We start from the raw sequence: 144,179 nt of genomic DNA on the forward strand, positions 1-144,179 counted from the left end.
ATATACTGATATTTGTTTATTTTTTATAGGATCATAACATAACAAAAGTAGTTTCATTTAAATCACGATTGTCTAATAAAATATTGTGTGAATATCATGCCCCTTGTTTTATTATGAATTATAGGAAACGTACAATAAAATCCTTACTCAACACAATAATACAGTTGAAAATAAATACTCGCTGTATGTTATTTTAATAAAATAGAATAAAAACATGATTTAAACATAAGCACTACACTATGACTTGGGTTAAACTACATCTTTTTTATGGCAAAATTTTGTTGCTTATTTTGATTGAGATAAATTTACTAAAAATAGAAAGACTGAATCAAAAATAAATACTTTTGGGATGAATAATATGTCATATGAAATTTATTTGCGACTAGTTTGTTGCATATTATATTGAAAACGTTAGGTGAAAAGTAATTCTTACATGTGGAAGTTAACAGCTTTTATACCTATTGTTTTCGCAAAGTTGACATTGTGACAAGATAGAGCTCAAGTTGTCTGTGCTTTCTATTTGTAGTGAAGTCACCAACGCTACTTCTGTAATTCTAAGGAGTAAATAATATATTCTTTGTTTGTAACAGGGATCCGCGATGTTACGCTTACGTAGTATGAATACGTTTATTATGACCTGTGACATTGACACGTTCTTTACCATCACTTGTCAAACCGAATAATTTGATTATTTGTTTTATTATATAGATAGTTTTATTAAAATATTCTAATTTCTGTGTATAAAACCTTAAAAGTATGAGTTAATGTAATAATTATTAACAAATATTATTAATTGTTGTGGGAATTATTGGTAGGTCTAGGAACAAATTACTAATACCTAGGAAAAATTTACTTTGAAAACATAACATGCCTTATAAAATAATCTAAACTATTATATTATAGAATATATTAGATAAACATGTCCTACGTTAATACGGGTGACCTACTGAATTTTCAAGATTATTCGCCCGAGCATAATAGGACCGCTCGAATTGACGTGGAAGCTGTGCACACAAATCAATATAATAGCGGAAACTCAAATTTCAATTATGAAGAGCCAAAAATTGTTACTGAGGATGAAGAGCCAGCTCCTAAAAGTGGTATGTGAGTAACAATAATAATAGTTATTGTTTTTGTGCCCCTCCTCTTCTATTTAGCACAATCACTTAATTTAAACTATAAATTAGGTAAAGTCGAAATACTTTGTATACTTATCTCACTTTTGTTTTACTTAACTGAATGATAATTATTGCAATCATCTTCTGCCATTGATGATTTTAATATAACTTGATCACTGACATTCTAGGCTCCTATATAAAATATAGATATACAATGAATGGTGGTAAACAATTAATTAAACATATATCTCCTACTTTCATAACTTTAATTATGTTATTTCAAACTTAGTTGATATTAGATGTCTTTAAATGCAATTTATAATAAAAATATACCTAAATATTTTGTGAGAATTGATTGCATTCAACAATTTTTTGGAAGGGAAGGACAAACTAGCATTCAGGTAACTTGATGGTAGGTCACCTCAGCCCATACTCTCTTGTAACATCAATGGAACCACAAGAGCATTGCCAACCTTATAAACCATCCAATAACATACACATTATTATGAATTAAAAAACATATTGGTACATAATTACAACATTATCTACTACGGAGATAGGACTTTGAAAAACACCTACCTTATCTATTAAACAGCTTGCCTGAGGACATCAACTAGAAACCAGTAATATTCTTTATCAATATTTGTTAATTACACTTGTATAAAATCAATGTTCTAATAAGCATTAATGTATTACAAGAGACCTGATCCTGCATACAAACTGTCCAAACAGTTTTGCGGGACTATGTTAGCTTTTAAGATTCTTTCTGTAAATGATTCATAGTATAAATAAATAAACAATAAATGGTTGGGGAGAATTGAACTGGGGGCTCCATGGTAAGTCAATGGTTCAACCTTTTATGTTACCAATGTTGTATTGCAATGTTGATTGACTTGGAAAAAATGTCCACTAAGTAAAAATAATATGTTTAGGACATGACAATAATAAATTTCAGGAAATCATAACTTTTGGACAATAGAGTATTACCAGAAGTATTTTGATGTACATACAAATGAGGTGGTGGAGAGAATAATATCGTCGGTGCTCCCACAGAAAGTATCACGGAACTATTTTGATGAGAGAATCAAGGGTAAACCTGATCTTTATGGACCCATATGGATATCTGTGACATTGGTAATAAACTTCTTTTTTTTTCACTATTTGTGTGTTATTAATTTCATGTAAATCAAATTTTTTCTTGTAGATTGAACTTTTTGCCAGAGATAATATATAACCCCATGCAAAACAATTTCAGAGATATTTTAGTGAGAATTGACAGACAGACATTTAGTAAAAAAGCTGTTATTTTCAAATTACTAAAAGACACTTAAATATTGTTGATGAGAATTACATGAAATTCTTAGAATTATAACAGCATCTACAAAAATTATTATTATATGTAATAATTTTATCATTTACTTCACAGATTTTCACAATCGCTGTTAGCGGCAATATTGCAAGCTACCTTCAAAATGCAAACAAAGAGATACACTGGAGATATGACTTTCATCTGGTATCCTATGCGGCCACTGCAATATTCTGTTATGTGTGGCTTGTCCCTCTGGCTCTGTGGGCAGCATTGAAGTTTACTATTGTCCCTGATGGACAGGAGCAGCTTGAGACACAGGTTCAAATACACATTATATATTGTATTGTCAACCCTTAGGGCTATATTTCACCAGAACACTGGTGACTCAACCAGTCGCCACTGTCAACAACACTCTATAGAGAGTTTCACACCTGCTGTCCATTTGGAAAACCAATTTGGTGGTGCGACCAGGTTCGACATGAACTCTGGTGTCTGTATGGTGTCTAGTTTGGTAGCTTACAGACACCACATTGGCATGATTGGTTGTGTGCTATAAGTTTTATTTAAAATTTCTTTATGGTGGCTATTAACAGTTATGGAACTAACTGGTAATGTTGGCTTTGTACTTTTGTCCAACATAACTCCAATCTGCAATCTGTTCCAACTCATGATTGAGCATAGTTTCTCGAAACATATCAATATGCTAGTATGTATGCCATGTAAACAAAATATTTCATAAAAATAAAAGTACTGGGCCAAACATTGTCAATTGTATTATATGTACACAAGAGGGGCAAACGGGCAAGAGGCTCACGTGATGGCCGTGGTGAGGTCAAAGCCCATGGACATCCGCAACAACAGTTGTCAAAAGATGTGTTGGGTGGTTTAGGGTGGGAGTATGCTCTTTTCTTGAAGGTCCCTATGTTATATCGGTTGGGGAAAACAAAGTGGCCGTGTGTCACAAGAAATTTCTTGACAATCTGGTAGTAGACATCAATCCCAGAACCCACTTCTCTACGCATTGCCAAAGAGTCAGGGCTGATTGGGGATGACTTGCTCGTTGATGATTCGAGCCACTCTTTGTTGTATGTGGTCAAATGGAAGAACCTGATACTGGGGAGCACCCGCACAGAGGTGAGAACAGTACTTCGGGTAAAGCCGAATTAGCGTCTTATATAGTTGAAGGCGCTGGCTTATAGTGAAGTACTGTCTCGCCTTACTGGGCACCAAGCACCAAGGCACACCAAGCTTTTAGGCCAGTTTGGCCTTCTCTTCCAAGTGACCACGGAACTCAACATCGCTCGCTATATCGACGGCAAGTATGCCAAGGGTGATCTCGAATCGAGGGGAGGTAGACTTTAGTAGTAAACACACAAACATGTGGCTTCTTGAGGTTGAATTGGACTCTATTTTGTTGGCCCCATTCCGAGAATTTGCAAAGCATAGTCTCAATTCAGACACAAGTTTGTTCCGGTTCTCGTCAACGCTATCTGATGATGTTAAGTGTATACCTGAAATTTTCACAACATTTTCACAGCTGTCTCAGTCTATCTAGACATAAATAATCTAAGGCACATACTATAGACAAAAAAAAGTTCTTGAATGTGTAATACATAAACAAATTGAGTTTGTAAGTCTTTGTTGGTGATGTATACACATTTACAACATAATCCCAGAAAATTTATGAATGCTTTGTGTTTGCTAATCATAATTTTTTTTAACAACCACTCTCAGGCTTTTTAAATAATAAATTTTATTGACTAGTAAAAAAAACAGAAGGAGCCAAAGAGGGAAACATAAATTTACAATATATATGGAATGGATGGTATTAAAATTTTTGATTTGAATTAGATATATTCGTGCTTTTATACACAACATTTGGATTGCAATTAGTGGTTGAGTTTTCCTGTTACAAATTGAAATATTCCCAAACATATGAGTGATTTTTTAAACTTATTAATTATATTATCTCTTTACAGACACCAGAATCGCCAACAATGATGTCACTGTTCTGTCTGTATGGCTATTCATTATCCATATACATTCCAGTAGCTATTCTGTGGACTATCCAAGTGTCATGGCTGCAGTGGCTTCTCGTGCTCTTAGGAGCATTCGTTTCCGGAGCTGTGCTGATTTTCTGGCTCTTGCCGGCTTTGAGGAAGTCCAAATACTTCCTTGTTCTTATTGCTTCAATACTGGCATTCCATTTTCTCCTTGCGGCTGGGTTCATGCTGTATTTCTTTCATGTACCAGATAATGTAACTACTGTTTTAACTACTTCAACTACTGCTAAGGCCATTGTTAATTCTGCATAAAGTTGTAAGATTATTTTAAATAAAGATTATTTAATTGAAGTATTGTCTTTTTAATACCTGATTGCCTTTTAGCAGGCCTGTCTCACTCTCCGTGTAGGTACCGAAATCGTAAGTATATGCGACGGCCTCTACAGAGTAAGCCAGCCAGTAGAGCCTCGTAGCGAGCAGTGACGCACGCGCGAGTTTTCACTTACATCACAGATCCGATCCGTTATTTTAAAAATGGAATAAATAAAGCAAAGCAAAGGTAATTGCGATCCAAATTTAATAATTTTAAGCTTCATAAAGACGCTGAAACAATCTCAATTAAAGTGATGAGTTTTATAATGAAATTACCATTTATAATAGCTATTTATTTCCTGTATACTAAGTAGGTTTGATTGTCGTGGTGTTCCAACACATGCATTGCTACAAAGAGAGGCAACTTCTAGGTGAATAAAAATGTAGGTTAGTAGCGTTGTGCGATCTGAATTACACCTTATTGTATTACCGCAAGAGTCCCTATTTCATTAATTGATTTTGCGGAGTGAGATTTCCGTAGTTGTACTATTATATATTCTTTGTTTTTAGTATTAAGAGTAATTTCCAGGATTACTGCAAGTGCCATGATTGTGGGGCAACTGTTTATTGTGGATAGATAAAAACACACAAAGATATACCCAGCACCCGCACAGAGGTGAGAACAGTACTCCATTTTCCGCAGCCAAATTTGCGCCTTAGTTATTATATAGTAGTAGTAGTAGTATAGCAGGCGCTGGCTTATAGTGAAGTACCGTTTCGCCTTACTGCGTACACCAAGCTTTTTAGAGGCCAGTTTGGGCTTCTCTTCTAAGTGACCACGGAACTAAACGTCGCTCGATATATCGACGCCAAGTATGCCAAAAGTGATCTCTGAACTATTTTTTTTTTTTTATTTAAGAGGAGCTACTTATATGCTATTTATTATTTAAAAATCTATGAACACAGTTGAAATTTTTATTTCGATTAAAATAAAGCCTTTCAATAAATTGTTACATCTACAATATTTAAGGTACTTCCGCTACATACATACGCCGTGTAACTAATTTATACTTGATTATTTCTCAGATAAACCATTGTGTAATAGAAATTAAAACACCAATTAGAAAATAATTTATATTTACAATTTGTACTAAGTCACAATGAGTTCAGTCAGTTATACTGAAAGTATTAAAGCTCTCAACGAAGGTCTTTTGCGAGTAGGAGGCGCTGGTCTCTTCAGCACACAGCTGGAATATACTGGATATCTCCGACAGCATTAGCACTGAAAACAAAATGTCTTCTAACACACTGATAATATATTATGTGGCGATGATAATCCCTTTTTTTAATTATAACGCCCGAGTTTTATTAGTATTATTGTTTTTTATATAAATCAGACACTGTTATACTTGTTGCCCTTACCACTAATGACACATTTGTTCCTTTTTAATGTTACATCAAGGAACCACAGATTATGAACGTCAATTAGGCAAAAATCACCTGTCAACATTTTCTGCCATAAGCAACAGCATACAAACTGTCGAACGTGATCACAGATTATATAAGGCCGGTAAATTATTCATTGATTATCACCTACCATCGGGTGACCTACCCAGGTGCGCCTTTAGCAGTCCAAAAAGAAATACCTATCAATGGGCAAATTGTCAGAAAATGAACAAAGAACCACTCACAATAAATCTCTTGGTGTTCGTACCGCTTGATAATTTCACAGAGCTCGATGAGGTGCCCCTCGTTGAATCCCAGCTGGGAACCGAACTCCACGTCCCTCAGGACACTCTCATACAAGATCCGTACACCACTGCGGCACACACTTATTAACTCATCTTTGTCACCTGAAGTAGAATTTCCGCCATATTTAATATTTTTATGCTAATGAATATATTATACAAATTAAATTTTATGAATGATGCGGGACTCGAACCCGCGACCTCTCGCGTTCCGTGCGAGCGCTCTAACCAACTGAGCCAACCGTTCGAGTGACTTATCGTTGATAAAATCTTGTATGTTCAACTCTCAGGTTGTGGCTTCATCTACAGGATCTACTTTACAGTTTGATAACCTGCTCAACCCCAATATTTCCATATTAGGAAATTGACTTGACATGTCGCTCTTGCAAATCTAAACAATTTGTTATGTTTCGAAGTGATAACCCTCACTTCTGGATAAGAGCGCTCGCACAGAACGCGTTCATATATGTTTTGTTTTCAAATTTTATTTGTGTAATAAATTTAATCCCAAAAGTGAGGATTATCACTTTGAAACATCATAAATTGGTAATAAATAACCAATCTAGGTGATGGCCCATCTAATATTAAGGCGAAGAGTAAGCAGAAAACACGCAAACATGGTGTTTTTAGACAAGTTTTGTGGTGAAAGTATAGCATTTCGAGCTATGAACACTACTTAATCCTGTTACATATATCCTTAAGTCTTATTTGTAGGTTGCTAATGCTTGCTGTTGGTTATAGTTAACACTGCCGAGCCCTTTTGAACTACCACATTTCTTTGAAGTTAAACAAGTTTTTTGGAATGGCGTGACGCATATTTTTGGGTACTTCTCACAGAAAAGTTATTCTTATAGCTTGTATTTTTTGTGTAGGTTCATTTATTCAGATTAGTATTGAATAACGAGGATTGTAAGCATATAAACTGTTTTCCACGCAAGATTTTTGAAAATAATGGCTTTGTTACATAGATGGCGGGCCGGCAGCCGTGAACTCATATCGCTCAAGGTCGCTGGCATTTAGTGTCGCCTTAAGCAACATAATAGTGACAGAAATATATTTCATCTGTCATAATGTGTGATATATATGTTATAAGGGAATAGATGCTTTTGCTGCTGTTGTTAGTTTTCCTTGCTTGGCAATTTTTAAAGCTCCTTTAATTGTACAAATGATTTGAGTTTTCTTTTCTTGCCAAAATCGATCAGATTTTGGCGAGACAACACGTCCTGAGGATGCCTCGTGTAGAGGTTTAAAACACGTGTCGAATTGTTTAAAGATAAATATTGGCGGAATTAACACTAAAGAAAACTCAAATCATTTGTATAATTATGGATTTCCGCAAAGTAACGCCTACTTGAATAAATTTTCTCCTTTAATTGGTTGTTATAAGGTCTATTTTAGTGTATTCTTTGATTAACGCGAGTGTTACACATTTAAACAAAATACTTTTTGATGCATTAAAACGCGTGTAATTTTAACATCATCATCATCAGCTTAAAGACAAGCCACTGCTGGGCAAAGGCCTCCCCCAAAGATCTCCACGACGACCGGTCGTAATTTTAACGGTTTTTGACAAAATTTTCTGGACACTGTCAGTACATTTTACTACCTCCGAGGCAACAAATGGCGCTAAACTTCATACTGACAAATACTATCTTGACTCATTTCAACTGTCCCCTTGAAAACGTGATCTGGAAAGGTCTCGAAAAGTGGGGTTCACTTAAATAATAATAAAAATGTAACTTTTACGCAACAATTACACGCGTTTTAACCCTTTAAAAAGTTTTATTTAAAGGTCTATTTTACACTTTTTTTAGACCATTTGACGACGCGTTTTAGATGATATTTAGTTGGATACCTATTGGAATCATTTTTATTAATATGTATGTACCTACCGATTAAATCCGCAAGTAGGAAAGAAATCTTTAGCCGCGAATATAGGAATTGAGTGAGTCGCATCTTTTTAATCTGCGAATGAAGGTAGCGCGAATAAGAATATTTTACTATATAATATGATATAAATGAACATTAAGAAAATTGTAGTTTAACATCTTTACTCTAGGTACTCCGCAGCTGAATATCTAAGTGATCCGACAGCCTGGGACCAGATTATGATTATTTTATAGCAATAGCAATGACAGCACAATATTGTATATTTGATTAAAAGTAACGCAAAAAAAAATCTGGAAAAGTTTCTTGGGCCGCTTCTTCTCTCTCAGAGCGCCATTTGTTTCCAAAGCGGTAGTAGTGTCTAGTATATTAGAAATGACATCAAAAACAATTCTAAAGGAATCAATTTTGAGAAAATAAATCCCTTTTATGCCTTTTACTATCACTTATATCGACAATGATTGAAAGTACATACCTGAAATTGTGTCGAGAAACCTGGCACAGACCAGCAACGCGTATACGATGACCTGCATCAACACGCACCGACATTCACATCTGAAATTTAATCAACTAATAAAATAATTGAACTTTACGATGAAAAATTTTAGATAAAAAACAGCGGATTTATAAAAATATAAATGACGAGCAGGATGTTCACCTGATTGTAAATGTTCCATTGTCAAACTCTATTAATTGAAAACTCTATTACTTTTTCCGAACATTTAGTATCATCAGCCGGAAGACGTCCACTACTGGACAAAGGCCTCCCTCAAAGATTTCCACGACAATCGGTCCTGCGCTGCCCTCATCCAACGTATTCCGGCGATCTTGACCAGATCGTCGGTCCATCTTGTGGGGGGCCTACCAACTTTTTTTGGGGGGACTTTACTGCCCCAACGGCATTCTGTCCGTCGAACTATGTGCCCTGCCCACTGCTACTTCAGTTTCGCAATCATTTGGGCTATGTCACGATGACTTTGGTTCTCCTGCGGATCTCCTCATTTCTGATCTCCGAGGATAGCCCTCTCCATTACCCTCTGAGCGACCATGAGCTTTCTCATCGGGCCCATAGTTAGCGACCACGTCTGCGTACCGTAAGTCATCGCTGGCAACACACACTGGTTGAAAACCTTCGTCTTCAGACAATGTGGTATTCAAAAGAGCTTTGTTTAAGCATCAAAAAAAGTTTTTTGTTTTTGTTTGTGTTTTTTGTTTTATTTGACTCTGATAGCACTTTACATTGCAGTGGTGATCAAGAAGAATTTTTTCGAATTCTTGAAAAATTCTGAGAGAAATACAAAATGCACACTTGAGGCATACGATGTTAGGTCTCATTGGTTTTCCTTTTTATGGAAAAGTAGGTTAAACGCGTACGGGGCTCCTGAGTTAGGTGATCGCCGTCCACATTCTCTTGCAACACCAAGGAATCACAGGAGCGTTGCAGGCCTTTCAGAAAGCTTATTGCATGCTTTTCATAAAAGCTGGATAGAGGGCACATTGTAAAATTTAAGATCTGGACATACCCTATTCCAAAGCAAAATAAGTCATTTCATTTCAAAGGTGTACGCGCTTTTTTTGAAGGTGCCCATGACGTATTGTCTTGGAAACACCGCACAAGAAAGCTCATTTCACAGCTTGGTTATACGTGGGATCTAATATTTATACTAGCTACCTTTAAGTCGAAACAGTAAGACTTGGATGTTTTTGCTTATAGAAAATTATATCTAGCCGGATCCTATGCAAATAATCCTCCCATTGATAATGTTAAAAGCCTATGGCATTATAACTCGCACTAATGAATGTTTGAAAGCTGATGATAAGTATCTAATGAGTAGTAACAAACGTTTTTTTCTTCCCCGGGGCATAAAAAGAATAGGGAAGTCCCAGGCGCAAGGGTGTCGTAGGAGGCAACTGAGGGCAATTACCAGTGGAAGGCTCCTTTGCAAGGGATGCCGGCTAGATTATGGGTACCACAACGGCGCCTTTTTCTGTCGTGAAGCAGTAATGTGTAAACATTACTGTGTTCGGTCTGAAGGGCGCCATAGCTACTGAAATTACTGGGCAAATGAGAGTTAAAATCTTTTGTCTCAAGGGGACGAGCGCAATTATTGTGGTGCCGATCAGAATGTTTGGGTTTTACAATAATCCTGAGCGGCATAGCATTGTAATGGGTCGGGCGTATCAATAACCATCAGCTGACCTTCCTGCTCGGCGCAATCGGGCAAAAAACAAATGGCGCAATAGGTAGATTCGTTGAGCTCAGCAATATCTTCCCTATAATAGGGGGAGGCGATGGCTGGCCCATACGTCATACTAGTGAACGGGTGCTAGTTGTGATGGCATGATGTACCTGATACCAGAAACTCTGCTTCTTATTTTTTAAATTAAAGTTTTTATATTTTTTTTGAATCGCTAATAAAATTGCTCACATAATATCTTTATTTATTTACGGTGTGTGTGGATTGATGCATCTACTGTACTCAATAACTCTAGTTTTTACGTATTAATTTACAATTACCTTTTTTGACTTACTCATGTAAGGCATTACTTTTAAGCATTTGACGTTTGAGTATTTTTGTTTCGTCACTTTACATAATTATATTGTTAAAAGAGTGGCAACGAGTTTTTTGCCACTTCCTCTCATTAAGCTTTAATTAATTAAGCTCAATTTTTTCGCATGTAGCGGTAAATGCAAAAAGAAATGAAAACTTGATAGCCATAAGAGTGTAATTTCCTTGACCTACATGAATAAAGTGATTTTGATTTATATTATTATATTCTATGTCTCTACTATGAAATAATACTTACCTCACTTCACTCCCACTACTGTCACCTCCACAACTATTATACAGCAACAATAAACACTTGGAAGTATGTATTGTCTCTGAGTATAAATATGCACTCTCTACACACTTTATATAAACCTCCACCTGTTTCAGCAACACTTGTAAATGGCACGAGTCTGTAAAATATTGAAAAATATTTTCTATGATTAAGGCGAGTGTTACACATTTAAATAAAACCTTTTTTGTGTGTTTACATTAGATTTTTGCGTAAAAGTTATTTTTTTTTTATTTCAGTTAACCCGACGTTTCAAGACCTTTCCAGATCTCGTTTTCAGGGGGACTGCAGATGAAATGAGTCAATGATAGTAATTGTGATAATTGTCATTATGAAGTTTAGCGCCATTTATTGCCTCGGAGGTGGTATTTGCTATAGACAGACTGACGTAGCATTGAAAAATATTGATTTCTAATAATTTACCTTCAGTCTTCTCAAATGCATACCAGCAGCCAGCCATGGAGTATTGCTGTCATATCTGGTCTGGCGCACCCCAGTATCAGCTCGATCCAATTGACCGCGTGCAACGCAGAGCAGCTCGAATTGTCGGGGACCTAGCGCTCTGTGAACGGCTGGATCACTTGACGTCGCTTCATTGTGTGTCTTCTACCGCATTTATCACGGGGAGTGTTCCGAAGAGTTGTTCAACCTGATTCCTGCCACCGAATTTCACCTTCACACGACACGCCACAAGTTACGTTATCATCCCCACCATCTGGATGTGTGGCGGTCCTCCACAGTGCGGTTTTCAAGGAGCTTTTTTCCTCGTACTACGAAGCTGTGGAATGAGCTTCCTTGTGCGGTGTTTCAGGGACGATACGACATGGGTACCTTCAAGAAAAGCGCGTACACCTTCCTTAAAGGCCGGCAACGCTCTTGTGATTCTTCTGGTGTTGCAAGAGAGTGTGGGCGGCGGTGATCACTTAACACCAGGTGACCCGTAAGCTCGTTTGTCCTCCTATTCCATAAAAAAAAGTAGCGTCTAGTACAGATCCTCGATAGACGGTCTTTGTAACTTACGGCCAGGTGGTCTCCTATAACTTTCTTCTAGAGCCCGTCGGCGGACCACGCTTTTAACACAATGATCGCAAATCAGGAGAAGAACGCATCTAGATTGAATCCACTTTATTACATAGTCCTAATCCACATTAATAATTACCTTTTTTATACAATAAAACACCCTGATCATAATCCACTCTGAGGTTGCCGACGGTACCGGTACAGAGCGCACATTCATCAACCACACTCAACAATTGCAGTGTAGCGTCGGCAACGACGGGCATCGGTCGAGACGATATCATCACCTTAGCTATGTCTATTATGTGTGCGGCTATTTCTGTGTGTCGGTGTATGCTGGTTAATAACCTCGTGATGGAGAGAAGAAATCCGCTGTATAAGACGGAACAATTCTGAAATATAAATAAAAACCATAAATAAATTGAGCTCGGAATGTTGCATTCACTACGAAAAGGAATTTAGAAAAGATAAATCTGAACCGAACCATACGTACGTTCAAAAATTCAGGGCACGGTATGAATCATGATTCAAAATATGAATATATTTACTATTTTAAATTATAATTAATATGGTTTTATCAGTCAAAATCACGTCAAAGTCTGCAGAGTGTTTGCGTCACAGCGTCACCCTTCCACCCTTCAATTAAGTCATAATAGTATACAAATTTAACCTGTACCAAAATTCATTGACATTGCGGGACTCCAAGTTCGTGCCTCTCGGGTTCCATCCGAATTCCGAGCACCACAAATAGTGCTTCCATATCGCCGTTGTAGTACTCATATAGTAAACTTTCGCGAGACATAAACTAGGTTATTGAACCCGAATTTTTTCTAACTTTCACGTTCTAACATACTTTTCACCCTAAACGTTCTCGTCAAGAAAATCAGGGACATTCAACTGAGGTACTACTACAGACGCTGTAGACCCGGGTTCGATACAACTACCCGAGTAAGGAATTTTTTGGGTTTTGTAAAGATAAAGAAAATTTCTAGTAAGTTCAGGATCTAATCGAACAGAGAAAAAAGGATGAATAATATGTAAGCAGGATAAAAATAGTTAAAAGAAATTTCTAGTACATATTTAAAGATGGAATGGAAGAGAATCATTTTGAAAATAGTAAAGATCCGGGGGTTTATAGGCCGTACTAAGCGTGGCATACGGCAGTTCTAGTTCAGAGTCAAAAGTAAAAAGGAAGAGAGGAAGAAGTAATAGAAAGTGAGGCAAAAGAAGAAGATAGAAGAGAACTAGTGTTCGGTGCCGTGTGATCTGCTGAAGGCACCGCCTTCGGCAAATTGACAGCGGCAGACCGGCGAAGTGCAAGTTCAGAAAAGTGAACGTAATTAAGGCTCGTTCCTTTAAGCTTTGTATTTATTTTCCAATCCCTGACGCACTCTCGTGTCATCATTAATATCTGATGATATTGATTCCATTTTTGTGCCACATAAAAGAGCGGTTCGTGCTATATACAGTTTGAATTGTCCAAGTGGGCGTGTGTGACCAAGATAAAGATGGGATACCAGTGGGAGGCTCCTTTGCACAGGATGCCGGCTAGATTATGGGTACCACAACGGCGCCTATGTCTGCCGTGAAGCAGTAATGTGTAAGCATTACTGTGTTTCGGTCTGAACGGCGCCGTAGCTAGTGAAATTACTGGGCAAATGAGACTTAACATCTTGTCTCAAGGTGACGAGCGCAGTTGTAGTGCCGCTCAGAATTTTTGGGGGTTTCGAGAATCCTGAGCGGCACTGCATTGTAATGGGCAGGGCGTATCAATTGCCATCAGATGAACGTCCTGCTCGTCTCGTCCCGTATTTTCATAAAAAAAATATTCAATCTACAAAATGAATTCATGACAGACTGCTGATAATTCTTTTAAAATTGTATCAATCAATTAAATTCTTTATTGCTTTTGTCATACTGCAAGGTCAGTGGGATTTCGTCGAATATTAATCCCTGCGGTTTATTTGAGGGTTTTAGGGTTAGTGTCACAAACATTCTTGAATAAATTACTATTGACAAATACACACAGTTCATAGATATAAAGATAAGCAAGTGGTTATAGTCCAATTACCATCGGCTGAACGTCCTGCTCGTCGTGTCCCTTATTTTCATAAAAAAAAAAAAAGATGAAGCTTTAAAATGATTTTACACAGTGATAATGAGTATCTTGTCATTTATTTTAATAATAAATTCAATATTTTTAATTTTATGTTGATTTGATTTTTACTGGTAAAGCCCGCCCTGTCAAGCACGTAGTGCTAAACTGATGAAGGCCCTCCGACAGGTCCAAAAAAAGCCGTTTTAATTATTTGGCCTGACCTTTGTATATCTTTATATATATATATATTTCTTGTGTATGTCACTGAACTACCTCCTAAACGGCTGGACCGATTTTGATGATATTTTTATGTGTTCCAGTAAATTTGAGATTGGTGTGTGTCTTCAGGTGGATTCGAGTGGTTTAGATTCACAATTAAACTACCTCCTAAACAGCTGGACCGATTTTGATGATTTTTTTGTTTGTTTCAGTGAATTTGAGATTGGTTTAGATTCTCAATTGCATCTATATAATATAATTATCCTGCTCATGTGTAAGCTACTGAACTCCTCCTAACGGCTGGACCGATTTTTCAAATTTAAGACGTGTGTACAGGACAACGTCTGTAGGGTCCACAATAAACTATAAAAATATAAAATGCAGATGACTCACCGTAGTCTCCAAAGCCGTACATATCCGTCGTATATTACCAATGAGCTCATTGAATCGTTTCTCGTACGACTCAGCACTACACTTGCTTTCACAGTTATCTAGCAACACTGATAAAACAGCAACTGTTCGTCGCGCTAGTATTGCCTGCTCGTCTTTGTATAGAGACCTAAAACATTTGATAATATCCAATATTTTTTTTAAATCTTGATCAGAAGGGGTAACCTCTGACCCCAAAACTAGTGAAAACTGTCATTTCAGTGTGATTCTAAGAAGTGTGTGTGCGTGCGTGTGCGGGTAAAAATATAGATCGACATTGGCAATCAACAAATTATTTATTTACCAGTGGGAGGCTCCTTTGCACAGAATGCCGGCTAGATTATGGATACCACAAGGGCGCCTATTGCTGCCGTAAAGCAGTAATGTGTAAACATTACTGTGTTTCGGTCTGAAGGGCGCCGTAGCTAGTGAAATTACTGGGCAAATGAGAGTTAACATCTTATGTCTCAGGGTGACGAGCGCAATTGTAGTGCCGCTCAGAATTTTTGGGCTTTTCAAGAATCCGGAGCGGCACTGCATTGTAATGGGCAGGGCGTATCAATTGCCATCACATGAACGTCCTGCTCGTCTCGTCCCGTATTTTCATAAAAAAAATATTCAATCTACAAAATGAATTCATGACCGACTTTGCTGATAATTCTTTTAAAATTGTATCAATCAATTAAATTCTTTATTGCTTTTGTCACACTGCAAGGTCAGTGGGATTTCGTCGAATATTAATCCCTGCGGTTTCTTTGAGGGTTTTAGGGTTAGTGTTACGAACATTCTTGAATAAATTACTATTGACAAATACACACAGTTCATAGATATAAAGATAAGCAAGTGGTAATAGTCCAAGTTTTCCAAACAGAGGTCTGCAAAACTCAACAGGTGGGATGATGCAAATAGCTCTCATACATTTTTTTGCGATATAAAAACCTAGTAATCTTAGTACAATTACGCCACAAGAACAGTCCGTAACGTGAAACAGATTTAACATAAGCGTGATAAGCTAATAATGCTGTTTGTAAAGAAGTAACTTTTTTTATTTGCCGAAGAGGATAAACAATTTTTTTGTTCTTGCTACAAACGTTATAAATATGTGATTCCCATCTAATGGTGTCATCCAGGAGTAATCCCAAAAAATTGTTAGATTTGCCGTGTTAAATTGAATATAATTCGCCTTTTTGCCAGATTTATCTTAATTCTCTTATCTGTAATCCATTGATTAATTGAATTCATCTTAAAGTTTATGTCAGCATCATGATCACATATAGAGGCATTTTTGTCAGAAGCCACAACTATGGAAATATCGTCCGTAAGTCGTCGTAACTTGTATTTTGTTATGTTTATAACCTCATTAATATAAATTAAAAATAGAAACGGGCCAAGAACACTTCCCAGAAAAACTATTAGGTTTATATTTGCACGAAAACGACTGTATTACAATTGGTAGACAGTCATTGTCTAATAAAATGATAATAGGGTCGATAATTTTTTAATCCAAATTAAACTAAAAAAAATTACAGTAGGATGAAACCCATTAGAAAAGGAGGGGAATATGATAAAAATGATAGGAAAAATAAATTACGGTCGATCCGAGTTCGGGAAGTGGGGTGAGTTTTTAAAGGGTAAAAAATAGTTTAACTTGATTTCCGGCAAAACTAGAAGAAGAAGCAAAGAAGTCCTATGGAAAAAAGTTAAATAGCGAAGTTGTAGGTAATAAAAAGATCTACAACTTTTGTATTTAAAATTTTTTCACATAACCTCCAAATTTAGGTATAAAATTCAAGTTTTTTGTTTTTTATTTTTATCTTTTGCAAAAAAAAAAATCTGTGAAATTTGGTGAAAACTTACATTATTATGTCCCAAATACACTGTAATTTATTTGATTTAAAATATTTACTTTTTCGCCATATTTTAACTTAATATCAAAAAAGCACCCTAATTTTCAATCGAAAATTCTCGCGTCAAAATATCAGCTTTTTTCAAAAAGTCTGGAGGCTTTTTGTTCGTTGAAATCTCTACTTTCTGATGGCGTATAAAAAAAATTATATTACTATATATATTCTCAGAAGATGCAAAAAATAAAAAAAAAACTCAAATTCGAATTTTTTTTTATCGCTATGTACAATTTCATCAATAAAATGTGATGAAATAAATTATAAGGCTACTGGTAATTTTTCTAAAGGCAGTGCAGTCAGTCTGCTCATGTCCATATAACATGTGCCTTTATACATAACAATTGCACTGTGCAACAATATATTTGGTGCTACATCCAATGAATAGGTATATTATATATGAAAACACATCCACACACAATTATTATAAAAAAAAAGCTAAATACATAATCCTGTTATTTAAAATCTGCGCGATGAAAACAGTAACACCATAACATTTTGTAACAAATAGATACATTATTATTATCAGCTTCGATTAAACGAACAAAATCGCTTCATAATTAGTAATTGTCCGCACTGATTTATAACATTCAAATATTATGTCGCCTTTTTGTTAATTATTGTAGTTAGTACTTTGTATTGTAAGATATCGTTGGGTTAAAAGTTTTATGTGTAAAAATGTAGCAATCTTTTATGACATATTAATATGAAGGTTGAAGGTATTTAGATAAAGTAATAGGAAATAGCAAAAATTAAAATGGACGATACAGTGAATCCAAGCGGAAGGGGAATAACATAACATGACATGGGGAAACATTCAGGAAAAATCGTTATAGAATTATGAACTAACCGTCCGCGCAAAAGGCATTCACCGCTACTATAAGTAAGAGCCGTCGTACACTCGATGTACCTTTCGTCCATTTCCTTCAGAAACGATGTCGTCAACCGATGCGATATCGTGCTCAGTTCGCCGTGCACTTCGTTCAATACCGACTCCACGATGTTCAGCATCTGTAAAACAATTCATAATATTTTAACGTCCATCTTAACTGTGTTATTAATGAACGCGAAGTAAATTTATTCCAAATTTAATAGTTATTTATGCAACTGTTGTGTAATAAGGGGTATTAAAACACGAATGTGGGTTATAATAGTATCACATAAGTGTATACAAGACTTTATATATATATATATACACACCCATAATATGAATCCTCTATAAAAGATTCTGAAACAGTTAGCTTACTGCTAACATTAAAAAAGCCAGTCCTAGTAACCATAATATCATCCAAAGGAGTGTTATTATGAAAACGGATTTTCATTACGACACTCGTTTGGATGATTTAATGGTCATTAGGACATTGGGTGTTTTAATGTTGGCAATAAGCTAACTGTTTTAGAATCTTTAATAGAGGATTTAAAGCATGGGTGTAGAAAAAACTTTTTGTCTTTATCTTACACTTGTCAGTAGAGAGTTCCATGGCAGGTAGAAGTAATTTTAACCTTGGAGTAACTTTACATTGCGTTTATTAATAAGACAGTAAATAGATAAATGATATCAACTTTTTATGTCGTCAGCTTACTACTTAGCTCACTTGGTGTCTTTTTTATATTAGAGGGAGAAAATGGGCAAATGGGTCACAGGCATTTACAATAAAAGAAGTCTTAGGGATATGTTGCAAGCCTTTGAAGTGGGAGGATGCCCCTAATTTGAAGGTCCCTAAGTCATATCGGTTCGGGAATAGCCGGCAGATAATTCAAAGTGTTGAAATATCGCATTCAGTCGTGATTATCAAGTAGCTCTTAAAGAGATCAACGATCACAATTTTTTGACAATCAATTGACGTGCACTGGGATTACTCGATGGTGGTGACACCACTCCCATTACATCAAATATTCGCCACCGATTGAGTATTTTTAAAGATAAACCTTGGGTTTAGTTTACTAATATATATATACAGAATGTTAACGAAATACATTTCAGAGGAAATTGAATTAATTTATTAAAACATTTTGCGCCCGTATTTATATTCTAATGTAGAAATTGGGCTTCGCTGGTTGAGACAGTCTGCTTTAATTACATCATATTTAGAGTTTTTTATGACAATAAGGGACGAGGCGAGCAGGACATTCAGCTGATGGTAACATTAGAGTCCCGCTCAGGATTCTTGATTAAGCCAAAAATTCTAAGCGGCACTACAATTGCGCTCGTCACGTTGAGACATAAGATATTAAGTCTCATGTGCCCAGTAATTTCACTAGCTACGGCGCCCTTCAGACCGAGACACAATAATGTTTACTGTTTCAGGGCAGAAAAAGGCGCCATTGTGGTACCCATAATATAGCCGGCATCTTGTGCAAAGGAGCCTCGCACTGGTGAATGCCCTTAGTCGCCTCCTACGACACCCTTGGGCCTGGGACTTCCCTATTCTTACTATGCCCCGGTGAAGCACCGGAGATTTATTCTAAAAATTTGTTAAATTTTTTTCAAAGATTTTGTAACAGCATCTAATAGATTTCGTAAATCCACCCAAAACTATATAAATTCTAAGTATTAATTAAGTATGTCACTACCTAACTCCTAATGTATGAGAAAAGGAATTGAAAGGAAAAAATGGCGAAGGTTCTATTGAATTTGACTAGATTCTATACTATTACAAACATTTTCTTGTTAGTCAGTAAAATGACATCGAGTCGATTGGAATAATAAAAGAACTGTCAATTTTATATAAGCTTACGGTCAATCTTTGCTAAAACATTACTAATGTCAAAATCGTTTTCATAAACAGCCACCTAATAGTTCCCGTATATATTCTACGATTTCGGGGGTAACCCATAGTGCCCCGGTTTAAAAAAACTGTATTTTTTGGGACAAAACAAACAAGCTACCATTGCCCAGTCGGAAAATATTAACATGGTTTGAACATTATTGACAACGTGATAATATTTACTAAGATACGAGACGTTTTTATTTTTTGAGAATGGGGCTACTCCCTTTTCCCAGGTAGGGGAGGGGTGGGTAACTGCCAATAACAGGTCATCTCTTATGACGTCAATGACAATTTATCACCAAGATAATATTGTTAATATTGATACACTTTTATCCAAATGCTTTGAGTTTTCTTTCGTCTTTAAACAATTCGATGTTTCGTCTCTACACGAGTCATCTTCAGGACGTGTTGACTCGCCAAAATCTGGCACGAGACTAGCTGTTAGACACAAATTATCTTGCCGCAAACTGCAAGGCATAGCCTGTAGTATGGGTACCTACAAGACAACAATAGTATATTTAATACAATATACTTACATAAATACTTACAAACATTCATAGGACTCGGAAACAAACATCCATATTCATCATATAAATGTTTGCACCTAACCTAACCACCATGACGTCATGGTCGCCTTTTTTTTATGAAAATAAGAGACGAGTCGAGCAGGACGTTCAGCTGATGGTAATTGATACGCCTTGCCCATCACAATGCAGTGCCGCTCAGGATTCTTGAAAAACCCCAAAAATCCTGAACGGCACTACAACTGCGCTCGTCACCTTGAGACATAAGATTTTAAGTCTCATTTGCCCAGTAATTTCACTAACTACGGTGCCCTTTGGACCGAAACACAGTAATGCTGAGACATTACTGATTCACGGCAGAAATAGAGGCCTAATATATAAAATTCTCGTCTCCCAGTGATTTTTACCAAACTCCTTCTAAACGGCTGAACCGATATGCATGAAATTTTGTGTGCATATCGGCTAGGTATGAGAATAGGCCAACATCTATTTTTCATACTCCTAAATGATAAGGGTATAAATTAAATTTTTTTTTTTATTTTTCTGACAATTTTTTTATTTTTATTTATTTACGATTCAGCATTAAAAATACACACAACTCCGAATTTTCATCTGTCTATAATCAACACATATTATTTTTGTATCGCGATTTTTATATTATTCTGTTCCATCCACAGATCCGCAATAGGGTTGTAAGATTACAATCGATTAAAATAATTGTAGTACGAAAATTTCATGTACGATATATTTGGTATGTCTGAGAATCTATTTTTTATACCCCAAAAAATTTTCATTATTGATTTTTTATTACTTTAATTGGCAATACAACGTTTGCTGGGACAGCTAGTATTGTTATATTAATTTCATCAACAGATAGATACAAGGGCGTTTGTCTTAAGATGCAAAGTAAACTAAAATAAGTAAAAGGTGACCTAGATTGAAAATATTGTAGTCCTGTAGCCGCGGGCAATATAGGTACTTGTGTACAGATTTATAAATTCAACATTACGCACAACCGGGGGCGTAGCTCAGATGGTAGAGCGCTCGCTTAGCATGCGAGAGGTACCGGGATCGATACCCGGCGCCTCCAATTATTATTTTTTTATTTTTATGAAATTAATAATTATAAAAAATATTTATATATTACCGTTTATTTATGGCAATAGATATTTGACAAAATACAAATTTACTAACGACAAAGATTTTTTCTGCCCCCTTTTTTTAAATAAAACACATTTTAAAGGATTAAAAGGCGTGTAATTGTAACTGTACTTTTACATTAGATTTTACGAAGTTATATTATAGTTAACCCGATGTTTCTTTAAAAAGTGTTTTATTTAACACATTTTTTACACAAATGGTCTTGCAACAAACTAGACAGAGCCTATGGCATACTGTATATAAACATCCACGACTCGGAAGAAATCCATCATTCATCATAAAAATATTTCCACTGGGATTCGAACCTCTAGCTCAGTAGGCAGGCTCAATAACCACTGGGCTATATGGGTCGTCATTATTTTACACCTACCTTAAAGCCAGCAACACTCCGGCAAAGAGGATGTAAATACAACGTAATAAGAGGCGGAGCTGCCTAAGTACAAAATTGAAATTTAGTTTAGTACGAAACATGCAGTGAATTAAAAAAAAGTTAGAAATAGTTGTAAATGTAGTATGGCGATTTGCGAAAAAGTTTAATCCGGCTAAGTTTGAAAGCGAACCGTCATATATCCGTCATCTGTCAATCTATCAATGACTGCACGTTTCATACAATCGCGTGAAACGCTTTTTTCTTGGAGTCGCTAGGCTCCGGTGTTGCGAATGAGAGTTAACCAATGACCATTTGGGCCGTCTTTCTTTTCTTTCCCAATTCTATGATCGCTTTTTTATTACGAATACGTGGACGGACAGACCTTTTTCTTTCAGAAATAGACATGGTTTCATTGTACCTATCAATAGACAGGTACACAAACATTCAAGTAATACCAACCATATGAATATCCCACTGCATTTTAAATTCACAACAATACTGAACACAATGGACATTCAAATAGGAATGACATGTTCCAAATTCAAACATCGTACTTTTTTATTTTATTGGAACAGTGTTTATGGCCTGACTTAGTATAATAAATATAGAATTAATATGTATAATAATCCACTTACATTTAAATATCTTGCATCACAGTTATCTCCTGCTACAATACAACTGATCTCTTCATAAACACTAGACATTTTTACACCACTTTTACTTCTACTGGGGCTGGGAGTGGACGGCAAACGATGGAATGTACTAAATATTCTAAATTTGTTCAAAGACGCGCCCAGTGTTTGTAGCTTTTTATTGTACTCTAACACAGAGTGCTCATGGGCTGTTGCCTCCAAAATCAAAGGTAATATTTTCTTTAGATTTGATGTTACTGAAATAGTAATGTGATTATTAAAGTTTTGTTTTAAGGTACATATTCAATGGCACATTTTTTTATTTCTTCTCATCTTTGTAGGGGTCGGGTTAACTCAACCAATTTATAAAGCACCTTTGATCCCAGTAATTATATATTATACCATTAATTGGATTATTGACATAATATACGACACAATAATAATTGCTCCTATCGACTTGATCAGCAAAAATTAAAAAAATATTATAACCAAATGCTTTTTGACCAAAAATTTATGGAGTTTGCAGGATTCTAAGCTGCGTCTTTACAACTCAAATCCACGACCTCTCGCGTTACGTGCCAGCGCTCTAACCAACTGAGCTAACCGTTCGAGTGACGTATCGTCAAAAAAATCTTGTATGCTTTGTTCAACTCTCAGGTTGTGGCTTCATCTACAGGATCTACTTTACAGTTGATAACCTGCTGAACCCCAGTATTTACATATTAGGAAATTGACTTGAGATGTCGCTCTTTCACATCTAGGATTAATACACAAATAAAATTTTATGAACGATGCGGGACTCGAACCCACGACCTCTTGCAGCGTTTGCAGTATGGATTTTGTAATTAACAGCTCCGGGGGTCTTAAAACAATACTTTTTAAGGTTTATTGTACACAATACACAAAACTTAGCTATATGTATATTTTCCATATATCTTGTTGTATTTATTTTAATCCCCAGATATGTCTCCATCTACAGGATCTACTTTACGATTGATATCCTGATCAATGTCACTCTTTCAAATTTAAACAATTTGTTACTATTTATGTAGACATCACTTAAAAATTATAAAATGTACAGTATCTAACAACCCAATATTTTTTTTTATCATTTTAGTCTTTCCACAAGTGATCAGGCCTGTGAGACAGATGTATTTGTGATTTTATCTGGAAGTTCTGATCTTCTCAAAGACCATTCCTTTTAGTATGGAGTCACATCAAACATTTCAGTAATGGCCGAAGATTCTATTTTTCCTAAGAAGTCGCATAATATGTTACTCAGATTAATGGAACTACCAAATACTATGCTAAAATAGCCTTATAAGACCTGATAAATTTCAGTATTAGTTAATGTGTTCAATGTGGTTGAGTCACGCTGTAAATATCTAACATTAGAAAAAGTATAAAGTCACCGATAGCTGACTTGATTTGATTCATATGATGCTTACACATAAATCCAATCAGTCAAAGAAATGCTATGTCCTTATATTCCATAAAAAGGCTTTGCAGATCTTTGGTGCCCCTTTGAAGTCTAGAGGTGTATTTAAGTATAGAATAGAATAATATTTATTTAACATAGGGAGTGACCATAACATATTGCAACAACACTTGGTATGTGTATGTCTGAAGCTACATCTGAAGGCCTACCATTAACTTTTAATAAGCAATGCGATTCCGTTGAAGTTCAGTTTAGGTACCTAAACTGAATCGCTAAAATTCGTGCCATAAAGTGACTGAAATAAATTTGTCTGTGGTCCGCGGTGTGAGAAAGCGATGACGCTCTACAGTCGTTGCATAAGTTTGTCTCTCATGTCCCTTTCATCAATAAAATTTTCCTTTTCTGTATGTTTTTACTGTTTTTTAAAAGTTATTAACAACACGATTCACTTTCCTCTAAGGAAGTAGCAACTTTTTTCGAATCGCTCACTTTGACACATAAGCTATCCAGTTTAGGTTGAAATATTACCGTACCATGAGTACGAATGAATGGACGAACTAAATCAGTTTGCGATTCAATTGACATTAATTTTGACATTCAATTGACATCATTGCGATTTAATCAGTTGATTTGACGTCAACCCAAAATCTCAACCTCTAATCACGTCGTGGTATGAAATAGCAAAGCAGTTAATTTTAGGTTGTCAATTGAATCGCAATAAGAGTTCATGGTAGGCCCGCAGTTCGTAAAGGGGCTTTGACATGGGGAGAAGAACTGATAATAAACTTCCAGCCCATCTTTTAAATCATAGTATAAAAACTTAGCCTATTTAATCCTACATTATACAATTTTAAATAAAATAAAATTACCTTCTCTGTATGGAATATTGTAGTTTACAAAGTATGCTTTATTTTCTGTCTGTACACCACTTGAGGCGGTTTTAACTCTCTTTAACTGAGTCATACTTCCATCCTTATCTCTGACACTGTAGTTTTGTCTATGACTGTTGGGATAATATTAAAATATATTTATTTATGGGATAGGACAAACAAACATTTTTAGGTTCATCTGTTGTATGTGATCACTTCATTCAATACAAGAAGAAAAATAAAAGTGCTGGCAGGATTTTAGGTAGCATAGAAATATTGCAAGCAACTTCAATTCTGTTTTGTTTTATGAAGAAAAACGTAATTCTTGAGAGGCTGCGTAGGCGATTGTTACACATAGATATGGTAATATTTGCCAAACCCCCATTTGTTGTATCAGCGCACCTCGGCAACACTTCCCTTATTGCCTCGCCTAGTATCGGAATGCTGGGTCTTGAAATCTCGAGCTGCTGCCAATTCTGCGGCTTCAAAGAAGCTGGCGTATTAAATGAGCACAGCAATACTTTTAGCCGGCCCACATTCTTGCGGTTTACAATGCGCAGGATATGCCACAAATGGCAGAATAAATGCCAGAGCACATACATACAGAGTGCAGGAGTGCGGCGAACCATATATATGCATAAATCCTTGCATCTTATGAATTCCAGGTGCCGGTAGCAGTCTGAAAAGGCTGCTAGACTTCTGGGACTGTTCAGGTTCATTTTTTTTGATAAGGGACGTGATGAGCAGGACGTTCAGCTGATGCTAATTGATACGCCCTGCCCATTTCAATGCAATGCCGCTCAGTATTCTTGAGAAACCCAAAAATTCTGCGTGGCACTGCAATTGCGCTCGTCACCTTGAGACATAAGGTGTTAAGTCTTCCCCAGTAATTTCACTAGCTACGGCGCCCTTCAGACCGAAACACAATAATGCTTATACATTACTGCTTCACGGCAGAAATAAAGGTTTTTATGGTACCGATAATCTAGCCGGCATCCTGTCCACAGGAACCTCCCACTGGTAAAACTCTTTGGTGTGAAAAGACACAAAAAATGTTGAAAAAAGATTAAAAATATAAATTATATCATAAACACCATAACACAATACCTTGTTGATATATCATTAGGTCCAACAGTAACTTGATTTAGCTTAATTTTTGGGGATTCCAACATTTTACACTTCTCTTTGATGCTTATTATTTCGATATTCTGAAAACAGAACACCACTTTTGATACATGACTACCTTATACCTAAGCTATAGGTATAAGCTAAGCCCACAATGTGCCTTTTTATCTTCATCTTTCTATTTTTTTATATATAAAAATAAGGGACAAGATGAGCAAGACTTACCCATTACAATGCAGTGTCGCTCAGGATTCTTGAAAAATCCCAAAAATTCTGAGCGGCACTACAATGCGCGCGTGTGCGCTCGTCACCTAGAGACATAAGATGTCAAGTCTCATTTGCCCAGTAATTTCACTAGCTACGGCGCCCTTCAGACCGAAACACAGTAATGTTTACACATTACTTCTTCACGGCAGAAATAGGCGCTGTTGTGGTAGCCATAATCTAGCTGGCTTCCTGTGAAAAGGAGCCTCCGACGGGTATTCAAATTTGGTTTGGCACTCACATTAATATTTAATATGTTACCTAACACAATGCCAATATTATAATCATTTAGTTCTACTAAAATCCAGCCGAAGCGGAAAAACGAGTATTACAGCGCGCGCTTCGCTTTAACCACTCATCGCGCATGCGTTAAGGGCATGCCTCATGTGCGCTGTTGATTGTACTACGACACATTCCCTTGATGAACAAAAAGGGCACAATGTGAACATAGCTTATGAACCTTTAGGCTTTATTTCAATTCTAATATGATCAGCTGTCTAAGGCTAGGGTTACTATGGATGCGAGTTCTGACGAAAATGTGTTCTGACAAGTATGTCCGATTTCCTCTCATATCCCACAAACACCTGTTGACTGATCAATTTATCGTTATCCATGGTGGAAACTAAATCACTCGAAATTCGCAGACGCAGTCGTGCGAAAAAATCAAACTCGTTTGAACGCTCGAGTGGTTCTGACGACGTCGTGCATGTTCTGACGCATTCGTCGTTGCCAGTGTAATGACTGTCATTGGATACCAGGTGTTTGTTTCTTCTGACGAATCCGTCAGAACTCACATCCATAGTAACCCTAGCCTAATACTTCACAAATTAACCAAAGACTCATCTTTGCAAAACATATACTTGTATGTACTTTTACTTATTATATTGATGAGAAGGAGACACAACAAGGGTCACTACATGGTATGGGACCACCACTGCCCAAACTCATTTGCCACACCTAGATGGGTTGAGATCACATGTCATACTGGATGCATTGAGCAAGGAAGCTATTAACATAGATGAGAACCACTAAGCAGGTATCAACTATATGTTTGAGTTCTTGCCAGTCTGTGATGTTTAAGCATTCTGCACAACCCACAAAAAATAGATGTGAGAAATCTACTATCTAATAACTACCAAACCTCAATTAATATTTAGTAATGTAGGCTTAAATTAAGCACTTTTAAATAATCATTGCATTTTTTTTTAATTAACTGGATATTATAGTTTAGAAATAAACCCATAAGAAGAATATACAAGAAAATATTGTACCTCATTCTAATGATGCAGCCATCGTTGAAAAATATGACAGTGAAGATTTTATTTCTTACCTTAAAATCTAATTGTGATTTTAAATTATTAATCTCATTAGAGGCTGCCTTAATTTTATCCATCCACTCTGCCTTAGCATTTTCCTGAGCTTTTATTTTCTCTAACCTAACATTATCAACTGCAGTCTGACAGGATTTTAGCTGCGTTCGGAGTATTGAAGCCTCACCTTCTTTTGTAACACACTTCTCAAGCAGCTTACCATTTTCCGATTTTAACTTTGTATTCTCTTCTTGCAACTTAAGATATTGTTTATACATGTTATCACCATCCTGGCCTTTAAATATTTTATCATTGACAATCAAGTCATCAGAAAGGTGGACATTCTCCATGCTGTTAATTTTTGATGTGATACCTGAGAGAGGCAGGGACATTTTTTCACATCTATCCCTCAATTTTGTGGATACCATACTCAGAGGGGTCTTATTAGGTCTCTTGAAAACACCTGGAGCTTTGGATGTGCTTGGAACTGGTTCATACTGGGTGCTGGTAGTAACTGGGTTCATACATAAACTATAGTCTGGTAGAAAACTTGTGTTTTTATCATTATAAGCTTGCTCACACACTTGACTTGCCAAAAGTAGTATTTCATCATCATTATCATCACCCCATGTGTCTGAAAATAAGTAAATTTATTTATCTTCTCAGTCGAGTCTAACTGTCATGATGGTATTTTTTAAATGTAAACATAAAAATTACTTAAAATAAATTTATCATCATCATTAATTAAAATTATAATAAGTTTATACTATGTTTCATTGGGTTACTTCTTTGTACAGGAAGCCTGCTAAAAGGATTGCAGACTTCATCTGGCAACAAGCATTAGGCTGCAAGCACAACTATTGTTTTTGTGTGAAAGGTGTCTGAGCTACTGAAATTACTATACTATTGAGCCTTTACATTGTTTCAAGAGGACTAGTCATAAATTTCGGTTCTCTGAAGAATCCAGACCGGCAGTTCTCAGTAGTGGATGGACCATAGCTTTCTGGTGAACCTTCATCATCATAGAAATAAACAAAATAAAGATAATATTTTGAAAACTACCTGATGTTGGACCTGCTTGGCTAACAGGGAAATTATGATCAGATACAGTGACATCAAGTTTTGCTCTCTTCCGGTCTCCATATTCTTGAGGAAATATATATCGCTTAGACATTCTCAGTTCTAAAATCTAAAAAAAACAATCATAATTAATTTTGTTTTGCCTTAAAAGAACTAATTTAAACTTTATTTTCATTACGTAGAGAGGTATGTAGTTACGTACAAAAACAATAACATTAAAAAACAACCCTAATCTTTATCAAAGATTATAATAATTTAAGCAGGTACAACATAAATATTATTTTTTTTAATTTAAGCAAAGTTTACAATGCAAATGTCAATGTCACTAATAAGACTCTAAGTGAACATCGGACAGTGGTGTCAGTTAAAGATGCGTTCTGATTTCATTTTATTCCCATAATCTGACAGCTGCTCATGTTTTGAATATTGCATTCCTCGGATAAATTATAATTCTAAAAGTGATTTTGGCTTATCCTTTCGTTTCTCCGCTGTTATCCAATGAGCTCACCAAGAAATTATTCAGATTAAGTTTCTTGTTGATCGATTCAGCACCAAGGATTCATGCTCTGACGTTCATATTGAGACAAGGTTGATCCATACCATAATTATTTTTGTTATGCCAAGCTGAATCTTCTAAATATTTAATCGAAGAAACCCGCGCAATGAGCAAGAAACTAGTCACTTCACACAGCCAACACGTCATATGATACAACAGTCATAACAGTCAAAGTTATAGAACAGCTAAAGTATTTATTATAGTGAAACAGATTATATTACATCGCCTCAAATATATATCACATGTCGCATTACAATCAGTATCGATTGTAGTAGGGGTCAAGTTGTATCATTAATTAACTACTGCTTTCAAGTCACTTTAGCCGCGCGATCTAAGGTGCCAGATTTAAGCTCTGGTTCCAGAGCGAGAGAGGTTTAAGCCCTACACCTGACACATTTTTTTTTATTAAGTATATGAATAAATAAATCATAACATAAAATAATTTAATTACGCTGATACTAATGTTTTTTTGCAAAAAAAAGTTTCACTTGCATCGGGGTTTTATATAACCATACAACTTTTGCTTTTTAGAAGTGAAACTTCTTTAGAATCGTTCTGATTTGAAACTCGAAGAAATGAAAAAGCGAGATTCAGCCAGCGAGAGAATGAGATAGGAAGCATTATACATTGTTTTAGTATCATGTGATCATAGTTGAAGAAGTTAATATATTCTGACGTCATGCGCTCGTCGTATTACTCTACATAGACACCAGGAGAACATAAATATGGTAGCTGTGATAGTACTGTCTTTCATAGCGGTTGAAGTAATGTGTCATTTTAGTAACATGTACCAGAACTTCATATGCAGTTTAGAGGTACATGCACAATACACATCTTAAAATTATTATACAAGTGCTGACCATCTTGAAGACAAATTTTCTGAAGGTTTCACTACTACGTGTGCTTTTATTTATTTGTTCCAATAGTTACACCAACACCGCATCAATATAAAATGATAATTTAGGGACCTATTTATAAAGGGGTAGAACATCAATTGTACAAGTGTAATTAACATGACAATGTTGAACAAATACATAATATTATGTTAAAGAAATAAAGGGTGAATCAAAAATGATGATGAAAATGACTTAAATAACATTTAAAAAAAAGGAAAAGTAGAAAATCTATAAAGAAAAAATATTTTAGTTAAATAATTAAGAGCTGAATATTTCAATGCAGTTGATTTTTATTTAGTCTTGTTATTAGCCATATGGTAAATATGTATACCTATTACCATTTTTGCAGTGATGTCATTTATTTTAAAATCTCATTGGTCTGTATTGCTGGGGATCGTAAGGTTTACAATTTTAAGACATTCCGGGATATGATACTACCTTGTATAATTTTGTGTAACATTAACACAACATTCATTTTTCGTTTGATCTCCAACGGACAATTACACTATTTACGACATAAGATGATGTAGATTCATCATTAATGATTTTGATGTGGACACGTTTTTTCGGTTTTAAGTATTACTTTATTTACAATACACCAGTTGCCAATACTACCTAAGGGAATTTAAAGAAGTCTTGAGTTATTCTTAGATAAATTTATTTATAAATTCTTAAACGTCTGTGATCATTGAATATTTGCTAGATTTAATTTGGTCCAATATACCATTACCAAAAGCATTAAAAAGGACTGGGCCAAGATCTGAGCCCATCAGCATTCTGTCTTAAAACAAGACTCTAAAAAATTTAATAAATTACCATAAATCCTATAAAATTTTAATTTTGAGAGAAGTATATCGTGGATCGGTCTAGAAAATTCTAAATAAAAACAACCTATCTGTGCTTTGTGGCCAACACCCACAGAAAGATCCGTCACATAGACTAAAAGATTACTGAGAGATGAGAGTAGACTTGCGTCTACACTCTACAGAAACCATTGAAATAGCGTTTTCCAGATGTATGGTTATAGTTGCTGAACCAATAATACTTCAATTTGGATATATTAGCAGAGGTTTGGATTATGATAAAAATCTTATAACTGAAAAAACATAAAATATAAGCTGGGTGGTTGAGATTGGATTAAAAAAAATGTTTTCAATTATTGTACTTTCCATATTTTTGATTTCAAAATTTTAGAACTGTCGCTAAGCTTTTATAGAACGCAGCGATAATATGTGACCATAGCCAAACAAGACGCGGAAAAGTTAAGCAAATTGTGTCTATCAAAACTATTCATTGTCTTTGATTCAGTTCATCTGTAAAAGTTGTACGGAGTGCACGTATATAATGTCCGTAGCTTACAAACTTGGTGATTTAGTTTGGTATGTTAAAAAAATAGTTTTGTTCTATTTTTACAGGTTTCTCAAACTTGACCGTTATGTTTTAATACCTTGGAATTTTGTTTCAGGGCTAAAATGAAGGGTTTCAGCCCTTGGCCCGGCCGGGTGAGTCCAATCTTTTAATATTTCTAAACTTAGTTTTGAAATAACTTATTATGTATAAAATATGTTTATCACTTATGTTGTTAAAGTGAAACTTTACATTAGAGTTTTTCTACTCCTTATGAGATACGATTCAACCGAAAAATGAGCGGGAATTTTTGTTGACTACAGCTATAGATGCTAATCGCTTTTCTTTTAGACCATCTATGTTACAACGTATCTTACTTACATAGCTCTATACTAATTCTACTCTACTACTACTCTATATTATTTGAACATTGTACTTCAAAGTACTAAAGAAATAATACTATTTTTATTTACAAACAATTCTTCTCTTTAGTCTTCTTGACTTTTATTTCTTATTGTAATAAGTGTGTAAGAGACAACATGATAACATCCTGTTGGTAAATATGAAATTTAATGAAGGTTTTTGTATTTTTCAGGTAGCAATTCCAACTCCCGAGCTGAAGCTACCAACTAAGAAGTCATTGAATGTTCAATGCATATATTTCTTTGGAACAAATAACTAGTAAGTTGAAACTATAGTGGCTATATAAAGGTATGGCAAAAACTTGTATAACTTCAAAGGAATTTTACTGATACACTTTAAATTGGGTGTTCTTCAACATAGCTACTAATAGTATAAATGTGAATGTAAGTTTGTTCGCTGTTGTAGTACACTTTCAGGCCTAAACCTCAAATTTTATACAGAGATAGACTAGAGCTTGGAAAAGAAGATAGGCAATCTTTAATTGTGAAAAAAATATGGGTGGAAGTTTGTATGGGAATTCATCAGTATTGGAAATAAAACCATGAACTTTGTATATAGGTACTTGATATAGTAATTTCTAAACATTTGTTCAAGCATTTTTGAAACTTTGATCATAACATCTTACATGAGGATTAAATACGATATTAAAGTTCGTAGCCAAACACTATTAATGAAACTGTCCACAATAACAAGGCATATCCACTGTATCATATAGAGAATGCTGGAGCATGGGAATGAGCAGTTTGTTTGTATATATTAGTTGTAAAGTATCCAAAAAAACGAAAATGTCACCCAAAGTAATTATTCCATGCGGATGAAGTCACAAGTTAAAACTTGTTTTATATAAGCGGGATAGAATAGAAACTAAATAATATACTGAAGTTTTGTTAAGTGGTCCATATTTAAAAAGAGTCAAATAGAGCCCACATACAAAGACAGGCATGGGGCTCACATTATGGTAGGTAATTAACACATTCACTGTGAAACAAAATAAATAAAAATAATAGCTGGGAACCTACTTATGGCTAATATTGATTACATTTTTTGGTACATTTGAATGTTTGAAAATATGTATAAATTTATACTTGTTTTCGTAAGTCGACTATATTGCCAGAGTTGTCGTACAAAGCAACATTGACTCGCCTCAAACGCCGGCAACTTACCAGTGAGCAGTGAATGTGTTAACCCAACCCTCTTCTCACATCATTAAAAATAGGCATCAAGTCAAGCTCTTGTTTATGTACATTTTCCATTTCAAAGTTCATACAACTGTGAGAGTGGTTCGTTGTCCAATTGGAATTTATACAAAACTTTTCTATTCCCATGTGACGTACAACTGGAATAAAATACACTGTTTGTTTTTGTAGATAGATAAATGCAACCCTTAGCCAGGAGCCTTAGCCTTAGGCCTAGCTTAGTAGACTTCAGTTGAAGCTGACTGTCTTAATACAATTCCTTACTTCCATATGTTATACAAAAAAAAACCCTGTGTCTCTGTGATAGATAAAATGCAAACATGTATTTTAACAATACAGTAGTAAGTGGTAGATGACTTTCTTGTTTACAGGCTCATTTTATAGAACAACTAGCTGACCCGACAAACATTGTTCTGTAGATAATAAAAAAATACTGTTTTATAGGAATTTGCCAATAATATTTCAAAACATCAAGTATTCGTAAAAGATGCTCCCTGTTGTTATAATGAAATTGTTTCACAAAAAAACTGCCAAACCATGCGTCAATAAATTCTCTCACAGAAAATATGTCCATACAAAACAAATATTGGAATTAAAAATAATTATGGGTCCCAAATCGAAATAAAAACTATCCTATCTCTCAAGTTGAACCTAACTGCTCTCCATGAAGTAATCCCTATTTAAATCCGTTCATTAGTTTAGGAGTTCATTGCGGACAAACAATGTGTCACGTAATTTATATATATTAAGATATTATCATATAATGTTATAATTGCAAATTCCTTGTAGAATTACTGTCACCTATACATATATAGTATATACACACATTTAACTGCAATGTATGCTTGCAAAACTCCGGATATTGAGGGACTTATGCAGAAAAAAATAGAATTTCATGGTGATGTGAAACCATTTTTAATAAAAAGAGCACTTTAATAATTAAACATAGTATATTAGCTAACAAACATAGTTGCTATAATGAAACACACCATATTTGCTTGTTGTTTTGTGTCTGCAGATTCAAATACTAAATCAGTGGATACTAACTCGCTCATGGACTATAAGTCACCTTATATTCAAATATGTGTGTCACTTCTATTACCAAGTTATTTAGATTTCATGAACCTGAATCTTAATTTACTATCAAACATATATGGGCTTCAGGGCCTAGTAATATTATGACCAGACTTGAGAATATTTGTATGAGTTATTCTAAACACACACACACACACCATATTATTACTAAGGATTTACTAAAAATCAAAGTCAAATAAACTATTCAGATTTTTTACAGGCATAAATTAAGAGCTTTTAAGTGTGAATAGTCTCTATAAATATTTCATTTAAATTACTGAATTTACCATATGTTTGGAAGAACATACATGAAACTCAACAGCCACTCTTTTCAATCAATTAGAGTATTTTACAATGGCTGTAATATACAAAACAAATTAGTTTGGTAAGGTTCTGCACCCAATAAAAATCAAATATAAAATTATATTATCATTAATTGAATGCATCAACCTTTAGAGCTTGAATTCATTGTTTGTGTACGGATGCTTTGTGAACATTATGGCCGTGATTACTGTGATAATTAGTAATATAATTTATAAACTATAACAGGTCGTCCTGGCACCACAAGCAGCACCTGTTCACTAGTAGACACATGGACCAGCTATCATTCCCTTTCCACTTATTGAAATGATGTTGAGTAAAGAGGATTTTTTTAATTTGTCTCGAATTATTCTAGACTATATTTGTATATATTATAGATTAATTGCCAAAAGGCTTAAGGCATTTTATCTTGTTATGGGGCAGTGTAGCCGATATTAATACCACCTTTGTGCTGCAGAAGAGGGCTATTCGCGCTATATATATCCTAGGTCCTAAAGACTTGAGAAAAATTTATAGAAATAAACATTTTGAGTGTTGCTTCTCAATATATTCTTGATAATGTTATGTATGTATCTGAAGCTGTCATTACTATAATGTTAGCTCTAGGAACAGAACTTATAATGCCTACTATTCGCTAAGTCGAGCTACAAAGTCGTATGTGAGACGATGTATATGCTTTTACATCAAGATCCCACAAAATGTTCAAAACAAAAGTATTACGATATTCAAAAGAATCGTTAAAAAACGTTTGTGTGGTAAATGTTACAATAACATAAATGACTTTCTTAACGATTCCACAGATTGGGAATGGAGCGACCACCCTCAGGGTAGTAAATAATAAGTTTAATTGTACAAAATTACTTTGTGAAAATATTTTTTAATCAAAAAAAAAGCCCGCTGAGTTTGTTGCGCCCATTCTTCTCAGATCTGAGGCATTATTTTTGGAATGCGTGGTAGTTTTTGACTTTCAATAAGTGATGTCACATCCTATTTGGATTAAAAATATTTGAATTTTGGATTTGAATCTATATATATATAAGTAAGAGATTTCCATGTATAAAGTCAATCATCACGATATCACTGGAACCATTAGAGTTAAACACTTGAAAATTGGTAGAAATATTCTTGTCACCGAGTAGAGGTCAGCTAAGAAAGGATTTTCCAAAATTCAATCCAAAAGAGTTTTTTTTATTATGAACAGAACAATGTCTGTCGGGTCAGCTAGTTATGTATAATATAGTAAATTCATTATGATAGTCCAAATTATTTATCTTGTTGATGTTCTCGAGTTTATATGTTTATTTATTAGATTTAAATATTTCAATATTTGTTGAAGTCTTATGATATGTATAACAAATTAATTATGCAATCCTTTTGCAATAACGGTTTGCTCTTCGAAACAATGTTTAAGATGAAATTTAAATATTGACAGAAAAATGAACTATTCATTAGATTAACCCCCTTATTCATAATGGTCCGCTAACTTTAAACAGTCCCTTAGGAGTGTTTTTTCTCATTTTGACTTAGGTCAATAGAAGAAGACAGAGTGAGAATTAGCAATTCTTTAAGTTAGCAGACTATTATGAGTAAATGTATCCGCTAGTTTTTATCAAAAATAATATTTCTAATTATTATAACATTTATTTAGTTTTTTTTTTATGATATAGTTTCTATTTATATATTGTGTTGATGTTTTGTTTTTTTTGGAACAAATACCGGTAACAGACATAGGTGATGATTCTTTAATGTGGCTCTAATCAATCATAATTTCATTTATACTTTTTTTTTATACTAAACACACTTTTTAAAATGTCATAAATGATTATCATTGGTGTAATTCTGCTAATTTATACGAAGTGATTTTATTCAATAACTACATTTCATGCGATACTCGAACCCGCGAGATCTCGCGTTCCGTGCGAGCGCTCTTCCGCTGAGCCAACCGTCAGAGTGGCGTCAAGTTCATAAATCTTGATATGTCTTTGTTTTACTCTCAGGTTGGTTACAGGACAGGCACGGAACGCAAGAGGTCGCGGGTTAGAGTCCCGCATCGTTCATACATTTTGTTATTAAATTTAATTTGTGTAATAAATGTAATTGTTGAACAAAATTACTTACAGAATTACACCAATCATAATCATTTATAATATTTTAAATAGCAATGGATTTCCTTTAAATAATTCTAAGTTCTTTTTTCGAAAATGCTGAAAGTGTTTTTTAAACGCGTATGGAATACTTAAGCGAAATAATGTATTTTTAGATTATAAAGTGGTTGCACCCTCCGCTGTAATGCATAATTTATTATTATGTTAATACTACTTGTATTCTGACGAAGACCTGTATAGCCGAGTGGTTAGCGATCCTACCTACTAAGCTAGAGGTCCCGGGTTCGAATCCCGGTAGGTGCAAGCATTTACATGATGAATATGGATGTTTGTTTCCGAGTCATGGATGTTTAAATGTATTTATGTTTGTTTAAGTAAGTATATTGTATTAAATATATCATTGTCTTGTAACCGATAACACAGGCTATATATGCTTAACTTGGGGCAAGATAATTTGTGTAAAGTGTGTCAATATTATTATTATTATTCTGTCGGTACCTACATAGATTATAGACTCGGTAGTTTCCTCTTATATTATGTATAGTATTCTGTATAGGGCCCGTAGTTAGATGTAATAGGGCACAGTCAGGCACATATATTAACATACTAGCTGACCCGGCAAACGTTGTTTTGCCATATATAAATTATTTTTAGAGTTAGACCGTTTCATGGACATTGCAACTTTACTTTATTTTTCTAGAGTAAAAGATTTTATCTAAAGCAAACGTAGCCTACGTTACTCTTATTAACCTACCAATTACCTATAAAATTAAGCTACCTGCCAATAAAGGTCCCGTCAAAATCGGTCCAGCTATTTCAGAGATTAGCTGGAACAAACAGACAGACGACAAAAATTGTAACAAATGTTATATGGTGTATATATAATATAATAATAATGACACACTTTTTACACAAATTATCTTGCCCCAAGTTAAGCATATATAGCCTGTGTTATGAGTTACAAGACAATGATATATTTAATACAATATACTTACTTAAACATACATACATACATATATATTCATATACATGTAGTAAAAAACGATTATTTCAATATGACAAACAGACACTCCAATTTTATATATATGTATAGATTGACAATATAAAAACATTACTTGCACGAAATCCATTTCTAAATGAAAGCCACTATGTATTTAAGTATTATCACGGTAGTTCCGCTCCCATAATATGTATAGTTTTTGCTCCCATATCTTAATATATATAAATAACGTGACACGTTGTTTGTCCGCGATGGACTCCCTAAACTAATGAACGGATTTTAATTGGGATTACTTCAGTTTGGTCCAATTTAAGACATAGGATAGTTTTTATTTCGATTTGGGACCCATAATTATTTTCATTTTCAATATGTCCATAATTTTGCTATGAGAGAATTTAGTGACGCACGTTTTGACAGTTCCGCTGTGAAACAATTTCATTATAACAACAGGGAGCATTTTGACGAAATAATTCTTGATGTTTTGAAATATTATTGGCAAATTCCTATAAAACAGTATTTTTTTTATTATGTACAGAACAACGTATGTCGGGTCAGCTAGTATTGTATATAATTTCTGCTACCATATGTTTAGTTTCTAATCCAATTCAAATTCAAATATTTTTATTCAAAATAGGATGTGACATCACTTATTGAAAGTCAAAAAACTACCACCCATTCCAAAATGAATGCCTCAGACCTGAGAAGAATGGGCGCAACAAACTCAGCGGGCTTTTTTTTTCATCAAATAAATATGTTTACAAAAGAATATTGTACAATTAAACTTATTATTATATAGCCTGAGGGCGGTCACTCCATTCCCAATCTGTGGTATAATTAAGAAAGTCATTTATGTTATAGTAACCTTTACCACACAAACGTTTTTTAACAATTCTTTTGAATAACGTAATACTTTTGTTTTGAACATTTTCTGGGATCTTGTTGTAACAGCATATACATCGCCCCACAAAAGACTTACTAACTCGACTTACCCGAGTCGTAGGCATCATAAGTATATGTCTGTTCCTGGTGTTAACATTATGGTTATGACAGTTTCAAACTGGCAAATTCACTTATGTGCCTATGAACATACATTAATACATACATCAAGAATAAATATAGGAAATATGTATGATTTCTGCTACCATATGTATAGTTTCTGCCATATTCACCGAGATGCTTCGACCAGTACTAGCTTCGGTACTGTAATAATCCAATTTTTTTTTTGTTTAAACTTGTCGAGAATTTCAATCAAGTCTTGTGATCCTTGTACGTTCATGGTAAATCTTTGTGAGTTTGTATTTAAGGCGGATAATATGGACGTCTCTCACCCCACTAGTTTTTCGATTCTGAACTTTCAGCAGATTTTTTATTTACACAACAGAATTACGTAATTATCAAATGAACAGCCAATATGTATAAGCAGAAATCAAGATTTTAATTAGCTAGAGTTATAAAAAATCACAGAAATAACGATACGAAAGCAGATTTTTACAGATATTAATAAACTAGCTGACCCAGCAAACGTTGTATTGCCATCATAGTATCATAATCAACTGTAGTTAATCTACCAACTATAGGTAGCTAAAATCAAGTTTGTCTTTACCTCCTGAGAAAGGTAGACAGATACAAAGATTCTAATTATTTATTCATTTTAAACTTAAATTTTGAAAGAATTTCAATTTGATGTCTGAACGACGGGGGACACATCAAATGAAAAACAAAATTGTTTTTTTTTTTATTATATTCATTTTCCTATTTATTCACCTTTTAAACCTTCTCTGGACTTCCACAAATATTTCAAGATTAAAATTACCCAAATCGGTCCAGCCGCTCTCGAGTTTTAGCGAGACTAACGAACAGCAATTCATTTTTATATATATAGATGAACTGTTAGATGTCAGATACCCCGCCATTTGTATTGACGATAGATTTTGTAGATAGGGGGTTGTGGAAGGTGACTTTGTTAATATAACTACAATGATTCTCATTGGAACTATATGGTACAAAAAAAAAAACTACGTTTAAAAAAACCGACTTCAAAATCTGAATAGTATCAAATAACTAAAAATTTAATTTGATACACCTTTACCTTTAATATTAATAAAATGCTATTATTTATATGCGCTGATAGGTTTTAAGTCGGTGCCAAGCCTAAAAATTATTAAGATTGTCTGGCCACGCGTGTCTGTCCCATTGGGTTGTTTTGTTCTAGACGAAGCTATCTCGCTCAAAGTCACGCGTGGCGAGTGTAGGTACTTACTATTACATTTGGCTTGGCACCGACTTATGTAGGCAATATGTAGCACATACAAATAGTCGTATTTTGTTAATATTAAAGGTAAAGGTGTATTAAATTAAATTCTTAGTTATTTGATACTTTTCAGTTTTTCAAATCAGTTTTTTTTTTATTTTTTAGTGTCAGTTAATAATTATGATAATATATAATCAACCTGAATGAAAACTCCTAATAAAGCCGTACACAAAAAACAATTATATCATGGAGTTAAACAAAAATTTTCATAAAATTTAAGCTACTGAGCTAAACTATGTAATATATATATTTTTTATGTAAAATTACGTAAATCGGATCATAAATCTCAGCTTAATCGGTGTACATATATAAAAAAAACAGATCGAATTGATAATCTCCTCCTTTTTGAAGTCGGTTAAATAAGAAGTTCAACGCTCACGCGGCCGATCAGCTCGATGATAGGCTCTTCTTCGATTTTTTTAAATATATTCCAAAATGTTCGTAAAGATTCGGTAGCCAACTGGTATTTTTATTTCCTCAAAATAATTCCACTTTACACGTTAAGAAAATTGTTTTAGAGTTAAACGATAAATAGTCGCGCCAAAAAGGGAGCCACCATGATCGTGACGTCATAATAACATAAACAAAGAAACGTTAAATGTGCAGTGCAATCCTTATTGATGTTTCTAAAAATAAATATGACCTTTCATAGTCCGTATCGTTTTGGTTATATTGTTTCTGCTGTACTGACGTCACAAAATGGTGGTCGGCGTTTCCGGTCACGTGACATACATAAAGGCATAAAAGGCATTTATTTTCTCATAATTAATTCCTTTCGAATTCTTTTTGATGTCATTTCTACCGCTTCGGAAACAAATGGCGCTCTGAGAGTGAAGAAGCGGCGCAAGAAACTCTCCCTCTCTCTTTCCATCGCTATAAAATAATCACAATCTAGTCCCAGGCTGTCCGATCATTTAGATATTCAGCAGTGGAGTAATAGGATTTACGACAGAGCCATTTTTTTTATAAAACATTTAAATTTATTTACTTATAGATAATGCCTGAACAGTGGCTGGGACTTTGGGTAAATGTATACACTTCTTAAAGCTATTGTACCCTTAAACTATGTATCTTATGAAGCCTACTAGAATTAGTTACAAGCAATCCCTAATTTCTAGTTTTATAATAATGAAAATCACTATTAACAGCAAAAAGGTGACGATTTTTGTGAACGTATATTAAATTTTCATAATTGTACTGACGACAATAAACAGTCATAATATTTATTTCTTTAAATTGAGAGACTGCCTATATCATATCTATCACGTGACATACAGATAAAACAATTAATTTTAATTTGAAAATTTAAATAATTCTTATATTTTTTTTATAACAAATTAGTATTGTATTCGTATTTCTTATGGTAGAAACTCTATAAATAACATACATTCAAAATTGAATTTTGATAGATGAAACTGACCTATTCGTGATCAATTTTGATATGTCAATGTGTGTGTTTTAAGTTTTTACTGAGAAAATTTATACCTCTACTCCCTTATTCATAATAGTCTGCTAACTTAAAGCATTGCTAATTCTCACTCTGTCTTCTTCTATTGACCTAAGTCAGAATGAGAAAAAACACTCCTTAGCGGCTGTTTAAAGTTAGCGGACCATTATGAATAAGGGGGCAAGACTCTAGTCAATAGTGTCTTGTTGTTAGACAACCAATAAAAACAGGCCAGGAATAACAGTTTAGTGTACGTGACAAGCTACGTCTTTTGTGTTAGTATGCGTGCATTTCTCAAAATAGTGGTTAGTTCTAATCACAGCTGTCATAGTCTATCCAGACGTATAAATGATCTAAGTTTTTTTGAATTAGGCAAATTAGGAATCTTAGCGGAATTAACACATTAGAAAAACTAATAACGTTTGAAATAATGTGTGCGTTAGATAGTCTGTAATTTAAAAGTATTTTCTTTGACGCGACACATAATGTAACACTTTTAAAGGGATTAAACCGCGTATAATTGTAACTGTGTTTTTGTGTTAAAGTTACATTTTATTACTGTGATTGAGGGGAGTTGAAATAGTATTTCTCATAGTTGTCATTATGAAGTTTAGGCGCCATTTGTTGCCTCGGAAAATGTAGCTTTTAGGCAAAAACTAATTTAAAAACACAATGTTTTTAAAAACTAATCCTTTAAAAACTGTCTTATTTAAATAATAGTTTAATATTAATGTTATGGGTCTCGCAAAATATGTGAGCAGCTATGAGAAGGACGGGAGAGGCCCCTTTTTCAATGTCAGCATAACGAAATTAATCGGGAATCTCAAACAGTTCGTGATAGATACACGAAACTATTGTTTTCCTACATTTCCACTTATTTTCGTCACTTAAGTAAAAACCTCCGTATTAAACCGACTTACCATTAATTATAATTTCATAATAATAAAACCTTTAAAGTAGATCTTAGGCCTCCAACGCTCTTGTGATTCCTCTGGTGTTTGCAAGAGAATGTGGGCGGCGGTGATCACCTAAGACCAGGGGACCCGTACGCTCGTTTGTACTCCTATTCCATAAAAAAAATGTAAAAAGTTACAAAACACAGCACAGTATTTAAACTGCCTTTTTTTAATTTTCTTGATTTTTAAAACATCGGTCACTGCCGCTCGTGAGACCCTGCTGTAAAAGCCACACTGGCGTGGCCGTCGTTCGTACCTACTTACGTTTTCGCAATCGGGAGGGGTGGTGAGCACTTACCAACAAGCGATACGTACAATCTTATACAATTAAACGCGCACAGTTTTGAAATCTCGAAAACGACTCTTCGGCGGTTGGATATAAACAAATAACTCTTCGGGACCCTTAGAGGATTTATTTCTTCTTTTTCATCGCGTGCCTCTCCAACTATCGAAGGTTGGCAGTAGGCTTCGTAAACTCTATTTTGTTTTTCGCGAGGTGAAATAGTTCTGATACACTCGCGATTCATGTCCACTCTCGGATGTTGCGCAGCCAAGACTTTTTTCTGCGACCTACGCATCTTCTTCCGGCAACGTTCTAGGAGTTCATGCCTCTCGTGCCTAATCAAAATATTATTTTCCCGACTTCCCTTATCTTGATGGTTTGCATGATTTGTCGTTTTTGTGACCCTGTGAGTCCAATTAATTTCCCCTGTGAGGCCCACATTTCGAAAACTTCTATACTGAGGTCTTCTTTAATGCTCTCTAATTTTATAAGGATTTATTTGACCCGAATTTGATATTCTTCATTTGTAAGCATTGATACTTTGCAGTATTTTGAAGATTTTCATAATAGCATTTGTCCACAGCGCGTGGATAGAAGAGCACAATATAAAGCCATACCAGGAGCACAAGGAACAGCTGGTGAAGTCGTGCAAGACCATTGCATTCAAGGAGGCCGTGGCTCAGATTGAAGAATACATTGTCAACCCTGAGGTGAGCAGCTGATAAAAGTCCATATACACCCTACTGATTCAATTACTTGCAGATTAGACATTTCATCTTCTGGATACGGGCGCAGAGTGAGACGTGATCGAAGTAGTAACGCATTATGCTACGCCATACGTTGTTTTGTATTGTGTTACGACTAACATCCCATTGGCGCTGTTTCATGGGCAGGAGAATCGCGTGCTTGTCCTATCACTCACTACTTTTTTTTTATGAAACTAAGGGACAAGACGAGCAGGACGTTCAGCTGATGGTAATTCATACGCCCTGCCCATTACAATGCAGTGCCGCTCAGGACTCTTGAAACCCCCAAAAATTCTGAGCGAACCTTGAGACAAGATGTTAAGTCTCATTTGCCCAGTAATTTCACTAGCTACGGCGCCCTTCAGACCGCAACACAGTAATGCTTACACATTACAACTTCACGGCAGAAATAGGCGTCGTTGTGGTTCTCATAATCTAGCCGGCATCCTGTGCAAAGGAGCCTCCCACTGGTAAAATAACTAAACTTTAATAATAGCCGCACATATACTTATTCTGAATTTAAATGAATATGATTTTTGTATGTGTGTGTTGCAAATATTATGACCGCGCATTGAGGATGGGATAGGCCGCCATCTTAGTGACGTCAGGTCCAGGCGGTCTCGTCAAAATCATATTGACAACTCGTTACTGATGTTGCGCAGACGTTAATATGACATGGTTCTGTCCCCGTTTCAACGCTCGCGGGGCTATATACAGAGTGTAATTGTTAAGTGTGACCAGGCGATTATTCCGTAACAGTTACAGTAATCAGTAAGATGACATAAATAACTTTTTAAAATCGAACGAGTAGTATTCAAAGTTTTGATATTAAACACTTCACGTACGCGTACAGCAATTATTATGCGGACTGTTGCGAAGAGCTGTATGACCCCGATTTCTGTTGCCAAATGGTGGATCTCACCACGGACTTAAATATCATCCTAAACAATTGAATTTCTCCTTTCCTCCTTAAGGTACCTCCTCTATCTCTACCTAAGGCTACCTCCAATCAAACAATTGACTGAAGTTACCTGCGCGATTTTTCAGCACAGTTCGCAACACCTTAAATAAATCCCGTATACTTCAATCCAATCAATCTAAATAGTGTGGCTACTTACCATCAGGTACCCTCGTCTTATATAAAAAAAAAAATTGAGGGTAGAATAAAAACTTGACTGACTGCGCATATAACATAGTATCATTGGTGGGGGTGATGTTGGTTAAATCGTGAAGTCCTTTAATTTTTTTTTCTTCATAGAAATTCGGTGACCTCGACGAGCATATGCGTAATCCCGAGAAGGACTTTGATAAACTGAAAGATGATATCGAAAAACCAGATGGAGACGAACCTGCCGTAGATGCCGTAACTCCCGAGGTCAAGAAAGAGAAGAAAAGCGCCACACCAAAGGTAACACCGTCGATAAGCGCTTGACATGGCTTTATATATGCTGGATGTATGGAGGGTATGTTGCCATAGTAAAAAATGTAAACTTAGAAAATAGGGTAAGACAGTCCTTTTTTTCGAAAATATGGGACGAGACGAGTAGGACGTTCAGCTGATGGTAATTGATTCGCCTTGCCCATTACAAGGCAGTGCCGCTCAAGATGCTTGTTAACCCCAAAAATCTGAGTGGCACTACAATTGCGCTCGTCACCTTGAGACATAACATGTTAAGTCTCATTTGCTCTGTAATTTCACTAGCTACGGCTACTAGCGCCCTTCATAATTGAATCACAATAATGCTTACACATTACTTCTTCACGTCAGAAAAAGGCGTCGTTGTATTACCCATAATCTAGACGGCCTGTGCAAAGGAGTCTCACACAGGTCTAAGTAAAATTAAATGAACGAATTATATAACCAATTTATATCTTTCGAATTGCTGTTTGAAATTAAAGAAAAAAAAAGGGAATTTGTGAATTGCGGTTTAATATTAAAAAAAAAAAGCCAACATCACGCGGTGTTCCCAAGCGGTCACCCATCTAAGTACTGACCGCGCCCGACGTTGCTTAACTTCGGTGATCGGACGAGAACCGGTGTATTCAACGTGGTATGGACGTTGGCGACGATCTGTTTAAAAATAGCCTTATTAACTCTACCGTGTATTCCGACTAATGTCACACTGTAATATAATTTTCTACTTTCTACTACTCTACTTTTATATTTTGTCATGTATACAGCCACAATCACTAATATAAGTCTATAGCATAAAAAAGGATTGTTTACTGTACTGTAATATCGCCAAAAAAGCACAGTTGTTTTGGTGCCACAGACAACTAAATCTAGGTATGGTTCATACAAATATTAGGTAATACTTGGTACATAATATATTACATACATAATATTTAACCGACTTCAACAGGGAAGAGGTTCTCAATTCGAATGTATGTACACCGATTACTCGGAGATTTATGTTCCGATTTCCGTGATTCTTCTTTAGTTCGAGGCGGAATAGATGCCATTTGGTACCATAAAAAATTTACATAGCTTCACCCAGTACTTTTCATTTTATGAAAATTTTTGTTTACGTGGATCGTGGAAGATTAATGTATGCGACACATTGTATAACTAGATCAAAAGACGCTCGTGGCATCATTAATTGCTACGATGTTCGACTGCGGCTCAAAACAACAAACGCCACTCTTGTTTTTCGACCCTCATTATACAACTGTTACATTAGTCTATAGAAAAAGTAAAACGTGAGAAGATTACCAACAAAAAATAATAATTTAAAGATTCAAGGGAGTCTCCTATCACTCCTACACAACATTTTTTTTATTTTTATGGAAAAGGAGGACAAACGAGCTTACGAGTCACCTGGTGTTAAGTGATCACCATTTCCCACATTCTCGTGCAACACTAGAGGTATCACAAGAGCGTTGCCGGCCTTTAAGGAAGGTGTACGCACTTTTTTGAATATTCCTATATCCTTATATTATATTACTACTTATCTTTTAATGTGTTCCTGGAATACATACCTACTAAAAATTCTCTCTTACATCAATCTGACTATAAGTGAGAACTATTAGACAAACGTGGTTTAATTAATACAAATAAATAAAATTGAACTGTCTATTAATTGTCGTATAAAATTAACAGCTTTTTAAACACTATGTTTAATACCCTACCAAAAGTTAATTGAATCACCAGTGGAGGCTCCGTTACACAGGGTGCTAGATTATGGGTACCACAACGGTGTCTATTTCTACCGTGAAGCATCAATGTGTAAACGTTACTTTGTTTCGGTCTGGGCGCCGTAGCTAGTGAAATTACTAGCCAAATAATACTTAACATCTTATGTCTAAAGGTGACGAGCGCAATTGTAGTGCCGCTCAGAATTTTTAGGTTTTTCAATAATCCATAGCGGAACTGCATTGTAATGGGCAGGGCGTATCAATTTCCATCAGCTGAACGCCTTGCTCGTCTCTCGTGCCTTATTTTCAAGAAAAATGGCATTGCAATATTTTGACATTAGTATAAGTTGGCAGTCAAAAGTTATAACATGTCGATATTTATAGATACGTTTGGGAATTTCAAAGGTGAGATCAGTGAAGCCGGTGAAGCGATCCTCGTCGACGGGACACAAGCCGACGCCGCGCAAGAAAATCAAGAGCACGTCGCCCTCGTTCACCGACTCTGACTTGCCCAACGAGAAGCCGTCCATGTTGAACCACTCGTTCTCCAAGAAGTCGAGCCTGCTGCAGCGACCTTCGAATATTTTGAGACCTGTAAGTATTTGCACACCGAATATGCACCAATAGAAATGTGTCCGTAATTTAATTTTGAACACACTTGCTCGTAAAGTGAGCCTTATGACATGGTACTTAGGGCCATAAATAAAAAAATCAAAACACACGCGCATAATAATATTACACATAATAGAAAGCACGATAGAATTGTTCCTACTAAGTTAAGTTAGTACCTAACTGCAAATTATATGACAGTAAACAGAACATTTTTAATTTAACCGGGTTATACAGTTTGTTTTATAACAACAAAGAGGTTTTATGCCTCTGAAAATCCATTTACATTTTTGAATAAATAAATGTGTCCCTTAATTATTTATAATAATTTGTTATAAAATATATGCATTTTATTACTAAAATTATAATTTTGAAGTAGGCTGTATGGCTATATGTAATCAATCATCTTACATTTGGCGCGTGCAAATAAACGCGTACGGGTCACCTGTTGTTAAGTGATCACCGCCGCCCACAATCTCTTGCAACACCAGAGGAATCACAGGAGCGTTGCCGGGCTTTAAGGAAGGTGTATTCGGGTGGACAAGGGGGGGGGGGGGGGGGAAGAGCCAACGGTCCTCGACACTAACCTATGCGAAACATAGCGGCACTAGGCCGCTACTTCACGCCGGTATTCTGTGCGAGTGTGGTAATTAACCCGGACGAGTCTGGCCCGATTGTGCTGACGTCAAAAGACGGCAGCGTGACTCTCCCACTTCTAAAAAGCCCTTAGTCGCCTCTTACGACACCCATGGGCCTTGGACTCCCCTATTCTTTTTACGCCCCGGGGAAAGTACAGGGCTCTTGTGGGGTGTTCACACATTGGCCAACTTGCAAATAGTCTCAATACTCAGCACTGAGGCATACGCCGTTAGAAATATTTAAGGGTTCTGTATCTGCCAACGGCCTTGAGTTTCTGGGCGGAGCGAGATTTTGTCACCGCACCTGCCGCGCTCCCGCTATTATTTGCGCAGATGGCCGCGCTGCAATCTACTACCGTGCATGCGGGCTGATGTTGTCGAACTATCGATAGATGGCTAATAAGCCATTATAATAATAAGCTGGAAATCATCTATAATATCGATAGGGCTACGGATATTACATTGAATATTGAGGTACTATGTATAGTATTGCTGTGTATAGAAAATATCAATAGTTTATCGTTATTATTTGGCATCAATTATCGATATCCTATCGATAGAGGACTATCGAACTGAAACACTTGCGTGTCTGTACTGTACAACTCGATCGATCCACATGACACCTGGCTCAAATGTCGTTTGTGCAATAAAGTACAGTGCGCAAAAAAGTTTTTGTTTCCATTTTACTTTCTCGTACGAAAACGAATTTAGAATTATGTTTACTTGACTGATTTGCAAATGTTTCTGTATGCTCCCCAAATAAAATAAAATAATGTTTCCAAATGATTGTCCAGGAAACTCCCCCGTTGGACCTGGAGAACGTATCAGAAACATTGCTGGGGAAGAACATAAAGGCGAGCCAGATGAAGTTCGGGTTCCTGGGACTCGGTATTATGGGCAGCGGGATCGTCAAGAACCTGCTCAACTCCGGACACAAGGTGCTTCTGTGGAACCGCACTGCGGCCAAGGTAAGTGCCTTTTATTTCCTGGTTACAGGTTGACTTGTTGTTGGTTTTTGTAACAGGTTGAATTGAGATCAATTGTCCCTGCCATCAGAAGACCATTTCTTGTGGAGAAACGCAGTGAAGTTAACATGATAGGCTTAGTCAAATAAATTTTCGGAGGAATCGCTCAAGGCAAATACTACGATTCGAAATCCGTCGACGTCAAAATGTGCGGCATCACGTAACTGTGTAAGCTTCGTAGAACCATTTTACGAAATCAGCCAGCTTTTGTGTTGTTTTCCCGAAACGATACGACTCAGGGACCATCAAAATCAGAATACTTGTCACTAGGACATCATCCATGGGGGCATTTTTTCACTTCTCATCGGGTGAGAATCTTGCCCCTCCAATAAAACAGAAATAAAGTATGTTTTTCTCTGGGAGTTAGGAGTGGTTAATCCCCTACATTATATGGCCCTATGAATCATAAACTAAACTCCAATATTTTCCGGTTTTCGTATAAAATTATTGATAGTCCAAATGAATATACCCGTGAGACAGTGAATGAATATTTTCCAGTGTGACACTGACTGTGTGAAGATTTTATACTTTGCAGTCTGATTTTTGTAATACTAATATACACATTATGGTTGTTGTGCAAAGACTCAAACAGTAGTATGTGCTGAAGGATCTTTTATGTTATTTAAGTTACTAGCGACAACCCACGATGCATGTATGTATGCAAGTATGCATGCCTGGTTAAGCATAGGCAATGGTATCATATGGTATATCAATGGTATGGTATTATTTCCAATGTAACTCTATGGGAAATGTTTGAACCTGAATAGCTCTTGATCGCGACAAAACTCAGATTTTAAGCTTTTCTCATGAAGACTTTTGCAACGATATTTTATGGGGTTACAAACCCCATAAAATATCCTATACCCTATTGGTTGCTGAGGAATATAATATCCAACGCCGTCGTTGTGTTCTGAATAAAAGTTATGTTAATTTCGATTCACCTATAATCGAATATATATTTAAATATAATTATGTTGGAAACATTAATTATTATGTCTTTAATGATTTATTAATTAATCGGGCACGCCTATTGTGAATGAGACGGTTTCTTCTCGCTTCGCCTCGACTCTACGCAATTGTTGATAATTTAATATAATACATAACATAATAAATAATAAACAAGCCAGATGCGAGATAAACTTATACCGTCTTACAATTATTGTAATTTTACAAACCATACCAGGGCCCCAAAATATCAGTGGGAGGCTCCTTTGCACAGGCTTTGTCGGCTAGATTATGTGTAAGCATTATTGTGTTTCGGCCTGAAAGGCGCAGTAGCTATTAAAATTACAGGGCAAATGAGACTTAACATCTTATGTCTCAAGGTGTTGAGCGCAATTGTAGTGGCGCTCAGATTTTTTTAAGAATCCTGAGCATCATGAGCTAAACGTCCTGCTCATCTCGTCCCTTATTGTCATTAAAAAAGAACATAAATGGAATTAATTTACGAAACATAAGCACGACTATAAGGTGATTGCATAATAATTCCAATGATATGGTAAGTAGGCCTCACACCGCTTGAGTGACTTGTTCCAGTTCCAAAACACGTACACCCACCTAAAAGACCGACACTGCTCCTATTGTTCGACTGACGTTGGAGGATATTTTTTTTAATGAAAGAGAGGGACAAGTGAGCGTTCAGTTGATGGTACCTGATGTCTTGCAACCCCAAAAGGGATCACAGGAGCGTTGCTGGTATTCTAGATAGATGTTCTGTGGTTGCAGTATAGTGGTTTTAGCCTTTTCTCCAACAAAAATGTATGGGTAGGTAGGTAATAGAACAGTACTTTAACATACTAGAGCGCCCGAATCCACGCACGCACACATACACACGATTTACTCGGCCGCTAAGCAATCTTGGGGAGACAAAACTATTGAGTGCTACGCCGTACGCCGACGAGACTGATGGCTGTGGAGTTAAATAATAAAGCTGCAGCAAGGCGTTCGAGTCGTCAATATTTTTTTATGTACCAACCCTAGCGCTCCGTCCAGACGTAGGTAAAAATTTCAATGAGACCGCCGAGTTACGCTACTGTTCTATTACTTGTACTGTGGTAGCGGTGGCTATTACAGGTGAGTGCAACGCTCATTAAATGACACATTTTGTTCTCTTCGATAAAGTGCTTACTTGTCCCCACGAGCATTGTGCGGCTAATTTACACCGGCGACGATACATCCTGTGTTATATGCGTCTCATGTGGTCAGATTGTATAGCACTGAATCCTGTTGGTCCTCCTTGTAATAACCATAGAAATATACTGACATAATAAGATCGTAACTGTGTTGCAACTGTTCGGTGAAATAGGATTCTAGTGAGTGTAGGTTGGTCAAAAGTTCTAAAATGTCTTAATTATTGACAAATGTAAATGCAATTGTTAGTAACAAAAAAGATGTAATTGAGATGGTATTTCGACTTTAGTAAATAAACCAAATCCATAAATATTTATAAAATAAAACATTTAAAGTAGAGGAAATTTCCAATACAAAAGTCCTGGTTACTGTACAGTACTGTACAGAGGTACCTCTGTTATTGATCAAATTAAACGTCAAATATAGGTATCCATCCGCTAGGCCGTAATGGCATGAGCGCACTGCCGCTAAAAGACAGTGTACCGCATAAAATATTTTACCTTATTGCTTATAATAACAAATATTAATTTAAATAAAAATAATATGGTATCACTTCTATGAATAAATCCACGTCGAAAAAAAATTTAAGTCAAATTTTCCAAAAGATCTCCGTTTTCGTAAATAAAACATTTTTTTAAACCATGCCATAATTTTTTATCAAGCTATGTGTATTTATTAGATTCTGTTAATTAAGTGGCTTTCTTGCAATGTTTGCATTTTACCGATGCAGAACGAATTGGCTGACAAGTAAATAAAATATGAAATATGAGAGTTCTTCATTCATTATTGATTGCCTCTCGATGTCACTTGTACTGAGTATGCGCTGATTTTTTTATCCAGTATCAACCAATACCTAGTATTTGTTAAACTCACTATACTTCAGCATATTTCAATTCTTTAATCTCAATTTAACTATTGTCAAAGTTAACGATTATATCTCCGATAGGTACTTGGGATATCTCCAATCCACAATATACAGTGTATTTTGTGTGTGGGGGTTTGTTTTAATTGTGATTAATAAAACATTTGTTGTAACACAATGTCAAGCTCATCAACCGAGTATATTATGATTTTTTAAGAGGGAAACTTTCCAGTTTGGTTCCGTTTTCATAAAAATAGGTTATTTTTCATGATGGCAAATACGTAGGTGTAATTTATTGTACTAATATCAATGTTTAATTTCTCTTAACGCATATAATTACATAATAATACTAGCTGACCCAGCAAACGTTGTATTGCCGATATTAAAATCGCGATACAAAAGTAACTGTTGATCGTAGATGGGTGAAAATTTGAAGTTGTATGTATTTTTTAAGACTGACTCATAATCAAACAAATTTACAAAAAAATGAAAAAAAAAATCGTGTGGACTACCCTTAACATTTAGGGGGATGAAAAATAGATGTTGGCCGATTCTCAGACCTACTCAATATGCTCACAAAATTTCATGAGAATCGGTCAAGCCGTTTCGGAGGAGTACGGGAACGAACATTGTGACACGAGAATTTTATATATAAGATATTTTTTAAATATTTCTGTCCTACTTACACACTACATGTAGGTATTTGAATAATTCATTGTTTAAGTAACAATATTTTATAAAAAGTGGTTAAGTATTTTGACTATCGTTTACAATTTTAACCATTGGTTAACCTAAGTACTTATCTTATTAGTAAGTATCCAAAAATAGTTATTCATTGAAATTACAAAACACAATTATTTAAATGACGCCACAATTAGAGTAATTTTTAATTTAAATAAATGTATGTAGTAAGTAGTAGTAATATGTAGTAAAATATTTAAAAATTAATGATAAAATCATATTTTTTGTGTCACTTTAATAAATAAAAATTTTAATGATTAAAAATCGAATAGAAAATTTTGTTTATTGTTTTACAGCTGTCATAAAAGTTATATAATATATAGTAAGATGGTTTTGCCCACAGTACCTAATTGTCTTTTCGTTAGTAAAGAAGACCTGCTAGACCATGTCTCTTCACCTTTAGCCTTCGTGGTTAATATTTTTATTTGATTACAACGGCCTAAGGCATATCCGAATTGACTTAATTAAAGATAATAAATTTTTCCGAAGTGGTCAGTTTAAGAAACCTTCTAAAGTCTCCACAGGTACATTTCATATAAACTGGTGTATCGTTTTACTCTATTGGAGGACCCTTTGAGAGAAAGGCGCGTAAGTGTTTATTATTATTTGAGATTGATATTAAGTTTAACCTAAACCTTTAATTTTAATAATTTGATTTAACACAATTGTTATTTTTCTGTACTGCAACTGCAAGGCAAGCATTATAGTAGTAATTAGTTTATATAATTGACGGAGATCTTTGAACCACGACCCTAGGAACTTTTTGTCTTAGGAATTACTACGCTTTCACGCCTTAACTATTCTAGTATAGCTTACATTAATACTAGGATATGACTCTGTATCATCATGCAATTTTGCATGTGTGGTCGTTTTCAGTGGTACAAAAAATATGTCTGTCACCTTTTCACGCTTAAGTCACGATTTAGATGGAATATCTCCATAATTATATCGTTTAATGTACAAAAATAAATTTTGAAAACAAAATTTTATTAACGATGCCCCCCTACACGGAACAACCTCTCCCGTTCCGTGCGAGTGCTCTTCCAACTGAGCTAACCGTTACAAACGGTTCGTAAAATTTTGTTTTCAAATTTTATTTGTGTGTTAATCCCAGAAGTGAGGGCTATAACTTTAAAAACATAACAAATCATTTAATATAATCATCTTTAAAGGCGGTTTAAAGCTTGTATAGAGAATCGAACATTAATTCTCAAAAAAAAAAAATATTATAGTACTACATTATGTACATATGGATTTTTAATTTCTACCATATTAAATATGACATGAGAATATGATTTTAATATTTATACAACGACTAATCATTTTTATGTATCAAGTTACTGAAGAAGTGCTATACGAAATTAAATACGGACTAAGTCGGGGGTACACGAATGTTATGTAGGCAGGTTAAACCTAAGTTAAAATATTGCTAGATATAAGAATGAGAAGGTAAAACATGAAGACAATATCTTCGAATGAAAAATGCTACTTCAACTATTGAAGATCGAATAAAACAAAAAGATGTTACATTGAAAAATAATTTATTTTCTCATGATTCCCTAATTACTCTTGATTTTATATTATTTAGAAAATGTTCAACAATATTTGTATATTCACAATTATAAACGTTATATTTATACAATATATATATAATGACAGCTGAGTTTGATTTGACACTGCAAGTGTCTATACCAGATGTCTGTTATATTATGTATATATACACATAAATAGGAAACATGTTAATGCCGGCTATGGGTATAAAAGTTACGGTAAAGTGGTGCAGATGGATAGAAGAGAATGGGAGTGGATCTCGCATTTGATAAACCAATTAACAATGGTCTCGCAGTATCCATAACAACTTTTCAAACATTACTAAAGATGACGAGCGCAACGGCAGTGTTGTTTAGGACTGTTATTGCTTTGGGCAGGGCTATCACTTATATATAGTTACTCGCTCGTTTCGTCATCTTATTAAAAAAAAAAACTTCCTTACACCTTACTAACACTGTTATCGAAACAATTACAAAATGCATAATACTCTAGGAGTTACTAAAAATACATCAAAATGGAAAAATTGATTGAAATAAAAAAATATTTACAAGTTTCACTAATAGCCACAGAACTCTTAAACAAAGTATTGTTTCACTACATGAACAGGTTTCGTTTATAATTCTCCTTAATCTAGCACTAGGAGACAATTTTCGCTAAATTTAATTCGAATCTAAACTATCACAGCTTACTTAGAAGTACACAGCGGTATAACTTCATATCGTTATCACTCATTCCCGTCACGAGTCACATAAAAATACTTTACAACAACGAGGCAAGATATGTTCAGTGAATCAGACGTAGGAGGGCGATTCAGTGAAATCACAGAGACTAATGTCGGGACAGGGGCCGGCGCGGCTCCGTAACGCGTAGATTTTAAAAACACGCGTTAACAGCCTGTACTACAAGGGCGTGTTCTCACAGAGGTGGACACACTCGCCACACACCAGCTGACCGGCCGAGTGACGCACTTGACAGTCTGGTTTCGTTAGCTCCACCGCTAGAAGCACGCGAGCCTGTTTCGCTGCCTCCTCCCTCTCCAGTTCTCTATTCAGCTCTGGTGTACTAATGCTCCCGGACAGGTGCCGCTTACTATCGCCTAATACTCGCTCTCGCCCCAATAATGGCTCGCTGGACGGTTTCGTTTCCTCGTTGTATCGTATTCTCACTGGCGTTAAAGTTTTAGTGGTGCTCGTAGAAGGGATCGCCGCTAAGGACTCCATCGTCGGAGGCGGTGCCGGCTGCAGCGGCTTTATCATCGCCAGCAACTTGGGTGGTGGACCCCGTTCTATCATGTTTATGTGAATGTCATCGGGCAGAAAGATGGGCGAGTTTCGCCGGGAAGTCAGAGATCTCTCCGTAGGCGTGTAGTAAACTGACATTTTACTCTCGTCGTCGATCGGATTTGGGAGTTTAGACAGCTTTTCTATTTTGGTCTTGAGGTACATGTCGATGACTTCGACGTCCGGGTCGAAGGCCATCGAGTCGCTTCGACCGCACGACCCGCTACGGCAGTTCTCGAAGTATAAACTGGGCAGGTTCTCCAGGACCTTATTTAGAGTTTGCTGTTGGTACTTGTACGATTCGCGCAACCTCAGAACCTGATGCGCGCTAAATTTGCGTATCTTATTCCTTTGAAAAACGTAATTTTCCCTCACCCAATTTAGTTGTGACGTGGAGTATTCTCGGACGCGCTTCACCTGTTCAAACAAATCGAGTGTGAATATATTTAAAGATTCTCACCAATGGCAATACTTTTCTTCAATCTAATAAATTCTGAGAACTGTGCGTTACGAGTGATTTAAGCCATTGAAGAGAGATTTTTGTTTATTATTATTATCGGGAGCTGCTATAAACCTATATAAAGAAATTTGACTTGTCTATCAAACTCACCTGATCGTGATACTGGTCTTTCATCGAAGTTATATGATTAGATCCGATGTCTCTTATATTTCGTAGATGGGAGGCTTGAGTTGAATAACTACTTTGGATCCAGTCCATTTGTTGCGTACAGTTCTCTTTTATTCGATGTACCTAAAATAAAAAATGTATAAGTATTAATTTTTTTTAAGAGAAAATTGAATTATCGTTCATTTTTTATAGATAGTTCATAATTTGTGTTAATAGCAATACCTGGACAGCATAATTTTCCCGCAACTTTTCGAGCTGTAGCCTTTTATATTGTTCTATGTTATCTAGCATGTTGTGTATTTGTCGAGCTTGAGGTTTGCCCTTGTTCACACACGCACAACAACTGCAGCAAGTTTCAAGGAGACGGAACCTGAAATGTACATAGAGCTATGTAGTATTATAATCATCAAAGCAATATCTGGATATTTTAAATGATTGAACACCGACCTGTAAAATATGTAACGTAATGCTTGAACTAAGAGTGTTAGACCTAGGAAGGCTGCTGCACAAATCGCTCCACAAAGCAAACTGTACATTTTAATTTCGAACATTGTCATAGGATCTAGGTTGAGCACAATTTCTGCGGACACATTGGCCGATGGATTTGTCGCGTAACATAAATACGTCCCGCTGTCCTCTCTCCGAATATCTGTTATTAATAATGAACCGTCATCACGCACTCTCACTCTGGACTTTGCGTAATCTATACTTTCATAATTTTGATCGTGGGCAATGCCGTGCTTGTGGAATATGTCTGGTATCAATGGTTCTGGGTTCCAGTGATACACCATCCTTGTTGGCGTTATCCAAGTTATTGAGGGCATTGGATTGCCGTCAAATTTGCACTCCAAAAGTGCGATAGTTTGCAATCTATGCAGAGTCAATGGACTCTTACTAACTAAATGAGGTGCTCTACAATTTGTATTATTTAAAATAGTTAACATATCATTTGGATAGCTATTTCTACAACTCAGATCTGACTTTATGATGTTTTTTCTCTTGTCGGCCCAATTACCAAACCACGCCATACGACAATCGCACGCCCACGGATTTCCTCCTATATTTAACGCTTCTAAATTATCCAACATATTTAGCGACAGAGGCAAAAATGTTAATGAATTATTGCTTATATCAAGATGTGTTAGCGACGGTGTGTCTTGGAACACATAGGCCTCAATTTCGCGTAAGAAGATATTTCTTCGTATATAAAGTTCTTCTAAGTGCTCCAAGCCTTGAAAGTTAGTATTCTGTATCACGGTTATTTCCGTTTGATCGAGGTAGATTGATTTTAGATTTGTGTTATGCCGGAAGAACATAGGCGAAAGCAGTCTCAGTCGATTACCTCCCAAGTCGAGAACTCTTAGTTTATGGAGACTTCTAAAAGCATCTTGTGATATGTTTTGAAACTTATTGTAACTTATATTTAGCTCTCTCAGTTCTGTTAGCGCTTCAAATATCTGCTTTGGTATATATTCTAAACTGTTGTTCGAGATGTCCAGTATTTCCAGTTGCAATAGGTCGACTAGAGAGTTTGGCGTTATTTTGACTAGGTTATTATTGTTTAGGAACAGAGTTTTCAGTTGGCGATTAGGGCTAAAGTAGTAATCTAAGAACGTAGATATTTTATTGTAAGATAAATCTAAATAGTGCAATCTAGTCATTGGTAAGAACACCTGGAATGGAAGGACTTGTAATTTGTTGTGTGAAACATCTAGAACTTCTAAATTTTCTAAATCGGCGAACGTAAATCGAGGTATGTCTTCGATTTGGTTCCTGGATAAATTTAAATGTATTAACAGGTTCAGTCCAGCAAATAGCCCGTGATGAGTCCTTTTGATTTCGTTCCTACTTAAGTCGATGTACTCAAGTTTGTGTAGCCCGTTGAATATTTCTATCTCTAAGCTCTGGAGGTCGGAGTCCGTCCAAATAAATTCTTGTTGAGCTACTGGGTATGTTTCCAATATAGCTCGTGTGAGCTTGTTTTTGGGGAGCGTCACGTTGGAACACGCCAGGCGTATTTTCATGCAGACACAGTTAGTTGGACAGGGATCGCACTTAACAGCTGTGCAAATAATTGCCAGCGCCAATATTTTGCGCAGCCACCGCATTATATATCAACCCACATAGTCATTGGACTGAAACAAGAAAACAAAATTTATTTATTATTACAAGTAAAGATATTTTAACATTTAATTTTAAACCCATAGATATTCATAACCAAATAGTGCGCATCCAATATACGATAATTACATACAGTCTTTTTTTGTTGTTTATTTAACGCTTTTAACTTTGAACATGATTAATTAATTGCTCTGTAGGTATATTAGCTGTACTTATTCCGAACATATTGTAGATTCTATAATTTCAAAGAAATATTTATAAAGATTCAAATGCGTTTAAATTAAGTCTATTTGTATAAAGTTTATTTGAATTTGACTAAGACTTTAGTCTAATAATAATAAAACTCCAAATTTGTGAAGCCACGCCATCACACATAAAGTTATTAGTATGAAATTGCTTAAAATGAATAATTTTATATATATTATGTTAAAATAATGACAATGTATTTGTGGTTTACTTTAGAATTATTCAAAAGTAATTGTTTGGATATTGTAGTTACAAAATCCAGCGAGTATGCTACTCACATTTACATAAATTAATATTCATTAATCGAGAATATGTACATGAGCACTTAGTTTTTTCATTACAAAAATTTAACATAGACATTTAAAAAGTGTTTGTGTCCGAATAGGTTGAACCGTCGACTCTCACCATGGAAATCACTGTGTGTTTTAGGTTTTCGAATTCATATTTAGGTTTATTCCACGCTTTTAAAGGTTGGCAATGGTTCTGTGATTCCTCTGGTGATACAAGAGAGTATGGGCTATTATTATCATATACCACCAGGTGACATAGAAATACAATTTATTTACACAGGGAGTTACAATATCATAATATATTGAAATAACACTTGGTAAATGTCATGAATCTACATAAGTTTGTAAAGTGGCTTTGACACACGTAGTTGAAGTGATAATATTATACAATACTAGGTGGCCTGCGTAGAACTATTCATCATTAATTATCCTCTATATAATGTACTATTCTATAGTAAGCCTTCTTTGTCAAAGAAGATTTCATATATTTTTTTAATTTGTGCTCAGTGAGTCCTGGGAAAGTATTGTAACTTTATTTCAAAATCAAATTTAAAAAGGTCATCTAATAGATAAAGCTTAGAATTCCTTGGCAAAGGTTACTGTCATATTGTATTAGTAAATGTGACTGTTTACTAGTGGGAGGCTTCTTTGCACAGGATTGCCAGCTACATATAGCTGCTAAAATGACTAGGCAAATAGTCAGAGGGCTCATATTTGATCCAAAAAAATTTAGAGATAATCTATATTACATTATACAAAAAAAGTTATTTTTGAATTGAATTGTTTGATTATGTTAAGCTAATGGTAAGATTAGCTTACCAACTACTGTAGATAGATAAAATAAATAAAGCTGAAGTTTGTACATATATACACACACCATATATCATTCATAGCTTTTAGTTGTTATATTCCAAACAATTGTAATGTCAACTATTGCACAACCAAGTTCCTTAATAAGGATTGCCCTTCACTTTCTGCTGTGTTAATGTACAGTGGTAATATTGAAATCTAATTCTATTAATGCAGCTTTTTGTTTTAATAGAAAAGATACATATTAATGTAATACATTTTCCTCTATTCATTTCATTGTATATACTGAAAACTTTAGCCATAAATACACAACTTTCCTGTTTATGTGAATAATTATCATTCCATTCTATCTATAGGCTGAGCAATGATTTTTATTACTTAAACTAACTAGGTCAAGAATATCGTATTATTCGCGTGTTTTAGCACATTTTCTATGTAATTGGTTCGAATTCTAATACAATTATTGATGATTATGATTTGAGTATTGTTTTTAAATTGTGTAATATTAAATGGGTTAATTTTGTATTGATATTTAGTGGTTGATATGTGATATTTTCAGTTACGAGTTTCTTACAAAAACCACATAGACAACCTAATTATAGCAACAGTAATTAGTACAACGAATAATTTCAAGTTTCTACTAGAAAGCTTTTTGGTTAATTTGTCAAGTATTTAAATCGTTAGTGATGTTATTTTTTTTGTAATGAATCCAAATATTATAATACGTGTACATATTACCAAATGAAACGAATTCATGGCTGTCCATAGTCCATTTTCTTGATTGTAACTTTCTGTGCCGACACATGTGGCTCACTACACATTGCCCAATATCAAATAACCACAATATATGTATTATTTTATCGTTTAACACAAGACATTTACCTAACACTGTTCACATTTCACTCCAACTTGCATAATCCACGTTCTAAGTTAAAGCAGATGTGATTGACAACAGGCATCCTTCCTTACAAGCCTTCGCAATAAACACCATCTCACATATGTTTCCAATATTTGGATTTGTTATTGAACACCATTCAAACACAACGTAGGTAGTTTATTCAACCTCAATACATAATTTGCACAAAATAATATTACGATACACTGTCACTACGGCCGTGGCGTACCTACACTAGTGACTGGAAAAGAATAAATGGCGGCGGGGTGAGTTGCGCGGTGCGGCGTCTCGCTTACACTCGTACAATAATATGATATTATCTCTTTCTGTCGTTGTGTCAGTCAGCTGGCGGGTACGAGTGCGGCCGACAGAAGTCGATTAATACCGAATGTCACTACGGAATCGCGGCGGGTGTTCCGTCTTGCGTACAACTACAATACCCATAGAATAGAATGCGACTTTTAAAAATGTTATTGTATCGTGGCCTGTTTTATACGACTGGATAGAAATTTTTGTCTTTTTAAACTTCGCCGATGTCAAGTTAAAAATAATGTTTAAATGTATTACTTAACTTTTTAGAAATTAATATTTTTGTTTTAGTATCTACCTACCTACCTTCTTAGAAGTAAGAATTAGGTAACTACCTGAATAATATTATATCGATTCATCATAATATTTAGTTCTATTTATACTAATTTATATTATGTCAGTGTACAATTATAATAATGTAGGTAGGTAAAGTAATATGCTCGGAAGTTTTGTAAATACCTTGTAATATAAATGTACTTATTAAGGTGAGTTCCAAAAGTTATTCATTACCTAGTAATTAATTTCTATTGATAAAAGAATGTAGATAGGTACGTATTGTGTATAGATAAGTAGGTACTTACCAAATTACTACGTTGGCATTTAAAAACATTTTAATGTAGTTGATTGTTATTGGCTGGAACTTGATAGGTTCTTAATATTCGTTAAATGTCTCATGAATAAATTATTCGCTACAAGTTATTATTTATTGCTTGCAATTTGCAACCAGTTTCGTATTTTAAGGATACCGTACTTAGTAGGTATAACAGAAGGACTTGCCCATTTTTACACACCTTTTATTATCTTCACCTGTATACAGTATGTATGTAGGTATGTTTGTTTCTAACCGACGTAACCGACTCATTTAGGCGCGATTATGACCCACTTTAAACCGCCAGATTTTGTTCAAATTCCGTAGATTTATCGAGGACCGAGGACAATACATTAATTTGGTAAAATTTATAAAAATTCAAAAATAAATATTCTCTTTATTTAAGTATATATTTTTTCCCTCTATCGTTGTTAATAAGGCAGGAATTTATGTTAATTTAAATTTCAACCAATATCTTTTCTAGAGATGGGCCGAATTTTCGTTTTATATTCGGTATTCGGCATATTCGGCAGCTTTACCGAATATTCATATTCGGCCGAATATTCGGCTGCATCACCTAATATTCGGCAAAGTGATACTCAAAGTTTTTACTGTTATTGACCCGTGTATTATCATGATTTGAGTGTACAGTGCAATGAGGTAAGTATTTTAGAGTTTAGCTTTCTGTTTTTGTCGTCACTGAAGCTTTATTTTCAATTAAAGTAGGTTGGTAAAAAGATAACAACTTAATGAAAAATATAGGTATCTACTATCTAGCTGTTTTGGGATTAGGCTGCTGTGTAAACTCTTTAGAATAATATATTATAATCAGGTCTTAATTGAAGGAAAATAAACAAGATATTTATTTCGATCAGTCTTTATTGTGTTAGAGAATAGCTTAATCAAATCACAACACCTTAGTAGATTATGAATAATATTTTTTTCTAGTTTCTACTCAGCATAGCGTCGCAAAATATATTTATTGATATTAAACTTTTAAACCTATCCTATTCAACCAATATAGTTCTTTATAAAGAAAATAAGTAATTTGTTTGTACTTTTCAGGTTGTAATTTAAGAGATCAATCACTTAATCTACACATTAAGAGTTAGGAACTTAATTAAAGTCTACTGACATATAAGACACATATGACATCTCATATAATTATTTAAGATAATTCAAAATGTCATTAATTACTTAAGTATGTAAAATAATAATATAGGAAGATTATTCCTAAAAAATCACAATTCACATTGACTTACACGAAAGTGTTTTGTTTATCTATAAACAGAAAAATATAGTTCTTAAACGGTAATGGAAACTACAATAAAAAGAAACGTAAACACAAATGTTTTGTTACATAATTAGAAAATAAGCCTGGTGTAATTTAGTATTTAAAATTGACGACGGAACGGAATCAAATGTACCGAATATTCGGTTCGGTAAAAGTTTTACCGAATATTCGGCCGAATGTTCGTATTCGGTGAAACCCATGTTCGGCCCATCACTAATCTTTTCAACTAAAGCGTGTTTTTTGGTTTTTTCAAACTATTTTTATTATGATTGAAATCACACTGCAACGCTGACAGTCGCGCCAAACTTGAATCTCATCAGTCATAGCAGTAGACCTACTTGACCTAAATCTCATACCCAAATTATCTGGCTAAGTCATTGTCGTAGAATAAACAACTAAGTAGACTGAAGACTTCCCAATCTGCGGCGAGCGGCGTCGTATATATTAACACATAACATTAAATACAGATAACATTAAGACTTTCATTCAAATTAACACCTTAATTCGTGGCAGTAATGTTCAAATTCTATTGTATTAAACTCAGCGTAATGGACGCGTAGGCAGAGTTTTGCTTCGGACACTTTTTGAGCGTGATTGTTAGTCTAGTTGTTTACAAAGAGGATGTAAATACTACGTAAAAAGAGGCGGGACTGCCTAAGTAAAAATTGAAATGTAGTTTAGTATGAAACGTGCAATGAGATTTGACATAAGTTTGAAGTACTTATTTCAATTATTGGGCGACGAAGTATAATCCGGCTAAGTTTGAAGGCGAACAGTTGCTTAAAACGCAGTGGATTTCGGCTATCTCCGTTTTTAACCGACTTCAAAAAGGAGGAGGTTATCAATTCGATCGATATTTTTTTTATGTATGTACACCGATTACTCTGATATTTATGATCTGATTTACGTAATTCTTATTTTGATTGATGCGAAATAGATGCCATTTGGTCCCATAAAAATTTACATAGTTTGGCCCAGTAGTTTTCACTTTATGAATATTTTCGTCTACATGGATGACATAATTGTTTTCTGTGTACGGCTTTTTTTTAGAGTTTTTATTCTGGTTGATTATATATTATTATTAACTGACACTAAAACGTAAAAAATAAAAAAAAACTACGTTTAAAAAAAACCGACATCTAAAAATGAAAAGAACTACTTATTGATAGCTTTGAAGTCGGTGCCAAGCCAAATGTAATAAAGGTACCTACACTCGCCACGCGTGACTTTGAGCAGGATAGCTTCGTCTAGAACAAAGCAACCCAAGCGGACAGAAACGCGTGGCCAGACAACTTAAATAATTACAGTAAGTCTGCTGTTTATAATATTAAGTTTTAATTTGCTTAGGGCTTGGCACTGACAACTTAAAACCTGATTATTGATAATAGGTAGCACATATTTAAATAATAGTTTTTTATTAATATTAAAGGTAAAGGTTTGCATAGTAGGTGTATTAAATTAAATTTTAAGTTATTTGATACTTTTCAGTTTTTGAGGTCGGTTTTTTTTTCAAGATTATAAGCAGTCATCTGTCCATATAGCAATGACTGCACGTTTCATACAATCGAGTGAATCGATTTTTTCGTCACTCGATTTGTACGTCAATGACCTTATTACTTTTTTAAATTCATGACAAGTTTGTTCATACGAAGTTCTCTTACTTCGGATTGTTAATTACACGCATATGAAGGTATATATTGTATATAGAACACGGTTCGTTGGAGCGAACTGTTTGTTGTTCGTTGTGCTTAATCTCTCCAGGTTTGATAAGGCACGAAACAACCACATTGCCGGTCGGATGCTATGGAACGAAAGAAAATAAATGTGTCGTGTCGAGACTCGAGGCGAGTGAAAGGTTTGTCTTTCATCCGCGGCCTGTCTTTGCATGTGTACAAGGCCTTATATAAATACTCTTAGCATTTAGACAACCGATCTAATTAGATCTTAACGAACATTGGTCGTGTTTTATTTCTCATTCATCTTATCCGTATTGGTATTTTTAAATTTGTATTGGTATTTTATTTATTTATTTAAGATGTACCAACAATAACTCAACTTAACTTTGCACTTACATACTAATTCTAGGTTGGTTATTCTAATTAGGTACATTCAACATTTTAATTATGAAAAAAATTAAGTAACTTAGTAATAAATCTTAATTCTAGAAACTATACAATGAAAATAATTATAGTATAAGTGGTAAGTGTGGAATTACAAAAAATAAAAGTAAGAATTAATAAGTCATTAACAATCTAATACAAACTATTATCTACCGTGATCGTTATTTTTTCTAAAACTTTATTTCTAAATGACTTAAACGTGTCGTGAAAAATGTCAACGTCATGTTCGTTGATATCTATAAGGACCGTATTGTTTCACATTCGTTCTAGAGTAATTATTTGAAAATATTTTATTAATCGGTTGTCTTGGTAACCATCTTAGAATGGAGAAAGTTAGATATTATGTTAGGTTCTAAGGATCCGTGTATAATTTTAAAAAATTGTATGTATGTGACTGTAGAGCGTTTTCTATACCTCAATATGGAGTGAGATTTTTCTATACAGTAATCTTGTTCCTAAGTAATCTTAGAGACTCTTCGGTGCTACAGGCGAGTAAGGGCGTCCTTAAACCTTGGAGTACTAATTTTTTTTTTCTGATCGCCTGGGAGGCTACTTTTTGAAAAATAAGTAGTTTTTAAGTGTCTTTATTATAAAATTCAAAAAATAAAGTTATCCGTAAAAGGCCAAGCTCTACCTTTTTAAATGAATTAAATAAAAATATATATTTTTCTTAATCAATATAGTCTTGTATGGTTTTATAAACTTAACGCAATACGTAAAGTTTTTGGCAAAACAGATATATCCAAAGAGTATGATTTTTATTTATGTTTTTCTTTTAACATTTAAATGATTTAACATTGTATTACAGTAAATTAACATTTTCTTGAGATCACTATAATACTTGCACCACAGTTTTTATGTAACATAACTTCAAAATTAGAGTTTTTATTTCACACATCACAAGAGAAGCAATTAGGTGAAGGATGTTCCAAATAGTATGGTTTGTTGCATTTCACACAGTAATACACGCTCAGGCGTCTTTTTTGCAAGGCAAGAGTGGCATATGCCTCGTTTTCGTTTTTTATGACACTTCCCTTTAGGTTTTGGCAACGCTGTCATCGGAATCATACTCTTCTTCTAAGTTTTAATATTAAATTTATTAACGGCTGGCAACGCTCCTGTGGTTCCACCTTCGCCCGACACGCCACAAGTTAGGATATCATCCCCACCATCTGGATGTGTGGCGGTCCTCCACAGTGCGGTTTTCAAGGAGCTTTCTCCCTCGTACTACAAAGCTGTGGAATGAGCTTCCTTGTGCGGTGTTTCCGGGACGATACGACATGGGTACCTTCAAAAAAAGCGCGTTCACCTTCCTTAAAGGCCAGCAACGCTCTTGTGATTCCTCTGGTGTTGCAAGAGAATGTGGGCGGCGGTGATCACTTAACACCAGGTGACCCGTACGCTCGTTTGTCCTCCTATTCTATAAAAAAATATTCTCAATCTCACTGGCAGAGTCTCCTCCACATCAACCATTTTTCTATTCCTCTATCGGATGGGTTCATCTGTAAGCAAAATATTTTTTTTATAAATATAACTAGCTGACCCAGCAAACGTAGTATTGCCGATATTAAAATCGCGATACAAAAGTAACTGTTGATCATAGATGGGTGAAAATTTGAAATTGTATGTATTTTTTAATGCTGACTCATAATCAAACAAATTAAAAAAAATGTGAAAAAATAAAAAAAAAAATTTTCGTGGACCACCCTTAACATTTAGGGGGATGAAAAATAGATGTTGTCCGATTCTCAGACCTACCCAATATGCACTCAAAATTTCATTCAAGCCGTTTCGGAGGAGTTCAATGTTTAACACCATGACACGAGAATTTTATACATTAGATTAACACCAATAAATAAGTCCATAAAAAAATAATTACCTTTAGCACTAAGGATCGCCCACCAGGCGATCCAACGCCCTGTAACTGGCAACAACAATAGCCCGCGAATTGCAATGGTAGCGCGATTTGAAATTATAACGAAAAAAATGGAAGAGTGCGGCCTTCTCTGCGATGATTAGTAGGTACCACAGTTGGACGTAATTCCAGAAAAACGTTCCAAACCACAATTATGTCGAAATTGAGTAAATAAGAAAAAACTGGTCACGTGATTCATATTAACGGACTGGCAAAAAATGGCAGCCCTACTGTCACTCTTTAAATGACATCATGACTTAGTATCCCAACCCACATGAATGTAATAAACTAATATTTATTAAACTTTAAACACGAATTCCTTAAAATATGATGTTTGTGGCTTGGAACGTTCTTCAGGAACTACGTCCACTTAGTACTCTAGGGTTAAAATAGCCAACTGGGAACCATCACGTTTTTCATCTATAAGCAAATCCCATTGCGAATTATACGTAAGTACTAAGTACGTGGTTAAAAGGGCAGCTTCAAATAGAAAATGTGTCTCCTAGCTGTTGAGTTAAACAATATAATATAAAGGCACCTTTGGGGGCCTCTTTGACCTATAAAAGTCATGCATAGTGTATGCAAGACTAACATGAAGTTGCATCCGATAAGACCTGTTTTTGTATACACCTTAGTCTCGCGTGAAGGTTGGATTTCTTTACAATTGTGAATAAATTAACTTTTGTTTTCGCTTTTATGCACAATACACATTTAATTAAACTATTATGACATAAATATACTAATACATATTATATGAAAATAATGCCGAAATAAAATAACTTACTAGAATTATAATTATTGTGTACTTATCTATTAGGTACCTACTATCGTAAATTTTTAATTTGAACTAGCGTTTCATTATCGTGTGTGACAGCTCAGTCTCATTCCAATTTCAATGTATAATAGTTTCCATGGTAATCAGTTGAACTACGTGCTTGGTCCTCTATTGCCATTACCCTGGTTTTTATCGTTAATTCACACCTTCATCCCTTTTATACTTGGTAGTTGGGCCTTTTCAGTAGGTTCATGCTGCCGGCTGAAGGCGTTTCCAGTTCCCGTACCAGTATGACTTAAAATCTTCAAGTTCATAGGATATTCTCACACCAACGGCTGGTGAAGTATCTCCCCCCGGTATTTTGGATGGCGACAGTGTGTATGTTGATGTACATTTGAGCTGCTTGCACATTTGTCCTCCCTAATATGACGTACAAATACAGTTAGGTCGACCTTTCTCTCACACTCTCTAAGCTATACGGTTCAATATATGCTGTAGATAAATTTAAGCGAAATAATTCGAAGGTCTCTTATATTGATGATACACTGGGTGTGCTCCACCCCGCGCCCATTCCGTTCAATGATACCGTTCAAGATCCCTGTAGAGTTGCCTTATTACCGTTACCTTTATTTTCAGTATCTTCGAACGAGTAGAATGAAGGCCTAGGGTAACATTAGCTGTACTTTGTGCAATCAATAAACTTTCTTTTTGGCTTCAAATGTAAAAAGAAAAAAAAATCTGGCGGTGTATGATCAAAGAAAGGTACAAACCCGTTTGAGCTTATTTAAAATTATATGCAACGTATTAAATATTACAAATTGCTTCTACCAGATTCATAAATTAAAAACAATAATTTAATTTAGTATGATCCCACGCTTTTACTAGCATTCTTCTCGTGGGTGAAATATTCTAAACTATATGGTGGGAAAACCGACTTTAGCAGTAACATTTAACAGAGAAGATCGAATGTCTTCATTATAATTTATATTTTACTAACTTAATTCACTACAGCTTCTTCAGATAAAGCAATACTAGCAGTTTGGTCTTCGAACATTATGGTGAAACTCTCTGATACCACACGAAACCGATTTAACTGTTACAGGACCTAAATTTAAAAATCTGCGACATCCTGCGTATCCTTCAGCCCTGGTACCAACCGATCATTTATTGTGCAATTTTGATTGCTAAATAATAAATAAACATCTTATCTATACATATAAAAATGAGTTGCTGTTCGTTAGTCTCGCTAAAACTCGAGAACGGCTGGACCGATTTCGCCAATTTAGGTCTTGAATTATTTGTGGAAGTCCAGGGAAGGAAACAACAAACTTGTTTTTCCTTTGATGTGTCCATACATAATTTCTATGAGAGAATTTATTGACGCACGTTTTGACAGTTCTGCTGTGAAACAATTTCATTACGACAACAGGGTGCATATTTTACGAAGTAATTTTTGATGTTATGATATATTATTGACAAATTCATATAAAAACATTATTTTATGTATTATATACAGAACAACGTCTGTCTGGTCAGCTAGTTATAAATGAAATAAAATATTATTTCGTTCTAATATTTTTTCTTCCGAAAAGCGATACGAGCAAAATGCCTTCACAGAATTCGTTAAGTCCAATTCCCTAGAGCTCTACCGCAAAGTCATATAACTTTCTCGGCTTTCATTTGGAAATCAATCAGAAGATTTACTTTTGTTATGGCAGAAATCAGAAGTTTAGTGTAGCAATAATGTAGTAATCTTATGAATATCTCTTTCTTTACTTGTTTATAAGCACGGTAGCTATGTCTGTTATAAAGAGGTTGTCGTAATCAAAGGATTCAATCTACCTTTTGATATAAGAGGCGGCAAACGGGTTGGAGGCTCACGTGATGGGGAGTGGTGAAGCAACCGCCCATGAGCATCCGCAAACCATGGGTCAAGAAATTCGTTGGTGGCCTTTAAGGTGGCAATATGGTCTAATATTTTGTGCTTATCTCTGGACACTGTGGTCCTATTTTAAGTTAACGTATAAGGTACAATATCCGGATTTTTAAGAATGTACAAATTTGAACAAAAAAAAACTAATAGGACATCTGGATTCGAACCGGGGTCTTCTGCTTTCCGGATCACCCAATGTCTAATCTGAGCTATTTTAGCCATTATATACAAGACTATATATTTTCGATTTGGACACGTGGAGCGAATGAGTGAAGAAAGAATGACGCATCAAAGATATAAGGCAAGTGTGTGTGGGCAAGTCGGTCGCGGGAGACCTCGTAGAACATTTGTCGACCAAATTGGGGACGTTTTGAGAAAAGGAGAGGTCCGAAGCACCCGCAACCGGCGAGCATGTATGAAAAGAGTAATGAATGTAGAGGAAGCGCGTGAGGTTTGTAAGGATAGAAGCAAATGGCATTCTATTGTCTCTGCCTACCCCGACGGGAACAAGGCGTGAGTGTGTGTGTGTATATATTTTCCTTTGTATTTTAATGTTATTGTAGCTGTTTCTCAGTAAAACACGAATAAAAGTACATTTTTTTAATTGAAACTAGCTAGACCGATTTATCGCCCCCGAAATCCCCTGTATACTAAATTTTATGAAAATCGTTGGAGCCGTTTCCGAGATTCAGATTATAAATATACAAAAATTGTTCGTTTAAAGATATAAGATATGTTAAGGTACATATACATTAATTATATTTATAGTAATTTGTTAGCAAACTAGTTTCATCGCTATCTAAATTCTAAAACATACCAATTTTAGATACTCAACATGAAAATATTTGGTAGTTAGTGTGTGTTAGTGGGTGTAATGATACCTTATCAGCTTAACGTGATGGATGATATCGCTTATGTTATATTATTGATTATTTTGGGATTTCAGTTCGTTACGGCGGCGAAAGAAAATTCACCGTTTGGCCACAGGAAATTTAAGCCAATAGATATACCCCCTTATTCATAATAGTCTGCTAACTTAAAGCATTGCTAATTCGCACTCTGTCTTCTTCTATTGACCTAAGTCAGAATGAGAAAAAACACTCCTTAGCGGCTGTTTAAAGTTAGCGGACCATTATGAATAAGGGGGATAATCCACACCTCTACAGAAAATTCAAATTATTTGTGATTTTTAATAATTAAACAAATTTCTTCATTTATCAACAGACGAATCAATACTCATACATTAATTTTGTGGACCGATTCAGAAACAACCGAGTTTTATGGCTTTGGGTGTTTTGGGTACCAACTAGTATATTTTTTTAATGAAAATAAGGGACGAGACAGACAATGCAGTACCGCTTAGGATTTTTGAAAAACCCAAATATTATGATGTTAAGTCTCATTTCCCCAGTAATTTCACTAGCTACGGCGCACTTCAGAGCGAAACACAGCAATGTTTATACATGACTGTTTCACGGCAGAAATAGGCGCCGTTGTGGTACCCATAATCTAGCCGGCATTCTGTGCAAAGGAGCCTCCCACTGGTATATTATTTCAGTAAACAAGGGAGGTTTTTGTGTTAAGTTAAATGACATATGGCTGACATGTGCTAAAAGGTGCTAAAGGTCAGCTTAAAAAAAAAGAGTTTTTGCGCACTAACTGATACACTTATTATAAAACACGATTATAAATCAAGGACACTTATATGAAGAATATTATAATATCTTATTTTGATTCCGATTGGCCATTCTTAACCCTTATTGATCTTGGTACAGTAATAGCCTAAACACATGGTCGGATGTGGTACGGCCGGACCATAGGAGAGTCTGGTTGGGTGGATGCTTTGCACCACTTGGTCCGTCGTCGTACTCGGTAAGGTCCGGACGCTAATAATAATAATTTTGTGCGATGGACAACGCGACATACCATCGTATATGGTCCGGTACCGCGATATTTACCAGTGTGAGGCTCCTTAGTAGGAGGCACAGGATGCCGGCTAGATTATGGGTACCACAACGACGCCGATTTCTGCCGTGAGGCAGTAATGCGTAAGCATTACTGTGTTTCGGGCTGAAGGGCGCCGTAGCTAGAGAAATTACTGGGCAAATGAGAGTTTCCATCTTATGTCTCAAGGTGACAAGCGCAATTGTATAGCCGCTCAGAATTTTTGGGTTATACGAGAATCCTGAGCGGCACTGCATTGTAATGGGTAGGGCGTATCAATTACCATCAGCTGAACGTCCTGTTCGTCTTGTCCCTTATTTTCATAAAAAAAAATATATATAGATGGAACGCGTCCGATGGTTCGGCCGGACCAAATCCGACCATGTGTATAGGTTATAAGTATAATTATCACTGAGGCCGTCTATAAAAGTATAAATCAGTTAATTAGAATTCAAAACGCGACGGCTACGTCAAATCGTTTGTTGAGATCATTTTCGGTGCAACAAAAAACTCTTTGTATTTTATTACGTTATTGTTTTATTTATACTTTCTGTCAAGTTAGTCTCTCGAATATAAATTAATAAAAAAAAAATTGCGGTAGCAAAAATAGATGTTGGCCGATTCTCAGACCTATCCAATATGCACACAAAAATTTCATATAAATCGGTTCAGCCGTTTCGGAGGAGTTTGGTAACAAACGCCGCGACACGAGAATTTTATATATTAGACTAGCTGACCCAGCAAACGTTGTATTGCCGATATTGAAATCGCGATACAAAAGTAACTGTAGATCGTAGATGGGTGAAAATTTGAAGTTGTATGTATTTTTAATGCTGACTCATAATCAAACAAATTAAAAAAAATGTAAAAAAAATTAAAAAAAAGAATTTGGCGTGGACCACCCTTAATATTTAGGGAGATGAAAAATAGATGTTGTCCGATTGTCAGACCTACCCAATATGCACACAAAATTTCATGAGAATCGGTCAAGCCGTTTCGAAGGAGTTTAACTACAAACACCGCGACATGAGAATTTTATATATTAGATTATTACCTACATAATTATTATTATCAAGAAAGACCAACGTAACAGTAAAATTATGAGTATTGCCTCTTGTTTTAGTCTGCATATCAAAACACTAATTGACTTTAAAATATACGTACAGATGGACATACAAAATCTACAGAACTTGACCTTGAAGCAATGTTGTGACACCAAAGCTAGTTTTTTAACGAGTTGTCGTAAATAATTTATACCAACATTATTATTGTGCAAATATTACTTTTACTACGCTGAGCATTTTAAAACGTGTACTTACGTAACCTTTAAACATCTCACGTTTATGAGAATAAGAGTTAGCAAACGGGCAAGAGGCTCACGGGATGGGGAGTGGTGAGGCAACCACTCATGGACATCCGCAACAGCTGGTGTGAGAAGATTAGTTCCCGGCCTTTATGGTGGGAGTATGGTCTTTTCTTGAAGGTCCCTAAGTCGTATCGGTTCGACAAAACTGCAGCCGGCACCATTACCAGCGGGAGGCTCCTTTGCACAGGATGCCGGCTAGATTATGGGTACCACAACGGCGTCTATTTCTGACGTGAAACAGTCATGTGTAAACATTGCTGTGTTTCGCTCTGAAGTGCGCCGTAGCTAGTGAAATTACTGGGCAAATGAGACTTAACATCTTATGTCTCAAGGTGACGAGCGCAATTGTAGTGTCGCTCAGAATTTTTGGGCTTTTCAAGAATCCTGAGCGGCACTGCATTGTAATGTGCAGGGAGTATCAATTACCTTTTTAATTATTAATTCATTAATTAAATAAAAACCTAATTGATTCCACAAGGTGGCTGTGCGAGGCAAGAAATTTCTTGCAAAACGCTCTATTGTGGAATGCCAGACGTCAAAGTGATGCGGGTAGTATCGGTATTCGGTGCTGCAATTTGGCCGCTAGAATTAACCCAACAGCTCCTTTGAGCACTCCCCGTGATAAATGCGGTAGAAGATGACTTGACCGTCCGTCGATGATTCGAGCCGTTCTTCTTTGTATGCGGTCAAATGGAAGAACTTGGTACTGGTTAGCGCCCGTTCAGAAATGAGAACAGCACTCCACGTGAGGCCGAATTTGCGCCTTGCAGGCGGTGGCTTATGGTATAGTACTGTCTCGCCTTACTTAGTACACCAGGACAGTTTATCCTTCCCTTCCAAGTGACCACGGAACTGAGTGTGGCTCGATATATCAACGCCAATTGGTGGTAGCTATTGATGTTCAATAAGTGATTTTGAATCCTATCTATCTTCTATATATATAAAAATGAATTGGCTGTTCGTTAGTCTCGCTAAAACTCGAGAATGGTCGGACCGATTTGGCTAATTTTGGTCTTGAATTATTTGTGGATTTCCAGAGAAGGTTTAAAAGGTTTGAATAAATAGAAAAATGCTGCTAAATTAATTAAAAACAACAAATTTGTTTTTCCTTTGATGTGTCCATACATAATTTCTATGAGAGAATTTATTGACGCACGGTTTGACAGTTCTGCTGTGAAGCAATTTCATTACGACAGCAGGGTGCTTACGAAGTAATTTTTGATGTTATGATATATTATTGACAAATTCATATAAAAACATTATTTTATTTATTATATACAGAACGTCTGTCGGGTCAGCTAGTTTTGAATAAAAATATTTGAATATTTGATTTGCAATTTTGTAAGGCTGTGTGTAGTGTGGTGTGAGTAGATAGGATAGTTATAAATATTGATCTCGACGCTCAATTATCTACATATTTATTTACTTACTTAAGTAATTATTTTTACATACATTATTATATATATAATTGTTTTATTTTGTATGTGATATATAGATGGTTCATTTTATGGAAGGGAATTCAACTGAATGACGCACGAGTAACTGATTAAACTCAAATCATTTATTGACTGACGGAATAACAAGGGGCGACCAATTGACCATTTCATCATCAACTATTCTCATCAAATTTTTATTCAAGTCTAAACTCGTAACTTACCGTTAGGTGATGCCTACGCTCGTGTGGCCTCTTACATCTATAAAAAAAGTTTATTGAAAATTTATAGCTCCACGATACAGTGAAATACGCGTGTTTTACTAGTCGCCAAATTATTTTATTACTTTACTTTTAAGTACAGTCGAACCTGGATAAGCGAGAGTTCAAGGGAGCACAATCTCATTCTCGCTTATAGAGGTTTCTCACTAACCCGAGTAACTATAAACTGAGTAAGTCCCAAGGTACACAGGCACACGTGTCCATTCGAAAAGAATGCGAGAATATAATAGTCATAAAATAGCAGATAATAAATTTGTTTTGTCATTTGTCACTGCACGTGTGTATCTTTTATGTATGTATGTATTTTTATTGTAGCTATAGTTCCTCCTAAATGATATAAAGAAATAAAGCTCGACTGTCGCTTATAGAGGCATAGATAAGCAGCAGTCTCACTTACGGAGGTCCATGAGGGAAATACGACTCTCTCTTACAGAGGTTTCTGTTTCTCGCTAATAGAGGTTTTGGGAGCTTAAAATGACGGGTCCTGGCTATTACTCTCACTTATAGAGTTTTCTCACCTATCCAGGTTCGACTGTATATTAATATCATTGTAGTCGCCTCTATTCTAAGACACTTTCCGCCATCTATCTTCATACTTACTTACCCGTGTACGAGTAAATAATAGTTACTCATGTGGAGTGTTAGTGCAAATATTTAAAAACGACACTCCATAATATATTATATAGTACTTACAAAGTATTAACGAAACGTAATTTAGTTGGTTGGTTAATAATTTAGTTTAGTTACTATTTATGTTTGTATCTTTATCATCTTTATAACGCAACCCGGTGTCGGTGACGCGTCTGATTTGGTGACACTGTACATCTCCTACTCATAAATAATTACGAAATGCTAGTACAAAAGTTTCCATTTCAATAATGTGGTATCAAAGGCTTAATTATCATTTTGAATCCCATTCTTTATCTGCACGAAGAGTGTTGTATTTACATAACCCTTGCCGTCGACCGCGATATGAACGTAACGTCACGACTAAGTAGCTACCTATTGTTCGACCGATCGAGCTCCCCTCGACGCGACGCGACGGGGCGACGCCGAGACCGGGACTTTTAAATTACATAATACGATGGCCTCGTCAACGTCAGTGGCCGTGCCGTTACCGAGGCGTGAGGACGTTCTGTATCGACAAAACGTTTCAGTTCTATCTTCTTATACTTTCAAATGCAAATTGATTGAAACCGCCGAAGCTAAGATACAAAAAGTTTAGACAACAAACAGACACACGTGAATGATCCAAATATTAACAGGAACATTGAATTTTGATGAGATAGTTGTGGTTAACGGGCACGAGGAATTGTAGCCGTAATGGCCGATCGGCAGAGGTTGAACGATGAGATGCTGATCGAGCTGGTGCGTAAGCAGAGAGTCCTGTATGACCTGTCGCACCCGAAGTACACCGACACGAAACTGAAGGACGGGCTGTGGAACATGATCGGGAAGACGCTCAAGGTGCAAGGTGAGTTTTAATAACACACGCTTTAGTTTGTAAAAACTCAAACAATGATTAGACAGACCTTAGGTACATATTGAGTAAAAGTAAGCAAAAAACACTCCTGTATAAGTCGAGGAGAGTACATTTTTTATTCCTATACTTTTCATATTCTGACTGAAAGGAGTCGGAGCGAGCGACTATATTATGACCTTATGTTTCGACTCGCAAGCTTGTTTTACCTACTATGGCGGGCCCACAAAGCGTGGTTAAATTCTTATACCCTTATTCACAATAGTCTGCTAACATAAAGCATTGCTAATTCTCACTCTGTCTTCTTCTATTGACCAAAGTCAGAATGAGAAATAACACTCCTTAGCGGCTGTTTTAAGTTAGCGGACCATTATGAATAAGGGGGTTAATCAGTTTAAATAATTAGATTTTCTCTTAGTTTAAAATATTAGATTTTAATTTATTATTATCAGAAAAATACACAATGTAATATGTTTCGTCACTACGCCCGCCCGAGATGCTAAAAGCACTCTACCTACAGTAGGTTGCTTGAGTGCTTGCGATACTTCTCCTGTCTGTTAGGACTGGGAAGCATTAACTTTGGGGATAACTTGAAGTATCCAATCATATTATTATTTAAGTTTTATTTGACTTATACATGTATGTTGTTATTAATTAAATTAATTTTGCAAAAAAAACTATAGTGTTTTTATAACAAGGGTTTTAGTTCCACTCTATTTATTATGATTAAGTTAAAAAATATTTGCTCATTGGCTAAAAGGCTAGATAGTTATTCAACTTCTTCGAGACAGACCATCTACCGTGAAAGACTGCTACCTGCTTTTTTATATTTAAATGTTTTGAAAACGGCCAGCTCTTTATGCCGTATTCAATTGTTTGTTTGCTCAATTTACTATACACTTATTTTTTTTTCTTTATATGATACTAAGCCTACTGTAAAAATACTTTTGAAATTTTTGTTTTGTAGGTGGGGCCTGCCGATCTCGATGGCACAGTATTAGAGACCAATATCGCAAGAGGCTGAAGGAGTTCGAATCGAATGATGGACCATCTGGGAAGAAGCCAAAACTTTACAAATACAGCAGTCAACTAGCATTTTTGCAGCCCTATTTCGTCGAACGAGAGTCCAAATGGACTGGCCAAGTTCATGATGATGACGCAATCGAAGAATACGAAAAGGCCCGACAGGCTGAGATCGCTTCTTATTTCCAGGGCCCTGACACTCCAGACCCTTCAACATCAACATCGGGGCTCAAAGATACTAGCATAACTGCAAGGTGTTTAGTAGAAATGCTTGTAGACAAGAACAGCCAACGAGAAGATGATCCTATCGACGCGTTTCTGTCAGGATTAGCACCGACTCTAAAGAACTTGGATCAATTACAACAACATCATGCAAAGGCAGAACTCTTCGCTGTTGTCCAGAAGTACGAATTAGAAATGATAACGCAGAACGCTGCAAAGAGCAGAAAAGATTCTTATTATCAAGTTAAAGAAGAGTTCTTTGTAGATGTTCAGAATGCACCGAATGACAGTGAGGTTGATAACAATGATCCTATAGGCGACTAGTACTAATAGATAGGTTTTTATACAGGATTTTAATTAATAATTAACATTTTCCGACGGGGCAACGTAAGGACAGTGAAGTCAATAAAGGTTCGGCTTTAGTTTGTTAATCTTCTGTCTCTCATCGACGGATAAACGATTACCGTTTCCGATATCCGTCTCATCGGCTCATCTACAAAATAGGAGCATTATACATGCAATAGAATTGCGCATTACGATGAGTGACTGATAGCTTTTGTTGTTTTTTCACAAGCATTTGATATTTTAGCAATTTTTTTTTATGAAAATAAGGAACGAGATGAGCAGGACGTTCAGCTGATGATAATTGATATGCCCTGCCCATTATGCAATGCAGTGCCGCTCAGGATTATTGAAAAACCCAAAAATTCAGAGCGGCACTACAATAATTGCGCTCGTCACCTTGAGACATAGGATGTTAAGTCTCATTTGCCCAGTAATTTCGCCGTAGCTACGGACCGAAACACAGAAATGTTTACACATTACTGCTTGACGGCAGAAATAGGCGCCGTTGTGGTACCCATAATCTAGCCGGCTTCCTGTGCAAAGGAGCCTCCCACTGATTTTAGCTATATGTATAGTATTATTAATACGTGATCCGAAAACTTTTGATGCCTTTTTAAGAATGTTGCGTAGTTGTGCATGTTTTAAAGCTAAAACAATTAACTTTGTTTCATTTATCACAAATTAATTTATTTATTCAGTATCTATTTTTTACTTTCTTTTAACAATGTCAAATGAGTGTTAGAATCGGAAACAGCTTGATCTATTTAAATATATCTTTTGTTATTTTGTTTGCCTCAGAGCGGACATTGTTGAAAAAACGGAAAATTATATAGAACCGGGCGACAATAGCGACAATAGATTAAACATTCGAAGGTTACTTTTTTTTTACAGCTCTTCTGCGGACACTTCGTGTTTCCAAAACAATTTAACTAATCGATTGATGTTTTTAAACAATTTTAATTTTGTTAAACAATTTTAATTTTGTTAAACAATTTTAATTTTGTTAAACAATTTAAAGCGATATTATAGTGAGTATGTTCGTTGCATTAACACCGTTATATTTATTACTTTGGTATGTTCCAAATCCTGCTAGTTTGATGTGATGCAAATAGTTAACTGATTTCAATTTGTGATTTAGGTATGTATCTAATATATAAAATTATCATGTCGTGGTGTTTGTAGTTAAACTCCTTTGAAACAAACGGCTTGACCGATTCTCATGAAATTTTGAGTGCATATTGGGTAGGTCTGAGCATCGGATAACATCTATTTTTCATCCCCCTAAATGTTAAGGGTCGTCCACACGATTTTTTTTTATTTGTTTGATTATGAGTCAGCATTAAAAAATAAATACAACTTCAAATTTTCACCCATCTACGTTACTTTTGTCTCGCGATTTTAATATCGGCAATACAACGTTTGCTGGCACAGCTAGTAGTTGATAAAAATATAAGCGTTGTTGGATGGTTTATAAATTTTCATGTATGTTGGAAACGGGATTAAGGCGACACTAAATGCCGGCGACCTTGAGCGATTTGAGTTCACGGCTCCTATGTAACAAAGCCAATATTTTAAAAATTCTTCCGTCGAGAATGTAACATTTTAACAGGCGCAAGCAGTTTAATTGCTTACAATCCTCATTATTGATTACTAATCTGAATAAATGTATCTACATAAAAAAAGTAAAAGCTTTAAAAACAACTTTTATGAGAGTAGTATACTAAACAAATCCATCATGCCGAGAAAAAGCTTGTTTAACTGCAAAGAAAACTGGTAGTCAATAGTTCTGGAGTGTTAACTTTAACCAACAGCAAGCATTAGCAACCTACAAGTAAGACTTAAGGGTATGTGTAACATGATAAAGTAGTGTTTATAGCTCCAAATGCTATATTTTCACCACAAAACTTGTCTAAAAACACCTTGATTGCGTGTTTTCTGTTTACCCTTCGCTTTCACTTGCGATCAAAAATAGGGCGAATCGTGTAACCTTTTTGGAAGACGATTGAGAACACTTATCATTCAATCATGATTGACATTCCTTTGCTAAAGTTTTCTTATACTTATATTACATAGTACAAGGTCGGGCGGGTCGACTAATATAAGTGGCGGATCATAAAATTCAGTACCAAATGATGATTAAATTGCGAACTATAAGCGAATGCAGGTATATAATTTTATTTAAATTAATGGTTCTGAATGAATTAAGTTATTTTACTCAGACTATAGGTCAGTCTGAGCAAACTAATTTACAATATTGACACACTTTTCACACAAATTATCTTGCCCCAAGTTAAGCATATATAGCCTGTGTTATGGGTTACAAGACAATGATATATATATTTAAACATACATAAATACATTCAAACATACATAAATACATTCAAACATCCATGACTCGGAAACAAACATCCATATTCATCATATAAATGCTTGCACCTACCGGGATTCGAACCCGGGACCTCTAGCTTAGTAGGTAGGATCGCTAACCACTCGGCTATACAGGTCGTCGTATACTATAAATTTTAAAAATATATTACGATATTTTCATTACTAATTAATTTGTGAATATTATTTCGATTTAGTTGTAATAAGAGACTGATGCAATAATGTACTGAGCCATGTATAAAATATACTAATGTGTATATAACTAAGAATATATTAAATTATTTATGGTTAAGTAACGAAACAGAAGGAGTGTGTGTGGCGAGACGAGTAAAAGAGAAGGCAGAGCATTCGCTGACCTTCGTTCGTTGTATATATTATGTGGATAAGACCTATAATAATTCTGTTTTCTAAATATATTTCTTCAGAAAGTTAATCAGATTTTTTTCTTGAGTATCCCGGACTTTATGTAAGTAACAGTTGAAACGGCTATATATATATTAAAATCAATATGAAATAACATTTTAATATTCAAAAAACGGAAGTTTCTTATGTCAACATAAGTCTTTTACTTCCAGTATTACTTTCAGACCGGGGGATATAAATAACAGAAGACCAATTTATTATATTTTTTTTCTTTTTCCGAATGCTGACTTACGGAACTTATTTATACCAAATCAGTCAGACAAATCATGCTTTATTTTTTTTAAATCACAAAATCCGCACAACTTAAAATATGCTTATAGTAATACTTTTGTAGAAAATAACGGACTTATAAATTTATTGAATTAGGCGTTACTTTGCGGAAATCCATAATTATACAAATGATTTAAGTTTTCTTTAGTGTTAATTCCGCCAATATTTGTTTTTAAAACAATTCGACACGTGTTTCGCCTCTACACGAGGCATCCTCAGGACGTGTTGGCTCGTGTAGAGGCGAAACACGTTTTGAATTGTTTTAAAACCAAATATTGGCGGAATTAACACTAAAGAAAACTTAAATCATATGGACTTATAAATTACAATATTTGTAACAAGACGCGTCATTTGCGTGTATGGTTAACCATATGTTCGCTTCACTTTTAATTTATACCTTCCTTTAGTATTTTACTCTGGTAGAAGTAACTTACTGTAGTTAGTAGAATGAAGTACGTGCCTCACCTATTTAAGTGAGAACTAAATTAGATTCACGTAACGCGATCTAATAGAGTGTGATCGCCGGAGTTTGCTTGTTTTTTTATTAAAAACCAATGACGTTCTATACATATTGACATCATCGTCATATAAAAACAAAGTTCAATTATGGAACATGCCACAAATTACTCCATACTAAGCTTCGACTGCTGTATCTATACATTGCCGCATTTACTCCAGTTGTTTAAAATATTCTTGGTCCATAAGTAGCAATGCAAAACATTCATTAAGTTCAGATTTGATTCGGACAGTGACAGTTGAGACACGACTAAATACGAAAGTGCTTACATTGTCTTTGAGCACACTCTTGCCATTCCGTTATCAGACGGCGAATGATATGTATCTAATAAAATATAAAATTCTCATGTCGCGGTGTTTGTAGTTAAACTCCTTCGAAACGCCTTGACCGATGGTCATGAAATTTTGAGTGCATATTGGGTAGGTCTGAGAATCGGACAACATCTATTTTTCATCCCCCTAAATGTTAAGGGTGGTCCACGCCAAATTTGACATTTTTTTTAAATTTGTTTGATTTATGAGTCAGCATAAAAAATACATACAACTTCAAATTTTCAACCATCTACGATCAACAGTTAGTTTTGTATCGCGATTTTAATATCGGCAGTACAACGTTTGCTGGGTCAGCTAGTATTTAAATAAATGTGTCTAGAACGTCATTGATTTAGTCGGAATGAGCGACGGGAAAAATAAAACAATAATTCTAGTGTTTTGATTCAAAGTCCGCGAATTAAATGACGTGTGTCTGAAATGGCAAGTGGTGCTGGAACCGGTGTGATGTTATTAAATGTAACATGACTCGGACGCGGAAACAATCGTTAATATATTATATAATGTAATATAACGCACATGTGTGAAATTATAATAATAATAATAATGAGCTAATGTTTTTGTCTACGAGTTTCATTTGATAAGTCGATGGTTAAATACTACCACATTTTTACTTTCGCAATATTCAGTCTATCTCCAGTTGTGGCCTACTTGAGATAAAAATCGTAACTATCGTTGACTTTTCTGTCCCAATAAACTTATCGACGGTAACTCACCTTATCCGTACACGCTGTCTGTCAATGGGAGGACGTTATAGCTTACCAGCGATAGAAGTTTGTATGGTAATTGCAATTCACGAGTCCCAATAAGAATGACTTATCGGATATATTGGGACAGCTAATTACTGTCAGTAGAAGGTAGTAATTTATCTCTATATAGTATATTGGGAACGGCCGTTAGAAAGCGGATACTTCTTACTGGTCTTTATGCAGTTAAAGATGTAGTGTCTGTAATATTAGGGGTTTGGTACGATATGAAATTGCTGTTATGCATTTATTATTGAAGTGAAAACTTCTTTTGCCGCGTATGAAACTTTTTGGACTGGCGGACGCGATAAATAAATAATTAAAAAAATAAAAATATATAATATATAGTTAGACACTTTTTGTATGGGTGAAAATCTCGTGAGTTCGCGTCACCAAAATGCTTATAACATTATATCTGTAGCTATACAGCTGACGTATTGTGCAACATTAGTGTTTGTATATATTAAAAAGTGAAATCAAATGGATTTAGTTAAAAGTACAATGTGTATATAATGTGCATTGTTGAAATTGTGTTTTCGTTTGATTCATTTATTATTGTTGAAACTAAGTTTTAAAAACTAGTTGAAATTAATAATTTAATTGTTCTTAAACATTATGAAATTTCAAATTGGAATACTAAAAGTTCTAAGTTTTCACTTCTATTGGCAGCCTCTACAGTTGTTGAGACTGCCATTTTTTTAATGTTAATTTTATTAGGGTAAATTACTTTCGAAACGTTTTTGCACGTGTAGATCTTACTTAGTATAATATTTATTATTTACTGGAATTCTAAACTTGAATTTTAAATTTCCTTGTACAGTCAGAAAAAAGAGTGCGTTACATGTCGAAGAAGAAAATATAAGTTAAAAGTCGATGGTGAATACCATATAATTAATAATTATATTTATAAGCATTTCTGAGGGAGGTCTGACTATTTGTTTTTAGTAAATGAATGAATTGATTTTATTTGTGGTGTTGTGGTGATGTGTTCAGTATTATTAAAGTATTATTATTAATGTAAAATTAAATTGATTTAGATGAGCATAAGACTTTAGATATAATATCAGAAAAAATTTATACAGTGAATACAAATGATTTATCGGATGTAAGTGAGGATGAGAATAAGTGCGAAATGTCTGGCTTTGAAGAAATTTAGAAATAAAAGTTACGTTTAATATTAATATCCACTTTTTTATATCGTTTAATATTATTAATTCCATATGAAGTACCTGCATATACAAATAATAAAAAAAATAAAAGTATTGGTTAATTAAATTATGTGCTGACCGTACACATACACACACACACGCTATTGTCAAAACGTCTCTAAAGTAATTACATGTATACCATATTATCATTGCTTGTATAGCTGATTAAAAAAACAGTTTAAAGTCAAACAATCGTAAAGTTGTTCATTTTTTAAATCTAGAAACTAGAAACGAGTAACGACACACAAAACCGTAATTATTTAAAAAAAATATATTTAAAACTGACAACTGCAACGAATTAGTTGTAAACAGTACGCGGCTATTGCTAATTGAGAATTTAACGAACTACGACGTTCCGGTGTAGTTAACACTAACTCACTATTGACCGCGTCGACGGTTTCTGGTTCCGTATTCTGAGATTTTAACAGAAGTAGCCAGTACGGCGGTTTCATACTTAAACACCTATTAGATAAGGAAGTGTTGAGGTTTGGTCTCGTAGAGATGATGAATAAAAATAGGCATAAATTTCTAGACTAGAAGGTCCTCCGAGACGTATATGAAATCGAGGATGTAGGTATTTGAAAGGAGAGCATCTGCGAGAAATAGGCCATTATTTTGGTTATTTGGTAAACGTCACGTATTCTCGAGCGGGTTGCGGGTATAATCTTTAATTTGTAACGTAATTCGTATTTCTTTTAACGCTTGCGTGTTAATCCACGTGCTTTAAGACTGGGATTGGCCGCCATCTTAGTGACGTCATCACGCCATGTGTTGTTTGTATATTGACTGCCTGCTGACGTCACGCAGATGTTTTCGTCCCTGTTTCAGCGAGCTGAGATTGCGCCAAGTAATTCCGGGACATCAACGAACTTAATAAATTTACTACCGCGATTGACATTGATTGGTCTGACCGAATTCCCACTATCAATTGAGTCCCATACTCGTCCTACGCGAATAATAATATTAATTATGTTGATAAAAATATTTTAAGAGTATTAAACTTTTGACTTTAAAGAAAAGTTACTTCATTTACATGGTAATTAAATGAAATTAAAAAAAAATACTTTTTTTTGTTCCGGCTTCGTCTTAAAATTACTCCGGCTTGGCTTGTTTTATTTTAGAAAAATCTATGTTCTAATGTTCTCGCAAAAATTTATGTCGCCGGTCGGCATTATTGTGAAATTGTCATGTGAACGAAATGTACGCTGTTAATGTCACGTGCGGCAGCATTATCCATTTTTGACGGTACGGTTTCTTAACCTTATGTTTGGGTGCCTAATCGTGCTAGTCAGAAACCGAGCTTCTATATGACACAGCAAAAGCACCGCACGAGATAACGGTTGGTACGGATTGGTTGCCCTTTCAATTACTTCCCTGAATACATTCGGCGGGCGTGGATACACTCGCATTGAATGCCAACTTACTAAAGTGAAAAAATTTAAACATTCTACCTGTAATGCCCGCTCTAGGCTACACGACTGAACGGAAATGCGAGAGTAAAGTCGGTTCGCTCATGTCTTCCCTCGCCTCGCCTCGCCTCGCCTCGCCTTGCTCCGCTTCGTGTCGGTTTTTTGGCGCGAGTCAAAGAACGCGAGGGGGCGAGGCGAGACAATCAAGATCACTCTCGCTGTCGTTCATTATATTTTATTGACTGCTGAGAGTAAAGACGCGTGCGATTTTTTATCATGACGGAGTGGAGTAACGATCTGTACACAACTTTTATGGAATTACATCAAAAGGAACCAATCATTTGCAATAAACTAACTCCAGTCACTTGAATCATGTCCATCTTGTAGCGTAGTGGGCCACTGTAGAAAGAACGAGAGTGTAGATGGCTAGCACTCCTGCCTCATCCACTCGCCAAGTCGATAGCCGAATGTAACCCTTTTTTTTAAACAATGTTATGTTTTTTTTAACCCTCACTTCTAGGATTAATGCATAAATAAAATTTGATAAACAAAATCTTATGAACGATGCGGGCTTCGATCCCACGACCTCCGGCGTTCCGTGCCGGTGCTCTCACCAACTGAGCTAACCGTTCGAGTACCGCCTCGTTATAAAATTCTGTCTGCTTTCTTCAACTCTCAGGTTGTGGCTTCATCTACAGGATCTACTTTACAGTTGATAACCTGCTCAACCCCAAATTTTTGCATATTAGGAAATTGACTTGAGATGTCGCTCTTGTAAATCTAAAAAATATGTTATGTTTTTTTTTAAACTGATAACCCTCACTTCTAGGATTAATGCACAAATAAAATTTGATAAACAAAATCTTATGAACGATGCGGGCTTCGAACCCACGACCTCCGGCGTTCCGTGCCGGTGCTCTCACCAACTGAGCTAACCGTTCGAGTACCGCCTCGTTATAAAATTCTGTCTGCTTTGTTCAACTCTCAGGTTGTGGCTTTTTTTTTAATTTTATCACTCGACTTTTGGTCGGAGCTGCAGCTTATCGCACTGATTATTGGCTCTGAAAAGGCGTCTATAATATGTTAGGTTGTCATTATGCTCATCTTGATTCGACTCTAGCGGAATTAACCCCTTAATAAGGGTTTATAACGCTCCCTTAAATGTACACTACAAGAACGCTGATGAAAATGATTATAAATCACTCATTGATTCTCTTGTAACTTTTAAGCGCTACCGTCATTATTTGATAATTGTAGTCCGCTTTAACCTGCAAAAGATGGTCGGTCGTGATTCCATAATATATTTCTGTGGCCTGGTGCTAAAAGGGCCAAAGTACGTTTTTGTATGAAACGAGATTGTAATGCCAGTTTTATTGTAAAAGTATGATATTTTTTGTGCTAAAAGGGCGTTAGTGTATTAAATTTAGTGTGCGGTGCTTTCATACAGTTAGTAAAAAAAAATGATAAAAGGGCTGCAGTATACTTAAGCCGCTAAGAAAATAATGATTATTGATATTGGCCCTATTAGCACCAGGCCACAGATTTGTATCTGCATTAGAAAATAGCTTCCTTATTTAAGGGTTGAGGGGTGGAGGAGTGTGGGAAGGGGGAGGTTTATACAGGCACCCTTCGGCACCCAAAGCGCGGAAAGGAGTAGTTTTATTTTTATTTTTTATTTGAACTTATTTTAGGTTACTCTCGAAAAAGATGTGCGTGATATATTTTGAGGATTGCCTTTATGGGATGCGACTTTCTAAAGCCAACCCATACATTCCTATAAGGTTTCGTGTCCGTGTTGTGTAAGGTGTATATGAATTGTTATGAGATCTGATGCTGTGCTTATCAGTCTTGTTTGGCGGATGATAATTTCGCGTATGTTATGTCACAGTTATTTTGTGTACAGATTTCCATTTCCTCATTATAAAAACTTCTCCAACATAGAAACAGTAAAATATAATAATAAACGTATTTAAATAAAGATAAACTACTACAGCGGACGGATGTTTATAGAAGACTCATTAGTTATTACCTAACTCAATAACAATATTATCCTATCGTCTGTTTTTATTACGAGTTGAAATAATAATATTAATGGCATACTCTTACACAAATGATCTCGCCCCAAACTACGCATATTGTTGCAACTACTACCTGTACTATGGATGCAAGACAACGATATATTTAATACAATATTACTTACACGTACATAAATACATATAAATATCCATGACTCGGAAACAAACATTCATATTCATCATATAAATTGATTGCACCTACCGGGATTCAAACCCGGGACCTCTAGCTGAGTAGGCAGGGTCACTAGCGACTGGGCTATAGGGCACGTGGAAACTTTGCCATTACTTAATTTGGTTATCGTCAGATTTCTTTTTATTTTTCATTTTATTTTTATTTCTTAAGACAAAATGGCCAATATTAGCATATAAAATTTAACAACTGACATCTATTGAGTCCTACTGGAGTACAAACCAGGGTCCTTGGTAAAAATGATGACAAATTGGATGGAACCTGGCCTCCAAAATGTAGGAGGGAGGAGAGCTCAAAGCTAACCAGAAGTACCCTACAATAGATTTATATATGTTTAATACGCATGGATATATCTAACAATAAATAGAAATAGCTTATATTTGTAATCGCCTCAAATTAGTTATATGTTTTTGTCTTGAAACACTAATTGCTTTGTGTTAGCGTCATTTCTGCCGTAAGAGAAAACAATAAAAAGATAATTTAAATGTAAATGTTTTTGTCATAACCTTGCTAGAGTAAGATATAGTATCTAAATGACCAAGTTTAGTTTGGTGTATGTAAAGTTAATGGTTTTCTTTTGTGCCCGGACTAAGGAGAAAGGGTTACCCTCCGGGATATTGATGGGAGGGAGGCGATAAATGCTCATGCATACCAATGCAGCCGGCTGTATTGGTTATGTGGGACTCACAAGAGCCTACACACTAAACATCACCTGAGGTTGGCTTTGGGCAAGTGCCCGCTAAGTCTTCATCAGAGGCATCGGTGGTGAGAGGTCTCCTTCATGCGAAGAAAGAGATAGAGAAAATAAGCGAAATAATAGAAATTTAAACAAATTAAAAATATCCCAAGCAAGCATGTCACTGTTATGGGGCAGTGCGGCCGATATTAATACCATCTCTGTGCTGCAGAAGAGGGCTATTCGTAACGAAATTTAAAAGAATTGTTAAAAAACGTTTGTGTGGGAAAGGTTACTATAGCATAAACGATTTTGTTAATGACACCACGGACTGGGAATGAAGCGAACACCCTCAGGCTCTTTAATTAGAAATGTTTATTGTACGATATCACATTGTAATCCATATTTTATATTTAATAAAAAGTACGCTGAGTTTCTTGCGCCCATTATTTTCGGGTCTGAGGCAGTCTCTTTTGAATGGGTGGTAGTTTTTGACGTTCAATAAGTGATTTTAAATCCTATTTTGAATAAAAATATTTGAATTTGAAGTAGTCTCATCGAGCCCTCACCACATTACAATAAAAATTTATAATCGTATCCCAAACGAAAATTAAAATAAAGAGAAACCTCCTATTTAAAACAGATCTTAAAAATTTATTAGTTATAAATGCTTCTACGATTTACCCTAATTTTTTAATTACACTAAGTGTGAGAATTAGTTATAACATAGAAATAAATAGGTATACTAATAATAATAGTTGTATTATCTGTATTCATAAGAATAAAATCTATAAAACTTATTTATTTTATATAAAACATTGCTGTGCTCTTTTGTAAAAATGTGACTTGCAATATTTTGATTTCAAAGAGATACTTGAAAAAAAGACTGCGTTCGCCCAGAGATAATACCTAGCTAGATTCATAAATTTGCAGTAAATTTGAAGATTCGTTCGTGAGTTAGATTAAAAAATATATAACATGTACGAGAATTATTGTTAGCCTTTGACAAAAGTTATTAAATTTAAGGCTAGGCGAGCAGAGGTCGTTGGGTCAAGGATATTATCCAGATTCCAGACAGCGAATAACAAGTTACAGTGCAGTGTTCTTAGTGCTGCATTGCAGATGTAATATTGTGCTGCCAAATGTAATGTTTAGTTATTATTAATCGTAAAGTCATTTCATAACATACAGCCTTTCACAACGTATTATATTAACATAGGAATATTATATTTATGCAAAACGTAATTAAGTAGAAAGTATCAATTCGTAATTTTAGAGATACGACGAAAAAAGACACGTGTTAACATAACAATATCGCCAGATAACTATTCCATGTATCATGAAAGGAGTGAACGTCATAATGCGGTGTTTCGAGGACGATACGATATACCCATTGACCTCTACTATATACAACTGGATTTTCGGCTGTCAAAGTGCAATGTTACCATTTTGGCGCTTTTGGCCATATAGCGAGAGTCTGCCTTACTAGTGATGACAACCTCGGCAAACATCGATAGATGGTGGGAAACTACTAACAAAAAAATGTGTACTTTATTACATTGATTCTTGAAGTATAAATAACACGGAAAACGAACGAAATTAATTCAAAATGTCAAAATACTTCAGAGTACTGTACGTTCCTTCGTAGCCATTTGTATTATACGTCAGAACTAATTCTCTGGACGCTCGCGAGTGGCGCTTCAAATAGGTACAAAAAATTTGCTTTCAAACATATGGAACAGTTTGTCCAGTGGTATACAGGTATGTTCTCTTTTCCATAAAAAAGTGTCTCTTATAATCTTGGGGTAATGATATCGGTAAACTTTTTAGCCTGTCACAGAGTGCGACACGTATAGGGTTACCATACGTCCGGATTAATCTGGACATGTCCGGACTTTTAGACTAGTCCTGAATTTGTCCGGCTCTCTTACTTGTCCGGGTTTTATTTTTAATTAGACGTAATATAGTAATAATATTAACTTATATCAAACAAGTCTTTTATCTTGACGAGAAACGAGATCAACTAATAAGCCCGGACGTTTATCGAAATATCAGGTTTTTTGTCAGGACTTTTCAAACTACTCAATGGTAACCCTAAACTAGAATACCCCACTTCCGCCGCCCCCGCTCTCTGCGTACAGCGTAAATGACACTCTTTGTACACGACACGACGAGACCGTTAACGAGCATCGGCTTGCGGGTTCCACAACTGACGTCTGTCGTCTATAGTTATTTGTGTTACAAGGGGCCAAAGTGATATTTTGTTCCTTGCGGGCAAGTCTGAATTCATAATACGCCGCCGAGAACAAAATATTAATTTCCCGAGAGACGCTCAACCTATGAAAAAATATTCACATGGTACTTGATATCACTTTTTGAGCGACAAAATCCACCAACCATTCGAAATATCCTCCGACCTGAGAAAAACGAGCGCAAGAAACTCCGCGGGCCTTATTTTAGCAAAACTCATTTTTAATTATCATATATTTGCAATAATTTATTTACTAAATACTAAATAGCTACTAGCGTGAAAATTTTTAGGATAAAAGAAAGTTGCGTGAGTTTATTCCTTCACACTTCAAACAAGTAATTGATAGTTGAAATTTATTTAGATAGAATTACTAATTAAAATTCAATTTTTCATAGTCCATATTTCGTTGATCTAAAAATACGTGACGTCTGGTCTCTAACTAATACATAATTTGGGTGCAGAACGCTATGTATTCAATAAATGAAACACACATGTATGGTACTAAACTACTAACAGGTTCAATAAACAGCATTCTTCTAGTTTCCACTTGAAGACACCGCGTACAAAAATAAACATTACAATAATGAATCGTCGGCCGAGGGACGATGGCTACTTCTATCTCTCTCTATCTCATAAAGCGCAAATGAACGAGTCGAGTGCAGTCTATGGTACTTTGTTGTAATTAAAACGGTTATTGAATGCATTCAGAGGTCGGCTATTATGTGAGACAAACAATCGAAAATAAAGTAACTTTCATTTAATTAGATCACAAAATGACACTTCCCAAACCCATTACTTTACGGTTTATTATTAGCTTCACCTGTGTGTATGTGACGGAATTTTTGAACGTGACTGTCTGTACGTCCGATATATCTTCTATATTTAAGAGATTTCCACCTATGTATTGACTCATCAAGATATCTCTGAACGATAAGGCGTGGACACTTGGAATTTGGTAGGAATATTCCTTTCGCCGAGTAGAGGTCAGCTAAGAACGCATATTATGACATTCAATCCGCAAGAGTTTTTTTTTTATTATGAACAGAAAATCTATCGGGTCTATTATAAATATTTTGCATACGTATCAAGGATCAAACGATAATACAATATTTTCTTCATTAGTGATCATGTAGGTTTCATCCATCATCTTGCATCCTAATAATTAAAAAATATTACATGGCCAACTGTTTTTAAATTTGAGATTTTTCGTTTTGAAAAAGAGAGTAAACAGGTTGACTACATTAAGTAGGTACGCTACGACTCAGGTCGTATTTGTAGTATGTAATTCTGCGATTACATTTGTATTTTCATTGTTATGAGCAAATGACGCTATAATAGTCCGACAACTTCGTGCGCGACCGTTCCACGGAGTGACAGACGGGGTGGCGGGGACAGGGTATTAAGATGTCAGCGGGTAGCGGGTGGTGTTGCGGGGAAGGGCAGCGAGTGAGACTGCCATAACCCACTCTCTATATATATATATATATATATACTATATAATATATTCGACTATATAGACGACATTTCTTGACTTATTGGCAAAAATATGTGTCTATGAGGAGAAATAAAATTTAGAAACCGGCTGAAAATGATGCAACTCATCAAAACAATATTACATTTTTTATTTTAAAATAAATTATTCGTTTCATTCTCTTTCAAATCTACGACCTTCGATAAATCCATCGCTGTATTACAATATTGCTTTCTCATTGCATAGAAAAGGTTGCGGGTTCTCACAAGGTTAGGGCGTCCACCACTGTTTTATTTATTCGAGAATATGGGTATTGATGCTTTAATGTTTTATTAAATTTTCACTGAATACCTAAGCAAGGGAGAGAACTGCAATAAAAATAGAGAATATTACTTTTCGTATAAATATTTTAGTATTTGTAAGTAAGAAAGAAAGACTTAAAACTTAAGAAAGCTAAAAATTTTTTTTTTTATCGTTTATGGCCCCAAACTTAATTAATATGTATTATCAGGTGTGTGCCACTCTTTAGGAATGTGTGCGCGGAAACCTCGAGGTAGATACCCAATTAATAAGTACGAGTAGATCGTCGTGTGCGTTAACTGATTTATCAATGTATTGTTAACCCAACGTAATTACAATTTAAACTGAATCTTATTACAGGCTACTTTATTCTGTGGTATTATGTATAAAACCTCCAAAGATTTGACGACGATATAGCCAAATGGTTAGTGACCCTAAATACTAAGGGTTGGAATGGAAGGGTGAAAGTTTGTATGTCTGGATGTATGTTTGTACTTCTTTAACGCAAAAACTACTGAATGGATTGTGATGAAACTTTACAATAATATAGCTCACACACCAGAATAACACATAGATGAATATGGATGTTTGTTTCCGAGTCATGGATGTTTATAGGTATTTATGTATGTTTAAGTAAATATATTGTATTAAATATTTGTCTTGTACCCATAGTACAGGCTGTGCCTAGTTTGAGGCAAGATAATTTGTGTAAGAGTGTGTCAATTTTATATTATTATTTTATTATAATTAAGTGACAGCCCTACATAACGATAACGTAACGAGACCCCGCTGTGCGCTACTATAGCGAGTAGGTCACGTGCACGCTAAGCCGAAACTTGCAATCTGTACGGCTTCCACAAATTCATTGACGTCTCATATCTTAATGTCATTAGTGGGCGAGGTTTGTTTAATAATAGGGACCCGCGCGTAGATTTGGATTTCATAGAGATCTGTCAGTTAAATTGTTTTTACTGTACCCACAAAAAATTGTTGGCCATTTTCACAGAATATTAAAAACAAAATCAATGTATGTCAGAGGCATGGGAAGAATATGATAATCTTCAGATTGAAAACAAGTCCCCACTTTTACCCATTGCCCATCACCAATACCCATTACCTATTACCCATACCCATACCCTTTATTGTAATCGTCTTTCACAAAAAATACTGGCCACATTAGAATTGGGTATTATACTCAAATCAAAATATTTATTTTATTTGAACTAGATTTCATAACAAATAAAATGATGGAAAAATTAATCCAATCCATCACATAACGAAAAAGTTATAAGTTATAATTTTAATATTTCTGATTACATAGAATAATCCATAGTAAAATGTGACGTCACATTTTTTTTTAAAGGAGGAAAATACATTTACTTATTGAATACCCCGAAACGGGGCCCATACGTCGGGATCGGGTGTAAACACCCCCTACCGACTATAAACCTCTGTGTTGATAGCCCTAAAGGCTTTTTACAGCGAAGCCGGGCGGGGGCCTTGGAGGCCGAATATAACGTCACATCTTAGCCATATTGTAGTAGCTCTATACAATTGGTTGGAAAAAGTAATATTATTCCAAATTTAAAACTTTTGGTCCTTATCTTACCTTTGTCACTACAGAATTATATGACAGGGAGAAGTAATTTTAAACTTGGAGTAACTAGACTTTGACTTTGATATTGCGTTTATTAATTAGACAGCAAGAGTTTAAATGCCTGTTATTTTATTTTGCTTTGTTTTTTTTACAGAATTATTTTTATCTTACTTTAAAATTAAAAAAAACCGAGTCAAATTCCCAATTGAAGGAATTAATCCTCACTTTACATCTATTGTATGTAGATACGCGAATAATTTATTAAAATGGCTAAGTTAAATGACAGTAGGTTACTATTATTATTACCAGAGGAATTTCCGCCTTATAAGATGTGTTATTATGAATGTTATATATTATTATAATCTAATATTGGCAATGCTAGCTGACACACGCTATGTGACGTGGTTAGCTACGTGCGTGGCCGTCTGTGTGTGCGTCATTGTTTGGCCAAGGACGACTCGATGTTCGCGAAACTTGTTCACCCATTAATTTCTTACCTCTACTGCTATTACGCCGGTTCTACACTTTTCCGTCAGTTTCCGGGCGAAATTTATGAGTGCGATTCACGGGACAACTGTTCGTGAGTGATATAGCAACGTACATTGGCAATTTTACAACGGTTTTACACATTAGATAATTTACACGTCAAGATAGACGCCTCTTGGTGCTGGACAATCGATGAAAACAGGTCAGGCTTATTACTTTAGTGTGCGTTACAAGCTACAAGCTAAAAAAAAGCTACGACTTACACTCGATTTGTGTTAGTGTGCGTGCATTGCTCAAAATGAGGTTAACGATCGAACTCAAAAATTTTTTTGACGTTTTCACAGTTGTCACAGTCTATCTAGACGTATAAATGATCTAACTTTTACACATGATGCCCTCGCGCCGTGGGTGTGATGCCGGCTTTACGCCAGGCGTTTACTGAAATGTGCAACAAGAAAAACATGGTTATGACGATAGATAGAACAAAGAGCGAGCGCTATTGACTTCGTCTGCCTAGATTTTGGCAATCTAACCAGTTAATATTATAATAATAAAATTATAATAATGATTTTCACAATTTATTTATTATTTTCTAAACTTATTTGAGTTTATGTTTTAAATTAAAACTAACCCAAGCCACTCCTTATAATATCAGCAAGTTGCGGAAAATAGCCGTAATAAAATATAAAATCAAAATGCTTAAATATTATTTTTAAAAAAATTGCAAAAGTTGTTGTTTTTAAACTGAACCCTAATTTAATTTATATTATTTATTGTACATACTTAGATGTATTGGGGATAGCATATTTATCATACTTCTGAATAATTTATGTTAAGTATATATTTTTGTATTAAGATTAACATATTTGACGCGACCTTAATTACATAAATTAATTACGTGGGTTTTACCCACTCTCGTTAAGTTAGCAAATCCCCGAGGCCTTCTTCTACGTCAGAGATTTTTTTTTATTAAATTAACGTTTTATAAAATTTAATAAAATACTGCATTGTAGGCGATTTCAAAACTATTGAAGTTTTGAATGGTATTGTCAACCAAAACACAAAGCCTACGATGTATCTGTTTTTCAGTACCGATGACCGTAATCGATTTAATCTGGACTTGGAAATATAATGATTATAAACACAGAACTCATTGGATTTATTTATTTATATAAAACAATACAGAGACAGTGGAAGTTAAAGTAAACACCTACAACGCAATTAGAGTTTATTAACTAAAGTGTTTATGTGAACTAAGACGCTAGGAGAAATTCGGAATTGTATATAGGAGTTGTGAGAGATATTAGAACAAAGGTAAAAAGGAGAAGATTTGTCAGCGTTCACCGGTAAATAGAATCCTTATGTAAACGAGCGAAGTAATGCCTTTGTTCGTTTTGTTACATTCAAACAAAAGTTCGCTGCAGTGCCGAAACCGAATTATCGTCTAACCATGGGTACAGTAGTATAATATTCATGTCAGGTCCCAGGTCCTACACATTGATTCGAATTCTCGTATTGTTAGAGCCGCTCCGTACGCGCCTACACTGCTTGAATGTCGTAGCCACGTTAAATGTACGGATTGCAGTACAGTTCGTTCAGTGTGAATATACGAATCGGGAAATATAATAGGAGGTACACGATGTCTATTGTTGCATCCCATCGATTTGAGCAGACTTTTTTCTAAACTGTCACAGCTTCCATCGGCATACTTGGCGTCGATATTTCGACCAAAGTTCAATTCCGTGGTTACTTTGAAAGAGTATTAAAGAGTACCAGCTCCTTCAATTTCACCCCATATAACGAATGATTGACGATCAAGTCATATCCGATCGGTTTGATTCTTGGGCGTTTGCGTTGAGATCTGGGGCAATGATAAAGCTATAAATACATGATAGGATTTAATACGGCCGAACCATCGTTTTATTTTATTTTTATTATTAACAAATTTTGCGCGATGGTCATTGCGACATACCATCGAATATGGTCCGGTACCGGACTACGTCCGATGGTTGGGTCGGACCAAATCCGATCATTTAAAGTTTAAAATAATTATTAATTAATAATCATCCGACGTATAATGTGATACTTACTCGAATTGCTATTTATATTAAATTGGAGAAAAATGGTTTGAACTAGAGTGAATTTTCGGTATTCAAGTCAATTCAGGTCTTAATTGCATAAAAAGAACAGCCTGTGTAATTAAGGCGCGCGTAACCTTATAATATTAGTCCGGGACGTTGGTTGGGTGGTGAGTTTTGTTTGAGCGTTTGAGTGCATTTGACCTTAATTTTATAGATACAATTTAATAAGACACATTCAAGAACGTTTGATAGCTATTTTGTGTGAAAAATTAAATGAACAGCTGTGATCAATACTAGTTTCGATGTCTTTCATAATCTTGAACATAATAAATGAGAGTATTTCTCGTCGTGATATAGTTCTAGAAGTTTCGCAGAGAGAATTAGGAATCAATGGGCAGTGGGCACGTCGTCGCTCGGTTGTCGCGACAATTCGTAATTTAACAAGTCGGCCCACGAGCTTGATGTTTTGAGAAGTTTTTTGCGCGGCGCGGAGAGCGGAACTGACGGAACGTAGGTTACATTACACATAAGACATTCCATATTTAAAGATGATAAGAGTAATGGATACAAGTTTTAGGATGGTTTTGTAATGCGATACGATGACTCGTCGATATATTATGATCTGTGGACAGATGACGCCTCTTAATAGCAGGCAGACCACCGGCTCGGTCTGTCACTAGTTCCTATAAAAAACAGACACATAATAACATTAAGATTTGATTAACACACTTTTGTGGGTTTTGTTCGACATTGGATATTTCATTTAACTTTTTATGGACAGTTTCGATGGCACAAAATAAATGCGTTATGTTAATCTCGAGCCATGTTACATTAAATATAGAACAATATTTGAAATACTTCCAAGACAATGAAACAGTAGCTTAAATAATGTCTAATTGGTAACATCTACAACATAGGTTCTCAACGTGGGCGATAACACCCCTTGGGCGTTAATGACTTTCGGGGGGGCAGTAGAAGACCCAGAGAAAATTAGGGGGCATTGAGATGGCGCAGATGGGGCGTGGGTAGATTAAAAAATATAGTCTAAAAAGGCAAAAAAATACACGAAAATTCTCTAGAAAAAAACATATTCTCAAAGTGGGCGGTGAGCAAAATAAGGTTGAGAAACTATGCTCTACACGATCCCGCTGGCGCAACACTTTTGCCTTGTCTCCTTTTTAAGCCTTCGCTATCTCAACAATATATAGTCAACTTGGCTTGTACTTACACTTATTCTTTCGTTCCATAGCGTTCTTTCGCTGTCGATCGTTATATGCGGACCCGGGCTTATGTGTCTCGGCACTGCCCGGCGCCCGCGCTTGGCTAAAAGTCGTGGCCGCTCCGAATCAAAACGAGGCGCCAACAAGTGCCGACTGCCTTGACACTGCTGCTCACCAGTTATCATTACAAATTACAGCGTAGAGACTCCTCCTTATTGACGACCGTCGCCCCACACACACTTACATAAGGAACAGCTCAATAAACATGCAAGAACCCAGACGTTGGTACGGTTTTATTGTTCCGCTATGTCCTTTTTTTTTGCAGTTTTGCAACCATTAACAATCAAAAAATATCCGACCGGCGTTGTATACACGTATACATACAGATAACATAAAAACATTCATTCAAATTAACACCTTATTTCACTGACACTAATGTTCAACATCTATTGTATACGCTGATTAGTAGTCACGCGCGAATCGGACGCGAACACTTAGGCAAAACATTTTATTTAAGCAATTAAAAGGTAATTATTTAGCTAAATTATTCATTATTATACAATTCTGTTAATTTATAGGGGCACTTCCCTGAATTACCGACACTCCATCCTTTTAAAGGTTGGATATGCAGTTATAACATTTTGTCATTTCGTGGCATTGTATTCAAAGCGCGGTCGAAACACAACCGAACGAAACCTTCATCTAAATCTGCTATGTTGTTTATTAAACGTCAATGTTTGCAGCACATTTATTATGGAAAATTTCTTCCCGGCTCAGGCGAATAGCAGGCATAAATAAATGTTATTTTCAGTTCTAACTTTGCTGGGAGATCACTACCCTACGATTTTAATTTTGAATTGAAACCACCGTATAAAAATAAATGGGCCGTGAGATGCAAAATGTACGTTTAGGTCTAAGTGTAAATGTATTCCTAACCAACCACCACGTGAGTCCCAATCTTATCGGTTTATGACGATGATACAAAACATAAATTTTTATTGCTCAAATTTTGGTACTTGGCTGCAGTGATCAGACCAAATGTGTGGTTTTAAATTTTCTTCCACGTACATTTTTTTTGAAAAGGAGGACAAACGAGCGTACGGGTCACCTGGTGTTAAGTGATCACCGCCGCCCACATTCTCTTGCAACACCAGAGCAGCGTTGACGGCCTTTAAGGAAGGTGTACGCGCTTTTTTTTAAAGGTACCCATGTCGTATCGTCCCGAAAACACCGCACAAAGAAGCTCATTCCATAGCTTTGTAGTACGAGGAAGAAAGCTCCTTGAAAACTGCACTGTGGAGGACCGCCACACATCCAGATGGTGGGGATGATGTCCTAACTTATGGCGTGTCGTGCGAAGGTGGAATTCGGCGACAGGAATCAGGTTAAACAGCTCTTCGGAACACTCCCCGTGATAAATGCGGTAGAAGACACACAATGAAGCGATGTCTCTACGCAACGCCAAGTGATCCAGCCGTAATATTAAACTATGAAATGTGCGTCCTTGTGCGATTTCGAGGACGATACGACATGGACACCTTCAAAAAATCACGTACACCTTTTTAAAGGACTGGTGACATGCTTGTGATTCTTCCAGTGCAAGAGTACCAGGAATAAAGGAGTTTACAGAGTTCATGCAGTTATTGTCCTAGCGCCCACAATAGCAGCCTTAAGCCGGCTTATCTCCACTAGATAAGTACCTAATGGCATCTTATCTACTCCGATAAGCTAAAGTATAATATGTATTATAATGCTTACTATAGACTTAATACACGAAGGAACTGGATTATTTCATAGTTTCCTTGTATTTATCGTAAAATACTATACAGGATGTCCCAAAGTTATGGGACATGAAGGGAAAGTACCTTAAATATCAAAGATAGGCTATTTTACTGAAAGAAGTCTTTATGTTATTTTTAAAAGTTAGTAATTCTGCATTCAATGATTTTCTAAAAATTACATAATTTCTAAAAACAGTTTTTTTTATTATCTTCAGAACAACGTCTGTCTGGTCAGCTAGTATACAGGTGTTCCAAAGTTATGGGACATGAAGGGAAAGTACCTTAAATATCGAAGATAGGCTATTTTACTGAAATAAGACTTTGTTTTTTTCTTTAAAGTTAGTAATTCTGCATTCAAAGATTTTCTAAAAATTATTTGCCTCGTCTGGGAATCGAACCGGCTTAAATGTAAAAAAAACACCCCTACTTTTATGATGCCAATCGAAAGAATGGCCAAAAACTAATAACTCTCCTTAAGTAACATAGTATTTTAAAAGAAAGGAACAACGTAAAATGAATGTTTTTTTTTTACATTTAAGTCGGTTCGATTCCCAGACGAGGCAAATATTTTTTAGAAAATCTTTGCATGCAGAATAACTAACTTTTAAAGATAACATAAAGTCTTCTTTCAGTAAAATAGCCTATCTTCGATATTTAAGGTACTTTCCCTTCATGTCCCATAACTTTGGGACACCCTGTATATATGTACCTGTATTATGTTTGTGTAGGATCTCATTTCTCAAAATCCTAGAATCACAGGAGCGTTGCCGGCCTTTAAGGGAGGTGTACGCGCTATATTATCCTACTTTTTATTCAAATTAGGTTTTCGTGCAAAATAAATCAAAATCTACTATACCGTAAACCATATTCGACGCCATGGAAAGATTGCCACCACGGGCAAAATCTCAGTGAAATAATAGCCCAAGAGCCCACGACGGCCAGACTGTCGTTATTTTATAAAAGCTGAGAGTTTTTCAGTGCATAAATTATTGGACGTGAATAAATTATTTTTGTATTGGATATCTTAAAAGATTGTAATCGACTAAGCATTCGCGCTCGCACCTACAGTGGACTTAGAATGTGTCTGGCAAGATGTAAAAACCGATAAATCTATAGAGGTAACCTTTTTTTTAAGTAACAAATATAAAATTTAGCTTTTATACTATAATGAAAGTATAATCATAATTTATTAAAAGCTAGGGTTGTCTGCAAGGGTTATAAGCTCTCATAAGTGTCCGGCAATGGATGACGAGATTTCTAAAGTTATTCCGAAGAAAATATAAAAAAATTGAGCCATATACTTTAACGAATTTTAGGTACTATTTAATACACCTTTACGTGCCCCAGTAACCACAAACCAAACTCTATAGTCACTGCTCGTTCTTACCTGTATAGGGGACATGCACTGAAATACTTTCAGCTTTTATAATATTATAACGAAGGTCTGGCCGTCCTTCGTGGGCTCTTGTTCTATAATATTATGACACTTTTTTTTAATGAAAATAAGAGACGAGTCGAGCAGAATGTTCAGCTGATGGAAATAGATACGCCTTGCCCAGTACAATGGAGTGTCGCTCAGGATTCTTGAAAAACCCAAAAACTCCGAGCGCCACTACAATTGCGATTAAGAGATAAGATGTTAAGTCTCATTTGCCCAGTAATTTCAAGCGCCCTTTTGACCGAAACACAATAATGTTTACACTTTACTGCTTCACGGCAGAAATAGGCGCCGTTGTGGTACCCTACGGCTGTTTTATGTTATAATCATAATATGATCCGTTGTTATGCCTGGTGTGCGCGCAAGTGACAGGTGGGAAATAGGCCAACCGTGAACTGTGGGGCGTACATTTGCCAGATGCATTATTCATTACGATTGTGAACTGAAATAAATGGACAGAAATGTTTTAATTTATTTTATTAAATTATACATGTAAAGTAACAGTATAACTAGCTGTATGTGCGACCGTTGTGCAGTGTTCTTATACTGACAAGTAAATAAATAAATGTAGAATTATTTAATTTAAACAATATGTTATGTTTTTAAAGTAATAACCCTCACTTCTTTTTCTCACCTTTTATTTAATTTAATAAATTTTTCAGTCACGCTATATTATGGTCTCAATTTAAGAATAATTTAGATAAATAGATTTTTTTTGGTACGAAAGATTTCTCACGTTCTCCTTATTTTCATAAAATATGTAATATAAATAATGAATGGTTTAGAATTGTCGAAGTGGCCATATACACTTCATCCTTAAGGGGGTAACATTTTGAATATCGCCGATATGCATTTACCTACATTCGTTTCCAACCTCTTGTCTCTAAGAAGCAGTCTTAATTTTTTTTACTTAGCAGGTTTATTTAATTTCTTGCTTCTAACCACAGAATATAGTAGTACATAAATTTTACTTAGTAGTAACACTTGTAAAAAGAAATAGTTTCTTTATGCGCCCGCTTATAAGATTGATTTAAGTCATACTCAATTTGCACTCTACGCAGCTACGGTGGACTCAAAATACATTGATAAATAGCTTATGCACACTATGATATTTAAGCTGAGGCGGCAGAAGGTATATTTTACGCGACTCAGCTTTTTATTTGTGGCTATATTCGCGGACCAATCTTAGTAGAAAGAATTACCTACACACTTTATTAATTAGATGCTTTGGTGTCATTATTATTATCTCTTCTACATGTTTGAGAAAAATATGACTGCGATAAAATATACAAATTATTTAAGATTTCTTTAGTGTTAATTCCGCCAATATTTGTCTTTAAAACAATTCGACACGTGTTTCGCCTCTACACGAGGCATCCTCAGGACGTGTTGTCTCGCCAAAATCTGGCACGAGACTCCTAATTATGGATTTCCGCAAAGTAACGCCTTATTCAATAAATTTTCTGCGATAAAATAAACAAAGAAAAAGCAACTGTGCGGTCTTATGAAACCACGATGCGAGTGAATCTTTGTTTCACAAAATAACATTGATAAATAAATAAATAGACACAGACATTAAAACAAAAGTTATGAACTCTTACCATGCCTGACGTATGGGTGCCAGACGTGGAAGTTCTCCTCTAAAGCCACAAATAAAATCAGGACCTGTCAAAGGGGGCTAGAGAGGAGTATGATCAACATAAGGAAGATTGATAAAGTAAGACTTACTAAAATAAGATAAACCACCAATGCGACCGACGCTCAAACTTATGCATTAAAACTAAAATGGAAATGGGCTGGCCATGTCGCGAGATGTACAGACCAGAGATGGACTGCGATAGTAACATCTTGGAGTGGCCCAGCGGGCTAGAGAAGCCGAGGGAGACCACTAACCAGATGGGAAGACGACCTCAGACGGACAGCTGGCCCTAACTGGATAGAGACGCGTGTGCATCTTTGGAGGAGGCAAATTTAGTTATAATTATTAACTTACTTATAATATTTATAAAACTTTGTAAAAGCAAGAAATAAATGGCTTATTTATTTATTTTTTATTAAATTTTCATAAATGTACTGACAATGAACAGTCAAGCTGACATATAGCACGAACAGCTCTCTTTTGCAAGCAAACACTTCAATGCAGCAAGCAGCATGACCCCACAGCAAATACCGTACGTCATAATGCTGTGAAAATAACTGAAGTATACACAATCAGTCAGTAAGTCAGGGCAAGTAATTATAAATTATGTACAGATAATATAAACACTTAATAGCTTCATATTGTTTAAAATGGCTAGCACGACTAAAAAGTAATAATCTTTCGAACACGACGCGCGTAACCACCGTACTCATATTATAGCCATCATAATAGAATATAGTTAAGAAAATAATAATTATTATCTTTTACAACACTTATGTTTACACGTCTGCAACGCGCATAATCCATTGCCGTTTTTTTTTATCAGTGATTGTTAAAAATGAAAACAACTTTCTACGCAATCACGTAAAACCAGTGGGAGGCTCCAATGTACATGATGCCGGCTATTTTATGGGTATCACAACAGCGCCTATTTCTCCCGTGAAGCAGTAATGTGTAAACAGTACTGTGTTTCGGTCTGAAGGGCGCCGTAGCTAGTGAAATTACTGGGCAAATGAGACTTAACATCTTATGTCTCAAGTCGACGAGCGCAATTGTAGTGCCGATCAGAATTTTTGGGGTTTTTCAACAATCCTGAGCGGCACTGCATTTTAATGGGCAAGGCGTATCAATTACCATCAGCTGAACGTCCTGCTCGTCTCGTCCCTTATTTTCATAAAAAAAAACATATGAACTTTAACCAATATCTTTAATTATCAGTTTATTTTTGGATTTCATTGCCTCTTTGCCAGTTTTTTCGGTTTAATATAGCATGTAACTTTTTTCATTATGCTGTAAGATTGAGCCATAGCGAACTGTGGTCGCGTTTAGCTAGTAATTTGATACGTAAACATATAGCAATAGAGTCGCATATTGTCGCGCATAGCTTTTGATTAGTAGGATGTTTATGCAATCTTGTTATGACTTCATTTGGGACAATGGACACGCGTATGTATATTGGTGCCAACTCAAGTAATGTTTTGTGTCTTTCTAATTTCAATTATGTATGCTATGGACACGGACGAGTAAAAAAAGAAGGACTCCGCGCCGTGATATTATCAAGTGAAGCACCGTTATGCTAGTGTGTGTGCGGATACGGGGGATACTAGTTACGCAATTTTTTCTCCCTTAAATAATCATATATGGCCACAAATACTTATATTATATCGTTTTTACACTTTTTCACAACGCACGACGGCATTTTTAAAATATTCTATTGAGATGCAAACTAATCTGTCGTCTGATTACAATTCTCATAATGGCCGCCTATCTCATATCGGCATTTAGTAGTGTAAGTGTGTGCGTGGGGCTATGTATTTACACGTTAATCGGCTTGTTTTGTTGCTACACTGCTATGTAAGGTGACACGGAGTCCTTATTTTTTTTACTAGTCCGTGGCTATGGATAATAACTTTTTATTATCTCTATCTATCTATCTAATCTCTATCCTGCTACTTATGGCAGTGTTGGCTATATCATAATTTGGCAAGGCTAGCTGTGAGTACATAGGCGTCAGCGATCACTCACAAAGAGATGACCCAGAATCTCAGTCAAAGAATTCAATCACGAAGAATCTCGAAATACTTCACGCGCACTTCTCGAATTCAAGCCTAATTAAATCCGTAAGAAAACATTGAGTTTGACGTAAAACATTCCAAATCGGTAAATAAAAATAAATTTAATTAATATCTTGTATATTCGCTTAATTTGCGTCGGAGTATGCAATTATTTACGCCGTTCCGTAAATACTTTTCCTTTTGTGGTAGAAAAGGACGCGGAAAGTTGTAAACAATGTAAATGCTCGTGCGGCTAGTACACATTGCCGAGCATTGGGTCAACGCGCTTGCCTTGGAAGGCCAATGTTTTCACGACATTATTACCTTAATAACTATCATACGTACTGTTCTGTAAATTTGGCTCGTGAATATAAACAAAATATTTGTCCCAAAGCAATAGAATTTAAAAGTTTATTTAAAAACTAGTGGACCCGACAGACGTTGTCCTGTACACACGTCTTAAATTTGAAAAATCGCTCCAGCCGTTAGGAGGAGTTCACTAACATACACATGAGCAAGAGAATTATATTATATGGACGGAATTGATAATCTAAAACCAATCTCAAATCCACTGGAACACACAAACAATCATCAAAATCGGTCCTCTAATGGTTCCAGAGATATCGTGATGAGTGACTATATACGTGGAAATCTCTTATATATATAGATATATTACTAAGTTTTAACAATAATTAACAATTTGTTATTTGCGTCCACAACGCGTGAGTGTTTAGCTCTCATGTTGTCAGACCGTGCTGTCAAATGTTAGAAGTTCGTTCTTATGAGATGAGAGACACATTTTCTGTTGGATTTGTTTAGTGGCGGAAGCGGTCACATCTGGGTGTGCGTTATTAAAATGTTAAATCTTATATATAAAATTCTCGTGTCACAATGTGAGTTACCTTACTCCTCCGAAACGGCTTTACTGATTTTTGCCAAATTTTATATTCATATTCAGTAGGTCTGAGAATCGGCTACTAAAATAGATATTTTTCATCCCCATAAATTTTAAGCGTAGTCCACCCCAAATTTTTTTTTTAATTTTTTGACTTTTTTTTTTAATTTTATTTTATTATGATTCAGCATTGAAAATACATACAAAGTTAAATTTTCGCCCTTCTACGATCTACAACTATTTTTGTATCACGATTTTTATATTATTCTGTTCCATCCACCAAACCGATATAGGGTTGCAAGATGACAATCGAATACAATAATAATTGTAGTACGATATATTTGGTAGGTCTGAAAATCGGTTGCATCAAAATTTTAATAATAGATTTTTTTTACATTTTATATGAAAATACGCCGTTTGCTATATATTTATTAAACTTTGCTAATTATATTTATTAAACTTTCCTGTAACCTTAGAATATACTAAAGTAATAACACACAACCAGAATTTGCTCGTTTGTTTCCTCTTCACTGATAACATACACTCGAGTCATTATTTTGAGACATCTGGGATAAAGTAGCCCATATTATGTGCTTCGATTCAAATGTTACATTTATGTTGCAAATATAAGTATGTATTTAAATTTGGGGACCACCTACATCTTCGGCTGAGATCTATACAGCATACATAGACTTTACTTACGCAAAACTTAGCTGAGTGTGAGCATAGCATAATCTTCGATTTCGTTAAGTCATTGACAGCTGAAATTAATTTGAGCTTAAGCTAAGAAAGCTCAACGCAGAAGACAAGTTCACGTTTAATCACACTCAGCTATGTTTTCCGTAAGTTTAGTCTGAACAAAGTCTAAGTGCGCATAGATCTCATAGATAACCTTAAACTTATCCATTTCAGACAGTCTCCTAATTAAATAATGAAGGCCTTGAAACAACGTAAATAAATTATAGATGCTCTTAATTATCACATGTCGAGGCAAGGCCGACGTCCTCTAACAGTTATAATGAGATCACAGCTTACACACGGTGAAATGTTCAGGTGACTCTATTGTTTCGGCCATATAGTTAGAATATACGTATAGATGACCCGACAGCTCGATAGTTTGTTAGTTAGTTTAGCTGGGCTGTTTACTCACTTAGGATCTTGGTGCGTTTTCATTTGTCTTTTTATTCCAACCAGCCCAGATCATTCCAGAAGTCTAGCAGTTTAAGTTCCTGGAGGGATCCGGAAGCGATGCTGGTGATCGGAGTATTTGTGCCTGTTGTTCGGCCACACTATAAGCAGGTGTTCTGGCGTTTCTTCTGCCTCTATGCATCCTCTGCACAAAGGGTTTAACACCTATGTTAGACAAATTGCTTGTTCAAGGGACAATGACCGGTGACTACACCTACAATTATACGTATATTGCCCCTGTAGTCTCATCAGATTGCGGGCGAACCCTTTTGAGGGCACCGGATAGTGGCCGACCAATTTTAATTATTTAATGTCTGTGTTCGTTAGTTGAATAATATTAAAAACACAAGGACAAGGAGCTAATTCCAATTATGGCTGACTGTTTCCGACTTGGCAATCAATAGGTTACAGTAACAATTGATTTGCTTCCATTTATATCTTGCTCTATCTCCGTTAGAGATGTTATTAGCCTATACGCTAGTATATTGTAAGTCTATTGTTCCAACGGTTTTGCGGAAATCAATGTTGATCACAATGGATCAACCTTGTCCACATAGTAAAATAACAGCAAACTAAACCCAGATTAAAGTTATCCCTTTTGTGTCACTCGCCTCTTCGAGTGTTAGCTTTCTTGTAGGACCGAAACATGTGGACTCGGCTTTGTATTTTAGAAAGTATTCATAATTACTCTCTAATAAGGATTATTAAATATACTCCAGTAAGTAGAATCACTAACTTTATATGCAGTGTTCGTCCGGGGCTGTACTGCCACCACAGTCCACACCTATTTATGCCGTTAAATGGAGATGCGGTCAACGGTCAGTGCGGGTTTCAAGGAACTGTCATTCCGGTACAACCAACCCGTGGAACCTGGTGAGGCGACCAACACCAGGAATCTACAGAAGACGGCTTTTCAGTTGGGAGTATGCTCTAAACTCGAAAGTTCCTAAGTTGTATCGGTTCGAGAAAACTGCAGCCGGTAATTGATTCCACAAAGTGGAAGTGACCAGTGGGAGGCGCCTATTTCTGCCGTGAAGCAGTAATGTGGAAGCATTACTCTGAAGTGCGCCGTAGCTCGTCACGTACTAGCGCAGTTATAGTGCCGCTCAGAATTTTTAGGTTTTTCAATAATCTTGAGTGGCACTGCATTGTTATGGGCAGGCCGTATCAATTAGCATTAGCTGAACGTCCTGCTCGTCTCGTCCCTTATTTTCATAAAAATAATGTGCGAAGCAAGTAGTTCCTCGCAAAACGGGCCGCTTTAGAATGCCAGTCGTCAACATGATGCGGCCTGAAGAGAGTAAGAGCAGCTAAAATCAGTTACCATCAGGTGCCCGGTACGCTAGTTTGTATTTCTATTCCATAAAAATTGCAATTTCTGCCTTCGGTCTACCGGAGCGTGTGCCTGTTGCCAGTCGACAGGAATCGATGTGCTGGCAATACGGATAAACCTGCATAAACAGATAATTCTTAAATAGTCAAGCGTTTATAATCGTATTTGTTGTACGTTATTGTAGGTTGATATTCAGTCACAATTACATGTTGCTCTGTTTGCTGTTCACAAACCCATTCTAAACTCAGGTTACTGTGTTTTTAAATAGGTCTGAAATTTGACGGGGCCTTGTTTCCATACAATTTATCTCATGTACTCAACTGTCCAGATCGCTCTCTTATTTCACTGATACTCAAATTATTCTAACATACTTTTACAAAAAGCTTTTGAATTACTAAGGCCCGATTCCACCAATTACACATCAAACTCACTTTAATAAATCTCAGTTTTTCTTAAACTAGATCAAATATTGGCACTTTATAGCTTTAATTCATTATATGTGTTAAAATGCTATGTAAATAATATGATTGTTGTGTGAATCATCGATAATTCCACCGGGAATAAGTTTTATAAACATGGCGTCGTATTCTGTTTATCAGTCCTGCAAAGCGCGGAATACACAAGCGGCCTTCGTTGACACGTCGAGCCAGATGTGCCTCATAACTATTTAATAGCCGTCTTTAGTCTCGTGTAAACATTTGTCTCTTAATTGTTTCTTTATTGCATGCCTGTCTCAAACGGCAGTGTGACTTAAGTCCAAGGTTGTTACATCATTGTCTGTGGCAGTTTCATAAGATCAAGATTAAATTACTTACCTCTAAAACAAGAAAGAAACTCTACAACTCAATATATTCTTGATAACCAATATGCTGACATACGGAACACAGTCGCTAACTATGGACCTTATGAGGAAGCTCACTGTTGCTCAGCGGGCAATGTAGAGGGCTGTGCTCGGAGTTTCCATGCGAGATCGAATCAGAAATGAGGAGATCCGTAGGAGAACCAAAGTCACCGACTTAGCCCAAATGATTGCGAAACTGAAGTCGCAGTAGGCAGGGCACATAGCTCGGCGGACGGATGACCGTTGGGGCAGTAAGGTCGTCGAATGGCGACCACGTACCGGAAGGCGTAGTGTTGGTAGGCCCCCCACAAGATGGACCGACGATCTGGTCAAGATTGCCGAAATAGGTTGGATGAGGGTACCGCAGGACCGATTGAAATGATGATGATGAATCAGTATGCGTCGTACTGTTAGAATGGTGGGTGTGACGTTATGAATGATCCAGACGGTAAAAGCAAAGGTAGGAAGAGACTGGAAACCATCGGATGAGACCTTGTAATGGCAGACCCAGGTATACTAAGTGCCTGAGAAGACCGTTATATTGTTTCCACTGTGTGTGGCACTCTGATTGGGGCAAGATATGCCCAAGAGGTTTTCAATTAAGTATACTACTTACGCCAATATGGTGGACGGATCGATGCTGATGCATGATAATGCCTGGCCACACATGGCTCACAGAGTATATTCAGGAGGGTGGTATCAGATAATAGCTTGGCCATCAAGAACTCATGATCTCAACCGGATTGAGCACGCCTGGGCTAGGCCATATCCAACAGTGGACGTCAATTGGCTGATATAATATAATCACACTGTCCATTATCGGTTGACCGTACCTATTCACTATTCTATTCACCTTTTTAGTGCCAGAAGGGTTGACGTCATCTATACAGCTTTAGTTAATACGATTGACTACCTCTCGGCTATCTACCAAAGGTACTAGGAATTCAACGTACATAATATAAGTGGTCTATAACTGTTTTATCGAAGAAAACAGACATTTCATGCTATAAATCAATGGACCCGTATAAAATAAAGTATTTTCGAAACAAAATATATACAAAGCCATTTTCTTGGTAAATTTATCTTCCTAAATACCCACTTAATGTAAATAAAATAATAATATACCTCTTTGCGGTATTAATTTTCTAGGTTAATTTAGTTAATGTGTCTGCATTCTGCAGCTTATGTCTGCATAGGGCACAGACAGAGACGTTCAATTTTCAATGACGCTAGAAAGAGCCGTTATCAAAATGGCGTCCGGTTGTACGCGGTCGTTGACGCGGCCGAGTGCGAGCCGCGAGGGTCGCGTCGCTTGCCGGCTGTTATCGATCCGTTTGCCTCGCAGATAGTGTCGTGTAACGTGACGCGACATCTATCGCAGTTTCTATGAAACTGAGTTTTGCAGATACTTGTTCTAGATGGCACTGCTTATATAATTCATTTATTAGATATTATTATGATAAATTTCCACGTTCGATTTACTATTAGCTTTTTTTGTTGGCAAAGCGTGATATTCAAATTTTATTTGAAAACCACTTTCTCACATTACCATAGTGCGCTTACTGTACTGTACATAGAGAATATTTGAGAAAATATAATAACAATATTCGTAGCGCTCTCTCACAAATATATATTCTCCTCATTGTTTTATGTAGACTAAGCAAATTTGTTATTCTATTATATTATATTCTATTGAGCGCAAAAAAAGAATGTTTGGAGAGTTTCTTGTGCCGCTTCATCTCTCTCAGAGCGCCATTTGTTTCCGAAGCGGTAGTAGTATCTAGTATATTAGAAATGACATTTTATTTTATTTGGGGAGCTTACATTTACAAATCGGTCAAGTAAACATAATTCTAAATGCCAATTACAAGCTTCCTCATATAGAATAGAACATAAATAATTCTAAACGAATCAATTTTGCCAATGCCTTTTAATGCCTTTTATAATTTAAAAGATGACCAGGGAGTTTCTTTTCAGTTCTTCTCCCCATGTCAAAGCCTCTTTACGAACTGTTCTATCTTGATGATTTACCAATTAGTGTTGTTGCAATATGTTATGTTATTGAAATGCATTTTATATTTATCTATAGGGGTGATCTCTTACAACCGATCCGACGACCGACATGTTCCTTATATAATTAATTCAAGCTCTAAAGGTTGATGCGTCCAATATACGATAATTTATATTTAAATAGTTTATTCTTTATTACTTTTTATGAAATATTTTATATAATTAAACACGCCTCATTTATTGGATGCAGCACCTAACAAACTAATATGTTTGTATATTAACAGCCATTGTAAAATACTCAATTAATTTAAAAGAGTGGCCGTTGAGTTTCTTGTATGTTCTTCTCACGAGCTCAACTTTTTCTGAATATACGGTAGATTCAGTATTTTACTTGACCGATTTCTTGTTTATTTTGTTAAAAATTTATATTATTTTGTTATATTTCCAGTGTAAAGACTTCTTGAAGGTGGGCGCTACCATTGCTGTGACGCCATGCGACGTGGTGGAGGAAGCTGACATCACCTTCTCATGTGTGGCCGACCCTCAGGCTGCTAAAGAGGTACAAACACAACCTGCAGTTCTTTTTTTTTTGGAGAGCAGGAAAATACCTTTACGTATTGAAACCATATGCACCATCTAATAACAACTACCAAATACAAATTACGTGTAGTATTACTTATTATTTACCAGTTGAAGACTCCTTTGCATAGGAAGCCGGCTAGATTATGGGTACCACAACGGCGCCTTCTGCCGCGAAGCAGTAATGTGTAAGCATTACTGTGTTTCGGTCTGAAGGGCGCCGTAGGTAGTGAAATTAGTGTGCAAATGAGACATAACATATTATATCTCAGGGTGACGAGGGCAATTGTAGTGCCGCTCAGAATTTTTTTGTTTTTCAAAAATCCTGATATGCACTGCATTGTAATGGGCATGGCGTATCAATTACCATCAGCTCAAAGTCCTGCTCGTCTCGTCCCTTATTTTCATAGCTTAAAGATGCCCTACATGTGCTTGGACGAGCGCCCTAGCGATAACTATGCTCCTTGTGATAAGGTAGTTGGGCAACGTTTAGAGATTTTTTCCCTTGTATGAAACCGGAGTTCTTATTTGTATCTAAATCACATCCTCCAGGCCATCTTTAAGAGGCGCAGTGCAGTATCCTCAGTGGACACAAGTGGGGTTGGTCCTCTGCCTGGATATTTTGGGTGATTGAGGCATCCCGCCCTCATTGCGGCGATGGCCTCCCATTACCGTTAATTCCCATCACTGCCCTCGGTTCATTAATATTAAAGACTAACATGTAATTGTTTTTTTTCCCGTACCTATAAAAGTAAACGCTCTTAGTGCAACTAAAGAAAAGCGCGAGCTGAATGCAGAGTTCAGGAATGCAATAGTAGTCTAATTTAATATGTTATGTTTTTAAAGTGATAACCCTAACTTCTAGGATTAATACACAAATAAAATTTGAAAAACAAAATTTTATGAACGATGCGGGATTCGAACCCACGACCTCCGGCGTTCCGTGCCGGTGCTCTAACCAACTTAGCTAACCGTTCATGGTGAACGATGCGGGATGGTTAGGTCAGTTGGTTAGAGCACCGGCACGGAACGCCGGAGGTCTTGGGTTCGAATCCCGCATCGTTCATAAAATTTTGTTTTTCAAATTTTAATTGAGTAGTCTAATTATAATTGATGACTATAAATAATATAACTGTGTCGATAAATTTAAACAATGCTTCAAGTTTACCATTTAACATTAGGTTAAAATGATCAAACAATTATTTTCTTAATGTTTTCATCATTTTAACCATCATCAATAACATAATTTCAATTTTTTTAATAATACAATCTCAAATTATTGTTCTGCCTTTCTTCAACACACATGTCTGAAATATTTTTCGCCATTTCTCGTGCTTGGAGATGAATAATTTTTTGTAACGGAACCTGATGGAGATCGTTTTATTTAAATTATTATTTAAAAAAGAAAAATAAAACGGGATCGCAACTTTAGTCTTAACGCGATAATACGGTAATCGACGATTTCGGCACAGATTCTCGTGCTCTTTACACCAGGCCCCGACTGCATTCAACTCGCGCGATAACTGTACATGAAATAGAATACAATGCTTTATTCTAGAGTACGGTTAGCAACCCTAGTCCTCAAGTGAGTCTGTTGTCTTGTTCCAGATGGTGTTTGGCAACTGCGGCGTACTACACTGTCCGTCGATGGAGGGCAAGGGCTACGTGGAGATGACGTCCATCGACGCCGACACCTCGCACGACATCGTGGAGGCCATCAGCGGAAAGGGCGGCCGCTACCTCGAGGCCCAGGTACACCTGCCACCATAACTGGTCTGTGCTGACCTTCTGTGCGTGTGGTGTCGCACCAAAATAGCACCACCCCATCTCCTCCCGTGGGTGTCGTAAGAGGCGACCAAGGGACACAAATAACGGAGGATGGGCAGCAGCAACTTTCGTTAAGAGTACACCATTACCACGTTAAGGCCACGGTAGCAGCCACATAAGCGACGGGGCAGGGGGTGCTAAGAATCCCCGGGTGCGGCAACGTTACAAACGAAGACGCAGTGTTGGTAGGCCTCCCACGAAATTGACCGACGATCTGGTCAAGATCGCCAAAATACGTTGGATGAGGGCAGCGCCGGACCGATCGTCGTGGAAATCTTTGGGGGAGGCCTTTGTCCAGCAGTAGACGTCTTCCGGCTGATGATGATGACTTACCATCAGTTATGTAACCCACATTGAACTCAGCCCAAGGAGACGTTTCTGAAAGCATATTATCCTGAGGCAGTCTAATTTAAAGGGCATGATGATAGACTTCGGATTCCTCTTTTGTCATTTCTGTACGCTAATGAAAGTAAGATGTAAAGTAATTGCATTTTTATAAATCTATTTTTATATATCATACATACGCAAGGGAAGGTCACAGAGAATATTTCTTTACTGACGAGTATATTTTTTACTTTAGAGTTAAAACAAGCGGAATAAACGAGCTACAATTTAAAGCTCTTTTCGTTCTAGAACTTTCTTTTTATTTAGTCAGCAGAGTACAAAGTGGGACGTACATCAGTCTTCAGTGATGGTTTAGTTGGGTGCTAGCAAGTAGTGACTAATTTAAGATTTTGTGAAAAAGGAGTCAAAACTCCGATATGACTCCTTAACGTCAAGATACGATTCTTGAAGGTAGTGAAGCCTCTTAACGACACCATAACCAAGAGTGGTCCTTTCAGCTAGACTATGCACTGGGACATAAAGCTCCATCCACATAAACTTTGATGAATACGAACGTTTCTGGCTTCATCAGGGCTGAAGACTGGCCGTCAACTATTTTTTTTATTTTTTTATGAAAATACGGGACGAGACGAGCAAGCAGGACGTTCAGTTATTGGTAATTGATACGCTCTCCCCATTACAATACAGTGCCGCTCAGGATTCTTAAAAGTACCAAAAGTTTTGAGCGACCCTACAATAGCGCTCGTCACCTTGAGACATAAGATGTTAAATCTCATTTGCCCAGTAATTTCACTAGCTACGGCACCCTTCAGACCGGAATACAGTTATGTTTACACATTACTGCTTCACGGCAGAAATAGGCGCCGTACCCATAATCTAGCCTCCCACTGGTAATATAAGAGAAGGCTAAACTGGCCTCTAAAAAACTTGGTATACTCAGTAAGGCGAAACAGTACTTCACTAGAAGCCAACGCCTGCAATATATTAAATGCGCAAATTCGGCCTCACATGTGTTGGAGTTGGACTGTTTTCACCTCTGGACGGGCAGTCACCAGTACCAGCTTCCACGGACCACGGAACTATTTTCCCATGGAGGAAATGCTAGTTAGAGCCGATCGTTTTAATTAAAGTATGGTTTTACGGATAATATTATTTTGAATAACTTTTATATGTTTTTAAAGCATACTACAGCATCATTATCACGAGGAGTGAAGATCTGTTTGACCTGAATCCTGCCGCCGAATTCCACCTTCGCACAACACGCCATAAATTAGGATATCATCCCCACCATCTGGATGTGTGGTGGAACGAGTTTCCAGGCCGATACGACACGGGTATCTTCAGAAAAAGCGCGTACACTTTTCTTAAGGGCTGGCAACGCTCTTGTGATTCCTCTGTTGTTGCAGAAAGAATGTGGGCGGCGGTGATCACTTAACTCCAGATGATTCTTACGCTTTTTACAGCAATAAATATTTAATACAATAGAAAGAAGAACTTTCCCTTGTAACTGTTGCATGGCTTCAATTATTATGGATTGGTTGATGTTCCAGATCCAAGGGTCGAAGACGCAAGCGGAGGAGGGCACCCTGATCATCCTGGCGGCTGGTGACCGGTCGTTATTTGACGACTGCCAGTCCTGCTTCAAGGCGATGAGCAAGAACTCCTTCTACCTTGGCAGTAAGTCCGCTGATCCGACGGTCGGTTACAGTGACAATAGATTCGCTTTCTTTTTCTATCTTTCTTTATTTCCGTTAGAGATGTGCTTCTCTCTTGCACGCTTTGTTTGTCTATTATATTGTTATTCTATGGGTAGAAATGCTTACTATTTCTGCGAACTTCGAACGCAATCCAAACAGGAATGAAGTAGTTCACAAGATGGCGGACCAAATATTGATATCTGCGGTACTGACTGCTTTCCTGTAGCAAGAAACACGCCAACGACAACTGTCGTGGACCAACTGATGCCATTACTGCGTACGAGTGATAGGGACAGAGATTGCTCGCTATCTTAATGTAACTCAGTAACCGTCCAATTGTTTACATTATTTATCTCGTCTCATTGGCCGTAGTGTCGTAGTAAGATAGTAATGGGTCGCGGTGTTGGCAGGTGACATCGGCAACGCGTCCAAGATGAACTCCGTGCTGCAAGTGGTGGGTGGAGTGTCGCTGGCAGCCCTGGCCGAGGGCCTGGCTCTGGCCGACCGCGCGGGCCTCAACCAGGCCGACCTGCTGGATGTACTGGCGCTCACCCCGCTCGCCTCGCCGCATCTCATACTCAAGGGACGAGGTACGTGGCTGCACCCAACTCCGCGAAATAAGGGATTCATCAGCCGGAAGACGTCCACTGATGGACAAAGACCTTCCCCAAAGATCCTTATACAACCTATTCCAGCGAACTTGACCAAGTCGTCGGAGGGGGCCATCAACATTGCGTCTTCCGGTACGTGGTCGCCATTTGAGGACCTTGCTGACCCACAGGCAATCTGTCCGTCGAACTGACCACCTGCTCACTGCCACTTCAGTTTCTCAATCAATTTGGCTATGTTGGTGACGCATACACAAAAACAATCCAATATATGAATTTTAATTTCCAAATCCACAGCAAGCAAGACATTGAGTGAAAGACATGACACCATTGACAAGATTTTTTTGTAAACTTTAATTTCCCTCATATTCCAATGATTCACAATGATGCGTTAAACTAATAAAAGCTTGTTTCTTCCAGCAATGATAGAGTCGTCTTACTCCACCAACCAGCCCCTGAGCCACATGCAGAAGGACCTGAAGCTGGCTCTCGGGCTCGGTGACACCCTGGAGCAGTCCCTGCCGCTCACCGCCACCACCAATGAGATCTTCAAACACGCCAAGCGGCTCGGCTACGCGAATCACGACGTTTCCGCCGTATACATAAGGGCTAGATTTTAATAATAGGTTATGCGCTTAGATTATTAATACGTCTAGTTAGATTGTGACAGCTGTGAAAAAACGCCGAAAAATTTTGAGTTTGACAGTTAACCTCTATTTTGAGCAATGCACGCACACCAACACAAAGTGACATACAAATCGCGTGTGTAAGACTTAACTTGTCACGCACACTAAAGTAATAAACCTGGTATGTTTTCATTATTTCATTGTTAGCAGCAAGAGGCTCTCTAGGCGTATAAATTATCTAAGTTTATAATAATATGGTATCGCGCTTTTTACAATATTTGTCTATTTTTATAAACTAAGTAGTGTTTATTAATTATTTTTTTCGAAATGAAAAATAAATGAGTAAATGAATTTATAAGTAATATATAAAAAAAGGATATAAATTTTATTTTGAGATAATTTTGTTTTAAAAGATAATCTCGAGAATGTGCACAGTATCATTTTTGCATTTTTTTGATTAAAGTTTAATTGGTTATACTAGGCTCAAAATTTGGAAGGAAAAGGATTGATAATAATAAATAAATAAAATAAATTGAAACAATAGAAATATATATAATAGATGGAGACAAAGTGTAGCTGTTATTATTAATATACACATTTATTCGTCTAGATCATAGTTTCTCAACCTTATTTTGCTCACCGCCCACTTTGAGAATATGTTTTATTCTAGAGTATTTTCATGTATTTTTTTGCCTTTTTAGACTATATTTTACCTATCTACCCATGCCCCATCTGCGCCATCTCAATGCCCCCTAATTTTCTCTGGGTCTTCTACTGCCCCCCCGAAAGTCTCAAACGCCCACAAGGGGGCGTTATCGCCCACGTTGAGAACCTATGGTCTAGATGGAGCATCTAGCTACTACAAGCCGTGACAAGCTCCGTCTTACACTCGCAATTTGTATGTCACTTTGTTTTAATGCGCTTGCATTGCTTAAAATAGAGGTTACCTGTCAATTTTTTTTCGAAGATTTCACAGCTTTAACAGTCTATCGAGGCGTATGAATGATCTTAGCTTAGTTTATATTGTTAAAATAACTGGAGTTTTCAAGTATTTACCAAAATAGACATGTATACAAGAGCGTGGTATTGCTAAGTTCACGACCAACTAGATAGAGGCGACTCGGTTTATCGATTTAGGGCCTTACACCCTTGTGTGCAAGGGTGAGATTGTTTTGTTACTACACTTACAAATTTGTTGTTTCAACAAATTTGATACACCTACACATACACCTATTTTATATTTAAATATGAAATCATGCTGTTTTTTTTCCATTGAAATCCACAAGAGTGAGCAAGGATGCGTCGAAATAGTTATCATAATAAAATCTGATATTTTCAAATCAATTTTTTGTTTAGTAGCAGACTTGGTTTTTTTTAATCATTTGGTATATAATTGAATTCAATTATTTAATAATAAAGTTGCCCATTATTGCTTTTTATTGATTCAAAAATAAACTTACATTTTCATTTAATATAAAAAAAAATATTGTACTTTTGTACCTGTATTATTTTGTATTCAGTTGCAACCATAAACTATTTTCTGGAGCAGTTATGTGAATTATAATGAATTAGTCTGTAATTGTCAAGTGCATTCAAATTTAGTATTCATCATTATCATCAAAATATTTTTGTGTTTCAGTAAAGATTTTTATAAGAATAGGTGTAAGATGACAAAAAAGGCATTCATTGCCTTACATTGTAATACTTTCTCTATGGGCCTCGGCTATGTTCTAATAATCTATGGTCAATGACATAAGTGATGAGGATGTTAACTACGTTACAGAAGGCGAGACTGCCTAAGTAAAAATTCAAATTTAGTTTATTATGAAACATGCAGTGAGATTTGACATATGTTTGAAATAGTAATTACAATATGGCGACGAAGTTTATTCCGGGTAAGTTTGAAAGTAAACAGTTGCTTAGAACGTTACTGATTTCGGCTATCTCCGATTTTTACAAGATTATAGCCGTCATCTGTCAATCTATCAATGACTACATGTTTCATACAATCAATTGAATCGCTTTTTTCTTAGAGTTTCGCTAGGCTGGTGTTCATATCCTTTAATGAATTATTATAAAAAAAAAATAACGCTAATATTTACATCAGAATGAGTTTTCTATTAGAATTTCCCCAATGTGACTGGTCACCAGCTAGTGAGTCCCACGAAAAGTCGTGTTTAAAAAGTTGTATGAACATGATTACCACAGATTGTAAGAAATGTATGATTTATAGCTATGTAGCAATAAAGTATTCGTAATTAAGAAGGTATTTAGTTTTTCCACAAACTCAAGGGGTCCTTAGAGGAAGTAAATATTTGTTGTTCTTTTTAAAGTACATTGTGATTAACCGAGAACTATTGAATCGTTAAATGTGACTGTTTAAATGTAAAAAATTATCGAATAATAATAAATTCGAGGATGACCTTAGAATAATAAATATACTTTATTAATTGTTGGAGTTTTATTGAAATAGTAACAATGTTGTGATAATATTTCACCAAAAATTATATTAAATATATGTGTAGATAGAGTCTCTTCCTGCTGGATAGCCAATCAAAACAGGCCGGATTTATAACTTTAGTGTGCGTGACAAGCTACGTCTTACACTCGCGATTTATATGTCATTAGAAATTGAATTGCTCTAAATAGAGGTTAACAGTCAACCTCAATATTTTTCGACATTTTCACAGCTGTCAGTCTAGATTTCCAGCTTCACTCCCAAGTTAAGAGACCCACAAGAAGAATTGACAACTATTTCTACAGAAAAATATTTTTTTTAATTTTATTTAATACTAGCTGACCCGGCAAAAGTTGTTTTGCCATATAAATTATTTTTATAGTTAGACCGTTTCTTGGACTTTGCAACATAACTTTATTTTTCTAAAATAAAAGAATTTTTCAAAAACAAACTTAGCCTAAGTTACTCCTTATTACATCAGCTACCTGCCAATAAAAGTCCCGTCAAATTCGGTCCAAAGATTTCAGAGATTAGCCGGAACAAACAGACAGACAGACAGACGAAAATTGTAAAAAATGTTATTTGGTGTATATCTTCATATACATGTAGTAAAACACGGTTATTTCAATATTACAAACAAACACTCCAATTTTATTTAGATGTATAGATTATTATATTATTTAATATTATTTAACATTAATATATTATTTATCATAAATCCAAACAGTGGTACCGGGGGTAATGTAGGTAAAATATTTGTAGCTTATTGGGTCGTGCACTAACAAGACTCGAATTTCGGACTGACTGTGTGCTAGAGTGGAAAGAGAAGATGATCTAATAATAGATGTGTGAATGTGAACGATTACAGAACGAGGACTTACTCGTCGGGATTTGAACAGGGTGTGTGTGATTTTCAGGGTTTATTCAATTTGCAGACCGTCGTAAGTGACAATTGCCTACGGTGTGGTATGCGGGGTCGTGCCTACGCCTTCTAGGGCGATGTGTTGAGCGTGGGGAGTGAGATTTAAGTCTTATTACTACAACGAGCTTTTTTTATAATAAGGGACAAGACAATCAGGACGTTCGGCTGATGGTCATTGATATGCCCTGCCCATTATACAATGCAGTGTCGCTCAGGATTATTGCAAAACCCAAAAATTCTGAGCGGCACTAAGTGCGCTCGTCACCTTGAGACATGTTGATGTTAAGTGTAATTTGCCTAGTAATTTCACTAGCTACGGCTTCGCCCGGCGCCCTTCAGACCGAATCAATAATGCTTACACATTACTGCTTAAGGGCAGAAAAAGGCGTCGTTGCGGTACCCATAGTCTAGCCGGCATCCTGTGTAAAGGGGTCTATTGTTTACGTGGAATGTTAAATTTTATGCAATAAACAATCTTTGTTCTATGTGATTTACTCTATGTTTTAAGGTCTATGAATTCTAGCCGTTACAAATGACAGTTAACGGCCCGTTCACACATGGTAGTCAGTTTTACTGGTACGTTTTTAACGGATACGTCATAAATTTATGCTCTGTTTACACATAGGCACCGTATAACGTTCAACGGATCCGTCATTACTGGATGCGATGTGTGAACAGAAAACTCACAGTATACCGCGGCTATTCTACAAGGATGGACGCTGTCGTGTTGTATTGGTTCTATCGTTGGAGAAGGAAGATACGACGTTATTGACAGCATCCACTTATGGCCCAAAGATCTAGAGAGGGTGCTTACTGCTTATAGTTTACAGCCTACTACACCCCGCTCACAGTATCTATCCGTTAAAATTCTACATATCCGTATATTTTTACTATTCCGTCGTCCAGTATTCGATGACAAAACGGAATGTAATTTTTTTACGGAACGATATTTTTTACTGTATACAGAATACTGTGCCATGTGTGAAGTCGCTCATACAACTACATACGCAATCGGCGAAAAAAAAAACGTACACGATAAAACGGAACAGTAAAACGGAGACATTTGTGAACGGGCAGTAATATGATAACGTTACGAGGCACAATAAAACAAAATTGCTTCTACTGTTGTATTCCGGAAATGCCAGATGTGATGCGGGAGCGGGTGCAATGCTGGCTGGTTTTTAGGCTTTCAAACCCAAGAGGTGAATAATGAGATACTATTATACAAATTAAATTTTGGTATATCTTGTTCAACTCAATTATCTATATAAATATATAAATCTTAATCGCCCCAATATTATTAATAATTGCCTCTAAACTGAACTTGAACCAACTCATCAAGACGGCAGCAAGCTAGGCAGCGCTAAGGTTGGATGTCATGTTGACGGAGTGTGGTCCATCGGTTACTGTTATGGGATGTCAATTTTTGAATTTTATTATGCGACTCATGGGCTTAAATATAACGTCCGTAAAAGTGATAAGTCATCGTCAGTTCATCGATGTTGGTACCCACTAGTCTCATACATCCCGAGTTGATGGGACGTTATCGCGAACCCACTACACTCACTCTGATGAAGGGCCTTCGAATGGTCCGAAACTAGTCGGTACCAACACCGATTTAATTAAATAAAATTAATAATGTCCTACGAAAGTTTTAATAATTGAACTGATGCTCTTCAAGACTACGGGTTTTACCTATCCAATGATACCTAATGTCTCAACATATGGAGAGTTTCAACTCCCCTGTGACAAAATTGAAATACTTGAACCACTGGGTCATTGAAGTTTTGAGTTATAATGGCGTCATCGATAGGGATCGTAGATCGCTGGCTGTAAGCTGTATCATGCTGGCTGACAGGTTTGCACGGTGTACGAAATTAGTTGATTACACTTTTTGAAGCATATTGCCTTTCTACACCTGCATCCTGTGGGTTGGTTACGCGCAGAGTACACACAGTGACCTCCGAGTACAATATAATAATACACTCAGGGTAGCTACTGCTGGGGCTGCCGTGGCGTTGTAGTGCATTTTGCGGTGGGACTCCCAGTTTTACTAAGGTGGATGCGGCTTCACACCAATTTAATTGAATTCTAATTTACGAACATTCGTTATTACGTAATGTTTTATAGTAATTAAGAACCAAACCAGGTGTTTAGAACTTGAGGTCCACATGTTATATATTTTATCAAAACAAATGTTTTAAGCATTAACAAAGATTTGTATTTGGTCCGAAATAAATGTATTTATTATTATTATTAAGAGTTGGCTGTCCGTTTCAAATCATTTATTCGTATTGGATACATAATACGCAATAGCTTATGAATAATACTCTACCTACTTATGTCAAACTCCTATCTATTAAAATAATTTTGGAATTCGCCATCATTAAAAGGTTTTTTTTTAAAGGTTTAGTTAAGTATCAAAATATCTATAATAATTAGTACCTACAATAAGTACCTACCACGATGAGGAGAAACCAGTATGTCAAACAAATCAAGGCTCATTTACACCATCTCATTAAGCTGAAGCATTAAAACGAGATGATAGAACAATAGACTAAATTGACATAATAATAATTATTTATCCATAAGTCCTTATCTCATTTTTTTAACTGTTTTATAGTATACAAATGTACCTAATGATGTTATTAATAAAAGAGGAATGTGTAGGTAATAATAAATTATAAAAGTAAGTGTCAAAATGTTATCAGACAAAACAATTAATACAAACTACAATAATTAGTGGTAATGAAGGCGGAACAAGAAAGTTCAAAAGTATGTAAATCATTCAACAGACGTGAACCTTGAGCATTGATTTCAGTTTAACGATAATGACCTTCGTACGGTGCAGATACGACAAATTAGTGTTATCCAAAAATACACTTCGTGAACGTTCGCGCTCCGTACCGACTGTGCAGCTCTGTAGTCTGTGGCTAACCGGGGAATAAAAACTGTACCGACGAGACATCGTTATAATGACTTTCCAGGTGTTAAGAACTTGAGGTCCCCAAATTACTTACCATATTACTTACCGATATACTATTATGTTTCTTAAATAGGTAAGTATATTTACCTAACAAACAGATTTAAAAATTACTTATTTTTATAGTATTTTATTTTTTAGCAGTAGATTTGGGGTATTGTACTATTTTTAATATTTATTATAGACAGATGATATGCTATCGTCGGTTTTCCGATGTTCAACATGCATTGTAATGCAAATGACATTACTGGAGGTACACGGTTTATACAAGTCTTTCTCGGCCAATCAACGGTCCTCCTATTCCATAAAAATATTGCTATAATGTAGATTCTTGTACAAGGTTACGGTTACTTGTTAAATTGATTTTCAAACCTAAATTATAATAAAATAATAATAATAATTATAAAATGATGGTTAATTTTGAATGTCTTTCGACAACCGATACTACTTACCAACAGGTTAACCATATGCTAGTTTGTCCATCTCTTCCTTATAAATATAAAAAAGATTAATCTTGCATAGGTAAGAAGTTAAGTGTGTAAGTCAAAATATTTATAAAAACAATTTTCAAATAAATTGATTTATTATTATTATTTTCTATTTTAAAATATTTAGAACTATATTTAATATTAAGGTTGACGACAGCTGCACTCATAAAACATGCAAAGCAATGATTTGAAAGAATTTTAAATTTGAATAAAACAACTTTCAATATTCAGTACTGTATTTGATCGCTTGTAGGAAGTTCTAAATCTTACAAATTTCCGATTTTTTAAAAACATACAATCTTTAATAAATATTTTTTAGTTTAAGTATTATAATGGCATACCATTCAGTCATAAATTGTGCTGCTCTAAGTAATTTTAGTGTCAATACTTCATTTAAAACTGTCACATAATTTAATGTTTTGTTTATAAACGAACCGCGAAAGAAATTACCCGAGTAAAAATGTCTTTTTTAACAGAATATTTCGATGAATATCGTACACATCCTATTAGGAAAACGCAAATGTAAGTATGAACCTAGTCTTAGAACACACGCATTAGGCACTACGGCAAATTTACTACTAAGTCCAAGTATTTTTTCTATATCAGCAAATGAGCTAGTAATTCACCTGAAAAGAGGTGACCACCACCAGTTTACCGGTGGTACCAACCACAACGGCGCCTATTTCTGCCGTGAATCAGTAATGTTTAAACATTATTGTGTTTCGATCTGAAGGAAATAGCTAGTGAAACTACTGGGCAAATGAGACTTGATCCGATCCCAACCGCGACATCGCAAATAACCCCTTTTCTCCAACGATATAGAATGCATCATTAACCGCCGCCTCTTGGTATACCAAGAGCTGTGGGTTTTCCAGGTATATTCCTGAAAAATCTGGTCAGGTGATTCATGATTTCCAGTAGGGTTTCCGTCAAGATAGCTCAGCAGATGATTTTCTTGTATATCTTCTCTTAGGGCGTGTAACGAAGCATTTGTCCTAGATTTTTAATGACACAATCATATTTTTATCCGCAAGCACTTCTTCACATTCTCCATCTGTAATCTAAATCATTTTCAGGTGCCGCCCCGAAAATCGATGGGCTAAATTGGATGGAAAATGGTTAGACCCACGAGTAGGGACCGAAGATGTAAGTTATTTGAATATTTAATTGAAACGAGCAATTCTTATAAATATTATTGTAACGTGTCAAGACTACAGGTTCAGGAAAACTCCGAAAAAAGCAGAATTCCGCAAGAACCTTATCTATTAAATGTCGGAGCCACTTAATGTCCTATCTAGGTACAAATTACTTGTTACACACAACTACTGATCACAAATAACACACTAGGAGTTGTATCTCTTGTTATAATTTCACTGAACGTTCAGTCAATGAATGAATCAATTGCGCCTTTATATATGGGATATATATATATATATAAGGATTTTTCTCGAATGATATTAAGCAGTGTCGTAACCAAGAAAGAATAAAATTGTAATCCCGTTGTTTATGTAATGTCAGTCTTAAGGTCGAGATTTAATTACGTGTAGTATGCTAACAGTAAGGTATCCATCGAATTCTATGCATTCACTCACGCGAAAATTGTATGGAACCTTGGTTAAATTTTTATATTAATATTTTAATTTGGATGAAATTTACTGCATGGGTGTTTTGAGGCGAAAAAACAATCTGGTCTGGGAAAGCTTGGAAAAACATGGGTTTTTTATATGGGTTTTTCCAAACTTTTCCCCCGAGCCAATTCAGGAGCTTGTGTTTCACAAAACGTGGTTGTGCTCAGATTTTTGGCGATCCAGCGTACATATACTACAATAATACTAAGAGTTTTTTGTGTCTAAAAAAACGTATTCTATAAAAAAGACTGATTCGCAAATAGCCGTAAAATAAAGTTGTTTCATCATCTCTTCAACTGGTATAAAATACTGCAGTTAATCTATCTCTACAAAACCAAACTATCAGTTAGTTTTTAAACTACTGCATGTTTCTTGTTCTGTTGACATTTATGGACGTTGCGGCATTCGAACTCGGTTCTCTCGGGATCTCTGAGCCAACTGTCTGATTGAGGCACGATCCATTAATTTTGGTTTGATTGTTGAACTCTCGTGCTGTATTTCCATCTAGGATCTACTTTACAGTCGGTAGCCTGCTATACTATGTAAAACTTAGGATTTGTAATCCGTTGGCAAGAAGCCTGCCAAGAATTGCGACGAAAAGTTTAACTTAACGAGCTTCGAAGAACGCTAAGTTTGCCCGTAATAGTCCGTGGCAGTTCGGGTAGTGAACTTGTTGAGGAGATACGACAAAGGAAGAATTAGCAGTGAAATCATAATCTTTTATGTACATAATCTATTGATTGTCACAGAAAGCGTGGACGGATGAGGAGATTGAGCAGTTTATCAAGAAGACCATGAGATGTATTCGCAGCCAGTCCACTTACTACAACGACTATTGTGCTCACTTGTCACAAGGTACACTTCTGCTTTTTGTAATTACCTATATTATACTAAAATTATAAATTATTTAAACTAGGTGCTTGCCTATAACAGATTATCAGGATTCAAGCGTGTTGTTATGGTACTATGCGACGATATTTACACAAACTTTTGGAAATAGCTTTGTTATTTAGTGTCTACAGGTACCTTCAAAAAAGACTCATGGGATTCTTCTGAGAGTACAAGAGAGTATGGACAGCATTGATCACATTACTCCAATTGATACATATGTTCGTATTCAAATAAAAATACTCAAAGAAAATATATTTGATGTACGCATATCGCATGATAAAATTGACTTGAATATTGCAAACAGAATTCAAGACACGTCCATTCAAGCCGCGCGTGAAGCGTCCAGTCTGCGACAAGGATGTAAAGATAGCTGAGGAGGTGCCTCTCCTTCCGACTGAGAAATTGGATATAAAGAGTTCTGAGCTAATGAAGATGGCCAGAGAGTTGTACGAGAGAGATATGAATAAGCCCACGCTGGAACCGCTAAAGACACACTTTAGAAGTTAGTTTTTATTTATTTTTTTGGCCAAGGCATTTTCGTAGTAATCCGGCAATTATTATTGAACTTGAACTTGTTTCTAAAATTGTAATCAGAACCAATACTTATTGGTTGTAATATTCACATTGTGTCAAAGATAAGCCAAGCCTGACAAACTCGTAAGTGTAGTGGTGCCTTTTAATGTTAATCGAAACATCAAAGACTTCGGCAAGAATCTCGAGCGGTGAGCCAAAATTCAGCGAAGAAAGCCTTGTATAATCAGGCCTCATTTGCATGATAGCTTGATCAGCATCTGTTTAAAGGGCTGAAATTAAACAATTAACATCTGTAATTGGACGTAATTCCAGAAAAACGTTCCAAACCACTATGCTGTCGAAATTGAGTTAAGAACACAAAACTGGTCACGTATTTCATATTATCGGACTGACAAAAAATGGCAGCCCTACTGTCACTCTTTAAATGTCATCGTGACTAAATAGCCCAACAAACACACGCTTTCAAACAAATGTGTTCAATATTCAGCATTGGGTGGTTAGGCGTTGGCTTTCAATGTGGCTTTTGGAATATGGCATTGTTGTGGGTTTTAACGCCACTTTTAGTCTCGCATGAATCTTCAGAGCACAATTGTATTGCGAAATAAAGTATTCTCACGGATTCAATTTTATAAAAAAATAAATGAAATATATGATTTTCAGGCTGGGTTGCACTAACCAAACATGTTAAAGTACCGGCTAAGCAAAAAATGTGTTGCACCATTTGATAATTCTTAGATGACGTCATAACTTAAGCTGTTAACCGTAACCGTCCAGTCATCGCCGGTTAAAGCTACTGTTAATGTTAAATAGCTCAATAGCAACCTGTCAAAAGTTTCAAATAAATATTTGATATTGTGCAACACATTCCGCAGTCTGTGTTAACGTTAAATTTGACTTAAATCTTAACTATAACAGCTAATATGATGCAATCCAACCTTGCATTATAATGAAGCTGTAATGTGGTTAGTTTTTTCTTGTCTTGTCTTTCCTTTCACTAGTCCCTTGATGCCCTATTTTTGACGGCATTGCTGAAGATTCTTCCTTAAAGGCCGGCAACGCTCTTGTGATTCCTCTGGTGTTGCTAGAGAGTGTGGGCGGCGGTGATCACGTAACACCAGGTGACCCGTACGCTTTTTGTCCTCCTATTCCATAAAAAAAAAAACAAAAAGATTCTTCCTGAAGCACATACCTCACTCATTCTAATATAATGGTTACCTTTTAACAATGTACGTAATTTTGTTTTGCATTCGCACCGAGACGATGACATGGTGAGTTAAATAATGATTGTTATAGAACTGCTACTGTTACTGCGGACACAGTAATGATAAACACAGACACACAATACACATTATACAAATACCTGAAGGCCAGATACATCTAACTACTCGGTAACAGGCTAACAGCTAAGAAAAACATCAGGACATCTACCATCGAAATACAAATATTATACAAATTAAATTTGTTACCAAAAGTTTTGAACGATGCGGGACTCGAACCGCGCCTCTCGGGTTCCGTCCGATGGCTTTTACAAACTGAGCCAACTGTTCGAAGGCCGCATCGAACATAAGCCTTTAAGGGCTATCAGCACAGAGGAGGTTTTTACTAAAAACCTCCTAGGTGTAAAAACCCCTACCGTGTTTACACCCGAGCCCAACATTCTTCAATACGTAAATGTATTTTCGTCCTCTCGAAAACAAAAATCGATCATAAATGTTGGTATGCCTTGTTCAATTCTCAGAGCAATTTAATTTGTATTATAATACCCAGAATTGAGGGAAATCACTTTAAAATAACTAATTGGATGTCAAATATTATTATGATATTATAACCCGTTATTTAACCAATTAAATACGTAACTAAATAACTAAAACATATTCAGAACTTAATATCTAACTTTTTTTTAATGGAAAAGGAGGACAAACGAGCGTACGGGTTACCTGGTGTTAAGTGATCACCGCCGCTTATATTCTCTAACTTATAATTAAGGCTGGGGTCCGAGCCAACGACCTTGAGGAATCGAGCGGAGCTAGGTTGCCTCTCTCGTACAAGATCGCCAGTGTTTTAATTCGGATTTAGAAGCATTATTAATTTATTACAAACATAATACAAATTTCTTTACAAAACTATGTTATGTTGAATAGTGTTGGTGTACAATTAATAATTTTCGTACAGTTTTTATCTAGATTGAATGATTAGCATGGCTCCAACTGTAAAAGTTAGGGAGTATTTTGGTGATATTATTTGCGCACAGTATATAAAAATAGAAATTTAAATGAAGAAATGAATTTTCTTCTCCCATTCTGTAGATAATTATTTTTTTTATGTAAAAATAGAAGCTTTATATAAACTGTCAAGAAATGGTTCAACAATGCGCTATTTTGGCGATTTCTTGGGATGAGATAAATTTGTTTAAGAATCTTGTCCATGCAGTATTGGCATTATAAAAGCTTAAATAGAGCAGAAGTGCAGAAAAATTAAAAAGTATTACATCAATAATTCAACAATTTGTTATGTCAAACAAAAGTGACATAAAGATATACCAGTAGGAGGCTCCTTTGCACAGGACGCCGGCTAGATTATGGGTACCACAACGGCGCCTATTTGTGCCGATAAGCAGTAATGTGTAAACATTACTGCGTTTCGGTCTGAAGGGCGCCGCAGCTAGTGAAATTACTGGGCAAATGAGACTTAACATCTTATGTCTCAAGGTGACGAGCGCAGTTGTAATGCCCCTCAGAATTTTTGGGTCTTTAAATAATCCTGATCGGCACTGCATTGTAATGGGCCAGTATCAATTACCATCAGCTGAACGTCCTGCTCGTGTCATTCCTTATTTTCATTAAAAAAAACATATAAGCTCGGCTACATATTGTCAAGTAAGATGCAGGCATTGTGCTGCTTTAAACCGTCTAATAAATGGTAAATAAATGGTAGTTTACAGAATCCAGTATTAAACTATTGAAGATATATCTTTATTCTCCATTTAAAATAAAATAAAAAATCCGCAACGAATGATCACAGTCCCGCTCCTCATTTTAGTCAAATCCAATAAGCAGTTAGTTAGTTAGTTTTGCCCAAGTCCTTGTTTTGTCCGAGCGCAATATTTGTAAAGCTCTCCTTCAGGATCTCCTAAAGATTCCGGATAAAATATACATGTGCTATTTTCCATTAAGGTGTGTGCATATTTTCATGATGAACGATTAAGTTGTTAATGAGTGATTGTTTAACAACTACCTAACACATAATCTAGCAAACAGCACTAATATTCACATTTATAACATAATTTTTTGCAATACACATCTTGATGTAAAAAAGGAATTTATTTTCTCAAAAAAGATTACTTTTTAAGATTACCTCTTAAGAATTCATTTTGATGTCATTTCTTATATGTATAGTTCTCACCATTTCCTGATTTAAATTCAAATTCAAATATTTTTGTTTAAAATAGGATGTGACATCACTTATTGAAAGTCAAAAACTACCACCCATTCCAAAATGAATGCCTCAGACCTGAGAAGAATGGGCGCAACAAAATCAGCGGGATTCTTTTTTTCATCGAATAAATATGTTTACAAAGTAATATTGTACAATTAAACTTATAATTTAATAACCTTAGGGCGGTCACTCCATTCCCAATCTGTGGTATGATTGAGAAAGTCAATTATGTTATAGTAACCTTTACCACACAAACGTTTTTAACAATTCTTTTGAATAACGTTTTACTTTTGTTTTGAACACTTTCTGGGATCTTCGCGTATATGCTTTTACAACACACCCACAAAAGACTTACTAACTCGACTTAGCCGAGTAGTAGGCATTATAAGTTTATGTCTGATTCTGGCGTTAAAGTTAAGGTTATGACAGTTTCTAGAATTTTCACTTAAGTGCCTATGAACATACATTTAGGAATGATCACTTATCACCAAAGTAATTCTAAAGGTGCTGTCGCATTGACAGCATTTGCTTGTAATGTAACGTTGCAGATTTGTGTATTACTCAACAATAACCAATATACAAGTATTATTACATCATTTACTCAGGAAAACTGACTATTTTCATTGCGCAAGCTTTAATGATACAGCCTTAGATAATTTATACGTCTAGAAAGAGCCTATTGCTGATAGACAACATATGATAACAGGTCAGGTTTATTACTTTGGTGTGCGTGACAAGCTACGTTTTACACGCGCAATTTGTATGTCACCTTGTGTAAGTGTGCGTGCATTGCTCAAAATAGAGGTTAATTGTCAACTTTAATTTATTTCGAAGTATTCTCAGTTGTCACAGTCTATCTAGAGGTATAAATGATCAAATTATACAACCTGTAGTGCGCACAGCTTGTAGTTGACTATGTTACGGTGCTTTAAGTCGTATCTTAAATGATAATCGTCAGTCTAAGAGGCAGTATTGTAAGAACGCTTTTGCACTGTGTCCAATCCGAATCCGATCTGTGAAAAACGGTCTGGATTCGTAGAACTATTTCTAACGGTCGGCAGAAAGAAATCGAATGATGGAAGCCGGATCTAGTGCGTAAACTACCATAGTTCTACGACTACTTCGGACCGTGTTTTCACGGATACGGATCGGAAGTAGTGCGAAAGCGCGACAAGCACAAGCGAATGTTTCCAGTGGGTTAGAACCTTTATGTTCATCTAGCGATGGCCATGACATTAAAATTTCTGTTTTCAGTTCTTGGATATGTTCGCCCGTGCTATTACAAGACGGGTTTGAGTGAGTACCAGAATAGCACAGCACGCCTGGCGTACGAAATGATACGCGACGATCGCATTCCTCGCTTCCACGCGCACAACGGCTGTAGACCACGCTGGGGCCTGCCGCCCGAGGGTACCAGGCAACCAGAACTCGACGGAGCTCCCTACGATGGAGAGAGGCTGTACTAAGTCTGTTCTTGTTCTTGAGCTCTGGTTGAGTCTGGTCGAGTTGGTCACAGATCTAAGTTGTAGAAAACAAGATAATATATAAAAGGGTTGGTTTCGATTAAAATAAAACGAAGGATTGTTCGTACATTATTTGAAAATTATGTCAATATCAGTTTTATGGCGCCATATAACTTTGTTTATGACATGTGGGTAGGTGCATAAAATCTTTTTTTGGTGATTAAATTAAATATAAATTCCAATTCTTTATGTTCATATAAGAGTGTAAAACATTAACAAAAAATTACTGTTATTTTTTTCTTTATTATAATTTAAAGAATTGTATTTGAATCGCAATTTTTGAAAATTGATTATAATTGTACATGTTTATGATAATAAAGTTATAATAACCCAAGTTTCCATTAAAAATCTTATATTTTTGTCATAAAATAAGGTAATATTTTCCATATTTTGTATAAGGAACTCGATAATTTTAAATTTAAATCATGGATACAATCTATTCGAAAGTTGGCGGTTGGAGGCAGGAACACAGTAAATGGAGACGTCCATACGGAATATCAAAAGGAGCATCAAAGGAAATAAATGCAGTGGAGACGCGGTCTTTGATTTATGGTTTCTGAACGAATATTTGTTCGAGTAAAATTGAGTGTACTTTTGCGTAAAAGTGTAATTTTAGGATTGAACCCACCCACATTAATAAAGATCAATTGGATCAATCCGATATACTGCAAAGTGTTATGTTTCCAGAAGAACCAGAGGTATATCAACTCTCACTGATATGAAAGATCATCGCCTTTCTATGTTTAAGGAATAGAAGCTGAAATGAAACGTACCTGGGTCACCGCTGCTATGTCCTGCAATGGAGACGTATCGCAAGAGCGTTGTCGGCGTTTTAGCCGCTGCAAATGTTCAAATGAATTATGAATAATACGCGCATATAGCGCCAATAATATCTACAGTAATAGTTGAAAGTCAATGACGTTATTTTTTTGATTTCGTCCAATATTAGGACAGGCAAAGGGTTCAGGCCTATACAGCCATGTGTTGGGCATTTTTATTGCTTTTTTTTTCTTATAATTTCTTCGCAATATTATGTCAAGTCCGATCATATTTTTTAAAGACCGTAGCTGTCAATGACGTTTGAGTAGAACGTTCAGCTGACGGTAATTGTTATACCCTACCCATTACAATGCAGTGCCGCTCAGGATTCTTGCAAACCCCAAAAATTCTGAGCGGCACTACAATTACGCTTGTCACCTTGAGACATCATATATTAAGTCTCATTTGCCCAGTAATTTCACTAGCTATGGCACCTTTCAGACCGAAACACAATAATGTTTACTCATAACTGCTTCACGGCAGAAATAGGCGCCGTTGTGGTACCGATAATCTAGCCGGCATCCTGTGCAAAGGAGCCTTCCACTGGTAGAATACGTATGTTGCATTTATAACCCTATTCGGACGTTGACAATGGACACACGACTAAGGAGATTTTGCTTACTGCATTGTCTTTTCCCGTTCCGCTATAAGACTGCGAATGGTATGTCCTTATTTGTGTATAGAACATCATTAATAAGCGTGTTTATTTATTAATATATTACGTAATTACACCCACATTACACACCCACTACTCTGAAAACCTTATTATATTTTTAAACCTAATAAAAAATAATTACTCGCACTCTTGACAGGATTATACCTAAACTAAGCTCCTCTTACGTTTTTTAAAGAAACTAATTGTTATTTTATCCACCAAATTCGCTATTTTGTGACGTAAATGGTACTCTGGACGCTATTTCGACAGAGGTTTGACAGCTGAAAAGTTGATTCATCATGAAATCATTGTCTGTTGTGTCAAGAAATGCTAAGAGTTTTATGAATGTTTGTTATTATTTCGTAATTATAAATCAAATCAAATAAAAAAAAACAGTTATGAATGTTAAATAAAAATATTTTTTCTTATTGAATCTACTGCTTCTTCGTAAAGGGTTGAGCGAATGAGAAGAAGCAGCAAGAAACTTATTGCCACTCTTTTAAATCAAGATTTACATTTTCATCGTTTTACAAATAATTTCAATTACAATAATATAATATGTAAAGTGATGCATACACACATACAAACATACTCAAACAGTAAGTCATACATTCACAAATTCGCACTTTTCACCTTTTTAACGTTTCATCTTCAAATGTTTGTAAACCCTAGAACACTCTTCGGTATGGACAATAATATATCAGAAACGTACCGACGCGTGACGCTGACAACAGTTTAAATTACCGAATTGGCTCTTCACCAAGCGTTTCCTGTGATCTTGTTTACAATTTATTCGCAAACTGAATTATTTCACGAGTTCCTACGACACATCTACCAATTAAAAAGTTATGGCATATTGGGTTACTGCTGACCTCATTATAAGAATAACAGGCCAAAGGAATAGCCAATATTACACAAACTCACTAGAGATAACGCGTCCGTATTCTCTTGTCAGACTCCGAAAATGTTGCCACTTTGCCAGCCTTACATAGGTTGTGTTGCTAACATTAATTGAATTTTATTTATTTATGTACTTTTACAATCTGGTCAAGATCGCCGGAATACGTTGGATGAGGGCAGCGCAGGACCGATCGTCGTGAAAATCTTTGGGGGAGGCCTTTGTCCAGTAGTGGACGTCTTTCGGCTGATGATGATGATGTATTTTAATTTTTTTATTTTAAACCAACAATAAAAAAATGTGAAATTTACAATTTCACAATTCTTGTGAACCATAAACTCATTCATGTTTTACCGTGTACAAGTGTCGTCAAAATAGTATTATGATAATATTTAAATATAAAGTGTTATATCAAAAGACAAAAAATAAATCATCTGAAACTACATGCTTATATTAGTTCCGTAAAAAAAGACAACATAAGCATAAGTATTTAGGTGTTAAGAAGACCTAAAAAGTAAGAACAACATTAACATTTAAAGCATATTTTACGAATACCCTCAATGTGCACAATAAAAGTATTTATTATATTGCATATCGCCGTCTCTTGTTATCATTTGTCGTAATGTGTCTGCGTCCTTGTTGACGATTTGATTGAATTTATACAAAATGTTGATGCAATTGCCACGTCAGGTAAACAATAGACAGTAAGTAGAGAGAGTATTGATAAATAAATAACGGGTCTAATACTTTTCGGTCGCGCTATAATATTACCTTCGCGAATGCCGTGTCTAGAGCGCGGTTTGCGAGTTGGCTATTATTATTGCGATGTACGAACTGCGAAGTACATGGTAGGGGTTATAATAAAGCGATTGCAGCGCATGCCGTGGCAGATATCTGAACTATTGGCGGACTGTCAATGGAACTTTATGATTTCTGAGAATTTGTATGTATTTTAGAATATGCCATGATTGTTGTTATGTTGTGAACTGCAAAAAGAGCGGCAAGAATAAGTCAGTGTAAGTTCTATACTCTTTGTACAGCGGCCTGAAAATAAGATCAAAGAATTAAATAAATAACTGCTGGTAACTTTTCTGTATAACCTTCTCAACTGTTGCTTGGTTTCTTATTAGAGATGAATTATTTTCTTTCAAATAAGATTAATATTATCAATGTCTGTCTCATTTTTTTTGTTGATATCTAAGGTTACGAAAGAGCTAGATTACTGTAAACAACTTAAACTGGAAACTTCCTCGGCGACGCTCCTGTGATTCTTCTGGTGTTGCACGACAATGTGGGCGGCGGTGATCACTTCACACCAGGTGACCCGTACGGTTTGTTTGTAGTTCTCTTCCAATCTCGCAAATAGAACCTTATTAAGAATAATATAGGAAAATATTATGATCGTCTTTGATCATTTATACGTCTAGATGGACTGACAGTTGTGAAAACGTCGAAAAAAATCGAGGTTGACTGTTAACCTCTGTTTTGCGCAATGCACAAATTTGTATGTTAATTGCGAGTGTAGGTAAGACGTAGCTTCTCACGCACACTAAAGTAATAAACTGGCCTGTTTACATCGGTTTTCTAACAGCAAGAGGCTCTATTTAGGCGTATAAATTGTCTACGCTTTTCGAAACGATTGGTTAAGATTTTAAGTAAAGTTAAAGTTAAAATAGTTCGTATGGAGACCTTTGTTTCTAGTTTTTGACAAAGAATCAATTTTGAGCTAGAATAATAATTGTGCTTATCACGACAGTTAGTACGACAGAAATATTGATTAAGAGCGCTTTCGCACTGCGTCCGATCCGAATCCGATCCGTATCCGTGGAAAACACGGTCCGAAGTAGTAGAATAATTTCTATGGTACTTTACGCACTAGATGCGGCTTCCGTCATACGATTTCTTTCCGTCAACCGTTAGAAATCGTTCTACGAGTACACCGGACCCTTTTCACCGGTACGGATCGGATTCGGATCGGACGTAGTGCGAAGGCGCTCTAACAGCTAATGTTATCGATTATCTTAATATGTCAGTTCTAACTCGCTTGTGTCTTCATAATTAAACAAAGATCTTTTATATGACGTGTTTGATTAACAATCATAATTGAGTCACAATACCAGGTCTACAGGACATCTTGCAAGTGGAATTACAACTTACATTGTGTTAGTCCAATAAATTAGTGATTTCGTTGAAATGTGATGTGCGACCGACATTAATGTGTATTTGAGAAACGAGGAAACAAAGTCTTTGTGTCTGTCTGTCTGGGTGGGTCTTGGCACCGAGCCAGACCATTGTCTTCCCTACACAATTTAAGGGAAAATATGTCACTATGTAAGGGCATCATCAGATTATACAAAGTTAAAGTTATGGAATTTGCTACTATTGCAAAAAGGTTAACATTTAAGAAATTTAGTAAGATAATTAATTTATAATCTTTAATAATATAATATAAAACGCGATAGTTAAATCAAACATAATTTCAATAAAAAAAAATAATAAAAGTATTTCATAGCAGAGCGTGGTTTCGATCCACGGACCTCTGGGTTATGGGCCCAGCACGCTTCCACTGCGCCACTCTGCTCTTGTATCACTGCATGAAATTACGAACTGGTTACTTTAGCTAAAAATTTTACGGAAAAGTCACCGATTTTTAACCGCCTTTAAAAAGGAGGAGGTTTCTCAATTCTATTGGTATATTTTATTGGCACAGACTTTAAATCTCCCAATAGGTAGTACTAAGGTAGTACGAACAAAAAATTGTATTTTATTAATATTGAATATATCAGGTTTGCATTAGAGGTGTAAGTATAAAATAAAATTTATATTAAGTAATTTTATCCTTTTTACTTTTTGAAATCGGTTTTTAATAATCTAGTGAAGGAAAATATTTCAAAATGGTTTAAAGTTTCTTTGCATTTTCTATGAAAACTCAAGACAAAGTTCATTCAGTAAATAACTGTATTGATATTTTTTCTAATAGTCTGTGCAGTTTTCGACGCCTAGTTTTAGACACTCTGCGCCTGCCTTAGCTTATCTTTATGTGCTTCATATTTATGTTTTTTGAAATATGTAGCAGTTTCGCTTTATTGTATGTTATACTTATAGTATGTAGGATATAATTTTAGTTTGTGTGTTTTAAATTTATGTTTATTTTATCTAAGTTAACAAGTTACATGCATTTTCCTAAGTCATGATAGTAACATAAAATTATTTATTGTTTTATATAACTCTTCATTTATTTAAGTTAAATATCACGTGTTACTATCATAAGTGTTTCCATTTAATTGACGTATATGTTAATAATGATTTACTTATACTAGCGTTATTTTGTAATTATTAATACATGTATGTTGTATGGGAACCAATAAATAAATAAAAAAATAAATTTCGTTGATGTGTCTTGTCATCTTGAGAGATGATACAATAAGCCATCGGCCTGAGAGAAGTGCTGATGTACCATCGTATGATTGGGCAAACGATTCAATAGATAGAGAGATGATCTTGGTGCACTTACACCTGGATCACCTCTTGACATCTGGAGATAATCAGACACATTAAGACGACCTGTATAGCCGAGTGGTTAGCGATCCTACCTACTAAGATAGAGGTCCCGGGTGCGATCCCGGTAGGTGCAAGCATTTATATGATGAATATGGATGTTTGTTTCCGAGTCATGGATGTTTAAATGTATTCATGTATGTTTATATGACTTTATGTATGTTTAAGTAAATATATTGTATTAAATATATCATTGTCTTGTAACCCATAACACAGGCTATATATGCTTAATTTGGGGCAAGATAATTTGTGTAAAAAGTGTGTCAATATTAAGATTAACCTCTAGTTTGTGATCATCCTTCTGATGTCAATAGTCCCAATTATATAGCACCTTCTGTGCTATATCCCAGCGGATACACCATAGGGAGTGTCGCTTGTGCTTCTCTCTCCCCAAGATAAGGTCGCCTTCGATGAAGGCTTCGAGGGCACTTGCCCAAAGCCAACCTTATGTGGTGTTTTGTGGGTACGCACTTCGGTTTTTACGTGAGTCCCACATAACCAATGCATGAGCATTCACCACCTCCCTCCCGTCGTTATGCCGGAGGGTAGTCTTTTCCCTTCGTATGGCCGGAAAATAAAAGTCCACATATATAAAAAGCATTTACCATCAATAAAGACCCTTTCTTAAAATAAAGACCCCTTATTAAATCCGGTTTGGTGGAAATAACCTGACCGCTTCGGCTAATCTCCTCTCCGCTTTGGACCAAAGCCTTTGGTGGAAACCGGGCCTAAGAGTGCAAAGCGCGCGCGCCTTCTTGAGCAAGATGTTCAAAAGAATGCATGTCAACAACTGTCCACGTAGAAGAGTATTCGGAAAAGAAACATAAGTAAATGAATAGATGTTCTTTCTTCAATTTTCCTTAATATTTAAACATGACTGTATATTTCTCACAATCCTACGTTTTGGCAACACTGAGTTAGGTCAGCCGAGTGATATATATCCTTGTTCCTTGAAGCGCACACTGAAATCTGAATATATATTTCTGTGAATACTAGAAGCATTACTCTTATTGTGGCGTTGAGTTTAGGTTAATAATGGTATTTATAATCAGTTATTTGCTTAATATAAACAGGGTAATTATTCAAATGTAACGAATTCAAAACGGTATGTCAATTATCATTTTTAGAGACTAATAAAAAAGACACCAAAACAATTCCCAATATTTAAATGACTAAGATAGGTTGTACAGAGACAGGAAAAAATCAAAATTCTAAGTATATGGCTAAGAATTTATTATGTTACTCATTTGGTCCCTCCCATAGAGTACGATATAGATTCTACTTACCTAATTATAACTAGAAAAAAATTACTTGATTGTGGTTTTCGTAAGCCTTATTATATAGTATTAACTTAAAAAATCTGGCACGGTAAGAAATTGTGAAAGGTTTCTTTTTTTTTCAGCAGGACGTTCAGCTGATGGTAGTTGTAACGCCCATTACAATGCAGTGCCACTCAGGATTCTTGAAAAACCCAACAATTCTGAGGGGCACTACAACTGCGCCTTGAGACAAAAGATGTTATGTCTCATTTGCCCAGTAATTTCACTAGCTTCAGCGCCCTTCAGACCGAAATACAGTAGTGAAATAGGCGCCGTTGTGGTACCCATAATCTAGTAGGTATAATCGGCATCCTGTGCAAAGGAGCCTCCCACTGGTAAACTTGTGTCTTCTAGTAATAAGTTATAGAATAAATCTAAATGACAGAGGCATGCCTGAAGTAGATCTTGATATCACTAAATATTATAAAACAAAGTCCTCCGCCGCGTCTTTCTGTATGTCTGTTCGCGATAAACTGAAAAACAACTGCACCTATCTTCACACTTTAATTAATGGACAGCGTAGTTCCCGAGGAAGGTTGTAATACATAATTTGTTATGTTATTGTATACATTTTTGAATAAATTACCGAAATTTGTTGGAGATGTCAGAAAAAATAAGCCGAGAGCTTTGAACGAAAACGCTGTCTAAATAAACCCTTTGAGATATAACAAAATAATGTATGGTGGAATTGTGTATCTAATAAAGGTCTATAGATAAGTTCATAATGGCATATGTCTATCTCTTAAAGATAACATACTATATACATTTTAATATTTTCAAAAATGGCAATTATAAAGCGGTAATGTAAAAGCCGTTTGCACAAATACGATATTAATCCTTATCATTTTCTATTGGCAGAACAACGTCAGTCATATCAGCTAGTTATTTATAAAAAAATAAATATCCAGGAGGCTTTGTCCAGGAAGGATTTAGGGGAAGATATGGCGAAATTGAAGCTAGGATGAAAATAGAAATAAGGGATTGCTTGTAACTAATTCTAGTAGACTTCATAAGACACATAATAGCTTTAAGGGTAAATGTACACTTTTATAATAAAGTCCCAGTTACTGTTCAGGCATTATCTATAAATAAATTTAAATGTTTTATTAAAAAATGGCTCTGTTGTAAATCCTACTACTTCACAGCTGAATATCTAAGTAATACGACAGCCTATATTATGATTATTTTGTACCAATAGCAATGACAGAACTATATTATATATTTCATTGAAAATAGCGCAAAAAAAAAGAATGCTGGGAGAGTTTCTTGCGCCGCTTCTTCTCTCTCAGAGAGCCATTTGTTTCCGAAGCGGTAGTAGTATCGAGTATATTAGGAATGATATCAAAAATAATTCTAAAGGAATCAATTTTGAGAAAATAAATGCCTTTTATGCCTTTTAAAGGCGTTGATATGGGAAATTCAGTTAACATCGTTTCTTGAAAATTTAACGGGTTTTTTTCCGAAAACTAGATGACTTTTACTACATCGTTTCAAACTCTTACGTCTGTGTGTTGCATGTCGCGTGACGATCGGGCGGCGCCTATAGTTCGCAGCAGCTGACCGTGTAAGTGTATAGACTATTACTCATTTGTGCCGGTGCTCCACGCTATTTTGTTTGTTTTTATTATTACCCATTATCATTCCAATTTTCCAAGTATAAAATTAAGATTTATAAAGCGTTTTTTATATTCTTAATGGAATATTATTCCAAGTTGTTTTAGTGAAAAAAAGTTTCACTTTTACCGTGGTTTCATAAAACCACACAGTCCTTTTTTAGTTGAACGATCTATAGTTATGGATATCTCTTAGCCAGAATAAGAATAAAAATAGCACGACAATTTCTCGGAACGCGAATCCTGTCCGTTCTCAGAACAAGACGCGTCTTGCTTCTTGTGCGATCGCGGAAGTGTCATTCTTAATCACTTATGATGCGGATGATTTAGAGCCACTTACACTCGGAATTGTTTACACCTCACAACCTGTGATCTTATTGCTTTTCATCGCAAAAACATTCATACAAATTTATGGGGTTGATTTTTTTCGCGTGAAACGAATTGAGTTCATAATTTACGTAACACTTGTTGCCGGGAAGTGGTTGTTAAAATACACACATCAAAAACGTACACACATACCCCGGCATGAGGCAAAAAATTGTGCTCAATTTTGTACCCAGAGTACGTTAAATATGACGTATCGCTAGGTCGAGATATCTGCGTCTCCGTAAGGAAACACAAGGCCGGTTGCGCCGTCTCAAGGTGGTGGTGGACGGCGTTTAAATTGGAGTGAATTCCCCTGATATTGCAAAGGTCCACGTTGAGCGTGGAGCGGGGTGCCGTGGTGTTTCTGCCTCGTTTGTCCTCCGGTATTATGAAGTACAGGCGAACTGAGCTCCTTTTTGTGAATGGAAACATGAACGCTGAAAACTACGTTGTGGATATTCTCAGACCTTATGTCCATCCATTTGGACAAATCTTTGGCTCCGATTTTACGTTAATGCATGACAATGCGCGTTTACATAAAGCTCGGTGAACCAGTCAATACTTGGCAACGGAGAACGTCAGGGTATTCCCCGGCCTGCACAATCGTCAGACCTCAACCCCATCGAGCACGCATGGGGACATGCTCCAGAGACGTGTTTTGAAGGACTTGGACGGAGTGACAACAACCCAACAGCTGAAGGATTTGCTACAATTCCATTGGGAGCGAATACCCAAAGATGACATAAACAGTCTCATTAATTCAATGAATAATCGTTGCCGACATGTTCTGAATAGCAGAGGAGGCCATACTTTGTATTAAATTATCCTATTCTTTCACAATAAATTCATTTTCTTTAGAAATTTCATTTTGTTAAAAAAATGTTTAGTTGCTTATGTACGAGGGGCCCACTGAAATGATCGGAAAAAGAAAAACCACATGCACGGTATAGCTAAATTGTATTTTATTGTTTTTCGAAGTATTCTCCGTTCAACTTAATGCACTTTGACAAAATGGCTGATTTGTACGCTTCCACAGCTGTTTCGGGGTCTTCAAACCGTTGACCGCGTAATAAATCTTTCATTCTAGGGAATGTAAAGAAATCGTTTGGGCTCAGGTCAGGACTGTACGGAGGATGGCCCAACAGCTCAACGTTTTCCTGTTTCTAAAAATGAGAAGACACTATAAACGGCGTTTGACTTCCCTCCGTTGAAGCGTTGCAGAGTATTCCGGCACCAATCTACACGAGCCGCCTTTTGCTCTTCGGACAAATTGTGGTGAACCCAGCGGGAAACTAGCTTTCTTACACACAGCTCGTTATGTAATATCGACTGAATTGCACTCATTCCGATTCTGATAACAGCCTGAATCTGCTCGTTTGTCACATGACGGTCATCTAATATAATAGTTCGAACAGCTTCGATGTTTTTAGGCGTGACCGCTGTTCTTGGTCGACCTGCAGAAGAAAGAGTGGTGAGCGACACACGACGGCGTCTGAACTCGGCATACCAGCGGTATATTGTCGTTTGACTCGGTGCTTCACCATCATAAATCGAAACAAGTTCGCTGAGATATCTATCTTGAGATAAGCCGCGACGAAAATTGTGATAAATTATGGCACGGAAATGTTCACGCGTGAGCTCCATTTCTGTTAACGACTTGTCATCTTTAAACCAACATAGTTTTTGGTTTTTGATTTTTTTTTTAATTGTATGAATGTCATTAAGATTCTAAGAGGCCAGTATTCAAATTCTAAAAAAGGTTTTACTGTAACTCAATCAGAAATGTTCTATTCCCGATGATTTAAGTGTGCCCTTACGTCGTACCTTAGTTTCTGCAGTGAATTCTAATATTGTTATTTTCTGTTATGAAAAGAACTTATAAAGACAACAGCTGTTATTTTTACATCATAGGACCCTAAAAATATTATTTTAAAAATAAAATACAACGTTATAATGTGAAAAACCATCCTAAAATTTAAATTAGTACATGTTGCTTAGACTTTTTTGATGTGTCTTAACATCACTCAAATGATTAGTAATTTGCAAGATTACGAATATTATCTGACAAAATTGTCCTTATTAATAAAATCCTAGCAATTATTACAATATTTAATATGATTGCAAGTAGCAAAAACTACCACAACGTTGAAATGAACCAAGAATACTTTTATCTTTTGACTTAATTATCTGCCAGCACTTTTTTTTAATGAAAATAAGGGACGAAACGAGCAGGACGTTCAGCAGATGGTAATTGATACGCCATGCCTATTAAAATGCAGTGCCGCTCAGGATTCTTGAAAAACCCAAAAATTCTGAGCAGCACTACAATTGCGTTTGTCAGCTAGCTACATAAGATGTCAAGTCTCATTTGCCCAGTCATTTCATTATGAACTTTACATTTTGACAGAGCTCTTTGATACAAAATAACCTCTTCAACGTAAGAAAGTGCTCGGTCCTGATATTAAGTCGTGCGGGCGTCTCCCGCCACCACCAAAACTGTGTCGGTTGCGTGCCATTGAAACGCATCGCAGAGGTAAAAGATCTAGGAGTACAATTCACTGCTAATTTCGCATTCCGAAAACATACAACCGAAATATGCAATAAGGCGTACCGTAACCTAGGCTTTATATTGAGGCAATCAAACGGTTTCACTAACCTCAATGCTCTGCGTGCCCTATATGAAGCTCTGGTGAAGAGTCACTTATAGATTTGCAAGGTACTTATATTTGAAGTTGTATGGGGTGTATCCTGGCTATCCGTTGCTGTATCCAACTTTCATAAAACCAAATATATTAAATTCACCGCGCCAAATGTCAAAAATGTAGATGCGAATATTATATTAAATGGAGAGGTGGTAAAACCAGTGGAATCTGCTGTATTTCTTGGCATTACTCTTGATTCCAAATTGCAGTGGGGCATTCGCGCGATTTATAGCCTAGGTCCTAAAGAATCATTAAGAGAAAAATTTAAAGAAATAAACATTTTGACTGTTGCTTCTCAATACATTTTCGATAATGTTTTGTATGTTCATAAGCACATTGAGGTATTTTCTAGAAACTGTGACATTCATCATGTTAACACGAGGAACAAACATAAACTTGTTATGCCTACTACTCGGTTGGGTCGAGTTAGTAAAACTTTTGCTGGGCGATGTATATGCTTCTACAATATGATCCCAGAAAATGTACAAAACAAATGTGTTACGAAATTAAAAAGAATTGTTAAAAAACGTTTGTGTGGGAAAGGTTATTATAGCATAAACGATTTTCTTAATGACACCACGGACTGGGAATAAAGCGAACACCCTCAGGCTCTTTAATTATAAATGTTTATTGTACGATATTACATTGTAATCCATACTTTATATTAAAAAAAAAAGCCCGCTGAGTTTCTTGCGCCCATTCTTCTCAGGTCTGAGGCAGTCTCTTTTGAATGGGTGGTAGATTTTGACGTTCAATAAGTGATTTTAAATCCTATTTTGAATAAAAATATTTGAATTTGAATTTGTTCGTCCTGGGTATGGTGGGATACAGCAAATTGGAAACAAGAAGGGAAGTTGCGCATGCCAAGTACCTTCTCACGGTATTGCGGGGTAAGAAGGACGACTCAGCCTTGAACAGCTTCGACTATAAGTGCCGGACAACAGAGCAGGCTGCTGGTGACGTCACGCGCCCGCACCAACCTACTGCGCGACGCGCCGCTTACTCTTAAGATTATCTCACTGTTTTGTTTTTCTTTATATGTTTTCGCTATGCGTGCCGCCGCCGCCGCCCGATTGGCCAAACGTACCTATTTGTTACGATGGATTTACGTTTAGCAAAGTTATTCTTTCAATTAATCTAAGCCAGAGTCGAGATTATATGAATAGATATTAAGATCAATTCGCAATGTTTTTGTTTTATTTTGTACATTTCGACAATGCGTGCTTTCGATTATCTGAACATATAGGTATCTATGTTTATAAGGGTTTTTCGTTATGCAAATTTTGATACAAATCTTTAAATAACTTTAGGTCAGAGTCCAGATTGTATTATTAGATTTTAAGATTATTTCGTACTGTTTTGTTTTATAGTATTAATTTTTTTCGTGAATAAACCATAACTCTTACTTACTAATGCCGTATCAGAACGTGTCGATCTCTTCACATGTACTCTGACTGAGTTCTAAAGGCGGCCACTTGTATTATAGAAATTATTTAAATATCAACAAAAAATATTGACTTCTAAATTTTTATTTTTTATCACATGTTTATTACAATTTAGTTCTATCGATTGTATTTCAACTGGTTTTGACATTTCACATTGTGTGACTAGTAACTATAATCTATATGACTAAGCTTTTAAATTGTACCTATTAATTTGATATATTGTAATTATTTTTATGGACAACTACACTAGCGCATTAGGATCATCCTGTAATGTTAGTGTAAAATTGAAATTCTAATAAATAAATAAATAAAATAGGTATCTCAAGGATTTCTTGTATATAAGTACTCTGTGTTGATTAAGAACCTTATT

The 144,179-nt window shown here is 35.9% G+C and overlaps 5 protein-coding genes and 3 non-coding genes across 11 annotated transcripts; 4 read left to right on the top strand and 4 right to left on the bottom strand.

Annotated features, from left to right (window-relative positions):
• The first annotated feature begins 645 nt into the window (after window positions 1–645).
• LOC126970863 (protein YIPF1) lies at window positions 646–4,781 on the top strand. The gene is made up of 5 exons (XM_050817012.1): window positions 646–811; window positions 904–1,100; window positions 2,074–2,252; window positions 2,545–2,745; window positions 4,407–4,781. The coding sequence occupies exons 2-5, from the start codon at window positions 920–922 to the stop codon at window positions 4,740–4,742; spliced, it is 897 nt and encodes a 298-aa protein (XP_050672969.1). The 5' UTR covers window positions 646–811; window positions 904–919; the 3' UTR covers window positions 4,743–4,781.
• A 1,081-nt stretch (window positions 4,782–5,862) lies between these two features.
• On the bottom strand, window positions 5,863–28,739 carry LOC126970801 (uncharacterized). Of its 2 annotated transcripts, none has more exons than XM_050816920.1 (13): window positions 28,629–28,739; window positions 28,409–28,535; window positions 27,367–27,980; window positions 25,755–25,855; window positions 24,648–24,781; window positions 22,344–22,597; window positions 17,793–17,893; window positions 14,946–15,111; window positions 12,378–12,627; window positions 11,186–11,339; window positions 8,853–8,932; window positions 6,434–6,595; window positions 5,863–6,024 (listed from the first exon to the last, which is right to left on the bottom strand). In XM_050816920.1, the coding sequence occupies exons 2-13, from the start codon at window positions 28,518–28,520 to the stop codon at window positions 5,909–5,911; spliced, it is 2,244 nt and encodes a 747-aa protein (XP_050672877.1). In that variant the 5' UTR covers window positions 28,521–28,535; window positions 28,629–28,739; the 3' UTR covers window positions 5,863–5,908. The 2 variants fall into 2 exon arrangements, with proteins under 2 accessions (XP_050672877.1, XP_050672876.1); XM_050816919.1 differs by having other exon boundaries at window positions 17,733–17,893.
• Window positions 21,195–21,267, top strand: Trnaa-agc (transfer RNA alanine (anticodon AGC)). Its single transcript has one exon. It is a non-coding gene; the product is annotated as a tRNA-Ala (tRNA).
• Window positions 28,740–31,194: 2,455 nt separating the features above from the next.
• LOC126970826 (cytokine-like nuclear factor N-PAC) lies at window positions 31,195–118,023 on the top strand. 2 transcript variants are annotated; one of them, XM_050816962.1, is made up of 12 exons: window positions 31,195–31,257; window positions 31,344–31,380; window positions 31,821–31,906; window positions 42,925–43,051; window positions 44,346–44,495; window positions 46,607–46,816; window positions 48,264–48,437; window positions 110,339–110,449; window positions 112,078–112,221; window positions 114,192–114,318; window positions 114,749–114,928; window positions 115,367–118,023. In XM_050816962.1, exons 1-12 carry the CDS (start codon window positions 31,223–31,225, stop codon window positions 115,564–115,566), a joined length of 1,581 nt encoding a protein of 526 aa, XP_050672919.1. In that variant the 5' UTR covers window positions 31,195–31,222; the 3' UTR covers window positions 115,567–118,023. The 2 variants fall into 2 exon arrangements, with proteins under 2 accessions (XP_050672919.1, XP_050672920.1); XM_050816963.1 differs by having other exon boundaries at window positions 31,202–31,257; window positions 46,628–46,816.
• Window positions 45,034–45,152, bottom strand: LOC126971062 (5S ribosomal RNA). The gene has a single exon (XR_007730808.1). It is a non-coding gene; the product is annotated as a 5S ribosomal RNA (ribosomal RNA).
• Window positions 53,752–60,304, bottom strand: LOC126970796 (leucine-rich repeat and immunoglobulin-like domain-containing nogo receptor-interacting protein 3). Of its 2 annotated transcripts, none has more exons than XM_050816899.1 (5): window positions 60,036–60,304; window positions 56,134–57,821; window positions 55,909–56,056; window positions 55,669–55,809; window positions 53,752–55,475 (listed from the first exon to the last, which is right to left on the bottom strand). In XM_050816899.1, the coding sequence occupies exons 2-5, from the start codon at window positions 57,792–57,794 to the stop codon at window positions 54,678–54,680; spliced, it is 2,748 nt and encodes a 915-aa protein (XP_050672856.1). In that variant the 5' UTR covers window positions 57,795–57,821; window positions 60,036–60,304; the 3' UTR covers window positions 53,752–54,677. The 2 variants fall into 2 exon arrangements, with proteins under 2 accessions (XP_050672856.1, XP_050672857.1); XM_050816900.1 differs by having other exon boundaries at window positions 59,892–60,304.
• A 4,675-nt stretch (window positions 118,024–122,698) lies between the features above and the next one.
• Window positions 122,699–130,695, top strand: LOC126970885 (uncharacterized). Its single transcript, XM_050817036.1, has 5 exons — window positions 122,699–122,945; window positions 123,500–123,569; window positions 124,801–124,906; window positions 125,247–125,444; window positions 130,166–130,695. The coding sequence occupies exons 1-5, from the start codon at window positions 122,884–122,886 to the stop codon at window positions 130,375–130,377; spliced, it is 648 nt and encodes a 215-aa protein (XP_050672993.1). The 5' UTR covers window positions 122,699–122,883; the 3' UTR covers window positions 130,378–130,695.
• Window positions 130,696–135,315: 4,620 nt separating this feature from the next.
• Trnam-cau (transfer RNA methionine (anticodon CAU)) lies at window positions 135,316–135,387 on the bottom strand. Its single transcript has one exon. It is a non-coding gene; the product is annotated as a tRNA-Met (tRNA).
• Between the last annotated feature and the right edge of the window lie 8,792 nt (window positions 135,388–144,179).

The sequence above is a fragment of the Leptidea sinapis genome, chromosome 22 (genome assembly GCF_905404315.1).
Source record: "Leptidea sinapis chromosome 22, ilLepSina1.1, whole genome shotgun sequence".
In the NCBI taxonomy this organism is placed as follows: Eukaryota; Metazoa; Arthropoda; class Insecta; order Lepidoptera; family Pieridae; genus Leptidea; species Leptidea sinapis.

Coding starts and splice junctions, on each gene's coding strand:
- LOC126970863 (XM_050817012.1), top strand. CDS start 920: ATGTCCTACGTTAATACGGGTGACCTACTGAATTTTCAAGATTATTCG. Junction 1,101..2,073: donor AGAGCCAGCTCCTAAAAGTG/GTATGTGAGTAA, acceptor AATAAATTTCAG/GAAATCATAACTTTTGGACA. Junction 2,746..4,406: donor AGGAGCAGCTTGAGACACAG/GTTCAAATACAC, acceptor ATCTCTTTACAG/ACACCAGAATCGCCAACAAT.
- LOC126970801 (XM_050816919.1), bottom strand. CDS start 28,520: ATGTCTAAGCGATATATATTTCCTCAAGAATATGGAGACCGGAAGAGA. Junction 11,340..12,377: donor TGTTTTATTGTATAAAAAAG/GTAATTATTAAT, acceptor AATATTTTACAG/ACTCGTGCCATTTACAAGTG. Junction 8,933..11,185: donor AGTAGTGGGAGTGAAGTGAG/GTAAGTATTATT, acceptor ATTAAATTTCAG/ATGTGAATGTCGGTGCGTGT.
- LOC126970826 (XM_050816962.1), top strand. CDS start 31,223: ATGTCCGTAGCTTACAAACTTGGTGATTTAGTTTG. Junction 31,258..31,343: donor AAACTTGGTGATTTAGTTTG/GTATGTTAAAAA, acceptor ATTTTGTTTCAG/GGCTAAAATGAAGGGTTTCA. Junction 110,450..112,077: donor ACCCTCAGGCTGCTAAAGAG/GTACAAACACAA, acceptor GTCTTGTTCCAG/ATGGTGTTTGGCAACTGCGG.
- LOC126970796 (XM_050816899.1), bottom strand. CDS start 57,794: ATGCGGTGGCTGCGCAAAATATTGGCGCTGGCAATTATTTGCACAGCT. Junction 56,057..56,133: donor TTACGTTACATATTTTACAG/GTCGGTGTTCAA, acceptor TGTACATTTCAG/GTTCCGTCTCCTTGAAACTT. Junction 55,810..55,908: donor GGGAAAATTATGCTGTCCAG/GTATTGCTATTA, acceptor TTTTTATTTTAG/GTACATCGAATAAAAGAGAA.
- LOC126970885 (XM_050817036.1), top strand. CDS start 122,884: ATGTCTTTTTTAACAGAATATTTCGATGAATATCGTACACATCCTATT. Junction 122,946..123,499: donor CCTATTAGGAAAACGCAAAT/GTAAGTATGAAC, acceptor AATCATTTTCAG/GTGCCGCCCCGAAAATCGAT. Junction 125,445..130,165: donor GCTAAAGACACACTTTAGAA/GTTAGTTTTTAT, acceptor TTCTGTTTTCAG/TTCTTGGATATGTTCGCCCG.